This window comes from Choloepus didactylus, chromosome 21 (genome assembly GCF_015220235.1).
Source record: "Choloepus didactylus isolate mChoDid1 chromosome 21, mChoDid1.pri, whole genome shotgun sequence".
Classification (NCBI taxonomy): domain Eukaryota; kingdom Metazoa; phylum Chordata; class Mammalia; order Pilosa; family Megalonychidae; genus Choloepus; species Choloepus didactylus.
The window spans coordinates 51,135,591-51,279,769 of record NC_051327.1 but is presented as its reverse complement, the minus strand read 5'-3'; the positions used below and the strand labels follow the sequence as shown (position 1 = coordinate 51,279,769).

Below are 144,179 nucleotides of genomic sequence, written 5' to 3'. Positions count from 1 at the left end.
TGGAGTAGGTTTGTCCTGTTTCGAATATGTTATGTGTCTTGGACATATGTATTTTTGTCTTTCATAAGAGTTGGGAATTTTTTGGCCATTATTTCCTCAAATAGTCTTTCTGCCTCCTTTCCCTTCTTTTCTCCTTTGGGGACATCAAAGATGTGTATGCTGGTTTGCTTCATATTGTCACTCAAGTCACTCTGACACTGCTCAATTTTTAACATATTTTTTCTATCTGTTCTTCTGACTGGTTTTGATTGCCCTGTCTTCTAGTTCACTAACTGCTTCTTCCACCTGTTCAAATCTGCTGTTGTATGCTTCTGAAGTCAGTCGGTCATTCCTCCATTCCACATTAATTATTGAGAGCTTGCTTTGTGCCAGGCCTTTATTTTGTGCTGTTTGCTGAGGATTCAATGATTTGCAAGAGACTCATAATGTCTGAACTACTGGAACTGAAAATCTGCTTGAAAAAGGCAGATAATAAACAAATAATTATCCATGTAATAAAATTTTGTAATTAAAATAATTGCTATTTTGCATTGAGTGCAGACAATAAGCATGGGGTGCAATTAGAGCATGTAATTTAGGCAATGATGTTTATGTTTGTTATTTAAAAAAGGAGTGTACTATAGTGTTCATGCTGGTGACACAGCAAGAATGGACTATGGACTGTTGAGAAACTGAAAGAATGTCCTCAAGGGTGGCAATATAGGCCAGGACCAGGAGCGAACTGTAGAATGGGGAAAACTAGATTCGGGGATTAAGCCAGGATACAGTAGTTTATCATTATCCCCAGTACATTTTGTAGGTTCCTCGTGACAAAGCACAGTGATTCAGAGCATGAACTCTGGAACCAGACTCTCTGTCAAACTGATTCAGGACTTGCCACTTACTATTTGCATAAATTTACGTAAGTTAAAGTCTGTGCCTCTGTTTCCTGATCTGCACAATGGGGGTAATAGTAATGCCCACTTCATATGTTGTTGTGAATATTAAATTATGTTTAATAATAGTAAAACAGAACAGTGTCTGGCTTATCATAGTTGTGATTGGTGTTTGTTAAATAAGTGAGTAGATAAATACTGAGACTTGGAGGTCATCACCTGGTGAAATTTATGAATTTAATATGTTACACTCTACTTTGTTTCTTCAACTCTCAGTTCATATTGACCAATTAAATATGTGAACTACCTCCTGCTGCAAATCTATAGCACATTGAATTAGAAATAATTTTTTCTCATATTGACTGCTCTTATGAAAACATGAAGTGTTCAACAAAATAATGAGAGGGAAATACAGCTTTTTTCCAGTTGCTTTTTAGGGTAGGTTAATTTAATATTTATTGGCAATATTCTTTGTAAACTTCCTTATTATAAAAAGTAAATTGATTATGAAGTACATTGAACACACAGAAATTACCGAGATAATTAGAGCATGTCTTTTCTGACTCCCTTCTGGCTAGATTTTATAATTTCAGCTCTTCTCTGTCTCAGTTTATGATGTCCTCCCTATGTACATCAACATTAAATATTGCAAGGGAAGTGTGAGTTTGGAAGGGTACAAAATCTAAGACAGTATTCCCCAACTGAAGTGCACATCAGCATATCCTGTGGAAGATTAAAAACAAAACTGCAGATGTTCTGGGCCTACTGTAGATTCACTGCACAAAATCCTCTGGGACAGTTCTTGGGATATAAAGACCAAATGTTTTAGCCCTTGTGCTGGCTTGGATATATTAGATCCCCCAGAGAAACCATGTTCTTTAATGTAATCTTGTGGGGACGGACTTACTAATCTTTTGATTAGGGTGGAAACTTTTGACTGAGTGTTTCCATGGAGATGTGACTCACCCAGCAGTAGGCAAAAGTTCTGAGAGAGAAAAATTGGCAACCAAGAGTACTTTATACAGCAAAGCTCTCCTTCAAATTTGAGGGCGAGCTTAAGTTTTTCACAGACAAATGCTGAGAGAATTTGCTAATAAGACACCTGCCCTATTTGAGATAATAAAGGGAGCCCTATTGACAGAGAAACAAAAGAGGAGTGAGAGATATGGAGAAAGGTTCAGTACTAAAGAGATTCAGTATGGGTATATTAAAGGACATTAAGAGAGAGAGGAAAAAGTATATCTGACAAACATAAACCAAAGGATAGGATGGCTGATTCAAGAAATGCCTTCACAGTAATAACATTGAATGTAAATGGATTGAAGTCCCCAATTAAAAGATAAAGATTGTCAGAATGGATCAAAAAATATGAACCATCAATATGTTGCATGCAAGAGACTCATCTTAGACACAGGGACACAAAGAAATTGAAAATGAAAGGATGGAAAAATATTTCATGCAAGCTACAGCCAAAAGAAAGCAGGAGTAGTAATATTAATCTCAGATAAAATAGACTTTAAATGCAAGGATGTTGTGAGAGACAAAGAAGCCACTATATACTAATAAATGGGGCAATTCAACAAGAAGAAATAACCGTCATAAATGATGCACTCAATTAATGTGCCACAAAATACATGAGAGAAACACTGGCAAAACTAAAGAAAGCAATTGATGTTTTGACAATAATTTTGGGAGATTTCAACACATCACACTCTCCTATAGATAAATCAACCAGACAGAAGATCAATAAGGAAATTGAAAACCTAAACAATCTGATAAATGAATTGAATTTAACAGACATATATAGAACATTACATCTCAAATCACCAAATACACATTCTTCTCTAGTTTTCATGGAACTTTCTCCAGAATAGATCATATGCTGGGACATAAAACAAGATTCAATAAGTTTAAAAAAATTGAAATTGTTGAAAGCACATTCTCTGAACACAATGGAATACAATTAGAAGTCGATAACCATCAGAGACTTAGAAAATTCACAAACACCTGGAGGTTAGAAAACATTCTCCTAAACAATCAGTTGGTTATAGAAGAAGCAGCAAGAGAAATTGCTGAATATATAGAGATGAATGAAAATGAGAACACAACATATCAAAACCTATGGTATGCAGCAAAAGCAGTACTGAGGGGGAAATTTATAGCACTGAATGCATACATCAAAAAGGAAGAAAGAGCTGAGATCAAAGAACTAATGGAGCAATTGAAGAAGCTAGAAAATGAACAGCAAACCAATCCTAAACCAAGTAGAAGAAAAGATATAGCAAGGATTAAAGCAGAAATAAATGACATAGAGAACAAACAAAAAACAGTAGAGAGAATAAATAGAACCAAAAGTTGGTTCTTTGAGAGGATCAACAAGATTGACAAGCCCCTAGCTTGTCTTTTTGATCACTGACATAATCAAAAAGAGAAGGCCCATATAAACAAAATAAGGAATGAGAAAGGTGACATTACTGCAGATCCTGAAGAAATTAAAAAAATTATAAGAAGATACTATGAACAACTGTATGCCAACAAACTGAATATTGTAGAGGAAATGGACAATTTCTTAGAAACATATGAACAACCTAGACTGACAAGGGAAGAAATAGAAGACCTCAGCCAAACAATCACAAGCAAAGAAATCCAATCAGTCATTAAAAAACTTCCCAGAAATAAATGCTCAAGGCCAGATGGCTTCACTGGGGAATTCTACAAAACTTTTCAGAAAGAACTGACACCAATCTTACTTAAACTCTTTCAAAACATCAAAGAAAATGAAATACTATGTAACACATTTTATGAAGTTATAATCAATCTAATATCAAGACCAGGCAAAGATGCCACAAAAAAAGGAAAACTACAGGCCAATCTCCCTAATGAATATAGATGCAAAAATTCTCAACAAAATACTTGCAAATCAAATCCAAAGACACATTAAAAAAATAATGCAGCATGATTAAGTGTGGTTCATCCCTGGAATGCAAGGATGATTCAACATAGGAAAAACAATCAATGTATTACAACACATTAACAAATCAAAAGAGAAAAATAAAATAATCATTTCAATAGATGCTGAAAATGCATTCAACAAAATCCAACATCTGTTTTTGATAAAAACACTTCAAAAGGTAGGAATTGAAGGAAACTTCCTCATTATGATGAAGAGCACATATGAAAAACCCACAGCCAGCATAGTACTCAATGGTGAGAGACTGAAAGCCTTCCCTCTAAGATCAGGAACAAGACAAGGATGCCTGCTGTCACCACTGTTATTCAACATTGTGCTAGAAGTGCTAGCCAGGGCAGTCTGGCAAGAAAAAGAAATAAAAGGCATCCAAATTGGAAAGGAAGATGTAAAACTGTCATTGTTTGCAGGTGATATGATCTTATATCTGGAAAACCCTGAGAAATCAATGATACAGCTACTAGAGCTAATAAACAAATTTAGCCAAGTAGCGAGATACAAGATTAATGCACATAAATCAGTAATGTTTCTATAGACTAGAAATGAACAAAGTGAAGAGACACTCAAGGAAAAGATACCATTTTCAATAGCAACTAAAAAAATCAAATACCTAGGAATAAATTTAACCAAGGTGTGAAAGACCTATACAAAGAAAACTACATAACTCTACTAAATGAAATAGAAAGGGACCTTAAATTTGGAAAAAGCTTCCATGTTCATGGATAAGAAGGCTAAATGTCATTAAGATGTCAATTCTACCCAAACTCATCTACAGATTCAATGCAATTCCAATCAAAATACCAACAACCTACTTTGCAGACATGGAAAAGCTAGTTTTCAAATTTATTTGGAAAGGGAAGATGCCTCAAATTACTAAAAACACTCTAAAAAAGAAAAATGATGGGGGAGGACTTACACCTCTGGTTTTGAAGCTTATTTTAAAGCCATAGTAGTCAAAACAGCATGGTCCTGGCACAAAGATAGACATATTGATCAATGGAATCAAATTGAAAATTTGGAGATAGACCCCCAGAGGTATGGCTGACTGATCTTTGATAAGGCCCCCAAAGCCACTGAACTGGGACATAACAGTCTTTTCAACAAATGGGACTGACAGAGTTAAATATTCATATCCATAAGAATGAAAGAGGACACCTACCCCTCACCCTACACAAAAATCAACTCAAAGTGGATCAAAGTCCTCAATATAAAAAACAGTACCAGAAAACTCCTAGAAGATAATGTAAGGAAACATCATCAAGACCTTGTATTAGGTGGCCACTTCCTAGAGCTTACATCCAAAGCACAAGCAACAAAAGAAAAAATAGATAAATGCGAACTCCTCAAGTTTAGAAGTTTCTGTGCCTCAAAGGAATTTGTTAGAAAGGTGAAGAGGCAGCCAACTCCATGGGAAAAATTTTTGGAAACCATGTATCTGACAAAAGACTGATATCTTGCATATATAAAGAAATCCTACAACTCAATGGCAATAGTACAGACAGCCCAATTATAAAATGGGCAAAAGACATGAAAAGAAGGTTCTCTGTAGGGGAAATACAAATGGCTAAAAAACACATGAAAAAATGTTCAGCTTCACTAGGTATTAGAGAGATGCAAATTATGACCTCAATGAGATACCATCTGTGCTGGTTTGAATGTATTATGTCTCCCAAAATGCCATTATCTTTGATGTAATCTTGTGTGGGCAGATGTATCAGTGTTGATTAGATTGTAATACTTTGAGTGTTTTCATTGAGGTGTGACCCACCCAACTGTGGGTGATGACTCTAATTGGGTAATTCTCATGGAGGTGTTGTCCCATCCATTCAGGGTGGGTCTGAATTAAAATACTGGAGCACTATATAAGCTCAGACAGAAGGAGCAGGCTTGATACAGCCAAGAGGGGCACTTTGAAGAATGCACAGAAGCTGAGAGATTAGCTGAAGATGCGAGACAGTTTGAAGATGGCCATTGAAAGCAGACTTTTGCTCCAGAGAAGCCAAGAGAGGACAAATGCCCCAAGAGCAACTGAGAGTGACATTTTTGAGGAACTGCAGCCTGGAGAGGAACATTCTGGGAGAAAGCCATTTTGAACCCAGAACTTTGGAGCAGATGCCAGCCACGTGCCTTCCCAGCTAACAGAGGTTTTCCGGACACCATTGGCCATCCTCCAGTGAAGGCACCCTAATTGCTGATGTGTTACCTTGGACACTTTATGGCCTTAAGACTGTAACTGTAACCAAATAAACCCCCTTTTTCTAAAAGCCAATCCATCTCTGGTGTTTTGCATCCTGGCAGCATTAGCAAACTGGAAAATGATCTCACACCAATTAGAATGGCTGCTGTTAAACAAACAGGAAACTACAAATGCTGGAGAGGATATGGAGAAATTGGAACTCTTATTCATTGTTGGTGGGACTATATAATGGTTCAGTAACTCTGGATGTCAGCCTGGCAGTTCCTCAGAAAACTAGATATAGAGTTACCCTTCGATCCAGCAATTGTACTTCTTGGTGTATACCCGGAAGATATGAAAGCAGTGACATGAAGAGATATCTGCATGTCAATGTTCATAGCAACATTACTCACAATTGCCAAGAGATGGAAACAACCCAAATGTCCTTCAGCAGATGAGTGGATAAATAAAATGTGGTATATGCACATGATGGAATACTACACGGCAGTAAGAAGGAATGATGTTGTGAAACATTTGACAGCATGGATGAAACTAGAAGACATAATGCTGAATGAAATAAGCCAGGCACAAAAAGAGAAATATCATATGCTGCCACTAATGTGAACTTTGAAAAATATAAAATAAATTGTTTATAATGTAGAATGTAGGGGACCTAGTGATAGAGAGCAGTTAATGAAGGGGGAATGATAACCCAATAAGAGCAACTAAGATATCATGGGTAAATTTGACATTCTGGGAATGCCCAGGAATGACTATGGTTTGGTAATTTTGGTGGGTATTGTAGGAAAAAGTTCACAGAAATGTTGCTATATTAGGTTATTTTCTTGGGGTAGAGTAGGAACATGTTGGAAGTAAAGTAGTTATTTTAGGTTAGTTGTCTTTTTCTTTCTCCCTTGTTATGGTTTGTTTGAAATGCTTTTTTTATTGTATGTTGTTTTAAATTTTTTGATATAGTTAATAGCTAATTTTAAAAAAAGTTAATTAAAAACAAAAACAAAAACAATGAAAAAATATGCAGAGCCCCCCTAAGGAGCTGGTGGACAATGCAGGGGTGTTGGGCTGCCCCACCTTGATGGTTGCTGATTTGCTCACAGACCAAGGGGACTGGTGGTTTGATGGGCTGAGCCCTCTACCACAGGACTTGCCCTTGGGAAGACTGTTGCTGCAAAGGAGAGGCTAGTTCTGTCTATAATTGTGCCTAAGAGTTTCCTCCTGAATGTCTCTTTGTTGCTCAGATGTGGCCCTCACTCTCTCTAGCTAAGCCAACTTGGCAGGTGAAATCACTGCCCTCCCCACTACGTGGGATCTGAAATCCAGGGATGTAAATCTCCCTGGCAACATGGAATATGACTCTTGGGGAGGAATCTAGACCTGGCATTGTGGGATGGAGAACATCTTCTTGACCAAAAGGGGGATGTGAAAGGAAATGAAATAAGCTTCAGTGGCAGAAATTCCAAAAGGAATCAAGAGGTCACTCTGGTGGGCACTCTTATGCACAATATAAACAGTAATTTTTAGGTTTCAATAAATTGGAATAGCTAGCAGTAAATACCTGAAACTACAAACTACAACCCAGTACCCTTGAATCTTGAATATGATTGTATAAAAATGTAGCTTATGAGGGGTGACAATGTGATTGGGAAAGCCATATGTACCACACTCCCCTTTGTCCCAGTGTATGAATGGATGAGTAGAAAAAAGGGGGCAAAAAGAAAAGGCACCCAGTGTTCTTTTTTACTTTAGTTGTCCTTTTTCACTTTAATTTTTATTCTTATAATTTTTGTATGTGTGGTAACGAAAATGTTCAAAAATTAATTTTGGTGATGAATGCACAACTATATAATGGTACTATGAACAATTGAATATGTGCTTTGTATGACTGCATGGTATGTTAATATACCTCAATAAAATTGAATTAAAAATTGGTATTGTGATGAATCTTTACATCAATTTGGGTAGAATTGACATCTTAACTATATTTAGTCTTCCAATCCAAAAACATGGTATGTCCTTCAATTTATTTAGGTATTCCTTGATTCACTTTAGCAATATTTTGTAGTTGTCTGTGTATAGGTCATTTATGTCCTTGGTTAAATTTATTCCTAATTATTTGATTCTTCTGATTGCTATTGTAAAGGGAATTTTTTTCTTGGTTTCCTCCTCATATTGCTCCTTACTAGTGTATAGAACACTACTGGTTTCTGTATGTTGATCTTGTATCCTGACATTTAGCTGTACCCATTTATTAGTTGTGGTAGCTTTACCATAGATTTTTCATGATTTTCTGCATATAGGATCATGCCATCTGCAACAGTGAAAGTTTTACTTCTTCATTTCCAATTTAGATGACATTTATTTCTTTATCTTGCCTAATTGCTATAGCTAGAACTTCCAGTACAGTGTTGAATAACAATGGTGACAATGGGCATCCATCTTGTTTCTGATCTTAGAGGGAATTCTTTCAGTCTTTTCCTATTGAATATGATGTTAGCTGTGGGTTTTTCAGATATTCCATTTACTCTGTTGAGGAAGTTTTTTTCTATTCCTATCTTTTTAAATGTTTTCATCAAGAAATGATGTTGAATTCTGTCATACCTTTTTCTGCATCAATTGAGATCATCGTATGGTTTTCCCCTTTGCTTTATTGATGTGGTGTATTATGTTAATTTATTTTCCTGTATTGAACCACCCTTGCATACCTAGAATAAAGCCCACTTGGTCATGGTGTATAATTCTTTTAATGTGCTCCCAGATTCAATTCACAAGTATTTTGTCAAAGATTTTTGCATCTTTATTCATTAAAGAGATTGGTCTGTAATTTTCTTTTCTTGTAGCATCTTTGTCTGATTTTGGTATTAGGGTGATGTTGGTTTCATAGAATGAGTTAGGTAGCTTACTGTCCTCTTCAATTTTTTGAAGAATTTGAGCAGGATTGGTACGAATTCTTTTTTCTTGAATGCTTGGTAGAATTAACATCTGAAACCATCTGGTCCTGGACCTTTCTTTTGGGGGAGTTTTTTGATGGCTGACCCAATCTCTTTACTTCTGATTGGTATGTTGCATTGTTCTATTTCTTCTCTAGTCAATGTTCATTTTACATGCTTTTCTAGGAAGTTGTCCATTTCATTTAACTTGTCTAGTTTGTTAGCATATATTTGCTTATAGTATCTTCTTACTATCTCCTTTATCTACTTGGGGCCAGTAGTTATTCCCCCTCCCATTTCTGATTTTATTTATTTGCATCCTCTCTTTTTTCCTTTGTCAAACTAGGTAAAGATCCATTGATTTTATAGATTTTCTCAAAGAACCTACTTCTGGATTTGTTGATTCTCTGTATTGTTTTCATATTCTTGATTTCATTTATTTCTACTCTAATCTTTGTGATTTCTTTCCTTCTGTTTGTTTTGGAGTAGTCTGATGTTCTTTCTCTCATTCCTCCAGGTGAGAAGTTAAGCCCTTGATTTTTGCTCTTTCTTCTTTGTTTAAACAGGCATATAAGGCAATAAATTTCACTCTCAGCAATCCCTTTGCTGCATCCCATAACTTTTGATATACTGTATTCCTTCAATTCCTACCCTTTGAAGTGTTTTTATCAAAAAAGGATGCTGAATTTTGTCAAATGCTTTTTCAGCATATTGTTGAGGATCATTTGATTTTTCTTTATGATTTGTTAATGTGTTGTATTACATTAGTTGATTTTGAGTGGTTGAAACACCAAGAGGTTGAAACCCCACTTGGTCATGGTATATAATTCATTTAATGTGTCTTTCTATTTGACTTGCAAGTACTTTGTTGAGAATCTTTCATCTATAATAATTAGGGAGACTGGCCTGTAGTTTTCCTTTCTTATAGTATCTTTATATGGTTTTGGTATTAGAGTGATGTTAGCTTCATAAAATGAGTTAGGTAGCTTTAAAAGGAGTCCAGGGAGGGGGCAAGATGGTGGCAAAGAGAGAAGTAGAATCTAGTTAGTTCCCTAGAGCAATTAATAAACATCCACGAACAACTAGTAAATAATCTGGAACAACTGCTGGGAGACAACTGTGACTGTCCACACATCATACACCAACCTGGATTGGGTGGAATGGCTAAGATTGCAGCATAAAATTTATCAGTAAAAACTGTGGAACCATGCTGGGAGTCTCCTCCCCCCATGGTAGACTGAGCTACAAGTCCTTGTTGTAGGGAAAACCAGCATTCCCAGAGCCAGCAAATATAGCTCAGCCCAGCACCAACTGGGATTTAATTAACAAATGTGGACTGCTGAATACAAACATAGGCAAAACTCCTAACAAGCAGACACTGCCTTTTAGAGATGACTGACATTAAAGGGCCAGAATGTCCAGGGACTCTCTCTGACTGACAGACAAAACTGGGAGATCATGGACTGGCTTTGAAAAGGGGCTTTCTTTCCCTTTCTCTCTTTCTGAACCTGAATGGTTCAGTGGAGAGACCCTCAGCTATTTTCAGTTCACAGTGTTCTGACCCAGAAAGAGGTGGAGTTAACAGAAGCAGCCATTCAAATACAGAAGATAACTCCCTAGTGGGGTATATCTTACCTAACAGGAAGGAGGCCAGCCTTCCCTTCAGAAACTCAGAGCCCAGATGCCAGGCAGAAAACAGCCAAAACAGAAACTAAAGGAGCCACACCTCCTTAGATCAGTCAGGAGCAACAGACTAACAGGTGCCACCTGCTGGATAGGTTAGGAAAAGCACAGTGGCTAGAGGCTTCACAAGAAGTCAGTCATTATTCTAAGATACATCCTCAGGGAGACTCAAAACTGAATATAACCCCATACTGAGACCTGAACCTGTTCTGGTCTGGGAAAATCTGATTGGGGTAACCAAGGAAACCAGAAGCCTTGACAGAAGAAAATTACAAATTACAATAGGAAAAACAAAGATATGACCCAGTCAGAGGAACAAATTTGCACCTCAATTAAGATACAGTTGAGATATTGTTTCACTCTAATGAAATAATCAATTAAAGATTTTCAAAGAAATATGCTAAATCAAATAAAAAACAAAATCAATGAGTTCAGAGAAGATATGTCAAAATGATGAAGGATATAAAGAAAACACTGGGTGAATGTATGGTAGAAATCAAGAGTTTGAGAAAACTACTGGCAGAATCTATGGAAATGAAAGGCACAACACAAGAGATGAAAAACAATGGAAACATACAACAGCAGATCTCAAGAGGCAGAAGAAAGCACTAAGGAACTGGAGAACAAGACACACAAAATAACAGATAGGGAAAAGAATGGAAAAACATGAGCAACATCTCAGGGAATTTAATGACAACATGAAATGTATGACTGTGCATGTCATGGGTGTCCCAGAAGGAGAAGAGAAGGGAAAAGGGGCAGAAGCAATAATAGAGGAAAAAAATCAATGAAAATTTCCCATCTCTTATGAAAGACATAAAATTACAGATCCAAGAAGTGTAGCATACCCCAAACAGAATAAATCTGAATAGATCTATGACAAGACACTTAATAATCAGATTACCAAACATCAAAGACAAAGAGAGAATCCTGAAAGCAGCAAGAGAAAAGTGATCCATCACATACAAAGGAAGCTTAATAATACTTTGTGCAGATTTCTCGGTAGAAACCATGGAGGCAAGAAGGAAGTGGTGTGATATATTTAAAGTACTGAAAGAGAAAAACCACCAATCAAGAATCCTGTGTCTGGCAAAACTATCCTTCAAATGTGAGGGAGAGTTTAAAATATTCTCTGACAAATAAACAATGAGAGAGTTTGTGAACAACCTACTTGCTCTACAGGAAATACTAAAGGCAGCACTACACACAGAAAGGAAAAAACAGGAGTGAGAGGTTTGGAACACAATTCTGGTGATGGTAGCACAACAATATAAGTACACTGAACAAAGATGACTGTGAGTATGGTTGAAAGAGGAAGGTTAGGAGCATGTGGGACACCAGAAGGAAAGAGGAAAGATAAAGACTGGGACTTTATAACTCAGTGAAACCTAGAGTGCTCAACTATTGTGATAAAATGTACAAATAAGTTTTTGCATGAGGTAGGACAAATGAATGTCAGCCTTGCAAGGTGTTAAAAATAGGGTGGTTTGGGGGAAAAACACAATCAATGCAAACTAGAAACTATAGTCAACAGAAACATCATATTATGCTTCATTTAATTTAACAAAGGCAATATACCAAAGCTAAATGCCTATAAGAAGGGGACATAAGGGTGGGTATGGGACTCTTGGCATTGGTGATGTTTTCTGACTCTTCTGTTGTCTTTAATTTAATTCTATCTTTCCTTTTGTTGCTTTTTAGCTGCCCCTTTTCCTTTTATTTCTTTTTCTTTTTTTTTTTTTTTTGTCTCTCTACCTTCTTTGACTCTTCCTCCTCTTTCAAGGAAGAAATGGAGATGTCCTTATAGAGTTAGTGGTGATGGTGGTGAATGCATAAATACGTGATTATACAGGGAACCATCAATTGTTTATTTAGGGCAGAATGTATGGGGGTGTGAAAAAGACCATCTTTAAAAAATGGTTTGATGTAGAAATCTTGGGAGCACTATATTGAGTGAAATAAGTCAGACACATAAGGAAAAGTATTGTATGGTCTCACTGATATGAATTAATTATAATATGTAAACACATAGACATGAAATATAGGTTACCAGGATATTGAATTAGGTTAAAGAATGGGGAAAGGTTGCTTATTATGAGAAGAATGTTTAACTAGGTTGAACTTAAGTGTCTGGAAATGGACAGAGGTGATGGTAGCATGTTATTGTGAGAATAACCAACAGTGCTGAGTGTGAATGTGGTGGAAAGGGGAAGCCTAGAGTCATGTATGTCACCAGGAGGAAGGGTGGGGTTTAAAATATGGGAATGCATAAAACAGTGAATCTTGTGGTGGACAGTGTCTGTGATTAACTGTACAAATATTTAAAAAATCTTTCATGAACTAGAACAAATGTATGACACTATAACTAGAAGTTAATAATAGAGGGGTATATAGGAAAATATACCTATTGCAAACTATGTACTACAGTTAGTACTATTTTAACATTCTTTCATCAACAGTAACAAAGGTATTATACCAATACTATAAGTCAATAATGGAGGGGGGTGGTTAGGGGTATGAGAGGATTTGAGTTTTCTTTTTTTGTTCTTTATTTCTTTTCTGGAATAGTGAAAGTGTTCAAAAAAATTGAAAAAAATTGTGGTGATGGATGCACAGCTGTATGATGGTATTGTGGGCTATTGATTGTGTACTTTGTATCTTTGCATGATTGTATGGAGTGCCAGTTTGAATGTATTGTGTCCCCAAATGCCATTATCTTTGATGTAGTCTTGTGGGGCAGACGTTTTGGTGCTGATTAGATTTGCTTGGAATGCGCCCTACCCAGCTGTGGGTGATGACTCTGATGAGATATTCCCATGGAGGCATGGCCCCACCCATTCAGGGTGGGCCTTGATCAGTGGAGCCATATAAATGAGCTGACTCAAAGAGAAGGAACTGAGTGCAGCTGTGAGTGATGTTTTGAAGAGGAGCAAGCTTGCTAGAGAAGAACATCCTGGGAGAAAGCCATTTTGAAACCAGAACTTTGGAGCAGACGCCAGCCACTTCCTTCCCAGCTAACAGAGGTTTTCCGGATGCCATTGGCCATCCTCCAGTGAAGGTACCCGATTACTGATGTGTTACCTTGGACACTTTATGGCCTTAAGACTGTAACTGTGTAGCTAAATAAACCCCCTTTTTATAAAAGCCAATCCATCTCTGGTGTTTTGCATTCCGCAGCATTAGCAAACTAGAACAGATTTTGGTACCAGAGAAGTGGGGTGCTTTTGCTGCTGAGTCTGCAAAACCAAACATGTTGGAACAGCTTTTCAAATGGATAAGGGGAAGATTCTGGAAGAATTGTGAGGAGCTTGATAGAAAAGGCCAAAACTGCTTTAAAGAGACTGTTTATGGAAATATGAACTCTAAAGATACTTCTGATGAGGACTTGAGCAGAAATGATGAATGTGTTATTGCAAAGTGGAAGAAAGGAGATCCTTGTTTTAAAGTGGCAGAGAATTTGGCAAAATTGTGTCCTGGTGTCAGATGGAGGGAAGAATTTGAAAGTGACAACCTGGAATACTTAGCTGAGGAGATCTCCAGACTACTTGTGGAGGATGTGCCCTGGCTTCTTCTTGCAGCTTATAGTAAAACGCAAGCAGAGATAAACTTAGAACTGAACTCTTGGGTTCAAAGAAATCAGAAGCTGATGGCTTGGAAAATTATGAGCTTCCAGGGGATGGAATCCCAGAAGCTACAGCCCAACATGAGGATGTAACCAAACATGGAACCCAGCCACCATTTCAGTACAAGCCAAGATTGGAGATGGAATTATTCAGAAAGGATTTGTGGAAACTCCTGTTGTCTGATGGCTTTGACCCCTGCATGCTTCATGCGAAGCCAACGGAATTTTTGTGAGAACTTTACATAAAGAGCCATTGCCAGTCTGGACTGGAGAAGACAGACAAGGAACAAACTGAAGGAAAAATTTTTCTAAGACAGAGCCATGGAGGTTGAGGTCTGGAGTCAAGAGGTCTTCAGCTGGGAGAGTGGAGTGGCCCACATGCATGGAAAGGGTGAGTTTGCCCTGGAGGTCGAGGGTGGGCCTTCCACCTCAATGCTCAGGAAATGTCTTGCCACCCCAAGCCCCAAAGAGGGTAGAGCACATTCCCAGGGAATTGGGGAGAGCCTGGCTGCCACCACACTGTTCTGAAGGGGTTGAGCATGTGCCCCGGAGATGGAAGGGAATCAGGGAGCTGCCCCGATGTTTGAGGAGGGTGGGGCCGAGAAGGTGGTCTCCCCAATGTGTGGATATGTTGGAGCACTCACCCAAGTGTTTGGAGAGGAAAGGGCTGCCACAAAGGCCCTTAGGAAGGGTTATACTCCTGCTCTCTCAAGCCCCAAGGATACAACATTGTTCTGTAAATGACTATCAGACTTTGAAATCTAATGGAGTTTGTCCTTCGGGTTTTAGGAACTGTGTTGTTCCTGTTAACCCTGTTTTCCTTACTCTTTCTCCTTATGGCAATGGGAATGTTTATCCTGTGAATGTCCCTCCTTTGTATATTGGAAGCATATAACTTGTTCTAAGTCCACAGATCCAAAGCTAAAGGAGAATTATGCCTTAGTACCCACCATGCCTGTAATTGATTTTGATAGGATCTTGTACTTAACTTTTGTTACTGAAATGATTTAAGTTTTTGTGATATTGTGATGGAATGAATGTATTTTGTATTTCAGATTTCAGGGTAATGATTTTATTTGCAGAGTTGGGCATATGGATAGAAAGATCTGAAAGCAGTGACATGAACAGACATGGAAACAATCCAAGTACTCTTCAACAGATGATTGGATAAACAAAATGTGGGTATAGACTTATGATGAAATAATATGTAGCAGTAAAAAGGATAGATTTTCTGAAACCTATGACAACATGGATGAACCTTGAAGACACAATGCTGTGTGAAATAACTCAGATACAAAAAGAGAGATATTGTATGCTATCACTAACATGTACTCCCCAAACAATGTAAAATTATTCTTAAAATGTATAGTATAGGCGACCTACAGATAAACAGAAGATAGTCGAGGGAATGATTACCTACTATGTACAGAATGTTATTTAGAGTGAATTTAAAGGTATGGGAATGGACAGAGGTGACAAAAGTTCATTAATGGGATTATAATTATCAGTGCCACATTGAAGGTAAACAAGATTGAATGGGGTTGTTTAAAATCACGTATACAACAGATTAGCACTGCAAATATAAATAAGTGCTTGTATGATCTACTTCTAATGTATGACACTGGAACAGAGTTAACAACAGAGTGGTATTTGGGAAAAACTACCCATTGCATATTATAGACTATATTTAATAGGAATACCTTACCAGTATCACACTAATACTGGTGATAAATAATTATGGGCTGATAAGACCTTTGGAGTGTTTCGTGTTATGATAAATTCTTAAAATTGAGAGTGATAATGTTTGTACAACCAAGTGATGATAACATGAGACATTGTTTATCTTGGAGAGAATAGATTCTATGTGAAATTAGGAAACTCCCACTTAGTAAGTCAAGCCTTTGATCTTGAGGCTTGCTCATGTGAAACTTATGACTGTAAATGGGAGGCTAATCCTATCTATAATTTTGCTTAAGAAGCACTTTCAGAACACCTCTTTTGCTGAGTTGCACAGATGTGGCCTTTCTCTCCATATGCCCAACTCTGCAAATAAAATCATTACCCTCTTCCCTGCATAGGACATGAGGGGAGTGAGTCTCCCTGATTATTTGGGACACGACTCCCAGGAAAGAGTCTGGCCCTGCTTTTGAGGGATTGAGAATGCCTTCTTGACAAAAATATGTAAAAGAAAGGTAACAGAATAAGGTTACAGTGGCTAAGAGATTTCAAATAGAGTTGAGAGACTATCTGGAGGTTACTGTTATGAAAGCTCCAATAGGTATCCCAAATGGCCATGGTATGCCAAACCTTATTCAACAGAAATCCCAAATAACTAGGTCCCTATCTGAGACTCTACAAAAGTTTCACTCACTAATTTATTTTTCAGAAACTTAGATCTTCCAGAGTGTTCATATGCCAGATAAGTCTCTAAACCCAGAGACAACAGCCTCTTCAAGAACATCAACCAGATGCAGCCCCTTACTCCATAATGTCAACACCCTTTTCAACATGGGCAACTTAGTGTGATCACTTCTTAGACCTCCCTGAAGATCAAGAAAGTGATTAAAGGAGAGGAAAGGGTAACAACAGACAAGATAGGATTTAACAAATGACTACAAATACTGAATCTTTATATAAATATTTTTTGGATCCTAGGGTATTAGAAGAGCTAGAAGGAAATAACTGAAATGGTGGAACTGTAACCCATGAAATTCTTTGAAATTTGCTCTATAGCTATTCATTAAATTGTACTTTAAAAGTTATCATCTTTCTGTATGTCTGTTATATTTCACAATAAGGAAATAACTATAAAAGTGTGGAAATACAATCCATAACAACTTTGAAATTTGCTATATAACTACTTCATAAATCATACTTTGAAAGATATCAACTCTCTGCATATACATTATATATCACAATAAGGAAATAACTGAAACTGTGGAACTGTAAACCATAACATTCTTTGAAATTTGATCTCTAACTACATGTTAAACTGTACTTTGAAAGTTGTCACTTATCTGTATATATGTGATATTTCACAATAAAAATGTTTAAAAATGAGTTATTGTTCCTTTTTCATTTTTTTGGAAGAGTTTGAGCAGGAATTGTGTCAATTCCTTTCTGGAACAATTGGTAAAATTTCCTTGTGAAGCCTTCTGGCCCTGGGCTTATCTTTTTAGGAATTTTGATTACTGATTGGATCCCTTTACTTGTGAATGGTTTGCTGAGGTCTTCCATGTCTTCTCAGGTCAGTCTAAGTTGTTCATGTGTTTTCAGGAAGGTGTCCATTTTCTCTATGTGGCCTAGTGTGTGGGCCTAGAGTTGTCCGTAGTATCCTCTTATGATTTTTTAAAATTACTTTGGTATCCATAGTGTCCTAGTTTGCTAATGCTGCAGAATGCAAAACACCAGAGATGGATAGGCTTTTATAAAACAGGGGTTTATTTTGCTACACAGTTAGAGTCCTAAGGCCACAAAGCGTCCAAGGTAACACCTCAGCAATCGGGTACCTTCACCAGAGGATGGCCAATGGCGTCCGGAAAACCTCTGCTAGCTAGGAAGGCAGCCGGTGCCTGCTCCAAAGCTCTGGCCTCAAAATGGCTTTCTCCCAGGACGTTCCTCTCTAGCAAGCTTGCTCCTCTTCAAAACATCACTCCCAGCTGCACTCACTGAGTTCCCTCTCTCTGAGTCAGCTCATTTATATGGCTCCACTGATCAAGGCCCATCCTGAATGGGCGGGGCCACGCCTCCATGGGAACATCTCATCAAAATCATCACCCACAGCTGGGTGGGGCACATTCCAAGCAAATCTAACCAGCACCCAAAATGTCTGTCCCACAAGACCACAAAGATAATGGCATTTGGGGGACAAAATACATTCAAACCGGCACATTCTACCCCCTGGACCCCAAAATGACATTATCTTTCCAAATACAAAATACATTCATTCCACAATACCACAGAAACTTAAATCATTTCAGTAACAAAAGTTAAGTACAAAATCCCATCAAAATCAATTACAGGTGTGGTGGGTCCTAAGGCATAATTTTTCTTTAGCTGTGGATCTGTGAACTTAGAACAAGTTATGTGCTCCCAATATACAAAGGAGAGACATTCATAGGATAAACATTTCCATTGCCATAAGGAGAAACAGTAAGGAAAACAGGGTTAACAGGACCAAAACAGTTCTTAAAACCTGCAGGACAAACTCCATTAGATTTCAAAGTCTGAGAGTCATTTACAGAACAACGTTGCATCCTTGGGGCTTGAGAGAGCGGGAGTCTAACCCTTCCTAAGGGCCTTTTCAGCAGTGCTTTCCTTTCCAAATGCTTAGGTGAGTGCTCCAACATATCAACACATTGGGGAGACCACCTTCTCGGCCCCACCCTCCTCAAACTTTGGGGCAGCTCCCGGATTCCTTTCCATCTCTGGGGCACACGCTCAACCCCTTCAGAACAGTGGGGTGGCAGCCAGGCTCTCCCCAATTCCCTGGAAATGTGCTCCGCCCTCTTTGGGACCTGAGGTGGCAAAACTCTTCCAGAGCATCGAGGCAGAAAGCCCGCCCTCAACCTCCAGGGAAAACTCACCCTTTCCATGCATGTGGGCTGTTCCGCTCTCCCAGCCCGAGACCTCCTGACTCCAGACCTCAACCTCCATAGCTCTGTCTTTGAAGAGATTTTTCCTTTAATTTTTTCCTTGTTTGTCTCCTCCAGTCCAGACCAGCAATGGCTCTGTCTGTAAAGATCTCGTAAAAATTCTGTTGGCTTTGCATGAAGCACACAGAGGTCAAAGCCATCAGATAATAGGACTTTCCACAGATCCTTTCTGGATAATTCTGTCTCCAATCTTGGCTTGTACTGAAATGGCAGCTGGGTTCCATGTTTGATTACATCCTCATGTTGGGCTATAGCCTCAGGGATTCCACCCTCTGGAAGCTTGCAATTTTCCAAGCGATCAGCTTCTGGTCTCTTTGAACCCAAAAGTTCAGTTCTAAGTTTATCTCTTTCCACTCGCATTTTACTATAAGCTGCAAGGAGAAGCCAGGGTACGTCCTCCACATGTAGTCTGGAGATCTCCTCAGCTAAGTATTCCAGGTTGTCACTTTCAAATTCTTCCTTCCATCCAACACCAGGGCTCAATTTTGCCAAATTCTCTGCCACTTTAAAACAAGGATCGCCTTTCTTCCAGTTCACAACAGCACATTGATCATCTCTGTTCAAGGCCTTGTCAGAAGTATCTTTAGAGTCCATATTTCCACAAACAGTCTCTTTAAAGCAGTTTTGGCCTTTTCTATCAAGCTCCTCACAACTCTTCCAGAAACTTCCCCTTATCCACTTAAAAAGTCGTTCCAACATGTTTGGTACTTGCAAAGCCAGCAGCAAAATCACCCCACTTCTCTGGTACCAAAATCTGTCCTAGTTTGCTAATGCTGCAGAATGCAAAACACCAGAGTTGGATAGGCTTTTATAAAACGGGGGTTTATTTTGCTACACAGTTACAGTCTTAAGGCCACAAAGCGTCCAAGGTAACACCTCAGCAATTGGGTACCTTCACCGGAGGATGGCCAATGGCCTCCGGAAAACCTCTGTTAGCTAGGAAGGCAGCTGGCGTCTGCTCCAAAGCTCCGGCCTCAAAACGGCTTTCTCCCAGGATGTTCCTCTCTAGGAAGCTTGCTCCTCTTCAAAACATCTCTCCCAGCTGCACTCAGTTCCCTCTCTCTGAGTCAGCTCATTTATATAGCTCCACTGATCAAGGCCCACCCTGAATGGGCGGGGCCACGCCTCCATGGGAACATCTCATCAAAATCATTACCCACAGCTGGGTGGGGCACATTCCAAGCAAATCTAACCAGCACCCAAAACATCTGTCCCACAAGACCACAAAGATAATGGCATTTGGGGGACAAAATACATTCAAACTGGCACACATAGTAATGACAATGATCTAATTTCTGATTTTGTTTACTTGGGTCTTCTTTCTTTTTTACTTCATTAGCCTAGCTAACTGTTGTCAATATTGTTGATCTTCTCAAAGAACCAAATTTTGCTTTTTATTTACTGTCTCTATTGGGTTTTTTTTCCTCCAGGTCATTTATTTCTGCTTAATCTTTGTAATCTCTTCTACTTGCTTTCAGCATCAATTTACTGTTCATTCTCTACCTTCTTCTGTTGTTAAGTCTTTGGTTTTAGCTCTTTCTTCCTTTTTAATGTATGCATTTAGAGCTACAAATTTCCCTCTCCGCACCACCTTCACTGCATCCCATAGGTTTTGTATATTGTTTTGTTATTTTCATTTCATCTCTAGATTTTTACTGATTTCTTTTGCTATTTATTCTTTGACCAAGTGATTGTTTAGAAGTGTGTTAATTAACCTCCATATATTTGTAAAAGTTCTGGTTCTTTGGCGGTTATCATTTTCAGCTGCATTCCATTGTGATCAAAGAATGTGCTTTGCATAATTTCAATCTTTTTAGTTTGTTTAGACTTGTTTTGTGCCCCATCATATCATTTATTCTGTAGAACATTCCATGAGTGCTACAGAAGAATGTATATCCTGGTAACATGGGATGCAATGATCCAGTTATGTCTAAGTCTAATTCATTTATTACATTGTTTAGGTTATCAATTTCATTATTGGTCCTCTGTTGAGTTGTTCTATTTATAGTTAAGAGTGGTGTATTTAAGTCTGCCACTATTATTTTAGAAACATCTATTACTCCCTTCAGTTTTGCCAATGTTTTTCTCATATACTTTGTAGTTCTTTGATTGGATGCATAAACATTTGTGATTGTTATTTCCTCTTGGTGGATTGTCCCTTTTATGAACATACAGTGTCCTTCTTTGTTTCTTATGACATCTTAGCATTTAAAGTCTGTTTTGTCCAATATTAGTTTAGCTATCCCTGCTTTCTTTTGGCTGCAGCTTGCATGAAATATTTTTTTCCATCAATTCACTTTCCAATCTCTTTTTGTCACTGGGTCTAAGATGAGTCCCTTGTAAACAACATATTGGAGGATCATACATTTTAATCCATTCTTCCAGTCTGTATCTTTTAATTGGGAAGTTTAATCCATTCACATTCAAAGTTATTACTGCAAAGGCTGTTCTTAAAACAATCACCATTGTGGAAAGCCGCCTCCCGAATCGGGCCTAGCGTATGCGCTGCAGCCTGCTCTAGAGTTACCCCCGCCCATCGAGTGAGCCAAGATGGCGCCTGCATCCTGTTTCCGCATAGTGACGCATGTATCCGCCACCCGCTCCTACCAATCGAAATCCTGTATACGCGATACTAGCCTAGAAGCTTATTGGTTGTTAATTGTGTATAAAAGGTCTTACCCGGACGGGGTAGGGTGAGACAGCCCACAAGGAGCCGTGCCTGACGGCCACATCGAGGCTGCTCTCCCACGAGGCGCCGTGCCCCGTGTGGGAACCAGTAACACAGAATGTTCATCTAGCTGTAGTAAAGGGCTTGCTTTGACAACTGCCGTGTGGTTCGAGTCGTGATTCATGACCAGGTTAGTTCGCGCAGTCTGCATCTCTCTCTCTCCTTCCCTGTTTCCCCTCGCCGGCCGGGAACCGGGGACCGAGCGGGGCAGCGCCGGACAAGTGGTGGCCCGTACGGGGAAGCTCCTCCTCCTGCCTCGCTCTCGACGGTCCCTCTGTGAGGAGAGCAGCGCTGCGCGTCGAGCTTACGGCGGACTTCCCGCGCCTGATCAACGCGAGAAGGTGAGTGCGTCTTATTACATGATAGTTAGGGCCCGTGGGTTTTCAGGTGACCCCGGGGGACTCGGAAGAGCTCTCCGAGTGACTGAAGTATAGTGCCGACTGCAATCATGGGGCAGTCCGGAAGTTCACCTCTCTTAGCTCCCTTAAAGAACCTTTTGAAACAACGGGGTATCTCGGTCAGGAAAAGCTCCCTTCAGCGTTTTCTTGATGATGTTGATACTTTTGCCCCTTGGTTTGCCTGCACCGGCAGCCTTAGCCTACCCTCTTGGATGAAGCTCGGTCGCGACATAGACCGAGCGCGCCAGACGGGCGTGTGTATGGACCCGATTCTAGTACCCATATGGGAGACCGTCCGTGCGGTCCTTGAACTAGAATCGGCTACCGGCCTAAGCCCGTCCTCTGTCTTGCAAGAAGCACGGTGCGCGCTCCAAGAAACCCAGTCAGTTTCGTCAGCGGACGGCTCCTGTAAGGGCAAACCGCCGGAGTCCAGTGACTCTGACTCAGAGTCAGATAGCGATACTGACGAGAAGGCGGAAGCATCCCCGCTAATTGAGTGGGAGGAGCCTCCCGCCACACCCGTGCGGCCTTCCGCCCCGCCAATGTCTACCGCTGCACCCCCAGGGACACCCCAGCTCCCAACTGACGCCTTGGGCGGTCCCACCAAAGGACCTTGCCGAGAGCTCCCTCTAGTGGCCATGCCCAGTAAATGTAATTATCCTTTGCTGCCAGACCCGGAAACCCCGATGGGTCGGTCAGGGGAGGGGCAACCTTTGCCGTACCCCCCGCCCGAGTATACAGGCCCTCAGGACCCTTTGCCATTAGGTAGTGGTGGGAGACATTTCTGGAGATGGAACCCTTTCACAACATTTAGACCTTTTGGCATGCTGGGTGGCTACCAGCCACTTGAGCCGCAGCCAGTCTCAGAAATGTACCCGGTTATTATCAATCCCCAAGGTGGCAATCGGCACGAATCATATGATTACAAACTATTGAGGGAATTGAGGCAGGCCGTCCATCAGTATGGCCCCAATGCCCCTTATACCTTGAACATGATCGAGAACCTCTCTGCTCTAAATCATACACCCGCAGATATTTTTCAGCTAGCCCGTGCTTGCTTGCCGTCAGGCCGATTCATAGATTGGAAAGCATGGTTTGAGGAGTTAGCTGAAGAGCAGGCCGCAAGGAATGCGGCGGGGAGACGTGGCGGGTGGAATGCTGACATGCTGTTGGGGAGAGGCGCCCATGCCCAGAACCAAACGGGTTTCCCACAAGAGGTCTATGCCCAGATCTTCCGCTGTTTTGTGGGTGCCTGGAAAAAGCTAACAGGTGAGGGAGAGGCTCAGGCCTCACTCAGCAATATACACCAAGGCCCCACAGAACCATTTGCGGATTTTGTAGCCAGGATGCAAACCGCAGCTGAGAGAATCTTCTCAGATCCAGGAGTAGCAGAGACTGTGGTTAAGCAAATGATTTTTGAGCAGTGCAACAAGGAGTGCAAAGTTATCCTGGCACAAAACAGAGCAAAAAATTTGACAGAGTGGGTCAGGCTCTGTAGAGATGCTGGCAGCCCTTTAACTAATGCAGGTCTAGCTGCCATGCTAGCCAGCTCCCTACAGGTGGCTACAAAAAGCCCGAGAACCTTAGGGGCAAAGTCTAACGGGTGCTATGGCTGTGGCCAATCAGGGCACTTTAAGAGAGATTGTCCCAATAGACGTCAACCCCCTGCCACTCAACGGTTTGGCGAACCAGGTGCAGCAACCAGGCCGTGTGGCCGTTGCCACAAAGGCCCCCACCGCGCAGAAGACTGTAAATCAGTTTTCGATGCGCAGGGTAGACGCCTCTCTGGCCGCCCCGAGCAGATTCCAAAAAACGGGAAGAGGGGGTCCGCCCTTTCGACGGACCCCCTTGCATGCCATTCGACAACACAGGATCCGATCAAATTCGTGCATCCCCCGGCTCAGCAGGACTGGACCTCTGTGCCACCTCCAGACTCGTACTAACCCCCTCCATGGGTGTCCAGTTAGTAGGGACCTCCTTCAAGGGGCCCTTACCGGCTGGTACTGTAGGGCTCATATTGGGAAGAGCATCCACGGCCCTGAAAGGATTAACAGTTATACCAGGACTTGTAGATTCAGATTTCACAGGCCGTGCCCAAGTTATGGTTCAATCTCAGCGGGGCACCTTAGTCATTGCAGAAGGTGATAAGCTGGCGCAGCTCCTGCTCTTACCCAGCTTACATGCAGTCTTTCCAAGCAGAATCAGACAGAGAGGGGAAAAAGGGTTCGGATCCAGTGGAGCGATTTTTGAGGGACTCCATATGTCCCTGGAGTCTCGACCTATGCTAACCATTAAGGTGCAAGGCAGATCTTTCTTGGGCCTGCTCGATACAGGGGCCGATCGGTCTATCATAAGACAACAAGAATGGCCCCCCACCTGGCCAACGAGCAGGGCGGAAGAGCCCATTAGAGGAATAGGCCAAATTTCAGCGCCCATGCTCAGTGCAGCTGCCCTTCATTGGGCCGATGAAGAAGGACACCAAGGCAGTTTCCAGCCTTATGTATTAGCCCTGCCTGTGTCTTTGTGGGGAAGAGACATTCTGACCCAAATGGACGTTACTTTAATTAGCGGCTACTCCCCAACCTCTAAGCGACTGCTAAAAGAAATGGGGTATACCCCCGGCAAGGGTTTAGGAGCTTCACTGCACGGACGTGCGGAGCCTATACAAGCTGCCCCCAAGTCTGACAGACGAGGCTTGGGTTTTTCATAGGGGCCACTGAGGAGAGATTCCCACCCACACCTATAAAACTAAAATGGAAAACCGAGGCTCCGGTGTGGGTGCCTCAGTGGCCCTTGCCACAGGAAAAACTTGCAGCGTTGCACGCCCTAGTATCAGAACAACTAGAAAAGGGCCATATCGCCCCTTCCACGTCACCGTGGAACACCCCTATATTCGTAATAAAAAAGAAATCTGGTAAATGGAGACTGCTACATGATCTAAGAGCTATTAACGATTGCATGGAGCCTTTAGGGCCCGTTCAGATGGGACTGCCCCTCCTCTCGGCATTACCGGAGCACTGGTCGATTTTCATCATAGATCTGAAAGATTGCTTCTTTTCTATTCCGCTCCACCCTGAAGACACCCCTAAGTTTGCCTTTACTGTGCCCTCTAGTAATCAAGAGGAGCCATGTCAACGCTTTGAATGGACAGTCCTGCCCCAAGGCATGGCTAATAGTCCTACCATGTGCCAGCTGTATGTCGCTGCAAAGCTAGCTAGCACTCGGCAGCAGTTCCCTCAAGTGAAAATCATCCATTATATGGATGACATTCTCTTAGCCCATAGAGACACAGATCTTCTTAAAACAGTTTTGTCACATTTAGTCCTTAGTCTTAGAGAAGCTAACCTAGAGATTGCCCCTGAAAAAATCCAAATGACTGACATTACCACTTTCCTGGGGGCGAAAGTCGCACCCACTCATGTTTCCCCCCAAAAGGTGTCTCTCAGGCTAGACAATATACACACTCTCAATGATCTACAAAAACTCATGGGGGATATCAATTGGATCCGTCCATACCTAAAAATACCCAATGTCAAACTAACACCTTTGTTCGACCTGTTGAAGGGGGATTCTAATATAAACTCACCTCGAAGCTTCACTCCAGAGGCAAGGCGAGCACTATGCCAGGTGGAACAGGCGCTCAGTGGCGCTGCATTGAAGAGAATAGACCCTGATGAGCCTTTTGAAGCCTGCGTGCTGCCGACAGAATTACAGCCCACTGCGGTACTGTGGCAGCGGGGGCCGCTGCTCTGGGTCCACCCTGGAGTTTCCCCCAAAAAAGTCCTAGAGCACTATCCTACAGCGGTTGCAGACTTGGCCCTAGAATGCATTAAAAGGGCTGTGCAGCATTTCGGTCAGCAGCCCAAAAATCTCAGGGTGCCTTATTCTTCCCAGCAGCTTGAGATACTCACCGGATGCATAGATCAATGGGCCATTCTCCGGTGTACATTTCTTGGTCCCATTAACAATCAGTTCCCTAAGGCTCCTCTCTTGCAGTTTGTCACCCGGCACCCAGTGATTTTTCCCAAAGTAACCTCTCCTAGGCCACTAGCAGGCGCCCCCACCGTATACACGGATGGCTCCAGCTCTGGAACAGGGGCGTATTGTGTGGAGGGGGACACTCCTAAAACAGTGCTCTTCCAACCACAAAAGCCTCAATGGGTAGAACTGCAGGTTATCATTGCAGTCCTGGAAAGCCTTTCCGAGCCCTTAAATGTCGTCTCGGATTCTGCTTATGTTGTGAACTCTGTACAAATTTTAGAAACGGTGGGCATTGTTAAACATTCCTCTACAGTAAGGACGTTCTTTGCCAAACTACAGGAGGTTATATGGACCAGGCAACACCCTTTTTACATAACCCATATTAGAGCCCACACAGGTTTGCCTGGCCCTATGGCCCAGGGGAACCATAGCGCAGATGTAGCCACTCGACAGCTGCACATCTTTCCGACGCTGGTACCGTATCAACAAGCCCGAGAATTCCATGCCAAGTTTCACATCAACGCAGGTACCCTAGCTAAGCGGTTCAGCATACCACGTGCAGCTGCTCGAGATATTGTCCGAGCCTGCAACAATTGTGCAGAGCAGAGAGCAGTCCCCTCGGTTGGGGTCAACCCTAGGGGTCTCACCCCAGGGGATACTTGGCAGATGGATGTCACTCATCATTCAGAGTATGGTAAGATCAAGTACTTACATGTGTCGGTGGACACATGCTCCCAAGTTTTATTTGCCTCTGCTGAACCAGGAGAAAGAGTCTCCCACGTCATTGCACACTGCCTTGCTGCATGGGCAGCTTGGGGTAAGCCAAAGACGTTAAAGACGGATAACGGGCCTGCCTACACTAGTAAATCCTTCCAAAAATTTTGTGACAACATGGATGTCCAATTAAAACATGGCATCCCCTATAACCCTCAGGGGCAAGGAATCATTGAAAGAGCGCACAGATCTCTCAAAGACTTGCTTAAAAAACAGAAAGAGGGTATAGGCCACGGCCTGTCCCCAAAAGCTCGACTGTCTGTAGCCTTGCTCACATATAATTTTTTAAACGAAAATTCACAAGGAATGACACCTGCCCTGCAACACACCACCCCGAGTCCTCCGCATAGAGGTCTAGTCCGTTGGAAGGATGTCCTGTCGGGGCAGTGGAAAGGCCCTGACCCGGTGCTCAGCTGGGCCAGAGGCTCTGTTTGTGTTTTTCCCCAGGAACCAGGACGTCAACCAGTGTGGGTTCCGGAAAGACTGGTGAGAACCGTGACATCACCTGAAGAAGCCAAGGAACAGCTGTCAGAAACGCCAACGAATATACAACCTGAACCATTAGACCAAGCCTCCGACCCTGCTGATGATGGCGACGACCGACAAGACGATAATAGTAGGACTGACCACCCCGCGGTTGCCCAAAAAGAGGATCGGTAACTCTGTTCTTTGCTCTCCTATAGCAATCCTTCTAATCTGCCTTTTTAACTATATTTCCTCCACAAGCTTCAACGAGTCCTTTCCCCTCACCAATGACACACTGATCCTCTCTTTTGCTAACCTCTCTGTCAAGGTTGTCAACACCACAGTTGCGGCGAATGCTACTTGTGAAACTGGTAATGGCGAGTTAAGTAAGGGAGTCTTGCTTGAATTTCTTAACGTTACAGGGAAGAGCCGCCAGTCTTGTGAAGGGATCTTGAGTAAAAAGGAGACTCAAAGGTGCCTTTTCCTTCCAGGGCTTGCTCCTACAGTCTGCAACCGTTCCAAAGACCCGGATGCCTCGCCGCCCCGCTATCCTAGTGTATCGCCCAAGTTATGTCTGGCTCCCCGTCAAGGCAACCGACTGGGTTGGCCCTGTTTCTCAAGTTGTTTCACTTAACAATATCCCCTTCTCTAAGTCTAGGCGTCCAAGAGGCATAAAAGAATGGCTACCGAATGCTGCCAGTGTAGCTTCCTCTTTGTTTGTCCCAACGATCGGGCAGGCTGTGCTACAAGCATGGACAGATCGGCAGCTCGCCATAACGATGGAAACGGTAAATGGCTTGGTCAACCTTACCCGAGACGTGCTACGCCGCCACAATCAGATGCTGAACTTAAATTTCCAGGCCATTCAGAAACTCCAAGCGGAGATAGATGAACTTGGACTGGAAATAGATGGACTCTGGAGAGTGCTTCAGCAAACATGTGACACCCGGTGGCTTACGGTTAAACTCTGTGTCACTCCTGTCAGGGCCAACGTGACCGGAAGCATTTCCAGAGTCTCTGATTGGCTGAAAAGGTCATATTTTCCTGAATTTGTTAATCTCTCCCAACAGGTGGAATCTAGTTTAGACACAATTGGGGGGATCAAGTTAAAACCCGTTAAAGTCGATCTCTCCGGGTTAGGCGAGGTTCTACAGAAACTATTGCACAGTGTTTCTTCCTGGTTCTCTTGGCCCAATTTAACTAATTGGATCCTCATTGCAGTGGGATTATTGGTGGGATTAGTCGTTGTTAAATGTTTGCTAGAACGCCTGTTTCAAGCGCAGCAGCAATTGCGTGTTACCACTATGATGGCTATGACTCCCACCTCTGTTACCCCCGATAGTGACCGATTTATTAACCATACCCCTTCCTGGTCGCCTCAGGTGGGGCGCTTTGGAGCAAAATTTGTAGCGAATCGCATGGCTGTTTCTCGGGTGTAAAAGGTGACACCAGTAGTCATAATTTTGTCTCAGGTGGGTCTCTAGGGCAGAGTCCTAGTTGTGGCCAGACTGGACCCTAGCCATTGCACAGAGACACCTAGTGACACCCCCGACTCTGGTTACTGCTGTTCCTGCCCCCGTCGTTGTTCCCCAGTTGCCAGGCAAAGCACTGCAGGGAGAGTCACGTTGCTTCCAGCTTACGGACTCTCCGGTCTCCATATGACGTGAGCATTCTGGTTGGTGCTAGAGGCTCCGCCGCTGGATGGCTGAGGCCTAGTCCAGACTCCCCAAAGCACCAAAGAGGTTGTGAACCATTTGGGTTCACGGGAGCACGCTCATCACTGGAGACACTGGGTCAAAAATAAATAAGAAAGGGGGAGATGTGGAAAGCCGCCTCCCGAATCGGGCCTAGCGTATGCGCTGCAGCCTGCTCTAGAGTTACCCCCCGCCCATCGAGTGAGCCAAGATGGCGCCTGCATCCTGTTTCCGCATAGTGACGCATGTATCCGCCACCCGCTCCTACCAATCGAAATCCTGTATACGCGATACTAGCCTAGAAGCTTATTGGTTGTTAATTGTGTATAAAAGGTCTTACCCGGACGGGGTAGGGTGAGACAGCCCACAAGGAGCCGTGCCTGACGGCCACATCGAGGCTGCTCTCCCACGAGGCGCCGTGCCCCGTGTGGGAACCAGTAACACAGAATGTTCATCTAGCTGTAGTAAAGGGCTTGCTTTGACAACTGCCGTGTGGTTCGAGTCGTGATTCATGACCAGGTTAGTTCGCGCAGTCTGCATCTCTCTCTCTCCTTCCCTGTTTCCCCTCGCCGGCCGGGAACCGGGGACCGAGCGGGGCAGCGCCGGACACACCATATCCTTTGGTTTTCATTCATCAGATCTATTTCCCTCCCCTCTTTTTCTCCTCTAAGTTAGCTTACTAATACTTTTTTTAAAATTTTATTTTGAGATAAATTCAAAGTTATAGGAACAGTTGCAAAAACAATACTAACCCCATACAAAGAATTCCATCATACCCTGACCCCCCTCCCCCGATAGTTCAATCCACCAACCTTAACATGTTGTCACATCGCTATTTCTTTCCCTCCCTCCCTCCCTCTCTATCACCCATCATCTATTGCTCTGTCTTCTGAACATATGACAGCTAGCTGCACACATCCTTGAACATACACTATAATTCACGTATACACTTCCCATGAACAAGAACATTCTTTTATGCAATCCCATTAAGTGCAGCTAAGAAGTACAACAGGTTCAACAATGATACAAAGCTTACATTCTATATTTCCTTTACCTTATGTCTCAACTGTGACCCTTTGAGCCACCTGTCCTCTATCCTCTAATTCCATCCAAGTTCATCCTTGGCATTCAATCATCTATTTAGACTGTCTTTTTTTTTTTTTTTTAGTTGTGGGAACATATATACAGCCTAAATCTTCCCATTCCACCGCCTCCCTAGCCTTCCATTAGTGGGATTAATCACCTTTAGAATGTTGTAATGCTCTTTCCCACCATCCATTACTAGAAATTTCCCTTCACCTCAAACAGCAACTCCACCTTCATTTCTTAACTCCCCATTGCCCCTTCCCCCATTTCTCTTAACCCGAACTCTACAATTCATCTCTATGGTTACATTCTCTGATAGTTTCTTTGTGTTTGCTGTGGGGGTTAAAATTAACCTCTTAAATCCATATCAATCTTGTTTTTCTTTGATACCACCTCCACTTCAATAGGACACATAAACTATGTCCCTATACTCTGCCATTCCCCTACCTTTATATAGTTGTCTAAAATTACATATTTTACACTGAGTTCAAAACCACTGATTTGTCATTAGGGTTTGTGTAATTTATATCATGTAGGAAGTAAATAGTGGAGTTACAGTTCAAAAATTATTGACTTCTATTTGTATTCCACTGTGGCTGGAGAACGTGCCCTGAGTATATTCAATTTTTTTTTTTTTTTAATTTCTTGAGGCTTGTTTTATGTCCCAGCTTATGGTCCCTTCTGGAGAAAGATGTGTGATCGCTAGAGAAAAATGAGTGTCTTGGTGCTTTGGGATGTAAGGTACTATATATTTCTGTTAAAATTCTCTATATCTCTTTCTTCTTTCTGTTGTTTCTCTGTTGGTAGGGTTCCCTTTAGAATCTGAAGTAGGGCAGGTCTTTTATTGGCAAAGTCTCTCAGGATTTGTTTGTCTGTGAAAAATTTAAGCTCTCCCTCGAATTTGAAGGAGAGTTTTGCTGGATAAAGTATTCTTGGTTGGAAATTTTTCTCTCTCAGTATTTTAAATATGTCATACCACTGCCTTCTCATCTCCATGGTGGCCACTGAGTAGTCACAACTTAGTCTTATGTTGTTTCCTTTGTATGTGGTGAATTGCTTTTCTCTTGCTGCTTTCAGAACTTGCTCCTTCTCTTCGGTATTTGACAGTCTGATCAGAATATGTCTCAGAGTGGGTTTATTTGGATTTATTCTATTTGCAGTTCACTGGATATTTATGCTTTGTGTATTTATATTGTGTAGAAAGTTGGGGAAGTTTTCCCCAACAATTTCTTTGAATACTCTTTCTAGACCTTTACCCTTCTCTTCCCCTTCTGGGATGCTAATGAGTCTTAAGTTTGGACGTTTTATTTTATCTATCATTTCCCTGAGATCCATTTTGATTTTTTTGATTTTTTTCTCCATTCTTTCTTTTGTCCTTTCATTTTCTGTTCTGTGGACTTCTAGGACACGGAGATGTTGTTCAGCTTCCTCTAGTCTTGTATTGTGATTATCCAGAGTCTTTTTAATTTGGCCAACAGTTTCTTTTATTTCCATAAGATCTTCTATTTTTTTATTTAGCCTTGCAATGTCTTCTTTATGCTCTTCTAGGGTCTTCTTTATGTAGCTTATATCCTGGGCCATGGTCTTCTTGATGTCCTTTAAATCCCTTGCCATGCTTTCGTTCCTCAATTGAATTTCTTTAATTAATTCTGCGAAGAACTTTGTTTCTTCAGATAACTTGATTTGTGTGTTTGGAGTTGGATTCTCCATATCATCTGGTTTTATCATATGCATTGAGATTTTCTGTTGTTTTTGACCTCTTGGCATTTGCTCTGCTTGACAGGGTTCTTTTAATTTGTAGAAAAAAAAAACCTATCTAATTTTTCAGAAACACTGTTTGGTGACATACACTTTCTCTAACTAACCAGCAGATGGCGTCTGTGAGTTGCCTATACCTCTCAAGTCAGTTCTCCGCCTTGTCCCCACCATGAGTGGGGAAATGATTCTTGTGGGGTCCAGCCAGAGAACTCAGACTGGGTGTGTTGCTGGAGCTGTCCGCCCTGAATGCGGAGCGCTTGTACAGGTGGTCAGGGAGGAAGGAGAGCCTCAATATTCAAATCCCCCTGGTTCCTGGAGATTCAAGGCCGCCGCAAGAGACCAAGCCTTCTTTTCATTTCAGCCCCAGCCACTGCCCCTCTCTCTCGATGTCCCACAAAACACTGTCATAGTGTCTCTGGGATCTCCGAGCAGGTCCCACTGCCCAGCTGCGCTCCTCCAGGACCCCTGCTGAGAGAATGCTGCACTACGTCATCAGCACATGCTGTCCCTCAAGGGAAGCCCCGGGCCGCTGGGCTGAGCCAGCTCGCTTTCAGCCTTATGCAAAAATGGCCAAATGGGGCATCTCCACACTCTCCTCCTCGCACAGTTCCTCCTTCCCAGCTCCGGGACAACTGGTGGGGCTCTGGGCTGTGGGCACGGCACCAGGCAGGAGTTTATCCAGCCCTCCCGGGAACAAGCTGCTAGCTGCGGGGATTCTTTCAGCTTCTGGCTCTCCGCTCCATTCCCCCATCCCCAAGGATATCTGCAGCGGGCTATCTTCCAGGCCAGTCACCGAGAGGCCGGCCCAGCCCCCTCTTGCTGTGTTTTACTGAGTGTTTCCCACGATCTCACCTGCAGCCGCTCGCACCTGCAGCCGCTCCTGGGTTTTCCCCTTTTTACTTTTTTTTTTTTTCCCAGACACCAAACCCTGGCTTCCCTGGATCACTGCGCAGCTGCGGGACTTCCAGCCAGCTTACTCACTCGTTTCAGAATGCAGACTCTCAGTTTCACCAAGTATACAGCCCCTGGGAACTAGCAGATCTCATCCAGCTGGCACATCGCTGTGACCGGTATTCTGGGTCACTCTCTGGTCCTTATCTAGTGTTTTCCACGGAGGTGTTCCTTAGCCCTGTCTCACCTAGCCACCATCTTGGTTTGTCTCACTAATACTTTTTAATTCTGTGCCCTTCTCCAGATGTCTCTCTCCTTTCTTTTTTCTTTCAGCTGGTAGAACTCTTTTAGTATTTCTTGCAGGGCAGGTCTCTTGTTAACAAAATCTCTAAGCATTTGTTTATCTGTGAAAATTGTAAGCTCTCCCTTACTTTTTTATTTTGCACTTTTTTAAAATGCAATTTTATTAAGATATATTCACATAACATACAGTCCTACTAGGTGTACAATCAGTTGTTCATAGTATCATCATACAGTTGTGCATTCATCACCACAATCAATCTTTGAACATTTTCTTTATGCCAAAAAATAAAATAAAATGAACATCCAAAACATTCCATTCCCCTCCTAAAGTTCATTTACTTTTTTAACACTCATTCATTGTTTTATTTAACTTTATCAAAAAATTTAAAAAATAAGCAATAAAACACATTTCAAATGAAACTGAAACAAAAGAATAAGAAAAAAACAACCTAAAATAACTACATCACTTCCAACTTGTTCCTACCATACCCAAAGAAAATTAACAAACCGTAACTGAGCAAAAGAATAATAAAAAAAAAATAAGCTAAAATAACTATGTTTCTGTGAACTTGTTCCTACCATACCCCCCAGAAATTAACAAACCATAGTCATTGCTGAGCATTCCCATAACATTAAATTAACCTTCCATTACTTATCTGTTCTTATTAGATTATCACTCCCCCTTCACTATTTGCTATCACTAGATCACCTATATTCTACAATATAAACCATTTATTTTGCATTTTTCACAGAGTTCACATTAGTGGTAACACACAATATCTCTCTTCTTGTGCCTGACTTATTTTGTTCAACATTATGTCTTCAAGGTTCATTCATGTTGTCATATGTTTCATGACCTTGTGCCTTCTTACTGCCACATAGTATTCCATCATGTGTCCATACCATATTTTGTTTATTCACCCATCCACTGAAGGATATTTGGATTGTTTCTGTCTCTTGGCAATTGTGAATATGCTTCTGTGAACATCGGTATGCAAATACCTCTTTGTGTCACTGCTTACAGATCTTCTGGGTATGTACTGGGAAGTGAAATTGCTGAATTGAAGGGTAGCTCTATATCTACTTTTCTAAGGAGATACCAGTCTGTCTTCAAGAGTAACTGTACCAATATAGAATTCCACCAACAATGGATGAGTTCCAATTTCTCCACATCCTCTCCAGCATTTTTAGTTTCCTGTTTGTTTAATGGCAGCCAATCTAATTGCTGTGAGATCATATCTCATTGTGGTCTTAATTTTCATCTCCCTAACAGCTAGTGAAGCTGAACATTTTTTCATGTGTTCTTTGGCCACTTGTATTTCCTCTTCAGTGAAATGTCTTTTCACATCTTTTCCCCATTTTACAATTGAGCTATTTATACCATTGTCATTGAGTTGTAGGATTTCTTTATATATGTAAGATATCAGTCTTTCATCAGATACATGGCTTCCAAGTGTTTTTTCCCATTGAGTTGGCTGCCTCTTCACATTTTTGACAAATTCCTTTGAGGTACAGAAGATTTTAAGTTTGAGGAGTTTCCAATTACCTATGTTTTCTTTCATTGCTCATGCTTTGGGTGTAAGGGTCTAAGAAGTGACCTGCAAATACAAGGTCTTGAAGAGGTTTCCCTACATTGTCTCCTAGGAGTTTTATGGTACTGTGAATTATATTGAGGACTTTAATCCATTTTGAGTTAACTTTTGTGTATGGTGTGAGGTAGATATCCTCTTTCATTCTTTGGATATAGATATCCAGTTGTCCCAGTTGCTTTGTTGCATAGACTGTTATGTCCCAGATCAGTGGTTTGAAGGGACTTATCAAAGATCAGTTGACCATAGATCTGGGGGTCTATCTGTGAATTCTCAATTCAATGCCATTGATCAACATGTCTCTCTTTTTGCCAGTACCATGTTGTTTTGACTACTATGGCTCTATAATAAGCTTCAAAGTCAGAGTGTAAGTCCTCCCACTTTGTTTTCTTTTTTAGAGTGTTTTTAGCAATTCTAGGCACCTTCCCTTCCAAATAAGTTTGATAACTAGCTTTTCCAAGTCTGCAAAGTAGGTTGTTGGAATTTTGATAGGAATTGCATTGACTTTGTAAACAAGTTTGGGTAGAATTGACATCTTAATAACACTTAGCCTTCCTATCCACGAACTTGGAATATTTTTCCATCTTTTGGGTCCCCTTCTATTTCTTTTAATAAAGTTATGTAGTTTTCTATGTATAGGTCTTTTACATCCCTGGTTAAGTTTATTCCTAGGTACCTGATTTTTTTTAGTTGCTATGGATAATGGAATCTTTTTACTGAGTGTCTCTTCAGTTACATCATTTCTAGTTGTGCTGGCTTGAATGTATTATGTCCCCCCAAATGCCATTATCTTTGATGTAACCTTGTGTGGGTAGATGTATCAATGTTGATTAGGTTGTAACTTTTTGTGTTTCCGTGGAGATGCACCCCACCCAACTATGGGTGATGACTCTGATTGGATAATTTCTGTGGCGGTGTTATCCCACCCATTCAGGGTGGGTCTAAATAAAATCACTGGAGCCATACAAATGAGCTGACAAACAGAAGGAACTCAGTGCAGCTGAGAGTGACATTTTGAAGAGGAGCTACAGCCAGGAAGGACACTTTGAGGAATACATGGATGCTGAGAGAATGGCTGCAGATGAGAGATGGTTTAAAGATGTCTGTTGAAAGTACTCTTGCTCTGGAGAAGCTAAGAGAGGACAAATGCCCCAAGAGCAACTAAGAGTGACATTTTTGAGGAACTGCAGCCTAGAGAAGAACATCCTGGGAGAAAGTCATTTTGAAACCTGAACTTTGGAGCAGACACCAGCCACATGCCTTCCCAGCTAACAGAGGTTTTCCAGACACCATTGGCCATCCTCCAGTTAAGGTACCCAATTGCTGAAGTATTACCTTGGATGTTTTATTGCTTTAGGACTGTAACTGTGTAACCAAATAAACCCCCTTTATAAAAGCCAATCTGTCTCTGCATTTCAGCAGCATTAGCAAACTGGAACAGATTTTGGTACCAGAGAAGTGGGGTGCTGGTGCTGCTGAGTTTGCAAATACCAAACATGTTGGAATGGCTTTTTAAATGGATAAGGGGAAGATTCCGGAAGAATTGTGAGGCATTTGATAGAAAAGGCCTAAACTGCCTTGAGAAGACTGTGGAAATATGGACTCTAAAGATACTTCTGATGAGGCCTTGAGCAGAAATGATGAATGTGTTGTTGCAAACTGGAAAGAAGATGATCCTTGTTTTAAAGTGGCAGAGAATTTGGCAAAATTAAGTCCTGTTGTTGGATGGAAGGTGGAATTTGAAAGCAATGACCTGGAATATTTAGCTGATGAGATCTCCAAGCAAAGTATAGAAGTAGCCTGGCTTTTACTTGCAGCTTATAGTAAAATGTGAGAGGACAGAAATGAACTCTTGGTTTCAAAGAAACCAGAAACTGATGGCCTGAAAAACTCTGGGCTTCCAAGAGGTGAAACCCCAGAAGCTACAGTCCAACATGAGGATGTAAACAATCATGGAACCCAGACACCATTTCAGTACAAGCCAAGAGAAGGAGTTAAGCAGAAAGGATTTGTGGAAAGTCCTATTGTCTGATGGCTTTGACCCCTGTGTGCTTCATGTGAAGCCAACTGAATTTTTGTGAGCTCTTTACAGACAGGGACACTGCTGGTCAGGACTGGAGGAGACAGACAAGGAACAAAATGAAGGAAAAATTTCTTCAAAGACAGAGCCATGGAGGTTGAAGTCTGGAGTCAAGAGATCTCAGGCTGGGAGAGTGGAGTGACCCACATGCATGAAAAGGGTGAGTTTGCCCTGGAGTTTGAGGGTGGGCCTTCCACCTCAATGTTCAGGAAAGGTGTTCCCACCTCAGGCCTCAAAGAGGGTGGAGCACAGTCCCAGGGGACTGGGGGGAGCCTGGCCACCACCCCACTGTTTTGAAGGGGTTGAGCATGTGCCCTGGAGATGGACGAGAATCCAGGTGCTGCCCCAATGTTTGAGGAGGGTGGGATCAAGAAGGTGGTCTCCCCAATATGTGGATATGTTGGAATACTCACCCCAGCATTTGGAGAGGAAAGGGCTGTCTCAAAGGCCCTCAGGAAGGGTTAGACTCCCACTCTCTCAAGCCCCAAGGATGCAGTGTCATTCTGTTAATGACTCTCAGACTTTGAAATCTAATAGGGTTTGTCCTGTGGGTTTTAGGAACTGTTTTGGTCCTGTTAACCCTGTTTTCCCTACTGTTTCTCCTTATGGCAATGGGAATGTTTATCCTATGAATGTCCCTCCTTTGTATATTGGAGGCATATAACTTGTTCTAAGTTCACATATCCACATCTAAAGGAGAATTATGCCTTAGGACCAACCATGCCTATAATTGATTTTGATGGGATCTTGTACTTAACTATTGTTACTGAAATGATTTAAGTTTCTGTGATATTGTTGTGGGATGAAAGTATTTTGTATATGGAAAGATAATGTCATTTTGGGGTCCAGTGGGTGGGATGTGCTGGTTTGAATATATTATGTCCCCCAAAATGCCATTATCTTTGATGTAATCTTGTGTAGGCAGACATATCAGTGTTGATTAGATTGCAATTCTTTGAGTGTTTTTGTGGAGATGTGCTCCACCCAGCTGTGGGTGATGACTCTGATTGGATAATTTCCATGGAGGTGTTATCCCATCCATTCATGGTGGGTCTAAATTAAATCACTGGAGCCATGTAAATGAGATGACAAACAGAAGGAACTCAGTGCAGCTAAGAGTGACATTTTGAAGATGAGCTACACAGACTGGAGGGACACTTTGAGGATTTCACGGGTACTGAGAGAGTGGCTGCAGATGAGAGACAGTTTGAAGATGGCTGTTGAAAGTAGACTCTTGCTCCAGAGAAGCTAAGAGAGGACAAATGCCCCAAGAGCAACTAACAGTGACATTTTTGAGGAACTGCAGCCTAGAGAAGAACATCCTGGGAGAAAGTCATTTTGAAACCAGGACTTTGGAGCAGACACCAGCCATGTGCCTTCCCAGCTAACAGAGTTTTCCGGACACCTTTGACCATCCCCCAATTAAGGTACCCAATTGCTAATGTGTTACCTTGGACACTTTACTGCCTTAGGAGTGTAACTGTGTAACCAAATAAACCCCCTTTATAAAAGCCAATCCATCTCTGCATTCCAGCAGCATTAGCAAACTGGAGCAATAGTATACAGAAACATTACTGACTTATGTGCACTAATCTTGTATCCTGCTACTTTGCTAAATTTGTTTATTAGCTCAAGTAGCAGTGTCATCGATTTCTCAGGGTTTTCCAGAAATAAGATCATATCATCTGCAAATAATGACTGTTTTAATTTTCCTTTCCAATTTGGATGCTTTTTATTTCATTGTCTTGCTGGATTGCTCTGGCTAGCACTTCTAGCACAATGTTGAATAACAGTGGTGGCAGTGGGCATCTTGTTTCTTTCCTGATCTTAGGGGGAAGGCTTTCAGTCTCTCACCATTGAGTACTATGCTGTCTGTGGGTTTTTCATGTATTCCCTTTATCATAATTAGGATGTTTCCTTCAATTACTACCTTTTGAAGTGTTTTGATAAAAAAAAAAAGAATGCTGAATTTTGCTGAATGCTTTTTCAGCATCTATTGAGATGATCATTTGATTTTCCCTTTTAATTTGTTAATGTATTGTATTACATTGATTGATTTTCTTATGTTGATCCATCCTTATATGCCTGGAATGAACCCCACTTGGTCATGGTGTATAATTTTTTAAATTTGTCTTTTGATTCAATTTGCAAGTATTTGTTGAGAATTTTTGTACCTATGTTCATTAGGGAGATTGGCCTACAGTTTTTCTTTCTTGTAGCATCTTTACCTGGTTTTGGTATTAGAGTGAGGTTAGCTTCATAAAATGATTTAGGTAGTGTTCCATTTTCTTCAAGGTTTTGAAAGAGTTTAAGTAAGATCGGTGTCAGTTCTTTTTGGAAAGTTTAGTAGAATTCCCCTGTGAAGCCATCTGGCCCTGGTCATTTATTTGTGGGAAGATTTTGATGACTAATTGAGTCTCTTTGCTTGTGATAGCTTTTCAAGGTCTTCTATTTCTTTTCTTGTCAGTCTGGGTTGTTCATGTGTTTCCAGGAAATTGTCCATTTCCTGTACATTTTCTTGTTTGCTGTCATACAGTTGTTCATAGTATTCTCTTACAAGTTTTTAATTTCTTTGGCATCCACAGTAATGTCAGCCTCTCTCATTTATTATTTTGTTTATTTGGGTCTTCTCCCTTTTTTATTTTCTCAGTCTAGCTAGGGGCTTGTTGTACCAGTTTGTATATGTTATGTCCCCAAGAAAAATCCATGTTCTTTGATGCAATCTTATGGGGGCAGATGTATTAGTTGATTCAGTAGGAATCTTTTGATTGTTTCCATGGATATGTGACAAGTAACACCTCTGATAAGGGTGTGACCTGTTGATGGGATTGTTTCCATGTAGGTGTGGCCCTGTTAATTCAGCTTGGGTGTTTATTTAATTACTGTAGCCCTATAAAAGCTCAGGAACAAAAGGAACACAGAGCAGCTGCAGCTGAGGGATTATTTTGAAGATGGCCATTGGAAGCTGACACTGACATTATGGAGAACACACTTTTGAAAAGCAACCTGGGAGCAAGCAGACACCAGCCACATGACTTCACAGCTAACAGAGGTTTTCCAGATGCCAATGGCCTTTCTCCGATGAAGGTATGCTATTGTAGATACCTTACCTTGGACACTTTTATGGCCTTAAGACTGTAACTGTGTAACTAAATAAACACCATTTCTAAAAACCAATCCATTTCTGGTATTTTGCATTCTGGTAGCATTAGCAAACTGGAACACTTGCAAACCTTGTTGATCTTCTCAAAGAGCCAATTTTGGTTTTATTTATTCTGTCTATTGTTTTTGTTGTTGTTGTTCTCCCTGCCCTTTATTTCTGCTTTAATCCTTGTTATTTCTTTTCTTCTGCTTAGTTTAGGGCTAGTTTGCTGTTCACTTTCTAGCTTCTTCAGTTATTCCATTAGTTCTTTGATTTTAGCTCTTTCTTCCTTTTTAATGTATGCATTTAGAGATATAAATTTCCCCCTCTATACCACCTTCACTGCATCCCATAAGTTTTGATGTGTTGTGCTCTCATTTTCATTTGTCTCCATATATTTAGCCATTTCTCTTGCTATTTCTTCTTTAACCCACTGATTGTTTAGGAGTATGTTGTTTAACCTCCAGATATTTGTGAATATTCTAAATCTCTGATGGTTGTTGACTTCTATTTGTATTCCATTGTGATCAGAGAATATGCTTTGAATAATTTCAATCTTTTAAAATTTATTTAGGCTTCTTTTATGTCCCAGCATATGATGTATTCTGGAGAAAGTTCTGTGAGCACTAGAGAAGAATGTGTACTGGTGATTTGGGATGTAATGTTCTATATACATCTGTTAATCCAAATTTATTTATCAGATTATTTAGATTTTCAATTTGCTTATTGGTCCTCTGTCTGCTTGATTTATCTATAGGAGAGAGTGATGTATTGAAGTCTCCCAAAATTATTGTGGAAAAATCTATTGCTTCTTTCAGTTTTGCAAAATTTGTCTCATGTACTTTGGGGCACCTTGATTGGGTGTATGGACATTTATGATTGTTATTTCTTCTTGTTGAATTGTCCCTTTTATTGGTATATAGTGACCTTCTTTGTCTCTAATAACATCGTTGCATTTAAAGCATATTTTATCTGAGATTAATATTGCTAGTCCTGCTTTCTTTTGGCTATAGCTTGCATAGAATATTTTTTTCTAACCTTTCACTTTCAATTTCTTTGTGTCTCTGGGTCTAAGATGAGTCTGTTGTAAGCAACATATTGATGGTTCATATTTTTTAATCCATTCTGCCAATCTATATCTTTTCATTGGGGAGTTGGGAGTTTAATCCATTCACATTCAATGTTATTACCGTGAAGGCATTTCTTGAATCAGCCATCATATCCTTTGGTTTTTATTTGTCAGATGTATTTTTTCCTCTCTCTCTTTATTTCCTTTAATGTACCCTTACTAAAAGTCTTTAGTTCAGAACCTTTCCCCATACCTCTCTCTCTCTCTCTTTTTCTCTGCTCTTAGGGCTCCTTTTAGTATCTCCTGTTGGGTAGCTCTCTTGTTAACAATTTCTCTCAGCATTTGTTTGTCTGTGAAGGTTTTAAGCACGACCTCAAATTTGAAGGAGAACATAGCTGGATAAGAATTCTTGGTTGGCAATTTTTCTCTTTCAGAATTTTAAATATGTCATATCACTGCCCTCTCACCTCTATAGTGGCTGCTGAGTAGTCACTATGTAGTCTTATGTTCTATCCCTTGTATGTGGTGAATTCCTTCTCTCTTTCTGCTTTCAGAACTTGCTCCTTCTCTTCAGCATTTGACAATCTGATTAGGATGTCTCAGAGTGTGTTTATTTGGATTTATTCTGTTTGGAGTTCATTGGACATCTATGATTTGCATATATATGTCATTTAGAAGAGTTGGGAAGTTTTCTCCAATAATATCTTTGAATATTCTTCCTAGACATTTACCCTTCTCTTCCCCTTCTGGAACACCAATGATTCTTTTATTTATGTGCTTAATGTTGTCCATTGTATCCCTGAGAACCATTTCAAATTTTCCAATTTTTTCTCCATTCATTGTTTTGTACTTTAACTCTCCAGACATTTTCTTTAAGTTCGCCTACTCATTCTTTGAGTTCATCTACTCTGCTCCTATGTGTTTCCAAGATCTTTTTAATTTGATCAACAGTTTCTTTTATTTCCATATGCTCATCTGTTTTTTAATTTATTTTTGCAAATTCTTCTTTATGCTCTTTTAGGGACTTCTTCATTTTCTTTATATTCTGAACCATGATCTTGCTGTTTGTGATTACTTTGATTAATTCTTCCAAGTACTGTGTCTACTCTGGTTTTTTTGATTTGTGTGTTTGGGTTATCCATATCTTCTGGTTTCTTCATATGTCTTTATAATTTTCTGTTGTTTTTGGCCTCTTGGCATTTGCTTATCTTGATAGGGTTCTTTTATGATTTGCAGACTTATTTGAACAATTATCTCTAATTTATCAGAGCTACAGCTTGATGGAGTGCACTTTCTCTGACTTACCAGCAGATGGCACCCCCAAGCCACCTATTATTCTCAAGCCAGTTCTTCCCAACTTCATCTCTGTGGTGAGTGGGGGTCCAAACTTTGTGGAGGTCCAGTTAGTGCACAAAATTTCCATGTGCAGTTGGGGCCATCAGCCCTGAGGGTGGGCGGTGTGACCTGTGCAAGTTAGGCAGGGAAGATGGCTTTTAGACCCAGAACTCCCAGTCATTCCCAGTGTCTTAAAGCTGTTGCATGAGTACAACCCTTCAGCTCAGATTCCCCACAGTTTCTCTCTGCCATGGGACCACAAGTACCTGGAATTGGTGTAGGGCCCTTGGGACTTCTACACAGATCCCTGCCTCTAAGCTGGACACTCTGCAGGCCTCTGTGGTGGAAAACTGTGCAACATCACAGATGAACAGAATCCCCAAGGAAAAATCTCAGCCATGGTGCTGTGAAGGGGCATTTCCCAGCCTCCTGGCTATATAGCTGTATGGGGTGTGGTAAATTCCCACTTCTGCAGACCTCTGCCTGTTGCAGCATGCCATTTCTAACTCTGGGACAATTAGCTGCAGGTGTGCAAAATGCCTTCATCCATGCCAGATACTGAGGTAGGTACCCAGGGTGTGGAAGGCACTCCCCTCCATGCTCAACTGCATGGTTCTTGCTCCTGGATCTGCAGCTGTTTTGGTAGCTTTTATGCTAACCTGCCTCCAAACACCAACCCCAGTTTTCTCCCCACAGTGGCATGGCTCCCATTTCCCCAGCAGCTTCACTCACTCAATTCCAAATGCAGACTCTCAGTTTCACTAATTGCACAGTCACTGTGGATGTAGCAGAACTTCTCCAGCCCGTACAACCCGGAACTGGTATTCTGGAGCACTTTCTGTCTTTTATCTAGTGTTTTTCACAGAGAAGTATTTTCCTCTGTCTCTCCTAATCTGCCATCTTGGCTCTCTCCTCCCTTACTTTTGAAGAAGAGCTTTGCTGGATAAAGAATTCTTGACTGGTAATTTTTCTCTTTCAGGATCTTAAATATATCATACCACTGCCTTCCTGTCCCCATGGTGCCCATTGAATAGTCAATGCTTAGTTTTATGTGGCTTCATTTGTATGTGGTGAATTTCTTCTCTTGCTACCTTCAGGACTTCTTCTTCTCTTCAGAATTTGACAGTCTGATTATTATATGTCTCAGAGTCAGTCTATTTGGATTTATTCTATTTGGAGTTTGTTGTGCTTCTTTGATTTGCATATTTGTCTTTTATAAGGGTTGGAAAGTTTTCCACAACTATTTCCTTGAATACTTTTCCTAGCCTTTATTCTTCTTTTCTTCTGAAACACCAATGATTCTTATATTTGTGCCCTTCGTATTGTCCATTATTTCCCTGAGATCCATTTCAATTTTTCCTATTTTTTTCAAACAATGTCTGTTTGCATTCAAATGCTTTGTCCTCTAGTTCATGTATTCTTTCTTGTGCCTCTTCAAATGTGCTCTTTTGGTTTCTAGTACATTTTTAATTTAGTCTACTGTATCTTTTATTTCCATAATATCTGTTATTTTTCCATTTACTTTTTCAAATTCTTCTTTATGCTCTTCTAGAGTCTTCTTGATGTCCTTTGTATCTCTAGCCAACCCACTGAAGTTGTTTTGGCATTGGTATGTACTTCTTTGATTAATTGTTCCTAGTTCTGTGTCTTCTCTGGCTTTTGAATTTAGTCATTTGGCTTGCCAATATCTTCTTGAATCTTGATATGGTTTGTGATTTTCTGTTGACTTGGGGCATTTGCTTATCTTGATGTTTCTTTGGGAAATACAGGATTATTTGGACATTTATATAGAATTTGGCAAAATCACAGCTTGCTGGAGTGCACTTTCCCTGTCTTCCCAGCAGATGGAGTTCTTGAGCCACCTTTTCCCCTCAATCCTGCTTTTCTCTGACTGCAGCTGCCTGCTGAGCAGTGTCCAAACCAGGTAGCAATCCAATCAGCACAGCAGTTCTCCATGTGCACTGGGGACTGCCAGCCCTGAGGGTGGGCGGTGGGCCCTGTGCAGTTCACCAGAGAGTCTGCTTAAAGGCACAGTGGGACTGGTGATTCCCAGGTCTCTGAATGGATCATTCCTGGGCTGTGGGGCTGAGTCTCAGCATTCCCAGCCTTCAGCCAGCTCAAAAGTGACCTGCTTTGAGGCAGCCCTCAAGGTCCTTGCCTGCTATGTGCCCTTGGGTCTTTGGGCTGGGGGTGGGGCTCCTGGTGTTTCCATATGGCATCCTTGCTTATTCCCACCTCTTGCCCATGCACACCATGGGCTTCCATGGAGGAAGTGTAAATGCTCCAGTTTTCTGTGTGCAGTCAACACAGGTCCACTTGTTTCCAAGTTCCCTCTCTGGATCTGACTGCTGCAGGACTGAGAAGGGTTATCTCCCCAGCTAATTGCTGAGATGGATGTGCAGATGTAGAGAGCTGTGAAAGAAGGGAGCCAACTCTGTCTCTCTGTTCCTTAAAGAAGTTCTTTACTGGCTTTTTAGCATAAGCATTCTTTGGGCTATGTAATTGTTTTCTGTTTCCCCAGGCAACCATGTTTGTTCTAAAATCACAAGACTAGAATGTTTACAATCTTCGGGTGCAAGCGTGAGGACAATAGTAATCTCAGGGAATGATTTCTTCTGAAGCAGGGGCACTGAAGGAACCCGGCATCATTCTCTAACTTAATTGCCTGCCATCAGGTGCACAATGCCTGGGTGTCTGCCTTCAGGCACACAATGCTTTGGCCTTTTCCCAACCTGGTGCCTGCCTTCAGGCACATAATGCTTAGGAGGTGGCCTCCCTGACTAACTTGCCAAGCCAGGGAAACTTCCATGCCTACACATCTCCCCCCTTTTGATTATGATTACAATTTTGTGTAATAACATAAAGCTCATTCATAGGGATATCATGGGGGTTCTGGGAATGGGCATGACATCTTCTTAGGCTAGTCCACCCTCACCAGAGTCCTAAAAGCAAAGCACAAGATATAGTCTAATTAAGAGCCATTTAGCTATAGAGGGTAGAGAAAATATGTGACCCCAGGAGCTTGGGTCTAGCCATTGCAAATGATTTTGTAGAGTATTGATAGCATTTGTTCGCTCTTCATTGATTCAGGTGGCTTGGAGCATTTCTAAAATCCATGTTTTTAAATTATTCACATCACTAGTTAAATTATCATGAAATGCTCCCCACAATTGTTTTTTAATATCATTCCAAGTGTGACTTGTATTATTCCATTGCAAAGGGGTTACACAGATGGATGTCATCTGCCAATAGCATCTTAAGGTAAGATGACAGGCAAGGGCATCTTGCTGTTTGCCTACAAATTCAACTGCAGCCTCTAGGACTTGAAGTCAGGTTACGATTTTCTGATCAATGCTTTGTTGAGTAATAAATTGTTGACTAACATTTTCAATAGCAGAATTTACAAAGTGAGCTGTTTGTACAGTTTGGGTGATAGCTACTATAGACACAGTAGCGGAGGCTAAAATTACAACAGTGGATATAAGAACTGCAATTAGAGTAAATATGAAATGGGGGACATTTTTTGCAAAGCCTGTTCAAGAACAGCAAGAGAGTAGGAAGATTGCCATTCTTGAGTTAAATTCACTGGTAGAAATATTTCAGCTTGTTTTTTTAAGACTAATATACTTATATTCCTCTTAGTTATGTTAGTGTTTGAAATACAAGAAGTAAAATATGAGTTGTTTGAGAAGGTAATGTAATGATCAGAATAGGTAATATTAAAGGAATCACTGATTAGGAATATGTAAGGATGCCTAGTGCAGACTAGGATATCAAGAGTACAGTTATGAGTGAAAGTAATATTTGTATGCTTGGAAGAGTTATAATTACCATGCCAGATGGATACTTTGTGGAAGGCATGTCCTAACCACCACATGGTATGCTGTGGCAGCCAGGAGTTGAGTTGAGGGGTGGGAAGACTTAATGATCCATTGGTCCAAATGATAGGTTCAGAGGAGTTTGCCACAAGGACAGAGTGATTTCCAACTCAATGAACTAATTCTGTGTGGTTGCTGGACATGAGATGTCCAAAGGGGCTCCAATCAATAATAGAGTGGTTATGAATGAAAAGGACATGGGGATTTTTACCACTGCATGCTTCCCAATCAAGGGATGCACCTGTGGGTTTATATTTATTGAGTTTAGATTGCAAGGGGGGTCTGGAGCCAGCATGGAAATATTATTCCAGTTAGTTTCATTTCTGTAAGCGAGGTTCCCTGTGGATATGAAAGTGAGTTTCTGGGAGGCATTATGTAGCCAGACAGGGTTATGGGGTTTGATGCAATATTCACTGGTTAAAAATACACAAAGGGGAAGATGAGAGGAGGCAAAAGATAAACTATTGTTACCTAAGATCTATTGACTGTCATTAAGTAGAGGACCGCTAGGTGGCACATGAACTCCACCTAACCAAGTGGTAACGTTGTGGGAGAGAGGAAAAGGGGAGTCTGCCCAAGTTACTGGGCAAAACAGAGGGGGGGTTTAAAATGTGTGCCCAATACAGGTGGGCAGAGACACATGGGGATAGAAAGGAGAACAAGGAAAGGAAGATTAAGGTTACCACACTCTGGCGATGGATAGTAGAAACCATTGCCAGAAACAGTGTTTCTGGTGTTACAGGGGTGCTGGTTTTTTGCCGCACTGCTTCAGCCTTTTGAGTAGTTTTTTCAGGACTCTTCACATCATCAATGGGGTTTGCTGAGGTGGAAACACAAGCATATCCCCATTCCCAGGGGGGTTAAAACAAAACCTTCAGACAAAGCTTTCAATAGCCCTTTAGTAAATGGATTTGTGGCACCATTCTCGTGAATACTTTTTTCGAGTTCTTTGTAAGTCTGATAAGTTAATGGCTCACTCTTTGATTTTGCTGGCTAAGCATAACAGGATAAACAAGATCACCAGCCAATGCCACTTCATGCAAACAGAATTGTAACACTGATGTGGAAGAGGAGGTGGCAGTGGTGGTAAAGGAGGAGGAGGAGAGGGCCAGGTCATAGTTGTAGTTGTTTGTCCACCACCCTTATCAGCTGTTGGTAGGGGAGCTGAGGACTCAGGAGGCAGAAGACACTCATCAGAGACAGCTGTGGTCTCCCTTTTAGGTACCTTAGTTTCAGAAAGCTCAGTTCCGGCAATATGAAGAGGAGTCAGGGTGGTGCGAACAAGAGCCCATGTAGTAAATGTCTTAGAGGAAATTTTCTGTCCTTGCTCAAAATCATGTTTTAAGTTCCTTCCAATTTGTTCCTAGACATTTAGATCTAATGTGCCGTCATCAGGAAACCAAGGGTTATGCTGAACAACATCACGTAACAAAGAATGCAAAGTGTCCTCGGAGACAGAAGCTCCGCTAGCCTGCAGCAGCCATTGTAGGGTTAACACATATCAGTGCTGGGGAACAGTAAGAGACTGACCCATATCATTGAGTGGCTGAAAGTACTGAAATACCATGAAATACAATCACTTATACCTACTGCACAGCTTCCAAACATTGTGGTCAGGATTGGAATGCCCCACTGTGGGTGCCAATTGTGAAAGAAGGGAGCCAACTCTGTCTCTCTGTTCCTGCCAGAAGTTCTTTATTGGCTTTTAGCACAGGATTATATAGCATAAGCATTCTTTGGACTATGTAATTGTTTTTCCCATTTCCCCCAGGCAACTGCATTTGTTCTAAAATCACAAAACTAGCATGTTTACAATCTTCAGGTGCAAGCTTGAGGACAATAGTAATCTCAAGGAATGATTTCTTCTGAATCAGGGACACCAAAGGAGCCTGGCATCATTCTCTAACTTAATTGCCTGCCCTCAGGGCCACAATGCCTTGGTGCCTGACTTCAGGCACACAATGCTTTGGCCTTCTCCCAACCTGGTGCCTGCCTTCAGGCACATAATGCTTAGGAGGCAGCCTCTCTGACTAACTTGCCAAGCCAGGGAAACTTCTGTGCCTCCACAGAGAGCTCCTGCCTCCCCTACTCAGCCAGCTCACAGCTGCCAGCCCCAGTGGTATTCCCAGTTGAATAAACACACCCCACCATTTCAGATGTAATTTCTCTGCTCTTTCAACCACTACCCCACTGTATATTGTAGAGGTCCTTCTCTGGCAACTCATATCCTGGAACCACTGTCCCAGTCATTTTCTGCCTTTTCTCTAGTTATTCCCTGTGGAAGAAGTGTCCTCTGTCTCTCCTATTCCATCATCTTCCCAGATGTTCTACTCAATGCTTTTTTATACATTCTTGCAAAACCAGTATTTTAATCAGAGAGTTTAACCCTTTACATTCAAACTTATTACTTACTTATAGAGCAGTGCTTACTTTAGTCATTTTGCCATTTTTTGTATGTCTTATAAGTTTTTTGTGCCTCATTTCTTTCATTGCTTTTTTGTTATGTGTATAGTTGATCTTTTAGTTGAAACAGTTTATTCCCCTTTTTGTGGACAGTGGACAACAGTTCATAGTACATTTATAAAAATATTCTTTCTTGGATTGTGGCAGATGTACCATACTAAGGTAGGGTGTTGAAAATGGGGTGGATGTGTGGGAATTCTGTAATTCGTATGTGATTTTTCTGTGGACGTAATACTTCTCTAATAAAAAAGAAAAAACTTCCCTTTGGTCCTTTTAAAAATTTTTCTAATTTCTCCTTTTGTATATGCATGGTTTTCATGCTTTTCTTTAGCTCTTTGTCCATATTTTCCTTTAGCTCCTTGAACTTATAGGAGAATTGATAAATATCTCTGATTTGTATTTCTTGTGTCTGGTCTTCCTCAGGATAGCTTCTGTGTCTTTATTTGGTTCCTTTGAATAGGCCATCTTTTTCTATTTCTTTGTATGTCTTGTGATCTTTAGGTCATGATTGAAGTCTGGATATTTGAATATATTGGTGTGTTAACTCTGGATGTCAAAATGTCTTCCTTATCCAGGATTTACTGATTTTTTGTTTTGTTTTGATTTGATTTGTTTTATTATTAAAGGTAGTAGTGTAGATTGTTTTTGTTCTGAGGCTCTTCTTCAACCCTTTGCCTGCTCTATACTGAACCAATAGATCAGTCCTCATAAATAATGTCTGCTCAGGTCTTTCTGGAGAAGCATTTAATGCAACATGCAGAGTAATTTTCACAAAATTATAGAGTAGGTTCAGATTGTTCTGGGTGTCCTAATTTTCTCCAAAAAAAAAAAAAAAAAGAAATTTTCTCTCCAGCTTCTCCTATGTAGGTCCCAGGTGTTGCAACATTTGTGGTGAACATGGTTCTTTTTCCCAGATGGATGTGGTTACTTTCTTTCCATGCCACTTCTCCATACAGCTTCTCCACCCAGGATAATTCCAGATTAAGTGACTCAAATGATCACCTTGATTCAAAGCAGGTTGGATCTGACCTACAAATATATACTCTGCACATCTTGTGTACTAATGACCAGATACCAGGGATCCACACTGGCGATGTGATCAACTATACTGGGAATCCAGGTCTTCAATCCCACGTACTGCAGGTCTGAACCAGAAGCAAAAGGGGGACCAGGGCAAATCAAAGTTTCCCTCAGCTTTCCTACCACTTTTAGGTTCCCATTTTCATGATTCAGCAATTTTTTATTCCTGTTTACTCATGACTCTTTTCCAGAGTTCTATGTGTGAAGAATGCTGGTGTTTTCTAATTTACATTGGTTTACTACACTTTGAAAACAACATAGGTTCACAAACTATTAAATTGATTTCATGACATTAATGTCACAACTCACTATTTAAGAAACAGTATTTTAAATAACAGAGCAAGTTTGGTGTTTAGAAACAGTGAAAGTCTGCCATTTTCCTTGATCAGTGTGGGCCTATAGAATATCTTGTCTATTGGTTAGAATTTTGTGTTTCTGTTGGAGTGGCTGAGTAGCTGAACATAAACCTGTAGGCTATATGCTTCCTTTTGGTTGTGTTTGGATGTGTAGTCTTTGATGATACATGTGTGGAAGGACATTTTTAAATACAATTAAGCACTTATTGCAGTCCAGGAAGCAGTAAGCCTTGCAGTAGAAAGAAAAGCAAAAATGCATTATCTGCTTCTGGGAACTCAAAATCTAGCCATCAGACATAACACATATATATACCTTAAATTTCAGCATAATTGTGAAGTACCAATGTATCAGTTTGAATGCTATGAGTTATAAATTATGGAAGCCTTACTCCAGTTGACTTAAATGATAAAGATATTTATTATTTAACCAAAAAGACATCAAGGGATAGAGCCTCCTTCAGGCCTACAATGGCTTGGTATGGCTTCAGGGATCAAGTTTCTTTCCATGACTTCTCAGTTAAATCCCACTACACTGATTTCCTGATGCTCCCAAATAAGTCTTAAGCTGATGCTTTGAGAAAAAAAAACTGTGCTTGTCCTACTTCCAAAGCACCTCTTAACTCCTCCCCATCTCCATCCTAGGTGCCATTCCCCTAATTCAGGCTTCCCACTACTTCTTGCCCAGATGGCTACATTTGCCACCTACATTTTTGTCCTGCATGCATTCTTTTTTTAAAATATTTTTATTGAGATTGTTCAGATACCGTACAGCTATCCAAAGATCCAAAGTGTACAATCAATTGCCCATGGTACCATCATACAGCTGTGCATCCATCAACACAATTTTTTTCAATTTTTAGAACATTTTCACTACTCCAGAAAAGAAACAAAGACAAAAAAAAGGAAACTTACATCCTCCCATACCCCTAACCATGCCCCCCACCTCCATTATTGATTCATAGTCTTGGTATAGTTCATCTGTTACTGTTGATGAAAGAATGTTAAAATATACTAACTGTAGTATATAGTTTGCAATAGGTATATATTTTTCCCTATATGCCTCTCTATTATTAACCTCTAGTTATAATGACATACATTTGTTTTAGTTTGTGAGAGAGATTTTGAATATTTGTATAGTTAATCAGGGACATTGTCCACCACAAGATTTACTGTTTTATACATTCCCATCTTTTAACCTCCAACTTTCCTTCTGGTGACATGTGTGACTCTGAGCTTACCCTTCCACCACCTTCATGCACCTTTTAGCACTGTTAGTTATTCTCATTACATGTTACCATCACCCCTGTCCATTTCCAGATATTTAAGTTCACCCTATTTGAACATTCTGCTCATAATAAGCAACTACTCCCCATTCTTTAGCCTCATTCTATATCCTGGTAACTTATATTTCATGTCTATGAGTTTACATATTACAATTAGTTCATATCAGTGAGACCCTGCAATATTTGCCTTTATGTGTCTGTCTTATTTCACTCAATATAGTGCCCTCAAGGTTTCTTCATCAACCTAATTTATTTTAAGATGGTTTTATTCAAACACTATACATTCCATCCTAAGTAAACAATCGTTGGTTCCCCATATAGTCACTTATTTATGTATTGAGCACCATCATCACTCTCTGTATAAGGACATTTCTTCCACAAAGATGGAGGAAGAGTCAAAGAAGGCAGAGAGGCAAAAGAAAAAGGCAAGAGAAAGAGAGAAAAATAAATAAACAAACAAACAAAAAAACTTGATAGCTAGAAGGTGACAAAAGGAAAGATAGCATTAACCTAAAGTAGAATAAAGAGTCAGACAATATCACCAATGCCTAGAGTCCCATACCCTTCCCATATTCCCCATGCCCCCATATGCATTTTGCTTTGGTATATTGCTTTTGTTACATTAAAAGAAGCATAATACAATGTTTCTGTTAATTCTAGCCTCTAGTTTGCATTGATTATATTTTCCCCCCAATCCCACCCTATTTTTAACACCTTGCAATGTTGACATTCATATGTTCTACCTAATGAAAAAACATATTTGTACCTTTTATTATAATCATTGAACATCCTAAGTTCCCCTGAGTTATACAGTCCCAGTGTTTATCATTCATCTTTTGTTCTGGTGTCCCACATGATCCCAGCCTTCCTCTTTCAACCATATTCACAGTCATCTTTGTTCAGTGTACTTACATTGCTGTGCTATCTCCCAAAATTGTTTTCCAAACCTCTCACTCATGTCTTTTCCTTTCTGTCTGCAGTGCTTCCTTTAGTGTTTCCTGTAGCGCAGGTTTCTTGTTCACAAACTCAGTCATCATCTGTTATCTGAAGGATAGTTTTGCTGGATATAGGATTCTTGGTTGGTAGTTTTTCTCTTTCAGTATCTTAAATATATCACCCCACTTCCTTCTTGCCTCCATGGTTTCTATTGAGAAATCCACACATAGTCTTATTACTTTCCTTTGTATGTGATAGATCATTTCTCTCTTTCTGCTTTTAGGATTCTCTCTATCTTTGATGTTTGATAATCTGATTATTAAGTGTCTTAGTGTAGGCCTATTTATGTCTTTCATAAGAGATTAGAAATTTTCATTGATTATTTCCTCTATTATTGCTTCTGCTCCTTTTCCCTTCTCTTCTCCTTCTGGGACACCAAAGACATGTAAATTCTTGCTTTTCATTTTGTCTTTGAGTTCCCGGAGACATTGCTCATATTTTTCCATTCTTTTCTCTATCTGTTCTTTTGTGTGTAGGCTTTCAGATGCCTTGTTCTCCAGTTCCTGAGTGTTTTCTTCTGCTTCTTGAGATCTGCTGTTGTAGTTTCCAGTGTCTTTCATCTCTTGTGTTGTGCCTTTCATTTCCATAGATTCCACCAGTTGGTTTTTTAAACTTTCAATTTCTACCTTATGTACGTCCTGTGTTTTCATTATATGGTTCATCTCTTTTGCCATATCTTCCCTAAATTTTTTGAATTCACTTATTATTAGTTGTTTCAATTCCTGCATCACAGTTGAAGTGCAAATTTGTTCCCCTGACTGGGCCATAACCTCATTTTTCTTGGTGTAGGTTGTAGTTTTCTGTTGTCTAGGCATGGTTTCCCATGCATCCCCAATCAGGCCTCCCAAGATCAGAATGGGCTAAGGTCCTAGAAGGAAGAAATATTCAGTATCTGGTTTTCCTGAGGATGTGTCTTAGAAAACTGGTATACCCTCTGATGCCTCCAGTCACTGTGCTTTTCTGCCCAGTAGGTGGCACCTGTTAGCCTATAATTCTTGACTGGTGTAAGTTCTGAATGAAAGGCAGGTAGTAGAGCTGGGCCCCACCCCTTTCCTCTCAGAGAAGCTAGATGCCCTAGGGGGAGGTCATTAGCATTTCAGTGGTCTCTCTCTGCCTGTGCTATACCATTGTCTGGGTCACAGAACTGGGAACTGAAAATGCCTGAGGCTTTCTCCACTGAGTTGAAAAAGGAACAGAGCTAGTCCAAGGTGACCCTCTGGCTCTCCAAGGTCAGTCGTCAACCAAAGCCTCTGTCTACTTGTTGGGGGATTCGTACCTCGTAGTGAGCAGTTCACACTCACTAATTAAAATCCCAGTTGGAGCTCAGCTGAGCTATATTTGCTTGCTGGGAGAAAGCTTCTCTCTGGCACCAAGAGGCTTTGTAGCTCAGGCTGTGGGGGAGGGGTCTCTCGATTTGGATCCGCAGTTTTTACTTACAGATTTTATGCTGTGATCTCAGGCATTCCTTCCAATTCAGGTTGGTGTATGATGAGTGGATGGTCACATTTGTCCCCTTGCAGTTATTCCAGATTATTTACTAGCTGTTCCTGGTTTTTTTTAAGTTGTTCCAGGGGGACTACTTAGCTTCCATTCCTGTCTAGGCCACCTCTTAGATCCTCCCCTGCATGCATTCTTGTTTCCCTGAAATCCATTCTCTGTGTTGAGAACAGAATAATTTGGAAAATAACTTTCTGACCATGTCCTTCCCCTGATTTAAAATCCTTAATTACCCCCATAGTTCTTAAAGGTATAGTGGGTGGCACATGGAAGGAGATCAGCAAATGTATGAGTTAATAAATAATTATAAAGAATATTTTGTGGTTTTTCCCAGGATGAAGATCTTCTCCCAAGTAATTTTGTAGATGACTTTCCCATGACAGTGATGAGAAAGCTCCATGACACCAGCTAAGTGTGGCTGTGGTTGGAAGAAAAAGAGCTTGGTAGAATTCAGAACCAGTTCTCAGTAGAACCTCAGTAGTCTTGGGTTTAATGCTACAGACCTCATGTTAGAGCACTGCTTCCCTTTGAGGCTAAGTCCTGACTTTCTCCCTTGCCCTAGGACTGCTTTACTTGCAGTCTTTGCAATGAAATATACCTTCCCTCATGACCTTTCTATCCATTAATGTAATTTCTCTAAACATTTATAAAATGTAATATACTAGTTTAATAATCTGAATTTTGGGTATTTAGTTTACTGTTTTATCCCCAGGGCATAGAAAGATGTGTAGCATGAAAGAGATGTGCAGTAAATATTTTTTCATGACTGAATGAATGGAATAATATAGTTAATGAGTAAATTTACTTGAGATATCATGGGGGCCATTCTGAGTCCAATATTCAAGCCAACACATGTAGATGACAAGTTTGCTAATCTTTGCTGAGAGTCTTTCTTTGCCTAGCACCATGCTAAGTACTTTACTTGAATTGTTTCCTTCAATCCTCACCACAGATTTATGAATTAAGTGCTCTTAATACCTGTCTTTACATATGAGGAATCTGAGGTTCAGGGAATTTTAGTTAATTTGTCTAAGGTCTCTCATAGGTAGGAAGGGTGAAGCTAAGATAGAAACCTTGACCCCTAGGCCAAAGTCAAGGTTACTCAATAGTTTTTAACTTATACTCCTTCTTCTTTTCCTGAATTAATCATTTAAAAATATCTTCAATTTTACATTTAAAAATTTTTAATAAAAATATAGTTTTTAGCTTGTTGCCAGATGAGGTATTTCTCTACATTTTAGGAGAATCTGCTAGACCATTTTACACTCTCATTAACAGGTATAAGAGTTTCAGTTGCTCCACAACCTAACCTACATCAGGTATTTTCAGTTTAAAAAATTTCAGCCATTCTGATGGGTGTGTAGCAGAATTTCATTTTGGTTTTGGTTTACATTTTCTTGATTATTAATGGTTTGAGCACCTTTTCATGTTCACATGCATAAGATATAAGGTCATTCTTATATCTTCCTTTATGATGTGTTTATTAAATGTTTTGCTTACTATCTCATTGATTTTTAGTCATCTATGTCAGATACATATTTTGAAAATACTTTCTCCTAGTTTTCTTGTTTATTTCCTTGTATCTTTTCCTGAGCAGAAGTTTGAAATTTTGATGAAATAAAAATTTATCAATATTTATTTTCTTATTGCTTTTTGTGTCCTGTCTAGAAAACTTTTGCTGACCCCTATAACACAGATATTCTCCTATGTTTTCTTCTAGAAGCTTCCTAGTTTAGCTTTTGTGCCTGGACCTGCATGCATCTCCAATTCCTTATTGTATACAGTGGAAGTTTGGGGTTAGGATTCATTTCTTTCCATTGAATATCTAGTTGTTCCAGTATCTTTTGTTGACCAATTCATGGCTTTTATGACTTTGCCAAAAATCAGATGATGATATAAATGTGTATTTATTTCTGGGCTCTGTTCTTTTAATTTATTTGTCAGTCCTATGCTACATTAATTTATTTACTATACTTTTTTACAAGTCAGAATCAGGTTAATGTACAAGTTCTCTTACTTGTTCTTTACCCAGAAATGGGATATCCTAAGAGTTTTTTCCATCTAGATTTTAGAAATAACTTACCAATCTCTTCATTTAAGGATGGTGGGATTGTATTGAATCTGTACATCATTCGGGAGAGCCTTGACATCTTAACACTAGTAGGTCTTCAAATATGTAAATATGTTATCTTTTGACTTTTTTTGATCTTCTTTAATTTCTCTCAGCAATGTTTTGTAGTTTGGGGTAGAGGTTTGAACGTTTTCTTAAAGCACTTATTCCTAAGTATTTCTTAATGTTATTGTAAATACAAATGTTTTAAATTTTGTTTTCTGATTATTTACTGCTAGTATATATAAACACAATTGATTTTTTAAATAGCCTTAATCCTGTGACCTTTGTAAATTCATTTGGTAGTTTAGGATTTCCTATGCAAACAATGATATCAAATGCAAATAGAAACACTGCTTCTTGCTTTCCCATCTTTCTGCCTTTTATTTTTCTTGATTTATCACCCTTGGCTAGGACCTCTAGGGGAATGTGAAATAGAATTGGTGAGAGTTGACATCTATGCCTTATTCCTGATATTATGGGAAGTGTATAATATTTCATAATTGATCAGATCAAAGAAGTTCTCTTCTGTTCCTAGTTTCCTAACAATTTTAAGACTCATGAATAAGTGTTGGACTATGTCGGTTAATGGTTCTGTGTCTACCAAAAATTTTATATGCTTTCTCCATTATTCTGTTAATGTGAGGAACAGTTTCTTGCATCAGAAGCCCATGAGCAACCAACAGACATCATGAGAGGTCCAGAGCCTGCAGGAGGCATCAGAGGAGGTTTCTACAGCTTCCACATTTAAAGTGTCTCTGAGGGCACAAAGACCCTGTTTAAAAAAAAAATGACAGGTTCTAGGGCCTTTTTTGAGGTGGCTCCAATTTGCAAGTAACAACATAAATGGGCTTAAGTTAAATTTGTAAACAAGGAATATTTGCCTCCTGAACCCAAAATAGGACAAGTTGGACTTGTATGTCCTTATGGCTCTTTCAAAGGAATGTCCTTGGTAGAGGACATAGTTCAATTTCATACCTGTATTCCTGAAGAAAGATGGATACAGTTAAGATTTTATCTGCAAAGGCTATGAATGATGGCATATCTGTTTGGTACCCCATGATTTGCAAGACGATATGAGCTGGTAAGTGTCCCACAAAAAAAATAGGCTGTTTCCTAATCCCCATTACCCCATAATATGATCTTATTTGGTAAAAGAGGCATTATAGTTGGAATTAGGCTGGTTAAAGTGAGGTCTGACTAGAGTAGGGTGGGCCTTTGCTACAAAAAATGACTGGAGTCCTTAAAAGAAAGTGAGAAGAGATGCAGAGAGGCACTGGGAGAAGGTCATGGAAACATAGAGGCAGAGATTGTTATGCTAGAAACCAAGGAACATCAAGGATTGATGGCCCCCACCAGAATCCAGGAAACACATGGAATAGATTTTCCCTATGGATTTAAGTTGGGTATACCCCTGGTACCCAATTTCAGAGATTATTATATACCTACTGTAGTTAAGACTATATAGCATTAGTAGAGGCATAGACTCACAGGATCAGCGGAACAGAAAAGAGAACCAAGAAATAAGCCACACAAATATTTCCAATTGACTATTTTTCCAACAGTTTTTGGACAGAGGTACAAAATCAATTCAATGGAGGAAAGATAGCTTTTTCAACAGGCTACAGATATCTGTAGCTTATGAGGAAATCATGGGCCACAGACTTGGACAAGAGGATGAACAAAGAAGGCAGATTATGGTTTGACTGGGGTAATACTGGTGATAGAAGGAAAGGGATGGTTTGGACCTGCTTCTGGATTAAAGCTGCAAGTGCCAGATAATTTATTTCATCATTCGGAATTCAGAAACCTGTATCTGAAATATTTATTTTGCTCTAGACTCCATTTTCTTCCTATTAGATTCATTCTCAGACTGTACAGGATAGCAAGGTGGCTTTCAGTAGTTCCAAAAATACATCCTCCCATGTTCAAGGTTGCAAAAAAAAGAGATCTCCTCTATATTTAGCAGCAGACATTTAACTCCTGGGATATACTCTGATTGTATCAAACTGGTAACAATCTCCTTCCTCCATGAAGTATGGCCAGGGTGATTTTTCATCCTGATTGAAAGGAGAGACTTTTAGTTATTCATAAGAAACACTAGCTATCATTATTGGTGAAAATTATTCTGGATAGCCAAAGCAACAAAGGTCCACTTGAACCTAACAGGGAGAAATTTGATGGTGATTGATCAGCTTTCTGCTCCCAATATAAGTGTTCACAGGATTTTAAACTCCAGTTTCTCCCTTATTGGATTAGTCAGAGGGTGCATTCTGTTTGGCTGTAAACTCTTGTTTTTTGGGGGGATATTGCTCAGAGCCATTGTCTCCTACTTAGAAGCCTCACACAGCCTGAGTTGGCTGAGACCTACTACTGTGTCATTAAGTTCCAGCCCCTCAAGGAGGAGTTTAAATGGAATATTCTGGTCTGGTGGAGTCAGTTGCGGTAAGACTTTAGGATCGCTGTCAGTGAAAGCCTATCAAAGTCCTCAAAATCTCCAGCTTTTCTGAATCAAACGCTCATCAAACAACAGAGGTGTGTCAAGGCATTTGCCGCCACCTTCTTCCAGTCACCCCCTGGTTCCTATTGTTTATTTGGTTTTTGCCTGTTTTGTGGGTGTGATTCAGGGTTCCTAAAGTTTGAGTATATCTGTTCCCTGCACCCAACCCGTGACATATAATGGAATGGCATATATGGTCACCATTCTATTTTTTATTTAGAAAAGATTTTATAGTAATTACAGTGGAAAATCTCTGTAATGAATAGCTTGGATATGTATAATAACAAACTCACATGAACCCACCCTAACTTGAGAAATTATTGTGGTGTCATTTTACTCCTTCCTTACTCTATTTCCCTTTTTCCCCAGGTCCTACCTTCCCCACAGCCCAGAAGCTGCCAGTATCCTGAACCCTCATTTTTCCTCATTCCTTTGCTTTATCTTTATTATTTTATCACACATGTATGTGTCCCTTAACAGCATATATTAATTTTGCTTGATTTGAATTTTATAAAAATATTATCCTTTCTTCTTTCATTAAAAATATGTTTCTATTATTCAACTGATGCTTGAAACTGGTATCTCTATTTCATTCATTTTCACGGGAACATAGTTTTCCATCTTATTGATTTTTAACAGGTTATTTGTTCATCTTCCTACTGATAGACATGTAAGTTGTTTGTAGTTTTTTTTTTCTATTTTGAATACTGCTGCTGTGAAAATTAATTTGCATGTATCCTGAGGCACAGTGCAAGTATTTCTCTTGGTTATAACTAAGAATAGAATGGCTAAGTCACAGAGTATGTGTATGAAACTTCTTTAGAAAATGCCAAAAGTTTCTCCAAAGAGATTGTACCAATTTATGCCTCAGCTGTATTTATATGTTCTCATAGTTTCATGACCTTATTAATAAGGGTTCTTGTCAGACTTTTAAATTTTTGCCTATATAGTGATAAAAAATGGTATCTCATATTTTAAATTTCCTTCTTCATAAGTACTAGAAACATGATATATCCAACTATAAGATTCTTGGCCATTCGTGTTTTTTTATCTTATGAAATGTCTGTCATTTTTTGTCTATTGGATTGTCGTACATTTTCTTGTTGATTTGTAGGAATTATTTGTTTATGATGGATACTGTTTTGTTGTCACTTATATTGTGACAACATTGTGACTTATCCTTTCACTTTTCTCATTTTAGCCTCACATAAAAAGGACTTAATATTGATGAAGCTAAATTTATCTTTATCCCCTTTATGGTTAGCATTGTTTGTGTCTTTTTAAAGAAATACACCAAACTCCAGAGTCTCACAGGTTTTCTATATTTTTCTTCTAAAGATGCTAAATTTTTTCACTTCCACCTTTAGTTCTTTATTTGTTCTGGAGTTATTTTATATACAAGATATAAACATGCAACTTATTTTTATATGAATTACTGAATGTCCCAGCAAGTTTACTCAATAATCCATCTCTGATATGATCTCAGTCATATGTCAAGTCTCCATGTAAATGTAGATATGAATCTGGACTCTATTTAGATCCAGTGATGTCTTTCTCAATTCCTGTGACTGCTTTAATTACACTACCTTAATTACTTTAGCATTATAATAAATTATGATATCTGTTTTGGAAAGTTCTCAACCAAATTCTTTCTTGAGAAGTTTCTTTGAAATTCTTGGGCATTTGATTTTCATACATTTTTAAATCAGCGTACCAAATTCAAAAAAATCCTCTTAATCTTCCCTGGAATTTTGATTGGAATGGCTTTGAATTTAGAGATCAGTTGGGGTTATCTCTAAAGACTTAATACTTGTAATGCACATAGAAAAACATACAGCCCATGCTAAATGCCCAAAAAGTATCAGTCATTATAGCTGCCATTATAATATTGAGGGGCTGCATCCATGAACTTTGTATATTGCTTTTAGTCTCTCTATCTTCTTCTTTCACTTTTTTTGTTTCTCAAAAATATTTCATTATTTTTTCTCCACAGAAATTTTTCACATCTTTTGTTTGATTTATTCCTTGTTGCATGCGTTCATTGCTATTAAAATTGGTCTTTTTAAAATACTACATTTTCTAACTATTTATTGCTGGTATATAGAAATGCCATTGATACTAGGATATTGACCTTATATCCAGCAACAAAAGTGCAGTTATTTAAATAATTTGTTGGTTGGTTATTTTGGGTTTTCTACACAGCGAATCATATTATACATAAATAATGACCATATTTTTATCCTATTTCAGTATTTATAACTTTTAATTTTTTCTTCGATTACTTCACTGCTTGGATCCTCCAACATAATTTTGAACCAGTGGGGCTAGTGGGCATTTTCGTCTTATTGCTGATTTTAAATGGAATGGTCATGAATTAAAGGGAATTAGGTTTTGGTAGATACTCCTTATCGGAGTTAACACTATCCCAATGAATCAAATTTTGTTAAGAGGCTTTTGTTTCCTTTAAAGTTTGAATGGGTACTGAATGTTATCAAATTTTTTTCTGCATCCATTAAGATGATAATATAGTTTTCTCCTTATTTTTGCTAATTAATAAATATTCTTATATATTCTTATGTTAAAACATCCTTTCATTCTTGGATTATACTACTCTTGAATTTATGAATAAGGATCCTCATATAGTCAGCAATAAAAGATATAATGGATGTTAGTTGCTTAATATGGTAGGTGCTTGAATAAAATAGAGTTGTCACGATTTTCAATTTTAACATTTATTAGCTTTTTAAATTCAGAAACATTTAAGAAACAAAACCAAAATGGCTCATATAACACTTTTATTTTACTTTTAAAAATAAGTACTAGTTGCACATAGTTGGAAAACTCAAAGCATACAGAAATAAATAAAATCTAAAATAAAAGTCTTCCTTTTGTCTTCTCTTCTATAAAAACATACTTGCCCTGATCCTTAGTTTGCACTTTCCAAGTTATGGTGCACATTAAACAAAGTACAACATGCTGACCAGGGATGAATTGCCTCTTGAAAAAGTGAGCCACCTGTTGCTAGTTTGCAGAAGCTGGAGGACCATCTAAAGACAGGCATCAAATAACAAGATGGGGAAGGAAATAGGGTGGAGTGAGGCCTCTCCTGCTCTACGATTCTAGAATGGAGAGTGGTGCCTTCACACCTCCCTGGTACATTCTCCCCATCTTTCAAAGCCTTCTCACAACCTCCCTAAACCCTACAAGTTATTAAAGTACATGCCTCACCTCCTTCAACAATAAGCACAGGGTCTAAAAAAACACAAAAACACCTTGTAGTTAAGGGAAGAGGAAAAGAAAGAGTGAGGAAAAAGAAAGGAGGAAACCTCACTTTCCCAAGAATATAATTGAACATGCAGGCATGTGGCCATTGTAAAATAAAGGTGCAGAGTCCAGTTTACCTTTCTACCTTGGGTGTAACGCGGCTTAGTAGGTACCAGCACACACTGTGGAGTCAGATCAAGTGAGTTTGCCACTTTAATGGCATAAATCCTTATAAATGGATCTGGGTTTGAGTAGCTTCTCCTGGTTCTGCCACTTCCTAGATGCAGAGTCTTGGGCAATTAACCTTTTTACCACTGGCTACTCATCTGTGAAACTGGGTTAATGATTCCTACCTTATTGGGTTGCTGTGAAAATCAAAGCCCAAGCTTAGTAAGTGTCTTAGTAAAGCCCTTAGTACAGTGTCTGGCCCTGAGTCAGCACTCAATAAATATTTGTTAAATTGTTCATGAGCCTGAGCCCAGACTGAGCATAACAAGTGACATTTGTTTGCTCCGGTTGGTTTCTCTGCCGTTCGTCCCAATGCTGCGGATCCTACTAGTTCTTCCACCCTGAGTTAATTATAGTCGTAATATTTTGTCACCGGCAAAAAGCAACCAAAGCTCCTAAGACTACAATTCCCGAGAAGCACTGCGGTCCTCTACCTTCAAATTGTTTTAAGTCTCTCTGGGAGAACTTCCGGATTACATGGACGAAGCTAATGGTATTCTCCAATGAGCACCTCCCTGAATGAGGGTCAGGGAAATTGACCAATGAGCGTCCTCGCAGAGGTTCCAATAAACAGGAAGGTTGCTGGTGCAGCGGTCGTGGGTGGCGTCACTGCGTTGCGCCAGCTGAGGCCAGTGGTGGGCAGCCCAGCTGTCTTTCCTTCACCTGTGGCTCGCTGGTTCCTCCGTCGCCTGTCGACCCGGCTTCCATGTCCCTGGTGGGCACAGCATCCCGGAATCGCAACGCCCATGGCCGCTAGTCTGAGAGGGACCGCGATCTCCTCCTCTCCCTGTACCTCGAGCTGCGACACTGATGACGAGGGCGTGCGCGGCACCTGTGAAGATGCTTCTCTGTGCAAGAGGTGCCTGCTGCGCGCGGAGTTAGGGGCGGGTATCTCGGGGCTAGGACTTTGATGGGGGTGTGCCCACGCTCAGACGCGATAAGGGATAATACAACCGTCAACTCATGCTGTCCTCGCTTCACCCCTGTGAAGTGCACAGAGCAGGGGTTCATTCATTAAGTTGTAATTACCAAACGGTTGTTGTGTGTCAGGAACAGTGCATACCCTGGGAATTTTATGATTGGGGATGTAGCGCTAAAGCAAGCAGACGTGGTCTTGTTCTTCTTGGAGCTAAAGTCTTGCTGGAAGACCGACATGAAGCAAATAACTACAGTTATGATGCGTTGTGAGAAAGAGATGTGCAGGCTCTCCCTCTTCGATAGGTTGCATTCCTTTTGGGGTTGTCGTGATCCCCATTGTGTACCTGAAACTCAGACTAATGAGAGGGGAAATGACTTGACCAGGGCCACAAAATTATTTGCAGAGCCAGCAACACGCTAAGGCTTCTGTTTCCAGAGCTCTTGCCCGCCTGCTTCAGGAGTCTCCATGGGGTATGTGTTGGTGAAAAAGAAAACATGAAGTTTGCATGTAGCCCTTCATTCATTTATTCAACAAAATTATTGAGAGCTTACTTTGTGCCAGGCCATTACTTTATGCTGGTTACTGGGGATTTTGTGACTGGGAATCCATGATGAACAAGACAGACATGGTTTTCTGAGCTACAGTAACTCACTATCTAGTTGGAAAAAACTGGCAAGAAACAAATAATTACCCATGGAATACCTAATTATATTGTTGAGAGTTGAAAAGAAGCACAGGGTGTCAATAGAACTTACAATTTATGCAATACTGTTTGCTGAGAATAAAAGGCTAAAAAGAGAGGGGTGTAAGACGGCATTCAGATTAAGGGATACAGCAAGGAGGAGAGTGGACTTTTGGAAGAACTGAAAGAGTGTCCTAGGGGCTGAAAAATAGGCTGGGACCAAATAGGGACTGTAGAATGGGGAAAACTAGAGTTTTATATTAAGTCAGAATATAGTAGTTTACAGTCACCCCTTGGCACTATTTTGGGTTCCTGGAGACAGAACAGGGAGTTAGAACATAGACTCTGTTACCATACTCTCTGTCAAACTGATTCAGGTGCTGACGTTTACTAGCTGTTTAAACTTGGGCAAGTACTAACCCTTTCTGTGGCTCACATTTCTGATCTATAGAATCGGGATAATACCAGTACCTACCTCAGAGGGTGGTTCAAAAGATTAAATTATATTTAATATTACTGAAGCATGTAGAGCACTGTCTGCCATATAGTAGGTGTGATGTTGGTCGCTTAAATAAGTAAATGGATAAACAAACACGAAGACTAAGGCTTGGAGGTAGTCCTTGTTAAAATTTGTGAATTTAAGTGGATTACACCCAACTTTACTTCTCTCCAGATTTCAGTTGATATTAACCAAATAAATGCATGAATTATATACTTCTGCATATCTGTAACACTGTCAAACATGAAATAATTTTTCTAATATAGAAATATTTCTAATATTGACTGCTGTTTGCCTACATTGAAAAAGTAAATTTGTTATACAATTGCTCATCACACAGAAAAGTACATAGAAATATGATACATAGAACATGCCTTTCCTTGACTCTCTGCGTGATAGTTTTTATTTTTTCAGCTCTTTTCTGCCTCACTTTTTCATTCTCTCTGTGTCTACCAGCAGCTAAATATTGCAGGGAAATTTGGGTTTGGAATGGTGAGGAATCTAAGGTAGGGGAGGTTTCTAAGAAAAGCTACTGTTGCTCAGGGCTTACTCCAGACCCACTGAATCAGAATTTTCTGGGGCACGTCCAGGCCTGTACAGACTAGGCATATTGGCCATCTGGGTGCATTTCAGCGAAACATTTTTCAGTGGGTTCCCTCCTCTGAAGTAAATATACAAAGATCATGTGACAATCCATAAATTAATGTTCTTAAACATTTTTCAAGACTCACTGCTTTCAACTTCTGAAATATTGTGATTTGCGTCTTTGCTGTGACATATTAAATCCTTAAATTTTTTCAGTAAATCTTGTTATTAATTAAGGAATTCTTGCATATATCTTGGACAAATTACTCTCCTTTCTCTGCCTTAGTCTCTTCATCTCTAAAATGGGAATACTAACGGTAACTTTTTTGGTATAAGGATTAAATCAGGTACTCGATGCAAAACACCTAGTACAGGGTCTGACACAAAGTGAAGCCCTCAATAAATTAATATTATTATTTATTTCCATCCTGGGTATTATTTGGTTGAAGTTGCTGAATATGTAGTAGGTATGGGTCTGGCTGGTTCCTGCTACCCTGAGTTAAGGTGATAAAATCCCTACAATAGCTATGATAAAGCCCATTAACTTCCCAGGGCATATATAATTTTGTTACTTCTGTTTTAGTATGTTCCCTTCTTAGGTGATAACAGTATTACCTGTTACAGAGGATTGTCATGAGAATTAAATGAATTAAATCTGTAGTGATTGCTTCCAACAGTGCCTGGCACATAGTGAGTGCTCAAAAATGGTAGTTATTGTCATCAGCACCACCCCCTTTGCCATCAAATCATCAACCTCATTAACATCAGAGACCCATTCTGTCACTGGTGGAGTTTTATAGTTAGAACTCTTCTAACTGGATATATTAAGTTTAAGTTTAATAATTCCCATTTGATTCAAAAGGTAGTCATTGAGTGTGTACCGTGATAGCTATCTCCCTGCCCACCCTACTCATCTCTTCTACTTATACCTGTCATGCTACCCTGTACCCCTAAACCAGTTCTCCACTCTTGCTTACCGATTCCCTCTCCCCAAACCCTCATTGTGTCCTCTGAAATTACCATTCTGTAATCAACAGACTCTTGTATTTCTTCAACTTGTTGTTAGCCATTCCTTCCCTTTCTTTGCCTTAACTCTGGCCCTTCCTTAGAGATGTCATTTTCTTGAAGTTCTCTCAAGTGGTGCCTCTATTTTCTCATACCCTTTATATCTCAGGATTAGGGGGTTGGAAATTTTTGTCCTTTATCATATTTGTTTCTCCAACATGTTTCTTTGAGATCCATCCTACCAGCTTGGCTGCCCTGTCCTTCTCATCGCTCCCTTCTTCCTGCTGTCAGTTACTCATCCTAATTTATTGAAGATTTTGGCACTTGATCCTCAGTCTTCTTCTATATCTCAATTATTGACTTTATCTGAGGTGATTTCAGAGTCTACGTGGAGAACCCAGCCTATACATGGGATACTCCTTTATTTCACCACCTCATCTGCAGTGATTAGTTCCTCTCACCTGTAATTAAACCAAGTTGGATGTATTACTCATTGCAATGAAGGAGAATGCACATCTTGGAAAACCACGGGCTCAGTGAGAGGCTTTTTAGAAAGAACTTAAAGTGTTTGGACTTTGGGTGATTTGGAGGAGGATCCAAGGAAGCAGGAAATTCCTCTGGACCTGGGTACTGACAGCAGGCAGGAACAATTCTTTGGGTATCTCGATCAATTTTTTCTGAAAGGAGGGTAGACTAGAGTATGACTGAAGCTGTATTTCATAAAGAAGCAGTGATCATTCATATTATCTTGGAGCAAAGGATGATTGATGTTTTGAGGGTGGCACAGTGACCTTGCTTTTGTCTATTATTAGACAAAATTATGAAATGCTCTTATTTTGTCTCATGTCATCACTGTTGCAGAATGCCCTTGGGTTGGTATTCAGTGAGGTTGTTGATGTCCAACAGGAGAACAGCATGTCCTTGCTGTGAATGCCGGGCCAGCTTCTAATGATGTCAAGGCCTGACCGATGGTACTTGGCTACCTCCTTCATCCAATTGTTTATGCTACGGCCAGAGTGATTTTTCAGAAACAGAAACCTTATTTCATCACTTTGTTACTTAAAACCTTCTTGTTCCCTGTCAGGTATAAGTAAATTATATGCTACATTGCATGGCATACCACACTTTTTCATGATCTAGTTCACACCTAACATGGATATTTAACTGCCAACTTGAAACTGCCACTTGAATATCTTAAAATTATCTCAAATTTATTATTTTCAAACCTGTACTCAAGATTACCTTCCCATGTTCCCCTCCTTTTGCCCTCCTCTACCCCAAGTCAGTGAATGGTGCCATTCTTCATTGAGTTCACAATTGAAAAAGGAAGGAGTCATCTTGAAAATGCCTTTCACTTTACCCTCTTACGGGATCAATTACCCAGACCTGTGAATTTTGTCTTCTGAATATCTTTGGAATCTACCCCTTTTTGCTACTCTTGCCTCTGCCATCCTAGTCCAAGCTAAGATCATCTGTGGCCTGAGCTATGGTACTACTCTGCTAACTGGACTTCCCCGTCCAGTCTTACCTCCCATATTTTCCACTAAAGCCAGGGTCTTGTAAAGATGCATTTGCTCCTGTCACTCCCTATTTTAATGACTTCCTGTTAGTCTTAGAAAGACTAAAATTCTGTTTGTGGACTACACAACCCATCCTGTTTTGTCCTACTTCTGCAGACTCACTTCACATCACCCTCATCTTCCATGGGCCCTAGCTGCATGATCTTTCAGTTCTTTGTATGTTCTCTTTTCCTTCATTCCTTCCTTGGGGCCTTTGAGCATGCTGTTCCTTCTGCCCCAAAAGCTTTTTCCATCTTTCTTGCTTAATTAGTCCCATTTCATCCAGAATTTTCAAGCTATTCTTAACCTACAAAGAGAGGGGTGGGAGGTGTGGAGAAGTTAACATATGATAAAATGCTCAGTCTTAAGTATTCAAATTGATTAGTTTTGGCAATTATATATACCTGTTTAGCACTAGCCAAAACAAGGTATAAATACATCTGAAACTCCAGAAATTTCCCTCATATCATCCCTCATCTCAGCAACCAGTTTGTGGTTTATCAATTTATACTTTCCACCAGCAACATATCAGAACTCCAGTTTCTCCACATCCTTGTTAACATTTGGTATTGTCAGTTTGGTGTGAAATAGCATTGCCCATGTTTTATGGTTTTCAATTGCATTTCCCTGCTTCCTAATGATGTGGACCTCTTTGTATGCTTATTGGCCATTCCTCTGTCTTCTTTTGTGAACTATTTGTTCGAGTCTTTTGCCCATTTTAAAATTGCATTTTGTTATTGATTTGTAGGAGTTGATTGTATATGCTGGATTGGAGTCCTGTGTCAGATAGATGCATTGTAAAAGTACATATATATGAAAATGAAATTTTGAAATGTCGTTTAATGTAGCCTCAAAAAAAATAACATGTATCTAGGAATAAATCTACTGAAAGAGCTTTACACAGAAAACTAAAATATTGATGAGAGAAATTAAAGAAGACTTAAGTTATAGAAGATATCCTTGTTTATAGATTAGAAGACTTGAAGTTTTTAAGATTTCTGTTCTCCCCCAGTTGATCCATAGAGTCAGTGCAATCCTAATCAAAATACTAGCAGGCTTTTTTTTTTTTTTTTTTTAATTATCAAGTTGATCCTAAAATGTATATGCAAACACAGAGGAGCTAGAATAGCCAAAACAGTCCTCATAAAAACAGAGTTGGAGAACTTACTTTATTTATTTTTTAATACTATTTAATTTTAAGACTTAAAGTAAGCTCCCAGGGAGTAAAACAAATCCAAACTCTTTTTAGGTACATAGTGTCTAAATCATTGCCCTTCGGACTTTGCTTCCTGACTTCCATTTATAAACCAAGAGTAAAACCAATAGAAAATAAAAATGAAACTAAACAATGTACAAGAACAACAATAATGTTAAGATAGAGGTCTTAAAAGACCACAAACAATATGCAGTTCAAACCCCAAACTTAAAAATTAATGCTAAGAATACAGTTGATTTTGCAGTATAGATACAGCAATACACACACAATCTCACCATTTAAACAACTAGTGGGTTAACAGTGGAATATCTAAATCCAGGTCAGTAAGGAAGTTTGAAAAGTAGTAGAATTGAGTTCCCGACAAAGTTCCATAATTAACTACTTTGACATCTTTCTGGAAAGTAGTACCTCCCTCCTAGAGTTGTTAGGAGGGTTATATGTTCATATTTGTCAAGTGTTTAGAATTATTCCTGGCACATAGCAAGTGCTCAGTGAATGTTGATTAAAGAAATAATTGAGATTTAGCCTCCAACCTCAAGCTGTAGAGTCAGGACGCAGAGCAGGGATCCCTTCCCATTCTCTGAAGCTTCAGATGAGGAAATTGCTGTTGGAGGGGATTCCACACCTTTTAGATGAAGGACCCATTGTTGCAGTTGACTCTTGCAAATAGGGCTCACTCAGTAAGTGTTTCTTGAATGGAAAGAAACTGTTCTGCTTGGACCAGATGAGTGTTTCTCATGGGAATAATGTATAATGATTTTAGGCAGCCCATGGATAGGCTTTTTAAGTTTTAATAGTTAGGCATTTATTACAGTGTTGTGTAAGAAGAAAACATTAGCACATCACACCTGTGTATATGTTTTTAAAGGTGGGTTGATTTAAAATATTAAATTGAGCAGGTGGTAAGTAAATGTCATGGAAATTCTGAAAACTGGTAAATTGAATGAAGACTGGGAAAATCTTGAAGGTCTTTCCAAATCTGAGATTTTTTATTCTTTGAGTCTAGGTTTTAAGTATGAAATTAGGATGTACAAATAGAAGGGATCTAAATGGATTTTGTGAGAATACGACTATAATGGGAATGAACAGGCAGAACTAGATGCACAGAATTGTGGTCCATAGATAACCACGGTTAACATTTTGGTGTACACTCTGGGCAGTCTTGTGTTTTTCTGGGTATATAAGTACATAGATATATTTTATAGCATTATTGGGAACACCCTGTACAAATAATTTTGTAGGTTGCTTTGTCACTTGATACTGTAACTCCACAGTTCAGTGTTCTTATAGAAAATCTTTGTATTCATTCTTGATTATTTCCCTAGGAATTTTAGAACTGGGTCCTTGTATGTGCATGGTTTTTGGTCTTTTTTGCCTGTTGCCAGAGTGACTATAAACATGATTGTACCAGTCCACAGTTCCTGTGACAGCGTTCGAGTGCCTTCTCCTTGTTCTTCTCTGGTGCCAAGTTCTATTACAGAATGGTTTTGTTGCTAATTTATCGAAGAAATATCAGTCTCTGCTTTTACTTTAATGTGTATTTTTGCATTATTGATGAGGCTGAGCTTTGTGTGTGTTCATTGATCAGTGTGTTTCTTCTTTTGTGAATTGTCCTTTTTTGTCCTTGGTACATATTTTTCTTCTGGAATATTATGTTTCTTCTTTTTAATTTATAAGAGTCCTTTATGTTGTAAGGATATTAGTTCTTTGTGACATTACAGATATTTTTCCTACTTTAATATTTGCCTTTTTGTTTATGATATCCAAATTAATTGTTTATTATTGTTGTTGTGACACACCTGTTCTTGCATTTTAACTTCTTTAAACTAAGGTGTGATTTAGTTTCAGTTTGTCCTTCAGAGGCTGTCAGTTGTATATGGTTGTCATTACCTGTGCATGTGTGGATGTGGTTGTTATTTCTGATGGCATGGCTGGACAGGTAGAACCTCACCTTCTGGACGCTTTAATCCATGTGCCATTTAAGGGCCATTTGAAGAAGAAACACAAATACTGATTGCTGCTTGAAAAACTCCCATTGAGATCTTCTGATGAGATCAAGAAGGAGCCTGTATCAAAATTTACAAAATGAGGATCAGTGGCTTGGAAGAAAATCTCAGAGAGGATGGTGGAGATCTCTTAAGTAAAACCCTTCGCCAACACTCGATGGCACAAGGTCGATATTGTGCAAAAACTCAGACTTCCTGAAAGTGAAGACATCCAATTTATTTCACTTATATTTTCCTTTTTATGTGTATACAAGAGAAATGTATGAAAACAACTTCTAAATAATTCCAAAATAACTTTTTCAATAACCACAAAATTAAAATCCTAAATGATAAGAAAAAGCATGCAGTTAATTTAATTGGCTACATTTTCTTTCTTGGTGGTACATCTTACAATTGATGATGCCTTGGATTTGATGAAATTAAATACCAGAAACCTCAGATTAATAATTAGTATTATTGATATTTGGTAATAATTAGTATAATTAATATTTTGGCATAATATAGACTTACACATATATATTTATGGACATATACACTACATATATGTTTGGTCTTACCTTTTTCTCTTTAACAGTATATCTTGAACATATTTCCATGTATAATCCTTCTAGTTCATATTTTAAGTGACATTTCGCTGTATGGATACACCAAAATTAATTCAATTAATCTCTGATTGATGGCCTTTACGTTCTGAAACATAACACTCACCTGCCCTTCAGAACTCCCATCAGTAGTGCCTAATATCACTCTTTTCCCTACTCTCTTTCCAATACTGTTGTAAATCTTTTTTATCTTCTCCACTCTCATAGGCAGAAAACAGTGAGATCCTTTTAGCCCTGAGACATGGAAATCATGTATAGTCATCTCATTTTGAGGAATGGAAAGAGATAAAAGTTAAAAACATTAGGAAGTAGGAATCTTCAGAAATTGGTGATTGGATTTATTTGTGTCATGTGCTCCAGCATCTTAAGACCTTTTTGTACTGAGTACATACAGTATGCTGTTGAGGTCAATCCAGACTCCTGCAAGACCCCGTGTGTCCTGACCTGCTTGTGTCTCCAGTCTCCTCTGCTCTTCTGTTTTCTTACTGTTCTCTACCCACTACCCTCTTTCAGTTAATGGAACATTCCAAGTCTGTTCCCATCCAGAGCTTTATATCTGCTGATCCTCCTGTCTGGAATGCATCTTGCACAATGACTTTTTCCCTTTCTCCAGGACCAACTCAACAGTCCCCTCTTCAGAGGCCTTCACTTTTCACCTTCCCTAAAGTATGTCCTATCATCCTTTTTACTATTCATGTCTTTCATTTGTCATCATCTTTTCATTTCCTTTGTTCTTCACCTTTCTCTGTTGCATTCACCACTGCTTCCCCAGTGCCCAGCACACATAGGCACGAAGTAAATAATGGATGACTGAATCAGTAGTATCAAACTTACTGATAATGCACAGTTGAGAGGAATAAAACCTGTTCTTTATTATCCAAGAGGGTGGTAGTAAGTCTGAAAAGTCCTTAGAGGGAGGCAAATTGATCAGCTTTTCAACAATGAGTTACTTAGCAGTTGAAAGAATGCTTTCCTTGCTGATGTAGACAAGCAATGGCTTGATAATGTTGAAAGGAGTCTTACACTAACTAGATCATTTCTAAGGTGCCTTCCAACTTGCAGTCTGCAGGGTGACTGCTCTGTCAGTGCAGGTAAACAAGTGGTCTACCATTCCTGCTTCAACTGCGGTTATGATTTTTACCACTAGATGGCAATAGATGATTTCTTTGAAATCAGTGTCTATCAGACTTTCTGCCGGCCACCTGCTGAAAAAATAGATTTTTCAATTGCCCATCACCATATGCAATTGAAACAGAAGTTTCAGGAAACAATCTTTAACCCTTACTATGTGATGTACACTGGTATTTTCTATTTCAGTCTAGTCTCCTATATGTTTTAAAGAAATTTATTATCTCATAAGTCAGAGATTCAGAGGTAGAGCAGGCTCCAAACCTCCAGCCACTTTGCATAGCTCAGGGATCCAGATTCTTTCCGTGTTTCCACTCATGATTGCCAGAAAGCTTCCAGTTCCAATCCAGGCTTCAATTGCCGGAAATGGAACGCTAAAACATTTTAACTTCCTGTTATATAGACTGGGGTAGAAACAGGCCACCATAGCATTTTCTGAGTTGTAACATAGTAGTTGTTGATTTGGTCCTGGCTTCCCCCACTGTAACCTCCCTAGGGAAAGTGAAATAACTGGCACATAATACAGAATAGGGAGGAATACTTAGGTAGTAATTAATGTTTGTCAAATATTTCTGGGTTTCCTTTCTTCTGGATATAGAACTTTTGATTGGGTAGAGTTCTGTGACTAGCTCTGGTCAATGAGTTCACTAAGTGAATGGTCATGATCTGCTCTATTTAGTATGAAATTAGATTAGCTGAGGTTTAGGGCCTAGGGAAGGAATTAGGGAAATGAGTAGAGTGATGATAAATAACCATCATCAGAAACATGGTGGACAGTGCAATGTGAATATGAAGATAAATGGGTGATTCCATTTAAATTTGTAATGGGGCACTAAATGTCATTTGTTGGCCTTTTCAGCTAGGCGGTGTTCCTCTGGACTCTTGACCTGCTCCCTGGAACTTGACAATGCTACCTTTGTCTGAACCTACTAATTCTATTCATCTACCTCCCTTTTCATCCCTTACAGGTTTGCTGTAAGCCTTGGCTACTGGCATGATCCTTACATCCAATATTTTGTGAGACTGTCTAAGGAAAGGAAGGCCCCAGAAATTAACAGAGGCAAGTGACACTCCTCCTGTCCCTCTCCTCATTATTTCCTCATCAGCTCAGGGGCCTGAGGTTTTGGTATTCGTTCTTAAAAAGTGTGCTCCAGGGTGCACTCTTTCCAAATAATATATGAAAGAACTTATTTCCCAGCATTCTTACCAATATAGTGTATTATTAAACTTTTAATCTTTGTTAATCTGATAGATGAAGATGGCATCTTACTGTCATTTTAGTTTATAATTCTCTGTGAGGTTGAACATCATTTTCATATTTTTAAAAACCATACATCTTTTACTATGAACTAGTTCATATCAGGAATTTATTATTGTTACCTTATTATAGTGTTAGTAACATTATTATTAGGCTCTGCAGTAATTTCCATCAAGGGAGTCAAAGTATTCTAGATACAGGGAATATTATTCTCAACCAGATTGAGAAATTGACCATGGCCGTATTTCCTGTGTGTGCCAAGAATCCTGTCCCTAAAGATAGGTCCTATAGATAAGTTCTGTAAGAAATGCAAAGAAAATTTAAAGCAGTGGCTCCATAGAGTAAGGATGTGGTGTTGACTTTGAGCTGAGGGTGAACCTGGAATCAGTGATATTGGGTGAAGTCTGACTGTCACAATTCCAAACTAGAGGCAGCATGTCCTGACAAATGCTGCAGAGGACAGGAACCAGCCAGGGGGACTGGTTTGGTGCCTCTGGCTGCATGTCAGCCTACCTTTCTTCCTTCTTCCTGTCCCTGGGTTTGAATCTCTAGGTTGGTGACCTGCGACCCAACAGGAGAGTTCTTCCCAACAGTTTGTGCTGAGGGATCTTTTTATTTTCCGGTATCCCTTCCAATATGCATATTTCTGTAATAAACAATTAAAAAAGGACTGACTAGAAAAATAAACTGAAAAAGACATTCTAACGCAAGTGCAAATTATTTATTAGATTAAACAGACATAAATTACTCTGTCAAATTACAATAAGTATTCTTTATGCTATTCTCAATTTAATGCTTAGAGTGAACAGTTTCTGTTCAGGGTGAGGGAAATGTTTTGGTAACAAATAGTGATGATGGTAGCACTATATTGTGAATGTAATTAACAGCACTGAATTATGTATTTGAATTTGGTTAAAAGGGGAAATTTGTATATGTTACTGAAATAAAAATCTTTTAAAAAACTTCTTAGAACTGTACAACACAAATAGGGAACCCTAAAGTAAACAATGCACTATAATTAATAGTACAATTATAATAATATTCTTTCATCAGTTGTAACAAATGTGCCACACTAATGCATGGGGTTATATGGGGACTCTATTTTTGCATGTTTTTTCCTATAAACTTACAACTTCTCTAATAAAAAAAAAAAAAAAGGTTTACCCTACATGTAACAGCTACATACAGAAACTTATAAAATTGTACTTTGTTTTACAGTGATAATTGCATAACATTAAAATTCTCCAATTGAAAAATAAAAATGTTTTTAAAATAGTCACACACTGGTAACAATTGTTCTGGCTCAGTCTTTGAACAGAACGTCTTTATAATGCATAGACTTTATCTTCCTTTCTTACTTCTTTGTTTCCTACCTCCTTTTCCCCAACTCTCCACCCCAAAGCTTATCAGGTAATTTTATTAGGCATTCATTTGTTTGTGCCCCTTCCAATCTGAGATGCCGTTTTACATAGAAACTCTAACATACTCAAGGCAGAGATGAAAGGAGTACACTAAGAAATATGGTTTTCTTTGCTTTAGCATCACCTGCTCAATTCCTGACTTCAAATATAATTTTCCATATGATCTCAACATTTTCAGTTTTACCAGAGTGCTGAGTACTTTTCTCTATAGCCATAAAAAGCACATTTCCAAGAAAAGCATTTGGATCAGATGTTTTGTTATTTATAAATTGTTTTTCATATGTAAAATTAGAGGACATTTTATTTTTCTTAGATTATTTTTTTAAGTAATGTAGCTAATTCCTCTACTAAATAGATTGCCTTGCTTTGGTTCAAATGGCTTTATAAAAAGGAAGAGAACTTGAAAGTTGCTATTTTACCCATGAAAGTCTACAGATGAGTCTCTGACTCTGAAGAAGGAAAATTGTTTTTTGTTTTGTCCTTCGCATGTCTTGGGCTTTGCAGGAGTTAATTCTGTCCTTGCTTAGTGATAACTAGTTTCTCTTGTCCTCTTTTAGGATATTTTGCCCGAGTTCATGGTGTCAGTCAGCTTATAAAGGCATTTCTACGGAAGACAGAATGTCAATGTCAAATTGTGAACCTTGGGGCTGGGATGGATACCACCTTCTGGAAATTAAAGGTAAATGTAATTCCCCCTCCTTTCCCTAGTTGTTTAAAAATTTAATGTTTTCAAGATGTTCACTTGGTTAAATACATATTAAAGATATGCTGTGAACAAACAGCCTTTCACCCCATTCCCATCTGCCTAGTCTGCTCCCCCGATGACACCATCAGTACCACATTTTCTTTCCCCATTCCCCTATTGATGGGAATTTGCATTGTTTCAAATCATTTGTTATTACAAATAGGGTTATAATAAATATCCTGTGTATGTTTCCCTCTGCATGTGTAAAAGTTGATTAGGGGCAATAATTCCACCAGTGGAATTGCTGAGACAAAGCATGTGTATTTGTCATTTTTATGTCATCTGATGGCATTGTTGGTAAAATCTGGGGATTTACAAGGCTGGATGATAATACAATGCAAAATCCTTTTGTAACAATTTTCTGATTTAATCCCATAACTTCCCCTTTAGGAATCAAGAGCAGATATGATTATATTCACTCACAGAGTCAAACACTTAGACATAGTGGCAGAACTGGGACTAACACTCTGGTCTTTGACTCCTGGGCTTGGTTTTTACTGCTAAACCTTTTCCTTACAAGGAGTCATTGACTGCCTTTGCTTTTTTGTAGGTTTGTGCAGCTTTGCTTGGTTCTTTAATCAGGTTGGTCACATGACAGTAAAGAGTATGTGTATTTCCCCAGATTTCTTCCAGACATGGACCAAGATAAATTAGAGTGTATGGGAATAAACTAACCTGCCTATCTATTTTGCCCCTAATCACTTCTCCTGATAAGAAGGTCTGTAGTCACCATTGCCTGCTTCCTTCTTCTTACTCAAGAAATCAGTGTCTTCAACATGGTCTTGATATTGTTGGATTCTGTATTCTTCATTCAGGATAAGATAACTAATATTTAAGAAGTGCTTTTATATACATGACCTGATGAATAACCACAATAGCTCTGTGAAGGGGTTTTACTCAAATGGGTTAAATGCAGCTGTGAGAGGTTTTGTCTTCCTTGAGATTGTATAGCTGGTGACATTTGTACATGGAACAGACATTTGTACTCCAAATTCTTTCCTCTTTCTTCTGTGCACAGCCCCTGTACTTGTTCAGAGGAGTCTTTTAGGCAACCTCCCCTTTTTTGTTGATCTAATGTGCCTTTCCATTGGAGTGTTCATGGCATGGTGTAAGAAACTGGAACAGAATGCAGTGTAATAGAATGTAGTATGTCAGTGTTAACAGAGGCCCTCAGGATATCCCTCCATTTGACTTGAGACTCCTTTGACTTTGTCACTTTTTTTTTCCTGTCTTGTAGGTGGGGTTAATAATTAATGGACTGTAATTTTTTATTTCTGAGCAAGGTACGTGGAGGCCTAGGTGCCCCTTCTAAGTAAAAGGTTGTCTCTCAGTAGCAAGGAAAGAGAATTGCACAATGTCTGAATGTCTTGTGGAACATTTTTTGTTTTGTTCGATGATTATATTGGTCTGAAGTGTTTTGTTTTGTTTTGTTTTGTTTTGTTTTGATTGAAAGTCCCTCTTTTTTTTTTTTCTAATATTGGTTTTCCTTTCTCTTTTAGAGCAGCAGTTGGCAAGTCATGGCCCACAGGCCAAATCTGGCCCATTGCCTGTTTTTGTTAATAAAGTTTTATTGGAACACAGCCATGCCCATTCATTGATGTTTTGTCTGTGGCTGCTTTTATGCCACAGTAGCAGAGTTGAGTAGTTGCCACAAAGACCATCTGACCTGCCTAAAATATTTACTACCTGGCTCTTTGAAGAAGAAGTTTCCTCTTCCCTGTTTTGGAAATATATGTGTTTCTGTAAAAGAATAAGCAAAACCTTGTCCATGGGACATGTCTATCACCCACTTCCACCTGGGATGGTCCCCCGGTTGCATCAGTAGAGGCTTTGCTGTGAATCACAAGCCCCATGCTGCCACTGCTGCGTGAGGTCCTTTGATACCAATTCAGGGGGTCAAGACTCTGGATGGTTGAAAACTCCAACATTCAGGCAACAACAGAAATGGGGCAAGAAGAAGCCCACATTTTCTTGAAGAGTAAAGGGTGAATGAAACCCTTTAAGAAGCCTCAGTATCTTGGTGTCTATTGGATTCTCTTTCCTCAGTGGATCCAACTATACCCTAAGCCATAGGGGAAGAAGTCAGTCATGTTGGATCCCCTTTAAGTCTGAGCAGTACCCTGTGGAGTGATACACAGTCTGGGTTGTCTTCCAGGCTTCCCAGTGACATGCGTGCTATTTGCCCTAGTTATTATTATACGGTGGTTGTGTCCAAAGGACTGTAGAAAATCACAGAGGAGGTGATAGTGCTGAGGAGCAATGGATTCCAGAAGAAGACGCAGCAGGACTGAGTGAGTGGATAGTTGGTGGGGAGGAGATGGAAGGAATAGTAGGATTACAAGTGGGTGATTGTATACATGGTATAGCCACCAACTGAACTAGGAAAGGCAGGAGGGAAAGGCAGACCTGTGTATATATGTGTGTGCATGTGTTCTGCATGGGTTTGCAATGTGTGGTGGGTTGTCACTTTTTTCACTGCAGCCCACAATAAGAAATAAATGTTACATCCCAAGCCAGAATACAAGATAGGTACCTTTGTCTGTAAATGGATGTATGCCAATAATAAAGGAAGACCCCATTTTGAGTGCCACACATGTATTAGTCATTGATCCTAACAACTCATGAGGTGTTAGCATTTTTTCCACTTTTCAGATGAGGAAACCTTCACACAAAGCATCTCCTGACTTTTACAAGGCCTCATAGCAAGTCAATGGCAGAGCCTGGATTTGAATCCTGACCCTCTGGCTCTAGAGTACCTGGTCTTTACCTCTACTCTGCTTTACTCTAACAGAAAAAAAAGAGAAGTATTTCACAAAATACTACTTAACTCTACTACATTTGATGCTTTCTGATAATTTCATTTTATTCTATTTCATCCCAAAACTGCTGGCCAAATCCAAGTACATTGATTTCCTGACCTTCTCTAACAGGTCTTAAGCTGTTTTTGGAAAAGTACCTTATATTACTTACCTCCAGAGCATCTCCTAACTCCTCCCCATCTCCATCCCAGTTGCCACTCCCCTAGTTTAGGCTCCCCATTACTCCTTACCAGGATGACTACAGTAGCCTCCTGTGTTTTTCCTGCATCCTTTCTTGCTTCCCTCACATCCATTCACTATGCTGTGTCCAAAGTAATATGGAAAATAAATTTCTGATTTATTCTTCCCCTGTTTTAAAATGCTTATTTTTCTCATAGCTCTTACATGCCTAGTGCTTGGCATATCAAATGTGACTGGTAAATGCTTGAGTTAATACATGATTATAAGGACTATTCTTTGTTTTTCTCCAGGATGAAAATCTTCTCCCAAGTAAATATTTTGAAGTTGACTTTCCAATGATAGTCACAAGGAAGCTACATATCATCAAGTAAGTTAGTGGCTTTGGTTGGAAGAAAAAGAGCCAAGTAAAATTCAGGATTCTTAGTAGATGGCAGGTTTGGTGCTACAGACCTCATGTTAGAGCACTGCTTCCTTTTGATCCCCACTCCTAACTTTCTTCCTTGCCCTGGGACTATCATTCTTGCTTGTCTTGCAGTCCTTGAAATTAAATATACCTTCCCTCATGACTCTTCTATCCATTAATGTAATTTCTCTGAACATTTATAAAATGGCATTTACTATTTTAATAGTCTGAATTTGGGGGTGTATTGTTTACTGTTTTATCCCCAGGTCATAGAAATGTACCTAGCACAGAATAGATGTGCAGGAAATATTTTTCTGCATGAGGAAGTGAAAGGAAGAGTACAGTTAATTACTTACTCTATGTGGGATATTCTGGGGGCCTGTCTGAGTCCAGTTTTCAAGTCCAAACTTGTAAATGAAAAGCTTGCTAATCTTCGCTGAGAGTTTTTCTTTACCTAACACTGTGTTCAGTGCTTCCCTTAGATTGTCTCATTCAATGCTCACAGCAAACTTTGGAATTAAGTGCTGTTATTACTTCCTTTATACAGTTGAGGAAATTGGGGCTCAAATTAATTATTAATTTGCCTAAGGTCACATAGCAAGAAAGTGGTGGAGTGAAGATTGAAACCCTGACTCCAAGTCTGAGGTCAGGGTTACTCGATAGTTATAACCCACACTCCCTCCCCCTTTTAAAATTGATCATTAAAATAAAATACCTAATTCTTCCATTAAAAAAAATTTAATATATGTAAAGTATTTCAGCTTGTATTTTAGAATTGTCTAATCTTCACAAACTGGAGGTAGTTTTCAAGGTGTTTTTTTTTCCCTAGTTTATCCTATGAAAATATTTTTCTCCCTTTGCTAATATAAAATCATATTTTATATTAAATATGGTTTTTAGATGATAAATGGCAATTCTGTTGCCATGGGAACTGCAAAGTACTACTAACCTTGTTAGAACCCTGAATGAAATAAGAGTAAATGGGCTCTAAGTTAAGCCTGAAGGTGGGTTCCTCGGTGAAACGTGGATTGGCATTAGTGTATGGTTGGTTGTACATTGAAATTGCCTCTCTGATTTCTAATTTTTTGCATATTATTCTGGATTGGGATATGTATCAGATAAATGTTTCTGAACTTTAGGTCATTGTAAGAGTCAAGTATTTTGTTATCCATGAGAAATAGCAGGTATCTTAAAATTTTTGATTGAGCAGAGGCAAAAACTATAGAGACCCTGAAAAACACTGAACATTCGGAAAATTCTTGCTAACCTATCTTTAGCTATTTCTAAGTCTAACTACTTCACGATCAGTTTTTTATTTGACATTAGATGTTGAATACAATGCCTAGCTGACCTAACCTGAGACCTTCTGAACACACTGCCTAAGGCTAACTGTAATTAAACCAAAGGCCTTTCAGAGTGGCTTTGAACTATAATAATATTTGTTATTTTTTGTAGAGGGTGTCTGTCTTTGCAGTTAATGAGCTACTTGACTCATCTTTGTCCTCTTTCCCATCTTCCCATAGAGTCAAGCCTCCCCTATCAAAACCCATCATAGAACTGCATTCAGAGGGAACATTTCAAATGGGCAAGTATCTTTAACCTAAGTAGTACAATGTGGACAATATAAGTATTTTTGCTTCTTCCCTTTTCTTTTTAAAGATGTGTATGTGTGTGTGGTGTACACAGTGTATATTCAGCTGACACATTTATAATTGTGTCCCAGCCACCATGAAGAAACGTAAACTAACTTTTAGTATGACTCTTAGATACCTATGGGTTCCCAATCTTAATGCTTTTTCAAAAAAAAAATCATGAAAAAAATATCAATTTCTCCTTGTCCTAGGAAAAAATCAGAAGATCTGGCTGGCAACATAGACCTAACTTCTACATGGCAATAATTGAATGAATAGGGGCAGCCTCATTTAGGGAGGTTATCCATTTTCCAATTGGCTCTTTTTCTATGTATCTATGGTTTTCTCTGTGACCTACGGCACTTGTTTGTTTTTTTTAATGAAATTTTATTGAGATATATTGACACATCATACAGTCCATCCCAAAATATACAGTCAGTGGTTCACAATATCATCACATATTTGTGTATTCATCACCATGATTATTTTAGAACAGTTGCATTACTCCAAATAAATGAAAAGAAAAGAAGGCCCCAAATGTCCCATAACCCTTACCTCTCCTTCTTATTGACCACTAGTATTGCACTCTACCCAATTTTAAGACTTACAGTAGAGGTAGGTTAACTACAATGGTGTATTATTGTCAGAGATAGATATATAGATCAGTGGAACAGAACAAAATATCCAGAAGTAGACGCATACAAACACAGGCAATTGACTTTTTTTTTTCTTTTGCTATATAGTTATATAATCATTATAAAAGATCAGGACTACTGGATTACAGTTCAGCAACTTCAGGTATTTCCTTCTGGCTATTCTAAACACTAGACACTACAAAGAAATAGCTATATAATGAGTCAGTAGTCACAGTCATTTGTTAAATTCTACTTTCTCAGTTACACTTCCTCCCTCACATTTGATCTTTCTCTCAATCTTCAGGGATATCTGGGCAATGACCATTTTAACGTCTTTATTCTGGAAAGGGGTATTGTTGGGGTAGAGGAATGAAATTGGATGATGTTCTTGGAAAGACTGGTACCTCTTGGTTTCATGTTTTATATGGCACAGGATCAATCTGGAGGGCTTAAGTTTCTGAAAAAATAAACTTACTAAGAAAAGCTTTTATAGAGACTTAAATAGAGCCCAGGGCACTCCCTAGGGTTTTCAGAAATACTGTTGGTCGGGGCTTCCTGTGGTAGTTTGCAACGCCTGAGTAAAGCTTATATAAGAGTAACCCCCAGAATGACCTCTTGACTCTATTTGAAATCTCTTAGCTACTAAAATTTATTTTGTTCCATTTCTTTTCCCCCTTTTGGTCAAGAGGGTATTCTCAATCCCACGATGTCAGGGCCAGGCTCATCCCTGGGAAACCTGTCCCACGTTGCCAGGGAGACTTGTATCCCTGGGAGTCATGTCCCACGTAGAGGGGAGTTTAGTGAGTTTATCTGCAGATTTGGCTTAAAGAGAGAGGCCACATCTGAGCAACAAAAGAGGCTCTTTGGGGGTGACACTTAAGCATAATTAAATTCAGGCCTGGCTAAGCCATTGAAGAGATAAGTTTCATAAAGGCAAGCCTCTAGATCGAGGGCTTGGCTTATTAAATTGTGGGTCCCTAGTGCCTGAGAGAATATTGGGAATTCTCCAAGTGTGGGAGTTTAATACTTCCACATTTTTCCCCAGTCCCTCAAGGGAACTTTGCAAGTACTTTTTTTTATTTTCTGCCCAAAGGTCTCAGGCATGTATCTGGGTGTTACATTAACCCGTATAGAAGAATAGGATCTCATTCCCTATTCTAGCTTCCATGTAATTACATTGTTGAAATAAACTGACCAAACAACTTAAATTAGTGTGCTACAGAAAATTTAAATTTTAGACCAAATAAACATCTCTTCCTCTAATCTCACAAAGAAGTTGAAGTTTTAAAATACAGACAATATAACATCATCCTTTCCTCTGTATTCTAATTTACTGTAGTCCTAACCAGATTCATTTCATTTGTATTTCTAATTGGAGTCTGATCTCTTATTCAGCTTCTTTAACAGTTGCCATATGGGGTAATGCTGACTTTCAGAGCTGCAGAACTCTGAGTCTCAGGTGTCACACAGATACCCAATATTCCAGGGAACTTCCAGGTTATACACAAAGAGCACAGTACCTCAGAATTTAGAAATAACAATTAAAACTCAGGAATAGATGTGACTACTGTAAGAGCTTACAATCTAGGAACCTTGACAGTGAGCCTTATTTGAACATTCTGTACTCCTTAATCATCAGTTACCCAATCTCTGCCCACTTTCTATTTCATGATAACCTATGTGCTTGAATTCAGTTTTCAGCATTTGTTCATTATAGTTAGTTCATATTAGTGAGACTATACATAATTTGTCCTTTTGTTTCTGGCTTATTTCATGCAACATAATGTCCTCAGTGTTCATTCACCTAGTTGCATGCCACACAACTTCAGTCCTTCCTGCAGCTGTTCAGTATTCCATCATATGTATACACCGTGGTTCACCCTTCCATTCATCAGTCAGTGTACCCTTAGGCCACCTTCATCCATTGCAAATCATGAATAATGCCACCATAAACACCAATGTGCAAATGCCTATTCATGTCCCTGCTTGCGGTTCTTCCAAGCCTTTGTCTAATAACAGGGTTTCAGGATCACGTGGCAGCCCTATATTTAGCCTTCTGTGGAACAACCACACTGCCTTACAGAGGGGCTGCACCATTTTACTTCCTTACCAACAGTGAATAGTGTATCTCTCTCTCCATATCTTCTCCAGCACTGGTATCCTTCTGTTTCTTTTTAAAAAGTTTTTTCCACACACCATATAATCCATCCTAAGTGTACAATCAGTGGTGCCTGGTATAGTCACATAGTTATGCCTTCAGCGCCACAATCTACATGAGAACATTTCCATTTGTTCTGCAGAGAATGAAGAAGAGGAGAAACGGAAAAGAAAGAGAACAAGAATCCCATACCCCTCCCTTAAATCCCCCTCTTATTGACATTTATCTTTTGTATATTGCCTTTGTTACAATTAATGAAAGAACACTACAATGTTACTCTTAACCATAGACCCTAGTGTACATTAATTGTATTTTTTCCATAAACCATCTTTTTTTTTGGACAGCACACATGCCTTTATTTATAATGGCGGGGGCAATTATGAATAAAGTTTTAAGTCTGTATATTTCACACTAATACCATTTCTTAAGGGCTTAAGACATGGAAAAGAATTTAACAAAAATAACAGAATCATCGTCTATGGGTTTTTCTTCATTAGAAAAGAAATTACCTATTCATAGAGGAGACACAGAAGTTGGAACAACTAATCAAAGATGTTCAAACAAATCTCCTAAATCAATTCAAAGAGATGAAGGAAATATGCAAAAAGAGATCAAAGATATTAAGAAGACAATGTGTGAGCAGAAAGAAGAATTTGAAAGTATAAAAGAAATATAACAAATTATGGGGATGAAAGGCACAATAATAGAACATAAAAATACACTAGATGCATACAACAGCAGATTTGAATAGACAGATGAAAGACTCAGTTTGAACTAGAAGACAGGACAAGTAAATATAGTCAGAAGAACAGACAGGGAAAAGAACAGAAAAAATTAAGCAGTATCTCAGGGATTTGAGTAACAGTACGAAGTACAGAAACATACATGTCATGAGTGTCCCAGGAGGAGAAGTGGAGAAAGGGGTGGAAGGAATGTTTGAGGAAATAATGACCTCAAGTTTCCCAAATCTTATGAAAGAGGTAAATATACATGTCCAAGAAGCACAACATACTACAAACAGAATAAATCCTATTAGACCCACTCAAAGACACTAATAATCAGAAGGTCAAATGCCAAACATAAAGAAATAATTCTGAAAGAAGCAAGAAAAGTGATTTGTCACAGGAGGGATCCTCAATAAGTCTAAGTGCTAATTTCTCATCAGAAATGGAAGTGAGAAGGCTGTGATATGATATCTTTAAGGTACTGAAAGACAAAACTACTAGCCAAAAATGTTTATTCAGCAAAATTTTCCATCAAAAGTGAGTGAGAGGATCATCCAGCATGGTGGATTAGGAGAGACAGAGCAAGATTCTCCTCCATGAAAAGTACTAGATAAAGGACAGAAAGTACTTCAGAACAGTAGTTCCGGGGTTCCACTGGCTGCACAGGGACTTCTACAGCTGTAGGAAGGGTTTATTTGGAAAAACTGAGAAATGGGTGAGTGTTCAGCCTGGAATGCTGCTGGGGAATGGGCAGCTGGAGCCGGCTGGTGGCATGGAGGGGAGTAGCTTTCCATGACCCGGGCACCCTCGTCAGTACCTGGCTTGGATGATAACCATTCACAGACCTGTGACTAAAAGCCCTCATGCCAGGGTCTGGCCATTGGAAAGGCAGACAATCATGGAATGGGGTAGCTTTCCATGCCCTGTACAGCCATATTTGCAGCTGGCTGGGAGCAACCCTTCATAACCTTGCGGCTGAGAGCTTCCTTGAGGGAATTTGGGATTCTGTGGGATTGTGATGGCATGCATTCTTCCTACATGGAAGTCCTTGTTGTGCACAGCCTAGAGGGAGGGGTACCCCATGGAAGTGCCAGGAGCCCTCCCCCAATCCCAGGGTGAGCAACCAGCAGAGAGGGACTGTGGGATGTTTGAGCTGTGACATAAGATGCACAGCTCTGCAGCCCCAGAGTACTCCACCTACAGCTGGAGCAGCCAGACCACTGTGTCCTGGAGCAGACTCCCTGCCAAAATACACAAGGCATGCCCCCCACCAACAGGGCTTGCAGTCCCCAGTGCACATGGAAAACTGGTGCACTGATTGGACCTCCACATGGTTTGGACCCCCACTCAGTGTGTAGATGAAGTTGGGGAGAACTGGCTTGAGAATAACAGGGGGCTCAAGAGCACCATCTGCTGGTAGGTCAGGGAAAGTGTGCTCCACCAAGCTGTAGCTCTGTCAAAATATAGATAAATGTTCAAATAAGCCAGCATATCCTAAAAGAACCCTATCAAGATGAGCAGATGCCAAGAGGCCAAAACAACAGAAAACTAAAGCATATGAAGAAATCAGAAGATATGGATAATCCAAATGTCCAAATTAAAAAGCCAGATGAACACAGATCTTGGAGCAATTAATCAAAGAAGTACACACAAACATCAGTATCATGATGCAGGATATGAAGGAAATGAAGAAGACCCTAGAAGAGCATAAAGAAGAACTTGCAAGAGTAAATTTATAAAATAGCAGATCTTATGGATATAGAAGATACTGTTGATCAAATTTAAATGTTCTTGAGGCACATACACCAGATTTGAAGAGGTAGAGGAATGAACAGGTGAACTTGAGGATAGATTGATGGAAAGTGAAAGCACAAAAGAACATGGTGAAAAAAATCGAAAAACTTGAAATGGGTCTCAGGGAAATGATGGACAACACGAACCATACAACTATAAGAATCATTGGTGTTCCAGAAGAGGAAGAGAAGAGTAAAGAGCTAGGAAGAGTACTTAAAGACATTGTTGGAAAATTTCCCAACCATTCTAAATAACATAAAAATGCAAATCGAAGATGCTCAGTGAATTCCAAATAGAATAAATCCAAATAAACCCACTCTGAGACATATTCTGATCAGATCATCAGATTCTGAAGAGAAGGAGAAAGTTCTGAAAGCAGCAAGAGAGAAGTGACTCACCACATACAAGGGAAATAGCATTGCACTAAATACTGACTACTCAGTGGGCACCATGAAGGTGAGAAGGCAGTGGTATGACATATTTAAAATTCTGAAAGAGAACAATTGCCAGCCAAGAATTCTTTATCCAGCAAAGCTCTCCTTTAAAATTGAGGGACAGCTTAAAATTTTCACAGACAAACAAATGCTGAGAGAATTTGTTAACAAGAGACCTGCCCTACAAGAAATACTAAAGGGAGCTACCAGCCAAGAAAAAAAGAAAGGAGAGAGAGGGCTGGAGAAGGGCACAGAACTGAAAAGTCTTAGAAATGGTACCTTAAAGGAAATAAGGAGGGTAAAAAATACACGTGACAAGTAAAAACCAAAGAATAAGATGGCTGAGTGAAGGCCTGCCATCACAGTAATAACCTTGAATGTGAATGGATTAAACTCCCCAATGAAAAGATACAGATTGGCAGAATGGATTTTAAAAAATGAGCCATCAATATGTTGTTTACAGGAGACTCAGATCCAGTGATGCGAAGAAATTGAAAGTGAAAGGATGGAAAAAAAATATTCCATGCAACCTACAGCCAAAAGAAAGCAGGAGTAGTAATACTAATCTCAGATAAAATAGACTTTAAATCCAAGGATGTTGTAAGAGACAAAGAAGGACACTACATACTAATAAAAGAGACAAATCACCAAGAAGAAGTAACAATCATAAATGTTTATTCACCCAATCAAGGTGCTCCAAAGAACAAGAGACAAATATTGGAAAAACTGAAGGAAACAATAGCTGTTTCCACATTTATTGTGGGAGACTTCAATACATCACTCTTTTGTATAGATAGATCAACCATACAGGACCAATAAGGAAATTGAGAAGGTAAACAATGTGATAAATTAGACATAACATATATATAGAGCATTGCATCCCAAATCACCAGGGCATACGTTCTTCTCTAGTGCTCATGGAAATTTAAATTTCTCCAGGATAGAACATATGCTGGGGCACAAAACAAGCCTCAATAAATTTAAAAAGTTTGAAATTATTCAAAGTACATTCTCTGACCACAATGGAATGCAACTAGAAGCCAATAACCATTAATGATCTAGAACATTCACAAATATCTGGAGGTTAAACAACAAACTCCTAAACAATCAGTGGGTCAAAGAAGAAATTGGAGGAGGAATTGCTAAATATCTAGAGATGAGTGAAAACGAGAAGACAACATATCAAAGCTTATGGGATGCAATGAGGGAAATTTATAGCTCTAAATGCATACATTAAAAAGGAAGAAAGAGCTAAAATTGAAGAACTGATGGAACAACTGAAGAAGCTAGAAAATTATCAGCAAACTAATCCTAAACCAAGTAGAAGAAAAGAAATAACAAGGATTAAAGCAGAAGTAAATGATATGGAGAACAGAAAAACAATAGAATTAACAAAACCAAAAGTTTGTTCTTTGAGAATATCAACAAGAGTGACAAACCCTTAGCTAGACTAACAAAGTCAAAAAGAGAGAAGACCCAAATAAACAAAATAATAAATGAGAGGGGGGATATTACTGTGGATCCCAAAGAAATTTTTAAAAATCATAAGAGGATACTATGAACATCCGTATGCCAACAAACTAGATAATGTAGAGGAAATGGATAATTTCCTGTAAACACAGGAACAACCTAGACTTCCAGAGAAGAAATAGAATATTTCGACAAACCAGTCACAAGCAAAGAGATCCAGTCATCAAAAAATTTCCTACAAATAAAAGCCCAGGACCAGATGGCCTCACGGGGGAATTCTACCAAACTTTCCAAAAAGAACTTACGCCAATCCTACATAAACTGTCAGAAAATTGAAGAAAATGTAACACTACCTAACTCATTTTATAAAGCCAATATCACTCTAATACCAAAACCAGATAAAGATGCTGCAAGAAAGGAAAACTACAGGCCAATCTCCCGGACAAATATAGATGCAGAAATTCTCAACAACATACTTGGAAATCTAATCCAAAGACACATTAAAAAAATCATACACCATGACCAAGTGGGGTTCATTCCAGGCATGCAAGGGTGGTTCAGTGTAAGAAAATCAATCAATGTAATACAGCACATTAACAAATCAAAAGGGAAAAATCAAATGATCATCTCATTAGCTGCTGAAAAAGCATTCAACAAAATTCAGCATCCTTTTTTCGATAAAAACACTTCAAAAGGTAGGAATTGAAGGAAACACCCTCAGAATGATGAAGGGCACCGCGAGATACCATCTCACACCAATTAGAATGGTTGCCATTAAACAAATAGGAAACTACAAATGCTGGAGGGGATGTGAAGAAAATAGAACTCTTGTTCATTGCTGGTGGGACTGTATAATGGCACAGCCACTCTGGAAGACAGTTTAGTGGTTCCTCAGAAAACTAGATATTGAGATACCCTACAATCCAGCAATTTCACTTCTCTGTATATACCGAGATGATCTGAAAGCAGGGACTTGAACAGATATTTGCACACCAATGTTCATAGCGTCATTGTTCACAGTTGCCAAGAGATGGAAACAACCCAAGTGTCCTTCATCAGATGAGTGGATAAACAAAATTTGGTATATACACATGATGCAATACTACACAGCAGTAAGAAGGAATGAGGTCGTGAAACATATGACAACATGGATGAACCTTGAAGACTGAGTGAAATAAGCCAGAGATATTGTATGTTACCACTGTTGTGAACTCGGTGAAAAATGTAAGGTGTCTTATAATGTAGATTATAGGGGAAGTAGAGATCATCAGAAGCTAGTAAACGAGGGACAATAATCTAATATGTACAGATATGATAATGAGGGTGATCTTAATGATATGGCAATTGTCAGGTGTGCCTATGGTTCATAAATGGTATTATACATTTCAGTGATGCATTGAAGGTGAACATGTTCGTAAATGGTTGTTAAAAAGGTATGTAACCCACAGAGTAGCACCACAAACCTAAATAAGTGTTAGCATGATTCACTTACAAGGTATGACACTGGTGCAGAAGGTAACAACAGAGTGTTATGGAAAAACTACCCATTATGTATTAATGACTGTATTTAATAGGGATATCTTACCAGCTCTACACTAATACTAGGGATGGATAATTAGCCGCTGATAAGAGCTCTGGGATATATTATGTTATGATAATTGTTTAAAGTTAGGAGTAATGATGGATATACAACTAAGAGAAGATAATATAAGAAACTGACCATTTATCTTGGGATAGTATATATATTAAGTGAAATTAGGAACTCACTACTTAATAAATCAAGCCCTCAACTTGAGGCTTGTTCTTGTGAAATCTAGGGTTCCAAATAGGAGTCTGAGCCTCCCTATAATTATGCCCAAGAAGCACCTCCAGGGAACCTCTTTTGTTGCTCAGATGTGGTCTTTTTCTCCAAGCCCAATTCTGCAAATAAATTCATTAACCCCCCCTCCACACACACACACACCCACAAGGGACATGACTCCCAGGGGAAGGAATCTCCCTGGTGATGTGGGATATGATTCCCAGGAATGAGCCTGGCCCTGGCAGCAAGGGATTGAAAATGCCTTCTTGACCAAAAGGGGGGAAAAAAAGAAAGGTAACAAGCTGAGGTCACAGTGTCTGAGACATCCCAAATAGAGTTGAAAGGCTATCCCAGAGGTTTCTCTTATGCAGTCTCCAGCTAGACATCCCAAATGGCCACAGTATGCCATGCCATTACCAAAAGTACTCCCCAAATACCTAGGTCCCTACCTGATCTATAAAAGATGCACTCACTAAGTTTTATCTTTCAGAAACTTAAATACATCCGAGTGTTCTATGCCAGACAAGTCCTAAAACCCAGAGGCAACAGCCTTTTTAAGATCAACTATCAGATGTGGCCCATTTCCCCATACTGTCGACACTCCCTTTCAATATGAACAAGTTAGGGTGCTCACTGCCTAGACACCCCTGAAGATGGAGAAAGAGATTAAGTGAGAGGAAAGGGTAGCAGCAAATAAGATCAGATTGAACAAAGGTTTAGGAATACTGAAACTTCATATAATTATATATATATATTTGGATGCTTAGGTTTTAGAATGGCTGGAAGGAGGTAAATGACATGGTGGATTTAAATGACAAAGGTGATAGCATCCTTTGGGATTTGCTTTATAGCTGCTTGTTGAATTGTGCCTTGAAGGTCTTCACCTTCCTCTATAAAACTTGTATTGCATAATAAGGAAAGAGCTGAAACTGTGGAACTGTAACCCATAAAATTTTTGAAATTAATTATATGACTGTTGAGCTGTACACCAAGATATGACACTTTTCTGTATCTATGTTATATTTTACAGTAATATAAATGGATGAAGTTGTGGAACTGTGACCCATGACATTCTTTGAAATTTGCTCTCTACTTGTGAAATTGTACTTTGAAAGTTATCACTGTTATGTATATACTTTAATTAAAGTTCACAATAAAAAAAATAATTAAAAATATGAGTGAGAGAGTTTAAAATTTTCACAGATGTCTTCACAGGTGAATTCTACTAATCATACCAAGATGAATTAATACCAATCCTGTTCAGACTCTTCCAAACAATTGAAGAGGAGGGAATACTACCTAATTCATTCTATGAGGCCAACATCACCCTAATACCAAAACCAGATAAAGACACTACAAGTAAATAACAAACAAATTTCTCTAATGAATGTAGATGCAAAAATCCTCAAGAGAGTACTTGCAAATTGAAACCAACAGCATATCAGAAGAATTGATACACATGATCAAGTGGGTTTTATCCTAGCTATGCAAGGGTGGTTCAACATAAGAAAATCAAGTAATGTAATATACCACATCAACAACACAAAGGGGGAAAAACTCATGATTAGCTCAATTGATGTACAAAGGGCATTTGACAAAATTCAGCATCCTTTCTTGATAAAGAATACTTAGAAAAATAGGAATAGAAGGAAACTTCCTCAACATGATAAACAGTATATATAGAAAAATAGGAATAGAAGGAAACTTCCTCAACATGATAAACAGTATATATGAAAAACCCACAGCTAACTTCATACTCAGTTGTGAAAACCTGAATGCTTTCCCTCTAAAATCTGGAAGAAGACAAAGATGCCTGCAGTCAGCAGTGCTATTTGACATTGTGCTAGAGTTGCGAGCTAGAGCAATTAGGCAAGAAAAATAAATAAAATGCATCCAAATTGGTAAGGAAGAAGTAAAGCTTTCATTGTTTGGAGATAGCATGATCCTATATATAGAAAGACCCAAAAAATCTATGACAAAGCTACTAGCACTAATAAATGAGTTCAGCAAAGTGGTGGGTTACAAGATAAACATGCAAAAATCAATTGTGTTTCTAAACACTAGTAATGAACAAGCTGAAGAAGAAATCAAGTTAATATTTCTTTCACAATAACATATAAAAGAATCAGATATCTAGGAGTAAAGTTAACTAAGGATGTAAAGAACTTGTACTGAGAAAACTACAAAACATGGTGAAAGAAATCAAAGAAGACCTAAATAAATGGAAAGACAGTTTGTGTTCATGGATTTGATGTCTAAATATAATGAACATATTTCAGTTGTACCCAAAGCAGTGTACAAATTCAATGCAGTCGCAATCATAATTCTAAACACTTACATTGTAGAATTGGAAAAGCCAGTTATCAAATTTTATTGGAAGGTAAGGGGCCCCAAATAGCCACAAGTATCTTGAAAAAGAATGAAATTGGAGGACTCATGCATCCTGACTGTAAAGCATATTACAAAGCTACAGTGATTGCAAAAGCATGGCACTGGCACAAGGATAGCATATTGACCAATGGAATAAAATTGAGAGTTCAGAAATAGACCGTCACACTGATGGCCAGTTGATTTATGACAAGGTTGCCAAGTCCACTCAATTGGAAAATAATCTGTTCAACAAATAGTTCTAGGAGAACTGGATATCCATATGCAAAAGAATGAAGGAGGGCCCCTATCTCACACCGTATACAAAAATTAACTCCAAATGGATGAAAGACCTGAATATAAGAGACAGGACCATAAAACTCCTGAAAGAAAATGTAGGGAAGCGTCTTCAGGATCTTATATTAGGCAATGGTTTATTAGACTTTACACCCACAAAAAGAAATAAAATGCATCCAAATTGGGAAGACACAAACAGCCAAAGTAAAAATAGATAAATGAGACCTCCTCAAAATTAAAAACTTTTGCCACAAAAATGAAGACAGCTTACTCAGTAGGAGAAAATATTTGGAAACTACATATCTGAGTTTACTATCCAGAATATATAAAGAAATCCTACAATTTCACAATAAAAAGATTTAAAAAACCCAGTTTAAAATGGACACAAGACTTGAGTAGACATTTCTCTAAATAGGATTTACAAACGGTTAAAAAGCACATGAAAGAAAGCTTGACATCACTAGCTATTAGGGAAATACAAATCAAAACCACAGTGAGATATCATTTCATACTACTAGAATGGCTGCTATTAAAAAACAGAAAATTACAAGTGTTGTTGAGGATGTGGAGAAATAGGAACACTCATTTATTACTGATGTGATATAAAATGGTACAGCCTCTGTGGAAAACAGTTCAGCAGTTCTTTAGGAAACTAAATAGAGAATTTGTGACCCTGCAATACTGCTACCAGTTATATACACAGAAGAATTGAAAGCAGGGACTTCAACAGATATTTGCACACTAATGTTCATAGCATTATTCACAATTGCCAAAAGATGGAAGCAACCCAAGTTTTCATCAGCTGATGAATGGATAAACAAAGTATGGTAGATAAATACAGTAGAATATTATTCAGCTGTGAAAAGGAATGAAGTCCTGATGCATTGCAACAACATAGATGAACCATGAGGACATTATGCTGAGTGAAATAAGCCAGAGAAAAGGACAAGATATTGTGTGATCTAATAATGAACTAATTGTAATAAGCAAACTCATAGAGTTAGAATATAGAATATAAGTTACCAGAGGATAGATTGGTGGTAGAGAATGTGGATCTAATACTTAATTTGTACAGCATTTCTATTTAGTTTTATTGTAAAAGTTTGGAAATATTTAGTGGTGATGGTAGTACATTATTGTTAGTGTGATTAACAGCACTGAATTATGTACATGAATGTGATTGAAAGGGGGTTGAAAGTTTTGGGTTATGTATGTTACTGGAAGGAAAGTTAGAAGATAAAACATGGGACTGTATAACATAGTCAACTAGAGTTAATAATACAAGCATAAGAATGTTATTTCATCAATTATTACAAATGTATGACACTAATACAAAGTGTTCATAATAGGGTGATGTATGGGAAAAATACACCTAATGTAAACTATTGACTATAGTACTATTTCAGTATTCTTTCATCATTTGTAACAAAGGTACCACACTAATGCAAAGTATCAACAATAGGGGTATATGAGATGCTAGATTTTTTACATGACTTTTAGACAAACCTATAACTTCTCTAATTTTAAAAAAACAATAATTTTTTTAAAAAACACATTATACTAAGTGAAAGAAACCAGACCCAAAATACTGCATATTATGTGGTTCCATTTATATAAAATGTAAATTAAATAAATTTATAGATACAGAAATAGATTAGTGGGTATGTAGGGATGGAGAAGGATAGAAGTATTGAGAAGTGACTGCCAAGGGCATGAGGTTTTTCTTTTTGGAGTAATAAAAATATTCTAAAATTAATTGTAGTGATGAATGCACAATTCTGGAATTATACTAAAAGTTGTTGATTGTATAGTTTGGATGGAGTGTATGGTATATGAATATATCTCAATAAAACTGCTTTTTAAAAAAAGAAAATGATGGCCCTGAAGCTGTTGTTAATTCAAAACCAATATTGGGTGATCCCATTTTTTCTTTGTATGAATGTATGTGTGTGTGTGAGAGAGAGAGAGAAAGGGATAAATGCAGAGAGAGTGAATGTTTGTGTTGTGTATTTTAGTTTAAACATATAGGAAAAAATGCTGGAATGTTATAAAGTAGAATGTTGGTATCTGTGGAAGTTGTGGCTTTGAGTTAATTTTCACCTCTTATTTTTTTACAGTGAGCATGTATGTTTATAATGGGGGGAACAGTAATGTTACTTTAATTTTGAAAGGGCCATATCAATTCAAATTATAATCTTTTCCCTTCTTGCATTTGCAGATGGACAAATATTAGATTCAAAGAGATATGCCATTATTGGAGCCGATCTCCGAGACTTATCTGAACTGGAGGAGAAACTAAAGAAATGTAACATGAACACACAGTGAGATTTTTTTTTAACCTCTTATGCATTTGTGACGCCATGCTAATGTGAGATAAGGCCAATTGGGAATGGAAATGTGGCAGCATACCTGTATCTCATTTTTTTTCTGTAATTTTTATCATTGCTACTTTTTTTTTTTTTTTTTTTTTGTTTTTGTTTTTGTTTTTTTTGTTTTATACTTTCTGTATTTTCTGCAATGAACATACACTTATAAAAACAGAAAAATAACACCAATCAAAAGCTTTACCAAAAACCAAAGGCTTTTGAAAGGTCACAGTTTACCTGAGACCTTTGTTATACGATTGCTCTCAGTATATTGAAAACAGTGTTACTGCAGCTACTATATGACAAAGTTGCATAAAATAACAAGAATATACTCTCATATTGTCCCATGTCAGTTTAAGGAAATTGTGCTATTTGTTAATTCATTTCATTTGATTACTTTTCATTATGCCAACAAGTCTCCAAAGGCCACCAGCTACAAAGTTATACAATTACTTTTCCATATTTTGTTCAGGAACACAAAAATGAAATAAAAAGAAATGTTGAAGTGAATTTGAAAATAGCCCTTTGGCATCTTTGTTGGGTGTCTCATCCCCCCCCCCCCAAAGGTGACAGTTAAGGATCAGGAAGTACAGTGGCAGAGGAGAAAGATGAAAACAGAACATGTAAAAAGCAGAAATACATTTTTGCTAAATTTCATTTTCAAAGTTCTGAATTTTTTTAAAAAGTTTTGTACAAAAAAAAGATGTGAATACTTTTCATTCCACGTTTATCAACTTTAGCCAAAGCCTTCTGAGCTGCAGTCACTTTGCTACTTTTCTTTCCGGTCTTCAAATCTTTAGTGTTAAATTTAGTGTAATCTTCTTTTGCTTCCACAGACTCATCTCATAACTTTATTTTCTTTGATGGAGGGTTTGGAAATGAAGGCAAAGGTTCTGGAAGCTTTAAGTATTTAGATAAGTTTTCACTTAATTCTTTAGAAATGTATTCAGATATCAGACCATGGGCATAACAAATATAATCCTCTTATCTCTGGACACCTGGTCACCAGCTAAAAAGTAGCTGACTGTACCTGGGCTCCAGCATTGATGTTACTGGCTTTTAACACGCTGTAGTCTGATTAACCTTTTTTTTCCAGCCACTTTAATGACTTCTCTTTGTTATATTTGTAATGTCTCTTGCCGTCTGTTTCTTTTTCCTCTGTCACATGGTGAAGTAACTTCTCGAGTTCAGGAAATTGCAGCAACAAGACGCAATTCTGAAATACATCATCCTCCGCCACTTGATCTAGTGGCTGAAACTTTTCCTCTTTATCAGCATTTCTGAGATAGTGGGGAACCAGAAATAAGGGATCCTTTGGCGTGGCAAAGTGGAAATGTCCTTCTGATTGAACGGATTGATTTGTAAACCAAGAGTGGTGTTTTCCTTGAAAACTTTTATTTCAGACAGCTGCTGCAGACACATATTGAACAAATACATGGCTCCTTCCCCAAAGAAGTTCAAAAGCAGGCTAATGTCTGCAAAATTGGTTAACTGCCATTTTATAAACATTAGCCTGCTTTTGAACTTCCCTGGAGCATCTTTCAAACATTCTGGGAGCAGGAAAAGGTACTGGTGGGCACCCCTGCCATCTGCTACACCTCGCGCTGCTCCTGGGGCCCTGGGCACCCACGTCCTGGCTTGGGAGCCACCAGTGGCGGGAAAAGGGCCTACTCCGGGTGCTGAGGGGGCGGCGCGCAGCTGCGCTCTCACCTGGGTTTTGAATTTTTTCTAAAAATCAGTTGTATTGATCTATATTCATGTACCATACAGTCATCCACAGTGTACAATCAGTTGTTCACAGTACCATCATATTGTTATGATTTCATAACAATTTCTAAACATTTTCATTACTCCAAAAAAAGATAAAAATAAGAAAAAAATTAAAGTAAAAAAGAGCACCTAAAAATTCCATCCCCCCATCCCACCCTATTTTTCATTTAATTTTTGTCCCCATTTTTCTACTCATCTGTCCATACAGTGGATAATGGTAGTGGGAGCCACAAGGTTTTCACAATCACACAGTCATACCATGTAAGCTATATAGTTATACAATAATCTTCAATAATCAAGGATATTGGTTTGCAGTTGGACCGTTTCAGGTATTTCCTTCTAGCTATTTCAATACACTAAAAACTAAAAAGGGATATCTATATAGCACTTAAGAATTACCTCCAGAGTGGAATAACCTCCAGAGTGACCTCTCGACTCTATTTGCAATCTCTCAGCCCCTGAAACTTTACTTTGTTTCATTTCACTTCCCCCTTTTGGTCAAGAAGATTCTCTCAATCCCATGATGTTGGGTTCAGATTCATCCCCAGGAGTCATGTCCCACGTTGCTAGGGAGATTTATACCCCTGGGAGTCACGTCCCACGTAGGGGGAAAGGCAGTGAGTTCACCTGCCAAGTGGGCTTAGAGAGAGAGGCCACATCTGAGAAGCAAAGAAGTTCTCTGGGGGAGACTCTTAGGCACAATTATAGGTAGGCTTAGCCTCTTCTTTGCAGTAACAAGCTTCACAAGGGCGTGCCCCAAGATCAAGGGCTCATCCTACCAAATTGTTAGTCCTCAACTTTTTTTTTTTTTTTTTTTTTTAATCATCATTTTATTGAGATATATTCACATACCACGCAGTCATACAAAACAAATTGTACTTTCGATTGTTTACAGTACCATTACATAGTTGTACATTCATCACCTAAATCAATCCCTGACACCTTCATTAGCACACACACAAAAATAACAAGAATAATAATTAGAGTGAAAAAGAGCAATTGAAGTAAAAAAGAACACTAGGTACCTTTGTCTGTTTGTTTGCTTCCCCTACTTTTCTACACATCGATCCATAAACTAGACAAAGTGGAGTTTGGTCCTTATGGCATTCCCAATCCCACTGTCACCCCCTCATAAGCTACATTTTTATACAACTGTCTTCGAGATTCATGGGTTCTGGGTTGTAGTTTAATAGTTTCAGGTATCCACCACCAGCTACCCCAATTCTTTAGAACTTAAAAAAGGTTGTCTAAAGTGTGCGTAAGAGTGCCCACCAGAGTGATCTCTCGGCTCGTTTTGGAATCTCTCTGCCACTGAAGCTTATTTCATTTCCTTTCACATCCCCCTTTTGGTCAAGAAGATGTTCTCCATCCCACGATGCCGGGTCTACATTCCTCCCCGGGAGTCATATTCCACGTTGCCAGGGAGATTCACTTCCCTGGGTGTCTGATCCCACGTAGGGGGGAGGGCAGTGATTTCACCTTTCAAGTTGGCTTAGCCAGAGAGAGAGGGCCACATCTGAGCAACAAAGAGGCATTCAGGAGGAGACTCTTAGGCACAAATACAGGGAGGCCTAGCCTCTCCTTTGCAGCAACCGTCTTCCCAAGGGTAAAACTTATGGTAGAGGGCTCAACCCATCAAACCACCAGTCCCCCATGTCCGTGGTCATGCCAGCAACCATGGAGGTGGGGTAGGCGAATACCCCTGCATTCTCCACAGGCTCCTCAAGGGGGCACTACATCGTTTTTTTTTTTTTTTTTTTTCCTTGTTTGTCTTTTTTCTTTTTTTTTTTTTTTAACTTTCCCTTCTTTTTTCAAATCAACTGTATGAAAAAAAAAGTTAAAAAGAAAACAAACATACAATAAAAGAACATTTCAAAGAGACCATAGCAAGGGAGTAAGAAAAAGACAACTAACCTAAGATAACTGCTTAACTTCCAACATGTTCCTACTTTACCCCAAGAAAGTTACATACTATAGCAACATTTCAGTGAACTTGTTCCTACTACATCCATCAGAAATTAACAGACCATAGTCATTTCTGGGCATCCCCAGAACGTTAAATAGCTTATCTGTTCTTCTTGGATTATTGTTCCCCCTTCCTTAATTGCTCTCTACTGCTAGTTCCCCTACATTCTACATTATAAACCATTTGTTTTACATTTTTCAAAGTTCACATTAGTGGTAGCATATAATATTTCTCTTTTTGTGCCTGGCTTATTTCGCTCAGCATTATGTCTTCAAGGTTCATCCATGTTGTCATATGTTTCACCAGATCGTTCCTTCTTACTGCCGCGTAGTATTCCATCGTGTGTATATACCACATTTTATTTATCCACTCATCTGTTGATGGACATTTGGGTTGTTTCCATCTCTTGGCAATTGTGAATAATGCTGCTATGAACATTGGCGTGCAGATATCTGTTCGTGTCACTGCTTTCCGATCTTCCGGGTATATCCCGAGAAGTGCAATCGCTGGATCGAATGGTAGCTCTATATCTAGTTTTCTAAGGAACTGCCAGACTAACTTCCAGAGTGGCTGAACCATTACGCAGTCCCACCAACAATGAATAAGAGTTCCAATTTCTCCACATCCCCTCCAGCATTTGTAGTTTCCTGTTTGTTTAATGGCAGCCATTCTAACCGGTGTTAGATGGTATCTCATTGTGGTCTTAATTTGCATCTCTCTAATAGCTAGTGAAGCTGAACATTTTTTCATGTGTTTCTTGGCCATTTGTATTTCCTCTTCAGAGAACTGTCTTTTCATATCTTTTGCCCATTTTATAATTGGGCTGTCTGTACTATTGTCATTGAGTTGTAGGATTTCTTTGTATATGCAAGATATCAGTCTTTTGTCAGATACATGGTTTCCAAAAATTTTTTCCCATTGAGTTGGCTGCCTCTTTACCTTTTTGAGAAATTCCTTTGAGGTGCAGAAACTTCTAAGCTTGAGGAGTTCCCATTTATCTATTTTCTCTTTTGTTGCTTGTGCTTTGGGTGTAAAGTCTAGGAAGTGGCCTCCTAATACAAGGTCTTGAAGATGTTTTCCTACATTATCTTCTAGGAGTTTAATGGTACTTTCTTTTATATTGAGATCTTTGGTCCATTTTGAGTTAATTTTTGTGTAGGGGGTGAGGTAGGGGTCCTCTTTCATTCTTTTGGATATGGATATCCAACTCTCCCAGCCCCATTTGTTGAAAAGACCATTATGGCTCAGTTCGGTGACTTTGGGGGCCTTATCAAAGATCAGTCGGCCATAGATCTGAGGGTCTATCTCTGAATTCTCAATTCGATTCCATTGATCTATATGTCTATCTTTGTGCCAGTACCATGCTGTTTTGGCAACTGTGGCTTTATAATAAGCTTCAAAGTCAGGGAGTGTAAGTCCTCCCACTTCGTTTTTCTTTTTTAAAGTGTCTTTAGCAATTCGAGGCATCTTCCCTTTCCAAATAAATTTGATAACTAGCTTTTCCAAGTCTGCAAAGTAGGTTGTTGGAATTTTGATTGGGATTGCATTGAATCTGTAGATGAGTTTGGGTAGAATTGACATCTTAATGACATTTAGCCTTCCTATCCATGAACATGGAATATTTTTCCATCTTTTAAGGTCCCCTTCTATTTCTTTTAGTAGAGTTATGTAGTTTTTCTTTGTATAGGTCTTTTACATCTTTGGTTAAGTTTATTCCTAGGTACTTGATTTTTTAGTTGCTATTGAAAATGGTATCTTTTTCTTGAGTGTCTCTTCAGTTTGTTCATTTCTAGCATATAGAAACATTACTGACTTATGTGCATTAATCTTGTATCCCGCTACTTTGCTAAATTTGTTTATTAGCTCTAGTAGGTGTATCGTTGATTTCTCAGGGTTTTCTAGATATAAGATCATATCATCTGCAAACAATGACAGTTTTACTTCTTCTTTTCCAATTTGGATGCCTTTTATTTCTTTGTCTTGCCGGATTGCCCTGGCTAGCACTTCCAGCACAATGTTGAATAACAGTGGTGACAGCGGGCATCCTTGTCTTGTTCCTGATCTTAGAGGGAAGGCTTTCAGTCTCTCACCATTGAGTACTATGCTGGCTGTGGGTTTTTCATATATGCTCTTTATCATGTTGAGGAAGTTTCCTTCAATTCCTACCTTTTGAAGTGTTTTTGTCAAAAACGGATGTTGGATTTTGTCAAATGCTTTTTCAGCATCTATTGAGATGATCAATTGATTTTTCCCTTTCGAGTTTTTAATGTGTTGTAATACATTGATTGTTTTTCTTATGTTGAACCATCCTTGCATGCCTGGAATGAACCCCACTTGGTCATGGTGTATGATTTTTTTAATGTGTCTTTGGATTCGATTTGCAAGTATTTTGTTGAGGATTTTTGCATCTATATTCATTAGGGAGATTGGCCGGTAGTTTTCCTTTTTTGTAGCATCTTTGCCTGGTTTTGGTATTAGATTGATGTTAGCTTCATAAAATGAATTAGGTAGTGTTCCATTTTTTTCAATGTTTTGAAAGAGTTTGAGTAAGATTGGTGTCAGTTCTTTCTGGAAAGTTTTGTAGAATTCCCCTGTGAAGCCATCTGGCCCTGGGCATTTATTTGTGGGAAGATTTTTGATGACTGATTGGATCTCTTTGCTTGTGATGGGTTGGTTGAGGTCTTCTATTTCTTCTCTGGTCAGTCTAGGTTGTTCATATGTTTCCAGGAAATTGTCCATTTCTTCTACATTATCCAGTTTGTTGCCATACAGTTGTTCATAATATCCTCTTATAATTTTTTTAATTTCTTCAGGATCTGCAGTTATGTCACCTTTTTCATTCATTATTTTGTTTATATGAGTCTTCTCTCTTTTTGATTTTGTCAGTCTAGCTAGGGGCTTGTCAATCTTGTTGATCTTCTCAAAGAACCAACTTTTGGTGATATTTATCCTTTCTATTGTTTTTTTGTTCTCTATTTCATTTATTTCTGCTTTAATCCTTGTTATTTCTTTTCTTGTACTTGGTTTAGGATTGGTTTGCTGTTCATTTTCTAGCTTCTTCAGTTGATCCATTAGTTCTTTGATTTTGGCTCTTTCTTCCTTTTTAATATATGCGTTTAGTGCTATAAATTTCCCCCTTAGCACTGCTTTTGCTGCATCCCATAGGTTTTGGTATGTTGTGTTCTCATTTTCATTCGTCTCTATATATTTAGCAATTTCTCTTGCTATTTCTTCTTTAACCCACTGATTGTTTAGGAGTGTGTTGTTTAACCTCCAGGTATTTGTGAATTTTCTAAGTCTCTGATGGTTATTGACTTCTAATTGTATTCCATTGTGGTCAGAGAATGTGCTTTGAATAATTTCAATCTTTTTAAATTTATTGAGGCTTGTTTTATGTCCCAGCATATGATCTATTCTGGAGAAAGTTCCGTGAGCACTAGAAAAGTATGTGTATCCTGTTGATTTGGGATGTAATGTCCTGTAGATGTCTGTTAAATCTAATTCATTTATCAGATTGTTTAGGTTTTCAATTTCCTTATTGGTCTTCTGTCTGGTTGATCTATCTATAGGAGAGAGTGATGTGTTGAAGTCTCCCACAATTATTGTGGAAACATCAATTGCTTCCTTTAGTTTTGCCAATGTTTCTCTCATGTATTTTGTGGCACCTTGATTGGGTGCATAGACATTTACGATTGTTATTTCTTCTTGCTGAATTGCCCCTTTTATTAGTATGTAGTGGCCTTCTTTGTCTCTCAAAACATCCCTGCATTTGAAGTCTATTTTATCTGAGATTAATATTGCTACACCTGCTTTCTTTTGGCTGTAGCTTGCATGAAATATTTTTTTCCATCCTTTCACTTTCAGTTTCTTTGTGTCCCTGTGTCTAAGATGAGTCTCTTGTATGCAACATATTGATGGTTCATTTTTTTTGATCCATTCTGCGAATCTATATCTTTTAATTGGGGAGTTTAATCCATTTACATTCAACGTTAAAACCGTGAAGGCGTTTCTTGAATCGGCCATCTTATCCTTTGGATTATGTTTGCCATATTTTTCCCTCTCTCTATTAATATCCTTTATTGTACCCATACCGAATCTCTTTAGTACTGAACCTTTCTCCAAGTCTCTCTGTCCTGTCTTTGTTTCTCTGTCTGTAGGGCTCCCTTTAGTATGTCCAGTAGGGCAGGTCTCTTGTTAGCAAATTCTCTCAGCATTTCTTTGTCTGTGAAAAATTTAAGCTCTCCCTCAAATTTGAAGGAGAGCTTTGCTGGATAAAGTATTCTTGGCTGGAAATTCCTCTCACTCAGAATTTTAAATATATCGTGCCACTGCCTTCTCGCCTCCATGGTGGCTGCTGAGTAGTCACTACTTAGTCTTATGCTGTTTCCTTTGTATGTGGTGAATTGCTTTTCTCTTGCTGCTTTCAGAACTTGCTCCTTCTCTTCTATGTTTGACACTGTGATCAGTATATGTCTCGGAGTGGGTTTTTTTGGATTTATTCTATTTGGAGTTCGCTGAGCATTTATGATTTGTGTATTTATGTTGTTTAGAAGATTTGGGAAGTTTTCCCCAACAATTTCTTTGAATACTCTTCCTAGACCTTTACCCTTTTCTTCCCCTTCTGGGACACCAATGAGTCTTATATTCGGACGTTTCATATTATCTATCATATCCCTGAGGTCCATTTCGAGTTTTTCAATTTTTTTCCCCATTCTTTCTTTTATGTTTTCATTTTCCATTCTGTCATCTTCCAGGTCACTGATTCGTTGTTCAACTTCCTCTAGTCCTGTACTATGAGTGTCCAGAATCTTTTTAATTTGGTCAACAGTTTCTTTAATTTCCATAAGATCATCCATTTTTTTATTTAGTCTTGCAATGTCTTCTTTATGCTCTTCTAGGGTCTTCTTGATTTCCTTCATATCCCGTACTAGGGTCTCATTGTTCATCTTTAGTTCTTTGAGTAGCTGCTCTAGGTGTGTCTCTTCTGGTCTTTTGATTTGGGTGCTTGGGCTTGGGTTATCCATATCGTCTGGTTTTTTCATATGCTTTATAATTTTCTGTTGTTTTTGGCCTCGTGGCATTTGCTGACCTTGATAGGGTTCTTTTAGGGTTTGTAGACCAGTTGAAGTCCTTATCTCTAATTTATCAGATCTACAGCTTCGTGGAGTACACTTTCTCTAACTAACCAGCAGGTGGCGTCCACGAGCCACCTGTTCTCCACAAGCCAGATCTCCCCTGCTTAGCCTTTTTGGTGAGTGGGGGGAGTGAGTCTTGTGGGGCCCAATTGGTGTCCCAAGCTTGCGTGTGTAGTTGGTGTTGCCTGCCCTGTATGTGGGGCGTGTTTCTGGGCAGTCGGGGAGGGGGGGTGGCCCTAACAATCAAATCTCCCTGATGATCCTAGAGTTTTAAAGCTACTGCAATAGTCTAATCCTTCAGTTCAGTCCTGCCACAGTTTGTCTCTGCCACTGACCCACAAGTCTTTGGTATTGGCGTATGGCTCCTGAGACTTGCAAGTGGGCCCCTCTTCCAGGCTGTGCACCCCGGGTCCTCTGTTGAGGGATGACTGTGCTATGTCGCAGGTGAGTGCCGTCCCCCCAGGGCAGTTCTGGGCTGCTGGGCTGTGTTGGGAGGCTCCCAGTCTGCTCAAATGATGGCTGAATGGGGCTCTGTTAATTCACACTGCTCCCCCTTCCCAGCTCTGGGACATTCAGCTGAGGTTGCAGGGAAGGCTAATGTCCACGCCCATTTTTGTGGTGTGTGCCTGTTATTTGAAGCACTTCCGTCACACTGGGTTGTCTGGGGCAGCTCTGGGCTATGGGGCTGGCGATGGGCAGGAGTGTTTCCTGTCCACCAGGATGGTGGCTGTGAGCGGACACCCCCCTTTTCTTGGGAAGTTGTGTTGTTTAGTGAATTTTCTCAGCCACTGGATTATTGCCTTTTGTCTCAGAGCTCTCTTAGTTCTGCTCTTGACTTGACGTGCCCAAATTTCAATTCTTTGAAGCTTTCTGTATTGAGCTTCTTAGAGTAATTGTTTTAGAAAAAGCAAAAAGGATTTAAAAAAAAAAAAAAAAAAAAAAAAAAAAAAAAAAAAAAAAACGGCCCTCCTCAGAGATCTAATGGGTTATTGAAATGCTAATAGACAAAGCAACCAGGGCCATTAAGGAAAAGTGCCCAGGGCAGAGAGATCAGCCTTGCTTCGGGATTTGCATATGCGCCTCAAGGCCTGATCTCCGCCCTTCCCCTTTCTGTGTTCACCAGAACTCCAAAAATCCTCTGCTTTTATTTTGGAGTTTTTCGTGTTGTTTTTTTTCTATGCCTGTCTCCTCTCTGCTGGGCTGGCTGCTCTCAGAGTCTCTGGTGTCTGGCCTCAGTCTATCTATGGTTGGAGTTTGAATCAGTAGAATGAGTTTCCGGTAAGAGCAGCCACTGCAATTCTCCCTTCTCCTTCCTGGAGCTGACAGCCCCTCCTCCCCCGGGACTGAGCCTGGCAGGGAGGGGTGCGGGTCCCCTGGCCGCAAAAACTTACAGATTTCGCTGATCTCAGCAGTTCCACGTTTTCATGAGTGTTGTATGAAGTATGCCCAAAGACAGATTGCTCTGTGGTGTCCAGTCCACGCAGTTCCTGGCTTTTTACCTACTTTCCTGGAGGAGTAACTAAAACATACAGCTCACCAGTCTGCCATCTTGCCCCGCCTCCTTATCATTGCTACTTAAAGGAGTTTTCCGAAATTTTGTAGGAGCAGTGTTTCTCAAGTCTGGTTTCACATGAAAATCACCTGTATTACTGTTTTTAAAATACTGATGCCTAATTTCATAAACAAAGTTTGAGAGAAGATAACTATAGTATAAAAATACATAATTGCAACATGTAAAGAAGGATTAGCATTCATTATAAAGAATAACCACTGTTTGAAAAAAAAGCCCCATGAAAAACTGGGCAAAAGATAGATAACCAGGCAGTTCAAAGAAGAAATATGAATATCATATGAAAAGGGCATTTAGCCTCAGTAATAATCAGATGATGAAATTCCATTTCACTCCCACCAAGTTGACAAAAATGTAAAAGTCTAACAATATTGAGTGTTGGCAAGAATACGAAAAAAAAGGGAATGTTCATACACAAATAGTGGATGTGAACTTGACATAACCATTGTGAGGAATAATCTGAGGGTATCTAGTCAAATTGTAAACGTATGTATGTGGTATAGCAGAGTCCCACTTCTGGGAGAGCATTCTCTCTCCCATCCCCCCAAGGTATTGCATGTATATACAAGGAGGATGTTCATTGCAGCCACTGTTTTTAGTAGTAGGAAATTGAAAACAACCTAAGTTTCCATCAGGAGGCGAATGGATGAATAAAATGTAAAATGAATGTCCTGGATCAACATGGCAAGAGCTCAAGAAATGTAATGTTGAGTTAAAAAAAAAAAAAAAATCAAGTTGTGGAATAGTATACACAAATGTGTAAATTCAACCCCCCAAAATACTACAATTTCATGATTACAGACATACATTTCAAAAATATTTTTAAATGAATCAGGACCACACTAAATTCTTGAGAGTGGGTATCTTAGAGGAGCAGAGGAGGGGAGTGAGATGCATGGTTTTAGGATGGTGATGCTCAAAATCATACTGGAGTTAAGGAGCTAGTGGGAGGTAAAGGCATGTGGAACATAGAGGAAGATTATACTTTCAAATATTTGGGATGAGTGACACAAGGTAAAGGTTTAAAGATTAGAGGGGAAGGTAGGGTCAAGGAAGTGTTATTTTAAAGAATAAATCGAAGGCCAAGAATCAATGACTAAAGAGTAAAGAAATTACTACATAGGGAAATCATTGCTAGAAAAAGAACAAGGTCCTCAAGGAGAGAGAAGGGAGCATATAGAGCATGGACTGAGGTTAACTAGACTTGGAGGGAAGAGAAGGACCCATTTTTCTGAGGAGAGGAAGAGGGGTAGGGATAAGACACAAATTCAGAAGAGCTTTGGTAGAGATGGAGGGGAGGGAAGTGTAGGAAGTTAAGAACTGTTGATCATTCTAACACAGTTTAAGTTAGTGTGGTGATTGCTATTATCTTTACATTTTGAAGTTCTTGTCTACCTGTTTAGACTAGAACCATCCACCATGCTGTCATTATTAGGATTTACATACCTCCTGAACCCACATGTTAGGGATGGCTCTAATTGACCCAGCGCAGTCACTCCAACTTTATTTTCTGTCTTTTATTTCGCTGGGTACTCAGAGAGCAAGGTGAATGAACTGCAAAGAATAGTTATACCTCGTTTTCCCTTTGGGCATACCCTAATATGGTTCACAGATTATGGTGTTCTTTTTTTAGCAGAGAAGTCTGTTGTTCAAGGGCACCAGAGATTTTCTTGGGGCATATAGTATTCAGTTTGTGTTAGGGAGTGAGATTGGTAGTAGATTGGGTAAAGAGGATACCTACTGAAAAGCACAGAGCCCTCTCAGGATGTGGAGAGCATGAGAACTGAACTCATCCTGGGTTCAAATCTAACCTCAGCTGCTGACTCGTTATTTAATGGGGCAGGTTGTTTTTTTTTTTTAAACCTCTTTGAACCAGTTTCTTCATTTATAAACTGGGAATAAAAACTACCTACCTCACAAGATGGTTTTGAAGATTAAGTGAAGTAAAGCATGACTGAAAACAGTTGAGCAGAAACTGGCACATAATAACATGCTCTAAATGTAAGTCACATCTGAATCCAACTACAGTTGCAGTAACCAGCTGTTTCAGCAAATGAGAGGAAAGATCAGGGAAATAAACAGTTATAAGCTGGGCTAGTTCTTGAGAGGGAAGTTTGCTGCATTTTTGGAAATCTACAAAATGGATGAAAAATAATTGACTTAATTCGAATTATGAGTTTAATTCTTTCTGGTTTCATTTGTTTTGTATATTTTCTGTATTTTCCTTTATGGTCTGTCTTTTCTTTGTTTTTTTTTTCATATGTATTTTTAATATTACTAATGGCTCCCTTTTTAAAAATATATTTTTATTTTTTTAACTTTTCGTTCATAATTACAAAAAAGCTGCAAGAATGGTACAAAGAATTCGCATATAGGTTTCTTCACCTCCCTTCCCCAGATCTTAATATCCTACATAATAATCCTGCATTAAAAAAAAATTCTGTATTAGAAAAAAACTGTATTTCTCTATCAATCTATTACTTTGATGAGGTTTTTCACTTTTCTATTTACTGTTTCTAACCATTTCTGTTGATATAATGTAGAATTTTAGACTTAGATTATTGTTAATTTTTAAAATCTTTTGAATGCTTTTCTTCATGATTTTCAGATCATTTTGCAACGTATATGACTTAATTCTCTTTATCTGGATTCAGTGCCCTCTGTTTCTTTGTACCATGATTCAGTTGGGACCATGTTGAGTTTAAGATATCTGGGGACCAATGCTCCAGGGAGCTTTTTTTTTTTTTTTTTAATTAAATTCAGTTTTATTGAAATACATTCACACACCATACAATCATCCATGATATACAATCCACTGTCCACAGTATGATAACATAGTTATGCGTTCATCACCACAATCTATCTCTGAACATTTTCCTTACATCAGAAAGAACCAGAACAAGAATAAAAAATAAAAGTGAAAAAAGAACACCCAAATCATCCCCCCATCCCACCCCATTTGTCCTTTAGTTTTTATCCCCATTCCTCCACTCATCCATACACTAGATAAAGGGGGTGTGATCCACAAGGTCTTCACAATCACACTGTCACCCCTTGTAATCTACATTCTTATATAATTGTCTTCAGGAGTCCAGACTGCTGGGTTGGAGTTTGGTAGTTTCAGGTATTTACTTCTAGCTATTCCAATACATTAAAGCCTAAGAGGTGTTATCTATATAGTGCATAAGAATGTCCACCAGAGTGACCTCTCGACTCCATTTGGAATCTCTCAGCCACTGAAACTATTTCGTCTCATTTTGCATCCCCCTTTTGGTCAAGAAGATACTCTCAGTCCCATGATGCTGGGTCCACATTCATCCCTGGGAGTCTTACTCTGCGTTGCCAGGGAGATTTACACCCCTGGGAGTTGGGTCCCATGTCGGGGGGAGGGGGCAGCGAGTTCACCTGTTGAGATGGCTCAGTTAGAGTGAGAGAGGGCCACATCTGAGCAACAAAGAGGTACTCAGGGGGAGACTCTTAGGCACCATTACATACAACTTTAGACTCTCCTTTGTGGTAATGAGCTTCATAAGGGCAAGTCCCTTGCTCGAGGGCTCAGCACATCAAACCACCAGTCCCAGTGTTTGTGACAACATCAACACCAGTCCAGGTGAGGATGTCCAACACATCCGCACCTTCCCCCAGATTCTTGGGGCTGGGGAGGGGGAGGCTGTAAATATGTTTTTTATTATCTGCCCAAATTACTCTAGGATGTGTCACTATTTCACTCCAGCCTATACTAACCTACCGTATCTCACTTCCTATTCAAAGTTCCATGCAACTGTGGTGTTTGAACAAATCGACTGTAGAGTTGTACCGTTTAGAAAATTTAGATCCTGTACCAAATAGGTATCTGTTCCCTTGGTCTCATATGAAAGTTGAAGTTTTAAAACGCAATCAGTTTCAACCTTTTTCCTTTGGCCTGGCCTGCCTGCCCTGGTCTTAACCAGACCTGCTTCATTCATATCACTAATTGAAGTCTGCGCTCTTTTTCAGCTTTTTTTTTTTTTTTTGACAGTGGCTGTATGCACTAATAATGACATTCTTATCTGCCGAGCTCGAGCTCTGAGTTTCAGGTGTCTCAGAGATATGCGTTGTTCCAGAGACCAATCAGGTTATATGCTTAGGGGATCAGCATCTCAAAGTTTAGAGATAGGCCTTACAATTCAGGGATAGAGTTAACTGCTGTAAGAGCTTACAATCTAGGGACTATTACAATTATTGTGTCCACGTTAGGCTATGTTCTAAGATTCAATTCTGAGTTTACACATTGTAGTTCGTCCATATTGGTGAGGCATCATCCCTCTCACCATGTTTTCTCCAACACTTTTACTCCTATATATATATTTTCCTACAATTTTATAGAGTTATATTCACATACCATACATTTATCCACAGTGTACAATCAGTTGTTCATGGTATCATCATAAAGTTGTACATTTATCACCACAGTCAGCACTTGAACGTACTGATTGCTACAAGAAAAATTGTTTGTTTTTTTTTTAGCAATAAGAAAAAATGATAAAAAAAAAAAAAAATAACATGTCATACAATACAATATACTACTAAGGACAGCAAATAACACCACTACCAAGAATCCCATATTACTCCCCTATATCCCCCTCTCATATACATTTAGCATTGGCATATTGCCTTTGTTACATTTAATGGAGGTATATTACAATGTTACTGTTGACCATAGACTCCAGTTTGCTTTGATTATGTTTTTTCCTGAATACCATCCCTTTTTCAAATTTCTACATGGTTGACATTCATTTGCTTTCCCGCATGCAAAAACATTTTTATATTTGTATATTTAGTAACAGTCATTGGCCACTCCAGTTTTTGCCACATTATACAGTCCCAGTCTTTATCATCTATCTTTACCTCTGGTGTCATACATTCTCCTATCCCACCTCTTTCAGCTTTACTCACAGACATCTTTGTTCAGTGTACTTACAATACCGTGCTACCATCACACAGTATTATGCTATCTATTTCTGGATCTATGCAATCAATCCTAAACATTCTGTAGTCCTTCAGCATCAAATGACTGATCTCTGCCCTCTTTCTATCTCCTGGTCGCTTGTGTTGTCAGCTTTTAACTCCCAAAGTTTGTTCATTAATATCTGTTCATATTAGTGAGACCATACAGAATCTGTCCTTTTGTTTCTGGCTAACTTCACTAAACATAATGTCCTCAAGGTTCAACCACATTATTACATGATCCATGTCTTTGTTCTGTCTTACAGCTGCATGATATTCCATCATGTGTATATACCACAGTTTGTTTATCCACTCGTCCTTTGATGGACATTTGGGCTGTTTCCATCTCTTGGCAATTGTGAATAATGCTGCAATAAACATTGGTTCACAAATGTCTGTTTGTGTCTTAAGTTTCAGTTCCTCTGAGTATATACCTAGCAATGGAATAGCTGGATCATATGGCAAATCTATATTTAGCTTCCTGAGGAACCTCCATACTGTCTTCCAGAGTGGTTGCACCATTCTGCATTCCCACCAACAATGAATAAGTGTGCCTCTTTCTCCACATCCTCTCCAGCACTTGTCATTTTCTGTTTTTTGGATAATGGCCATTCTGGTAGGTGGGAGATGCTATCTCATTGTGGTTTTGATTTGCATTTCCTTAATAGCCAGTGAAGTAGAGCATTTTTTCATATGCTTTTGAGCCATTTGTATTTCCTCTTCAGAAAAATGTCTGTTCATGTCTTTTGCCCATTTTTTAATTGGATTGTTTGTCTTTCTGTTATTGAGATGCAGGATTCCTTTATATATTCGGGATATTAAACCCTTATCTGATATGTGGTTTCCAAATATCATCTCCCATTGTGTAGGTTGCCTTTTTACTTTTCTGACAAAGTCCTTTGATGTATAAAAGTGTTTAATTTTGAGGAGATCCCATTTGTCTATTTGTTCTTTGGTTGCTTGTGCCTTGGGTGTGAGTTCTAAGAAACCACCTCCTTTCACAAGATCTTTAAGATATTGCCCTACATTTTCTTCTAAGAGTCTTATGGTCTTGGTGCTAATGTTTAGGTCTTTGATCAACTTTGAGTTAATTTGGGTATAAGGTGTGAGACGGACATCTTCTTTCATTTTTTTGGAAATGGATATCCAGTTCTCCAAACACCATTTATTGAACAGGCTTCTCTTTCCCAGTTGCTTCGGCTTCACTGCCTTATCAAAGATCAGTTGTCCATAGATGTAAGGGTCTACTTCTGAACACTCAATTCGATTCCATTGATCAGTATATCTGTCTTATGCCAGTACCATGCTGTTTTGAGCACTGTAGCTTTGTAATATGCTTCAAAGTCAGGTAGTGTGAGACCTCCCACTTCATTCCTTTTTCTCAAGACATTTTTGGCTATTCGGGGCATCTTACCCTTCCAAATAAATTTAGTTATTGGTTTTTCTATTTCTGTAAAGTAAGTTTTTGGGATTTGAATTGGTATTGCATTGAATCTGTAAATCAATTTAGGTAAAATTGCCATCTTAACTATATTTAGTCTTCCAATCCATGACCATGGTATGTTCTTCCATTTTTTCAGGTCTTGTTCAATTTCTTTTAGCAGTTTCTTATAGTTTTCTATGTAAAGGTCTTTTGTGTCCTTGGTTAAGTTTATTCCTAAATACTTGATTCTTTTGGTTGCTATTGTAAATGGGATTTTTTTTCTTGATTTCCTCCTCTTGTTGCACATTACTTGTGTATAGGAACACTACAGATTTTTGCGTGTTGATCTTGTAGCCTGCTACTTTGCTGTATTCATTGACTAGTTCTAGTAGCTTTGCTGTAGATTTTTCTGGATTACCTACATATGGAATCATGTCATCAGCAAATAGTGAAAGTTTTACTTCTTCCTCTCCAATTTGGATGCCTTTTATTTCTTTTTCTTGCCTAATTGCTCTAGCTAGAACTTCCAGCACAATGTTGAATAGCAATGGTGATAGTGGGCATCCCTGTCTTGTTCCTGATCTTAGAGGAAAAGCTTTCAGTCTCTCCCCATTGAGTGTGATGTTAGCTGTGGGTTTTTCATATATTGCCTTTATCATATTGAAAAAGTTCCCTTCTATTCCTATCCTTTGAAGTGTTTTCATCAGGAAAGGATGTTGAATTTTGGCAAATGCCTTTTCTGCATCAATCAAGATGATCATGTGGTTCTTCTGCTTTGATTTATTGATGTGGTGTATTACATTAATTGATTTTCTTGTGTTGAACCAGCCTTGCATACCTGGAATAAATCCCACCTGGTCGTGGTGTATAATTCTTTTAATGTGCTGCTGGATTTGATTTGTGAGTATTTTGTTGAGGATTTTTGCATCTATATTCATTAAAGAAATTGGTCTATAATTTTCTTTTTTTGTAGTATCTTTGCCTGGTTTTGGTATTAGGGTGATGATGGCTTCATAGAAAGAGTTAGGTAGCTTTCCCTCTTCTTCAATTTTTTTGAAGAGATTGAGCAGGATTGGTACTAATTCGTTCTTGAATGCTTGGTAGAATTCACATGTGAAACCATCTGGTCCTGGGCTTTTCCTTTTTGGGAGCTTTTTGATGACTGACTCAATCTCTTTACTTGTGATTGGTTTGTTGAGGTCATCTATTTCTTCTTGAGTTAATGTTGGTTGTTTATGCTTCTCTAGGAAGTTGTCCATTTCATCTAAGTTGTGTAGTTTATTAGCATATAGTTGCTCATAGTATCTTCTCATTATCTCCTTAATTTCTGCAGGGTCGGTAGTTATATTTCCTTTCCCATTTCTGATTGCATTTATTTGCATCTGCTCTCTCTTTTTTTTTTTGTTAGCCTAGCCAGTGGTCCATCTACTTTATTGATTTTCTCAAAGAACCAACTTCTGGTTTTGTTGATTCTCTCTATTGTTTTCCTGTTCTCAATTGCATTTATTTCTGCTCTAATCTTTGTTATTTCTTCCCTTCTGCTTGCTTTGGGGTTAGTTTGCTGTTCTTTCTCTAATTCCTCCAGGTGAGCAGTTAACTCTTCAATTTTTGCTCTCTCTTCTCTTTTAATATAGGCATTTAGGGCAATAAATTTCCCTCTCAGCACCGCCTTTGCTGCATCCCATAAGTTTTGATAAGTTGTGTTTTCATTGTCATTTGCCTCGAGGTATTTACTAATTTCTCTTGTAATTTCTTCCTTTACCCACTGGTTTTCTAAGAGGGTGTTGTTTAGCCTCCATATGTTTGTGAATTTTATGACCTTCTGCCTTTTATTTATTTCCAACTTCATTCCATTGTGGTCTGAGAAAGTGTTTTGTATAATATCAATATTTTTAAATTTGTTGAGACTTGCTTTGTGACCCAACATGTGGTCTATCCTAGAGAATGTTCCATGAGCACTTGAGAAAAAAATGTATTCTGCTGTTGTTGGATGTAGTGTTCTATAAATGTCTGTCAAGTCTAGTTCATTTATCATACAATTCAACATCTCTGTTTCTTTAGTGATCCTCTGTCTACATGTTCTATCCATTGATGAGAGTGGTGTATTGAAGTCTCCAACTATTATTGTAGCGGTATCTATTTCTCCTTTCAGTGATCGCAGTGTTTGCCTCATGAATTTTGGGGCATTCTGGTTTGGTGCATAAATATTTATGACTGTTACGTTTTCTTGATGAATTGACCCTTTTATTAATACATAGTGTCCTTCTTTGTCTCTTTTAATTGTTTCACTTTTGAAGTCTAACTTGTCTGATATTAATATAGCTACTCCTGCTTTTTTCTGGTTGTTGTTTGCATGAAATATCTTTTTCCAACCTTTCACTTTCAGTCTATGTTTTTCCTTGTGTCTAAAGTGAGTTTCTTGTAGACAGCATATAGATGGGTCCTGTTTTTTAATCCATTCTGCCAGTCTGTGTCTTTTTATTGGGGAGTTTAATCCATTTACATTTAGTGTAATTACTGTAAGGGCAGTACTTTCTACTACCATTTTGTTTTTTGGAATTTATATGTCATATCTTATTTTTTCCTCCCCTTTTACCTTTCCTGATAATCTTCATTTCTGCACTCTTCTCCAACTCACTCTCTCCTGTCTTTTCCTATCAGCCTGTAGCACTCCCTTTAGTATTTCTTGTAGTGCCAGTCTCTTATTCACAAGTTCTCTCAGTGTCTGTTTGTCTGAAAATGTTTTAATCTCTCCCTCATTTTTGAAGGAAGTTTTGCTGGATATAGAATTCTTGGTTGGCAGTTTTTCTCTTTCAGTATCTTAAATATATCATGCCACTGTCTTTTTGCATCCATGGTTTCTGCAGAGAAATCTGTACATAGTCTTATTGACCTTCCCTTGTATGTGATGGATTGCTTTTCTCTTGCTGCTTTCAGAATCCTCTGTCTTTGACATTGGACAGTCTGACCAGTAAGTGTCTTGGAGTAGGTCTATTGGGATCTATTCTATTTGGGGTACGTTGTACTTCTTGAATCTCTAATTTTCTGTCTTTTATAAGAATTGGGAAATTTTCAGTGAATATGTCTTCTATTACTCTTTCTGCCTCTTTTCCCCTCTCTTTTCCTTCTGGGATACCCATAACACGTATATTTGCGCGTTTCATGTTGTCACTCAGCTCCCTAAGACCCTGCTCATATTTTTCCATTTTTTTCACCATCTGTTCTTTTGTGTGTATGAATTCGAATGACCTGTCTTCCAGTTCACTGATCCTTTCTTCTTCCTGTTCAAATCTACTGTTGTGTCCCTCCATTGTGTTTTTCATCTCCTCCATTGTGGCCTTCATTCCCATGAGTTCTGCCATTTGTTTTTTTAAGTTTATGTATTCTTCTTTATGGTCAGACAGTGTCTTCTTTATATCCTTCAGCTCTTTTCCTATATCTTCCTTCATTTCATCAAATTTATTTAGCATTAGTTGCCTCCACTCCTGTGTCTCAGCTGAGCTATTAGTTTGTTCCTTTGGCTGGTCCATGTTTTCATGTTTCCTGGTATGGCTTGTTATCTTAAGTAGTCTAGGCATCAGATTTTCTTGATTAGTTTATTTTAGAGCTTGTTTTCTGTCTTTTACCTAGTGGTTTTCTTGTTGGTTGGCTTTGTTCTCTGGCCTCTGTTATTCAGTTCAACTTATTCTAGACCTCTAACTTAGGTTCTATTTAGTTGATCAGAATTTTTCCCCTCTTGTTTTTTCTGTTTCTTGCTCTGCCTCTATGTAACCTTTTTGTGAGTGGGTCTCCTCAGATATGGTCGACCCTAGTCAGATTTTCCCAGTCTAGTGAGTCCCAGGTCTCATTGGGAGGGTATGGAGTTTTCCTGAGAATGAGACCCTCCTATGAGGCCTTTAGAATTGGTGCTTTTCCTCTCCTGTCCAGCAGGTGGCGCTGGCCAGCCTGCAGCTCCCCCACTAGTGTAAGGAGGTATGGAGCCTTTAGTTCTCCTGGTGACTCTGATCCTGTCAGGGGCGTGGCTGACTGAAGCCAGAATCTGAATTCCAGCCCCTGGGGTTTGAATTCCCAGAAGGAGGACTGCCAGTTGAGCTGGACCTCCCTCCACTCTCCCAGTCCTCAGAACTCCAGTTGTCTCTCAGGGGCACTATTCCCTTCTCCTCTCTCCTCTTTGGGGCCTCTCCAGGTAGATTCCTTGGTCAGCCTGAGTTGCCAATTAAAGACGGGGGTAGAGGCCTTCAGTAGTGAATACGGAATTCAAAGACACTGTGGGTACTCTGTCTCCCCCAAGCCCAGCCTAGTCCCTCAACCTGGGCTTTCCGATAGAAAATAACCACATGTATTACTTTTAAATTTAAAAAAAAACATAAGTAGAAAGAAATCAAGAAAAAGAATAAAGGAAAAAAAAAAAAAAAGAGTCTCTTTTAAAAGTCTTTCCCCAGCCTGGAAGTTTTGTCAGTGTCAGAATAGAGCATTTAAAGATATGCTTTGGGCTATTGTCTGATAATTACTCTCCAAAGGCTTCGGTTCCACCCCTGCCGGGGGCTATTGAAATGCAAAAAGATAAGGGATCAGTGAGAAGCCAGAAGGGACAAAATGTAGGGGAAAAAAAATGGCTTTTTTGGAGTCTGGGAATGGGTGCCCGCTTTTACGTGCCCCCACTTCTCGGAGTCCAGCCCTTCTTTAGCACCCCAGCTCCCAAAGTTAGTTAATTAATTTGTTAATTAATTCTGCAGTTGAGGCTGGGTTGAGCCTCCCTTCTTGCCCTCAGCAGATTGCTGTTTTTTGGTCCCCCCCCCCCCTTTCAGGGAGCCAGCAGCAAGACAGTCTGTGATGTCTAGGTGGGGAGGGGCACCAGACCCCTGGTCCGGGGAACTTACAATGTTCACTGCGATCTCAGCTTTTCCTTCAATTCCAAGCTTGTGTCCAATGTGTGACTGGTTACTGGAGACCCCGAAAACACTGTTTCATATAGTTCTTGGGTAATTGCCAGTTGCTCTAGGGGAGAGACGAAATTCTGCTCCTCACCACTCCACCATCTTGCCCCGCCTCTCCAGGGAGCTTTTGGTTATATATTTTTAAGTGACTTTTGAATTATATAACATTTCAGTTTAAATAATAATAATGAAATCCAGATGAGCAAGACAGGTGGATAGTTTATTACCGTCAGGGCAAGCAAACATTTAGTTGTAGGCAGCTTGTTCTTTTCATAGTGAGCGTGCTATGCGTATTGTTGGGAACTTTCAAAAGAAACAAATACATCTATATTCTATATCTGTATTCATATATGTATACAGTGCACATTATATATACACTTATTTACATATTTATTTATCCACTTGCTGAACAAATAGTTGATAATCTATTCAATATAGAGTCATGAGCAAAAACACCTTACATTACAGTGAGAAAAAGAGACATTAAATAGCTAATTACAATGGACTCTTTAGTTACTCTTGGAATCCCTGCTTTGAAGTGTAAGGGAACATGTCATTTGAGTCTGAGACCATGGATAACTTTCATGTCAATAAATACAATTCTGAAACATACTTATAAGCTGCCTAGAAGTTCATTGTGTGGGCATCCTATGTTCCTTTTATATATATATATTCTATTGAGATTGTTCAGATACCATACAACTATCCAAAGATCAAAGTGTACAATCAGTTGCCCATGGTATCATCATACAGGTGTGCATCCATCAACACAATTAATTTTTTTTCAATTATTAGAACATTTTCATTACTCCAGAAAAGAAATAAAGACAAAAAAAAGGAAACTCAGATCCTCCCATATCCCTAACCATGCCCCCCTCCATTATTGATTCATAGTTTTAGTATAGTACATTTGTTACTGTTGATGAAAGAATGTTAAAATACTACTAACTGTAGTATATAGTTTGCAATAGGTGTATATTTTTTCCCTATATGCTTCTCTATTATTAACTTCTAGTTATAGTGTCATACAATTGTTCTAGTTCATGAGAGAGATTTCCAATGTTTATATAGTTAATCACCAACATTGTCCACCACAAGATTCACTGTTTTATATATTCCCATCTTTTAACCTCCAACTTTTCTTCTGGTGACATGTGTGACTCCGAGCTTACCCCTTCCACCACCTTCAAACACCTTTCAGCACTGTTAGTTATTCTCACAACATGTTACCATAACCCCTTTCCATTTCCAAACATTTAAGTTCACCCTAGTTGAACATTCTGCTCATAATAAGCAACCACTCCCCATTCTTTAGCCTCATTCTATATCCTGGTAACTTATATTTCATGCGTATGAGTTTACATGTTATAATTAGTTCATATCAGTGAGACCCTGCAATATTTGCCTTTATGTGTCTGTCTTTTTTCACTCAATATAGTGCCCTCAAGGTTTCTTCATCAGCACATTTCTTTTAAGATGGTTTTATTCACATACCATACATTCTGTCCTAAGTAAACAATTGTTGGTTCCCTGTATAGTCACATATTTATGTATTCAGGACCATCGCCACTATCTTTATAAGGACATCTCCATTTCTTCCACAAAGATGGAGGGAGGGTCAAAGAGGCAGAGAGGCAAAAGAAAAAGAAAAGAAAAAGAGAAAACAAACAAACAAAAAAACAAAACTTGATAGCTAGAAAGCAACCAAAAGGAAAGATATTATTAACCTAAAGTAGAATAAAGAGTCAGACAATATCACCAATGCCAGGAGTCCCATATCCTTCCCCTATTCCCCACCCCTCCCATATGCATTTAGCTTTGGTATATTGCCTTTGTTATATTAAAGGAAGCATAATACAATGTTTCTATTAATTATAGTCTCTAGTTTGCATTGACTGTTTCCAAACCTCTCACTCCTATCTTTTCCTTTCTGTCTGCAGTGCTTCCTTTAGTGTTTCCTGTAGAGCAAGTATCTTGTTCACAAACTGTCATTGTCTGTTTGTCAGAGAATATTTTAAGCTCTCCCTCATATTTGAAGGATAGTTGTGCTGGATATAGGATTCTTGGTTGGTGGTTTTTCTCTTTCAGTATCTTAAATATATCACCCCACTTCCTTCTTGCCTCCATGGTTTCTATTGAGAAATCTGCACATATTCTTATCAAGCTTCCTTTGTATGTGATGGATCACTTTTCTCTTGCTGCTTTCAGGATTCTCTCTTTGTCTTTGACCTAGATAATCTGATTATTAAGTGTCTTGGCATAGGCGTATTCAGATCTATTCTGTTTGAGGTACGCTGCACTTCTTGGATCTGTAATTTTATGTCTTCCGTAAGAGATGGGAAATTTTCATTGATTATTTCCTCTATTATTGCTTCTGCCCCTTTTCCCTTCCCTTCTCCTTCTGTGACACCAATGACATGTACATTCTTGCTGTTTGTTTTGTCCTTAAGTTCCCAGAGACGTTGCTTGTATTTTTCCATACTTTTCTATATCAGTTCTTTTGTGTATAGGCTTTCAGGTGCCTTGTTCTCCAGTTCCTGAGTGTTTTCTTCTGCCTCTTGAGATCTGCTGTTGTATGTTTCCATTGTGTCTTATATCTCTTGTGGTGTGCCTTTCATTTCCATAGATTCTGCCAGTTGGTTTTTTGAACTTTCAATTTCTACCTTATGTATGCCCAATTTTTTCATTATACAGTTCAGCTCTTTTGCCATATCTTCCCTAAACTTTTCGAATTGACTTATTAGTTGTTTCAATTCCTGTATCTCAATTGAATTGTAAGTTCGTTCCTTTGACTGGGCCATAACTCCATTTTTCTTAGTATAGGTTGCAGTTTTTTGTTGTCTAGGCATGGTTTCCTTGGTTACCCCAATCAGGTTTTCTCAGACCAGAATGGGCTCAGGTCCCAGAAAGAAGAAAGATTCAGTATCCGGTTTCCCTGAGAGTGTGTCTTAGAAGATTGGTGCACCCTGTGATGCCTCAGGTCAGGTGGCACCTGACAGCAGGTGCTTTTCTGCCCAGGAGGTGGTGCCTGACAGCCTGTTATTCCAGACTGGTGTAAGGAAGTGTGACCCATGGCTGTTTTCTCGCAGGCTCTGGGGTCTGGTTCTGAATGAAAGGCAGGTAATAGATCTGGGCCCCACCCCTTTCCTCTTAGAGAATATAGACCCCCTAGGGAGAGGTCATTAGCATTTCAGTGGTCTCTCTCTGCCTGTGCTACCTCCACCCTTGTCTGGGTCAGAGCACTGGGAGGTGAAAATGGCTGAGGCTTTCTCCACTGAGCCAAAACAGGGACAGAAAGTCCCCTTCAGGTCTAGTCCATGGTGACCCTCCAGTTCTCCAAGGTCAGTCGTCACCCAAAGCCTCTGTCTGCTTGTTGGGGGTTCGTAGCTCGTAGTGAGCAGTTCACACTTGCTAATTAAAACCCCAGTTGGAGCTCAGCTGAGCTGTATAGGAGAGAGCTTCTCTCTAGCACCACAAGGCTTTGCAGCTTGGGCTGTGGGGAGAGGGGTCTCCTGGCTTGGATCCGCAGTTTTTACTTAGATTTTATGCTGTGATCTCGGGCATTCCTCCCAATTCAGGTTGGTGTATGATGAGTGGATGGTCACGTTTGTCTTCCTGCAGTTATTTGGATTATTTACTGGTTGTTCCTGGTTTTTTATTAGTTGTTCCAGGGGAACTAACTAGCTTCCACTCCTCTCTATGTCACCATCTTAGATCTTTCATCCTATGTTCTTTTAACCAATTTCTTGTTGGGCATTTTGATTTCATGCAATTTATGTATTCTGAGATCTTCCTCCAATAAAAACAAACACACTGAATTGGATACTTCAAAAGGCAAATTTTATGAGATATATATATATATATATATATAAAAGAAAAAACACAGGAAAAAAGGAAAAACAGACAAAAAATAATCCACTTGCTTTGTGGGAGAAAGAACAGCCAGCCATGAAGATCATCAGTCTTTAAGGATGAAGAGTAAGAGGATCCAGCAAAGGAGTCTGGAAAGGGGCAGTAAATGAATGAGGAATAAACCTTTAGAATAGAATTCTAGAGGCAGAGAGAAGAGAGTTTTTCTCTCAGGCTTCACAGTCCTGTCACCATTGACCCTGTCCCAGACTAGTCAAGGTAGAGAAAGGTGAAGAAAATTTCTCCTCCTTCCTATATCCCCACCTCCTGAATTTTGGGGTAAGGTGAAGAATAGTCCAAGAAGCCAAAAAGGAACAGTGCCCAGTTGGCTTGCATAGTTTGGGGGATCCCAGTGTTCCCTTTCAAATTTTAAGGCTTTTGGATAGTTTCCACAGTTGTTTGTGGCTTTTCCTATTTTACAATTTGTTGATTACTTTGAATCTGGTAAATTAAATTGCATATTGACTAACAATGGAATTTCTTGATGTCTGTTCCTGTTTTCAATTCTTGGAGGTGAGAGCTTATATAAGAAGACTTAAATTCTATTGAGTGAATATCAGTATTTCTACATTGTATCAGTCAGCATTTGATGTGTAGAAAATCATTCCAGACTCAGTGTCTTAAGGCAACTCCTAATTTAGTTGCTCAGGATTCTTTGGCAAATTTGCAATTTGGGCTGGGCTTAGCTAGGTGGTTCTGCTGGGAGCCAGGTTTAGCTGATGTCGTCTGACACTTACTCATGTCTATGGACAGTGAGCAGGTCAGCTGTTGGCTGACTGACTGTTGGCTGGGATACCTCATTCTCATCCACAGGGTATCTCATTCTGTAGCAGGCTTGCTTGGGCTCATTCACATAGTGTTCTTAGGGTTGCAAGTACAGCAGTAGAGCAAGTGCCAATGTGAAAGTGCTTGCATCATGTTTGCTATTGCTTATATCATGTTTGCTACTGCCCAAACCAAGTCATATGACTTATCCAGATTCCAGGAGTAGGGAAACCGACACTCCGCTCTTAGTTGGCAAGATATGCCGTGTCACATTGCCACAGTGTGGATACAGGGCAGGGGAGAATTTATAGCCACTTTTACAATTATCACACTCATCAAAGGTTTTCGTAAGCCAGACAAATCATTGCTCATTGCTCACCTTTTGCAGTGTAAAACTTTGGGTCATGATATTACATATGTATTACTGCATTAATTGATGATGCGCTTGCATGGTTCTTCTTGTTTTCCTGGAGTATGAAATACCCTGCCAATACTGGTCAATGTGTGTACAATTAGAAGGTCTCAATTTGAAGAAAATTTGAGTCTCTTTTTCTTCTCTAAAGATTGCCAACACTCCTGATAACTGAATGTGTGCTGATTTACATGACTCCAGAGCAGTCTGCAAGCCTTCTAAAGTGGGCAGCCAACAATTTTGAGACCGCCATGTTCATAAACTATGAACAGGTAAAAGGAAGCAAAAAAGTTTGAGATCTGTACAAGACTCCAAAGATTGCTTTCCCTCTCTTAGCACCCTCAACACATACTTCCATTCATTCTTATTCTTATGCCTTCAGCCATTCACATATCTTCTTTATAATTGCTTCCAATATTCCTAATACTCCTGATTTCTTGACTTCCTGTAAACTTTTAGCCATGTTTTTGGAACTTAACATGTTTATAAAAGTGTTTTCAAGTTCTATTTCATCATTGTATTTACCATAGAGCCATAGAAATTGATGGGAGGGGTTTTGGCTATCATCTAGTGTAGAGGTGGAAAACCCTAATGTCTTCAGGAGTAAGCATGTGATGCAAGTGGAAGAAGTTGGCCAGGCATGTAGGGTGGATTTGTGGACACTATGATAAACTGAAGCACCTAGGTCCCATTTCAGAGGTGTGGCCACTACTCGGTTACAGCCAGTTGTTACCATGTGGAACTATGAGCCTGGAGTTGCCAGAACTCCCAACTTTTCAAGAGAAGTTAGAAATGCAGGATTTTAATGCAGTTTTCTCATTTCTAAAAAGCACTAGATTTGCTTTATTGGCTACCCATTTACCTCTTCTGATCTAGTACAAAATAGTTATGTTTTATAGGTTTGGAATTTTCCAGCTTGGTTTCAGTACTTATTATCGGCTATATGACCTCAGGCAGAATGGCTAAATGGTTGGTAGCCCAGCCTCTAAAGGTAAACTGCCTAAATGTGTGACCTGGACAAGTTATATAATTTGTTTCTGCTTGTTTACTCATCTGAAATTTTTTTTTTTAAACTGAAAAGAAAAGTAATACCACGTGCGTAAGAAAAAAGATTGTAAAACAGTACAGAGGGTAGACAAGAAACAAATAGTAAGTCTCTTTTCCTACCTCAGACCTCTTTCCGTAAAGCTTGCATATATATCTTCCTTTTCTGTTTTCATGGCTGCATAGTATTTCATTGTAGGAATATGCCAGAATTTATTTAACTCAAAACCACAGTGGATATTTAAGTTATTATGAGTATAATATGGGATAAATTGCTATCAGAGGAATTCTTGAATCACAGATTAAGAATTTAAATGGATTTATACAGCCCAATTGCCCTTTGAGGGTTATGTACCAATTTAGGCTCCTATGAGCATTGTGTGGTATGCCTGTTCTTCATTCCTTTACCTGAACAGGGTATTATCAAATGTCAACCTTGATTGATTAAAAATAGGATGTTGTTTTATTTTGCATATTTAAGAAAAAAAGAAACCCTAAGGGCAACACCCTCCTTCCTCTTTCCCCTCCCAGGTGAACATGGAAGATCGGTTTGGGCAGATAATGATTGAAAACCTACGGAGACGGCAGTGTGACCTGGCGGGAGTGGAAACATGCAAGTCTTTAGAATCACAGGTCAGAGGGCAGAGATGGGGATGTATTCTTATACCATTAGCCAACCAAGAAAGGGCATTTTCCCTTAGCAAATGCGATATGGGAGAAACCCTCCTGAGTGCCAGCCTGCGTTGGCCACTAGGCTCCATATGGGTCATTAGTTCATAATGCTAGGAAAATCCCAGCCCTGCTCTGCCTTCTTTGTATCAAAAATACAGATTTACATTACCTACTCTTTTTATTGTGGAGAACTTCAAACAAGCATAAAATAGAGAACAGTAAGATGACCACTAACGTCAAATCAGCCAGCTTCAATAATTAACATTTTGTCAATATTGTTTCACTTGTGTTCATTCATCCTCCCAAAACTTTTTTTATGTTTTTATTGGAATATTTTAAGGCAAATCGCAGATAGTACATTATTTCACCCACAAATTTTTCAGTGTGAATCTACTAAGATAAGGACCCCCCCCAGATAATGATGCCATTATTATACCTTACAACTCAACAAACAGTAACCCTTTTTTTTTATTTTATTGTTTTATTGTAGAATATAACATATATGTATAAAAGTGATAACTTTCCAAGTGCAATTTAACAGTTAGCAAATTTCAAAGACTATTATAGGTTACAGTTCTACAGTTCTAGTTATTTCCTTATTATGAAACATAGATACAAAAAGGTACTATCTTTCAAAACATGATTTAACTAGTATAGGAAATTTCCGAAGTTATTATGAGTTATTGTGAAATCTAACATTAAAAAAATTTTTAGTTGGTATGTTCAAGTCAGGATCCAAAATACAGTCTCTATTTTGTAATTGATTGCTATGGCCCTTAAAATTTCTTTAAATCTGTAATAGTCCCCACCTCCATTTTTTTAAATGCCATTTTTTTCCTGAAGAAATGTTCCCACCCTACCCCATTTAAATGGGTTAGTTTTTATATCTTATGCCATATTACCTCTGGAACACTTAAAAACTGTTACAGAAAAATTTCTCTTTTCTTTTTAAAATATACTTTAGTGAGTTTGTCCCCATTAAAATGTCAATGCATGGTTAATACAGAAAATTGGAAAATAGAAAGAACAGTGACAGGGGCCAGAATGGCCATTTTTCTAAGAAGTTCTCATGTGCTTTAAGAGTATCACAGATTTGTACAACAGTGCCTTGTAGTTCTTCTCTCTCTTCACTGCACATTTTAGAAAGAACGGCTCCTGTCCAGTGGTTGGGAAACAGCATCAGCAGTCGACATGATGGATTTGTACAGCAGGTTACCACGAGCTGAAGTGAATAGGTATGGGATTGGCAAGCATTAGCTCTGTGGTCATAAATTGTGAATTAATGGTATGCTTGTCTGTGTTCTTTAATGTAAAAAAACCCAAAACCCTAACTAGGCTTATTTCAAAACAAACTACCCTGCTAATATAGTGTAAACATTGATAGCAGCTTGAGAGTAATTCATTAGCTATTAGCTGAGATAAAGTTTGTCCCAAAACAGATTATCTTAGTCAAAATAAGCAATTACACCTGGACATTTCTCACAGCAACCTCATACTGGAAATTCTGCATAATCTCTGTGTTTTGGGGAGGGAGGAAAATGCCATTGTCTAAAGTCTTCTAAGTGAGGAAAAGAATAAAATCTGCTGGCAGATTTTTTTAAATGGATATTTTTCCTTCATAAAAGAAAGATGATCATTTTTCTAAAAAAATCAAGCAATATAGAAGCTCATGAAATATAAAGTAGTTGTCCACTCTGTTGTCACACTCTCAAGAGCCATTGTTAATAAGTTGGAGGTGTATTCTTTTTTCTGTGCATATATAAAGATAAATATTTATTGATATAGACATTTGTTTTTTGCTTCAGTAGATTCATACTACATATAATGATCTGTGAACCACCACCACCACCACCACCCTTTTTAACAATACAATCTCTTGTTAATGGATTGTGTTTATCTTTCCATATAAAAACATTTAAGGTTACCATATCATGTTTAATGGTGCATAGTACATATATTGATATGTAGGGTATATTATATTAATAATAATTTTCAAATTAAAAATAATGTCTATAGCTAAACATTTAGCTGTGCTTCTGTTTTTATTTTGGTTTTTTTTGTTTGTTTTTTTATTTTCCTGTTATAAACAATACTGAAGGGAAAATTAATATAGCTACATCTCTGAACACTTTTAGTGTGAGCTTCCTGGTTTGTACTTTCCTCTTACCATGGGAGACCTAGAGAGACAGATTTTGGTCTCACAAGATAATGAGAAGAATTTTGGACTTTTGGTCCTTGCTGCCTCATAGAATTTATTATTAACTTTTAGAGGTACCACTGTTTTTTCCCAAGTTCAGACATCAATAATTAGCAATAAAAACCTTGAGAGTTTGAGAAAGTGCTGTCTCCATGTTATCAGGTCTATGCCTCTTGGATTCTTCTGGAAATGTGCTGTCTCACAAGTGCTGACTTTGCTACATGTCAAGATGGCTGTTTTGAATAGCCTTAATCTTGCCTCTGTAATGAAAATGCCCTAGAAACTCTTTTGGAAACCCTATAATTAGCATCTGCCAGAAGAGTAACTTGCTTCTTGGCATTCATTTGTCTCACCTTACCATGGGCCTTGTGTAGACAGAAGCATGTAATAATAATAGTAGGTAATAATATAGAAACGACTTTGTTTTGTCTATCCCAGACTGAGTGGCCCTCCTAGCTCTGTGAATGTTGTTTGCATCTGCATTTGCCAAGGGCTTTTTGATCAACACTGTGGAGTATAAAAAGAAGTCTAAGGCAGGCCTGTACTTTTAACAAATGCTTAATGAATGCCTACTGTGTGTCAAGTGTATTTCTAAGCATAAGGGATACAACAATGATCCAGACAGACCAAAAGGTCTGCCTGCTTTATGGAGCGCATCTTCTAGTGAATAGTTTCACAACCAGTAGTGTCTAATAAGAGTTCAACTTAGTAATAACCATCCTGGGGACTTCATATGGTGCTGGGCTTTAGTTTGTTATTAGAACTTGGTATTACGAAATCTGCCTTGGACATCTTCAGGTGAGATTAATTGGGAAGTAACCAAAATACTTTCTGGATAGTCATTCTCACTTCAGATGTTGTCCTTAGACCTGCATACCAAGACAGGAATGAATACTCAAATACAGAAACATGCACAAACATTTACATATGTATACACAACATACACTCACACAGAGCCTGGACAAATGGCAATACCAGAAGACTAGCAGTGTCTATTGTGAGTGGCGGGAATATGGAGCATTTTCTATTTTCTTATTTACGCCTTTTGGAAATGCCTGAATTTTCTCCCAAAATGTGCACATATTTTGACAGAAAATTTTAAAAGCTATTTCCATACGTTTGTGCATGTTTCTCTCTCTATCTATCTCTGTCTCTGTCTCTATCTGTCTCTCTCTAAGTATATACATATATATATTTAAAAGTTTACATTTAAAAGTTTACATTTAAAATGCATTTCTGAAAAAGTCATACATGCATATGATAAAAAATTCAATTAGAATAAAATAGTATTGAATTATTGAGTTAAATTTTTAAAAAAACTCTACCCCACCCAGCCTTACTACTAGACTACTACATTCTCTCTCAAGAGACAACCACCATTACCAATTTCTGGTGTATCTTCCAAAAATAATCTATGCATATATAAGCATATGCGTTCTCCACATTTTCTTAATGCAGATGATGGTGTACGATACACAAGACTTACTAGTGAGTTTCTTTTTAAATTACATGATATGTCTTGGACATTGTTGTGTGCCAGCCTTCTCCTGTTTTTAAATGGCTGCAGAGTATCTGATTGTATGAATGTGCTGTAATTTATTCAACCTGCATCTTCTGGTTTACATTTTTTTGCATTTCCTACATTGCAGATAAGATGCTACAGTGAATGTTCTTGAACATATATCTTTGTACAGATATAGGACAAATTCTTGAAATCAGAATTGCTAAGTCAAAGGATGTGCATTTGAAACATTAGAGATTATCAAATTGCCCTTCAAAGAGATTATGCTATTTTGTAATCCTATCAGTAATGCAGGAAAGCACCCTTCTCCCATATCCTTTCTAAATGTATATCAACCATGTTGACCTCTATTAATCTGATAGTTGAAAAAGTATTTTGTGTTCTAATTTACATTTATAACAAATGAAGTTGAAAGCCTCTTTAATTTTCTTTTCTGGTGATCTGGCCTTGTGCCCATCTTTTAAATAAATTTTATAAGTTTTTCTTATAGCAAGGAAATAAACCCTTCGTCATTTTATTGCAAATTTTTTTGTCTAGTTTTTTCTTCTTTTCAATAAAAATAAATTAAAATGGAACCATACTACAGATATTTGGTAGCCTGCTTGTTTTCACTTAATACATCATCAACATATTTCCATACCCAAAACTATGGGCCATTATTTTCATTTTTAATTGTATAAATGTGCAATTGAAAATTGTTCTGTTTTCTCTCCACAGAATAGAGTCACTTGAATTCCTGGATGAAATGGAGCTTCTTGAGCAGCTCATGCACCATTACTGCCTTTGCTGGGCAACCAAAGGAGGACGTGAACTAGGTGCATGATTTTGCTTTTGTTGATGTGACCTGGAAAGGGAAAACTCTTCTCCAAACAATGTAGATGCCCCTGTAACTTTAGGTGCAGAAGGAGCTGGAGGATCATATACATGTACTTACAAGCGTATCTTGGTAATTAGCTGTTACATCTTCTGTGATTTTATAGCACAGAACCAGGGGAACTATTAAAGTAAGCCATGTATACCAAGGAAAACCTTTACACATCTGCTGTGGAACCTCCTCAGTTAGAAGATAAAAGACCTTGAGAGTTTAAAATAATAATCTTAATAAATGTAGGCAGTGTTTGTCTTTTTAATCTATTATAAACAGATTTACTAGATGTTGAACACACAGATCATTACATCTCTCTAACATACCCATGCAGCTGTGAGATGAACTTTATCCTCTTATGGTTAAGGTGCAAGTCCCTGGCTCTGGCAGACTGGAGCACTGGGAGAGAGCTTGAATCCATGTCTCAGTGTTTGTTGTAACCTTGGTCTTGATCTGGTGCCTTCTTTACATCGGCCTCAGATGGATCTTGATTGTCCCAGTGTTTATCCCTTGGGCATCTCTCCAGCCCTAGACTATTTTAGATCTCAGTTTTGGCCTTTAATGTAGTGGCTTCCCTTCAAGTTTCTATAGATGGTATCCTATAGATGTTATCTGAATGACAAAAGACCTTAGGTAGGTGCTGATATAAAACAAAGAACTCAAATTTTCACTGTTTGAAAATTCCAGGTTGACAGGAGGCTGTTAAACAGCCCCCTTGGGATTATTCATCTGATTTATATATTTACCCAGCTGTGCAGTTCAGCCCACAAAATCCTTTTTAAATTTGTTTTCAATTTAAAATAATTTATTAGTCTGTTTTTATAGTCATCTCCCCTCCATTATAAAAACAAACAAATTGTAGAAAATTTGGAAAATTCTAAAAATCGTGGAAAGAAAAGAAAAATCACCTTTGTGCTCATCACTCAAAGATTGCCTCTTGTAATATTCCTTCCACTCTTTTTCTGGATATTGATTTGTTTTTAAGACTTAAAATAATACATTTATGTAACTTTGATTTCTGAATTTTTCAACCTAATATTATAATAAAAGCATTTCCCCTTGCTGTTAAAAACTCTAGATAAACGCAGTTTTAATGGCTTTATAAAATTCTATCATGTGATTATGTATGAATTCTCCTAACCTTTCGCATACTTTTGGAAATGTAGGTTGTCTCTAATATGTGCATGTTAACTCTAGTTTTTATAAAGTTAACAGTATATTGAACATTTTTATATCAGGAGCTTCTTTTATCCCTCATGTACCTGACTGTTTTGTGATATCCATGCTTGTATGTGCATGAGGAGGAACTATCTTTTCTGCCTTTGCTCAGAGTTCAGCACTTAAAGGCTAGATTTTTTTTGTGTTAACTGCAGAGAGCCGATAAACTGTTAAACTACTATCTTAATCCCTTTAAAACCAGTTGTAAACACAATCTTGTCCAAGGTCTTGTTCCCTTGTGAAATCTCATCTTACAAAACAGGAAACCAGAGCTGTCTTGTTCAAATGTGTGGTCAGTGCCCCAGAGCCATTCACTTTGAGCCTGCAGCTGGGTCATCTTCTCCCACTTGTTTTCTCTGCTCTATATTGTGAGAGTCTCAACAGCATTTGTGTATTTCCTCCCCTCAGGTTTGAAGGAGATCACTTATTAATCTGTTCAGGGATCATGCTGAGCCAGAAGCTGAAGCCACTAGCCTTCCTGGATGAGACACATTGAGCTTCCTGAGTAAAGAGTGGCCTCATCTCCCTGGTCTTATCCTACACTCTGAAAAACCTCAGTTACTGGGATTGCCATATCATATTCTTTTCCTGTTGACTTTTCATTATTTAATTAAATCTGTTGCCAATTGCCTGTGTGTTGGACCTCTGCTCATTTGTCTGCTGCTCATTCTGCATTCCAGTGGGTGGGCTGGGGTTCACCTGTATATTAGCTGAAACCAAGGATCCTGAAGCCTTCTTTGACTCAACTCATGACTTTGAATCCATTTTGTGATTGACTCCCCACTGTGCCCTTGTTTATGGCACTTGACTCTGCACCTAACACCTTCATCATTTGCCTCTACCAAATTCTGGAGCTCTTTCTTGGTTCCTTTTCTGCCCTTACCAGACTGGGATGCTTATGACCTCCTTGTTTATTATGGTAGGCTGAATAATGATCCCTTAAGATGTCCATGTCCTAATTCCTAGAATCTTGAATATGTTACCTCATGAGGCAAAAGGGACTTTTCAGATGTGATTTAAATTAGGGATCTTGGATGGGGAGATTATCCTGGGTTATCCAGGCGGGCCTGCTATAATCACAATGTTTCTTTTAAGAGGGATGCATCAGGAGTCAGAGTCAGAAGGTGGTGTGATGACAGAAGCAGAGATTGGAGAATTGTGCTTTAAAGGTGAGGGAGCAAATATCAAGGAATATAGATGGCCACTAGAAACTGAAAAAGACAAGAAAACAGATTCTCCTCTCAGAGCCTCCAGAAGGAACCAGCCCTGCCGAGCAAAACAAATTTCAGACCTCTGATCTACAGAAATGTAAGACAATAATTTGTGTTGTTTTAAGCCACTGAGTTTGTGGCAGCAATAGGAAGCTAACACAGTTATGATACAGGTTAGTAGGGCCTCGGGGTGATTACCCCACAATTCAGAAACATAAGGCTCTTCATGGTGAGCTTTTTGATTATGTGACAGGTGTGAATCTGAGCGGAAGCCCCCTGGCATTTTCCTCTCCTGTAGAGCTAGCAGCCCCATCTATCATCCCGAATCTCTAGATCATGTTTCTGGGAGTGTGAGCTGCCACTAGTGGGCATGCTTGTTGCTGTCAACAAGAATGCCCACTAGGTTTGGTGCACAGATATGGCATTGGAATAATATCAGATCACTCAGTGAGAAAGTTATTACTTTTTCAGTTACTTTTCAAGTCTTATTTCAAGAAGGTGTCAGGCTAGAACTGGTGTGTCTTTAACACTTTTGTAGGGAACAAGCCATTAGTGTGTGATGAGCCAGTTTAGTGAATCAAGTCATTATTTAAAAATACGTAGAAAAGAATAGAAAATGCCATAGTACATTCCTGGTAGTAAGGGGAATATTGTTTTGTTGAAACATTTCGTTTTTATGTGTGTATATACATACTGGGTTACTTCCTATGTAAGTGTAGAGGGGTTTCAGGGGTAGAGGGTATTGCCAAGGTTTAGCTTTCATGTCCTTTTCTCCTCTTCTCTTCTTTCATGTCCTCTTCTCCTCTTCTTTCATGTCCTCTTCTCCTTTACCTTTTACAGTGGAACGTACATTCCAAAGTATGCTTTTGGCTTTTTGAATTGAAGCTTGAAATGCATTTTCCCCATGAGGTATGGCTACTTGCTGCCTCTTGTTTTTCCACCTGCTCATTTTTTAAAACCCTTTGTAATAATTTCTATACACACTACTTAACTGAATCTACTCTTTTGAAGGCTATCAGTGATGTTGAAATTACCATACCCAGTGACCCTCACTCAGTCCCTGATTGTTTCAACTTCTAAGCAACATCTAAATGAACTGCCACTTCTCTCCTTGAAATTGTCTCCTGCTCCCTCTCTTGGCTTCCTAGACACTCCTCCTGCCTTTTCCTCCTCTTCATCCTCCGTGCTTCCTCTTCCTCCTGTAACCTTAAGACTTGGTCTTCAAGGATCACTATAGACATCTGGCTCCCAAAGCTCATCTCAAACCCTAATGTCTCCCCAACTGCTTTCCCACATGCTGTCTTACATCTCTTAAGTGATTCAACAGCTCCTCAAATTCAACATTTCTAAAACCAAAGACATCTTTCCCCCATCCTCCATAGCTCCTTTGTAAACTCTTCATTCTTTGCCAATTTGACCTCTGCTCCATTCAGAATCCTCAGTCGCTGTCTCCCAGCTTTTCCTTGTTCCCCTCTTCGACTAGGTGGTTACATTCTGCTGTTTTTTTGATTCCTATCACAATGATTTCCCATCCTTTCTGCCCTGATACCAGTCAAATTCAGCCTTCCATTGTCTCCCGTCTAGTATGTTTTGACCTTCCTCTTCAACCTCCTGCATTTGGGTATACCACTAGAAAACCATCCATTTCAGCCGTGAGACCATCATTCCCATGATCCAAGAGTGACAAGTCTCCCTCTTCCTTAACTTAATACCAAGCTTTTAGCAAGGCAAGGAAAATATTCCATGTCAGTTCTAATCCTGCATTTGCAATCTTGGTCTCTGGTCCACAACCAAAGTGTCACTGGGCCCTATCTAAGGCTAGTCTGTCTCCCTGGACTGTGTTTTTCCAAAGTTTCATCCAGTGTGATCCTGCCTGCTTTCAAAGCCCATGCCAAAGGCAGATTTTCCTTGTCCTTTCCTTCCTTTCATCATTCATTAATACTGTTATTCGATAAAAGGTAAGCCCATAGTATGTGAGAGAGACATGATATATCCCCTTAGGAGCTACCATTCTTTTGGAGAAGATAAATATGCCTTGTCATAAAGCATAGTAAAAGCTAAATGGGAAAGCAATGGAATCACTTAACAGCAGCAGTTTACACTTTTTAGGTTGGTCAAGGATCCTTTCCTGAAGAAGTTTCACATTTGATGAATTCCAAGGATGAGTAGAGGAATTAACCAGGCAGTGCAAGGAAAGAAGAGTGCCCTAAGCACAGGGATTAGCATGTGCAAGACAGCATGCCTATTAAACCTTCCATGATGACTAGCTGATTATATATTTGTTTTTGTAGTTGCTTTACTTGTATTCATTCAGTCTTTGTAACAACTCTATATGTCAATTTCTGTTTTTATCCCACTTTAAAGATGAGGAAATAAGGGCACATGTAAGTTTTGTAATTTGTCAAATGTCACACAGCCAGTAAATGATGGAACTGGATTTGAAACCAGGCAGTTTGGCTCTAGGGCCTGTGCTTTTGACTGCTACATTATTGTATCCCTTCTCCCCATGCTGCAAACACAATCACCATTGCATGAGTGTGTGGCTTCCCTGCTGTCTTGTTTCCTCACACTTACCATGTCGGCTTATAAATACCCTTTTGGGCTTCCCTTCATACGACTGAAGGAGAATGACCCTATTCTCCAAAATCTTACTGTTCTTAGTGAGGCAACTGAATGACTTTTTTGTTTTTGTTAAAATGGTGGGTATCTAGAATGCGTTCAACTGCAGTAATAGAACATTAATTGAATAATACCGTCAAAGACCTGGGTTCACTCATTTTGTTGCCTTCATCAGCATATTGACATTTAATTGTCTGTGTATTGCCTCGTGATCAAAGTGGCTGCCAGAGTGCAGGCATCACAACTGCATTCATAGCAGGAAAAAAAAGATGGGGAAAAGGGTCTTTTCTTCAGTAGTCTCTGCCTTTTTATCCCTAATGAAATCGTTCTCAAGTATGCTCACATTAGACTTCCCCTCCTTAATAAGAACTAGACAGATAAAATACAAGATGCCCCATTAAACTGAATTTCAGGTAAACAGTGAATAATTTTTGGATAAGCATGTCCCATATAATATTTGGAACATACTTACATTTTTAAAATTATTTTTTGTCTGAAATTCTAATTTAACTGGACATCCTGTTTTTATTTGCCAACTCTGGTAACCCTCAAACTGGTTCTACCTGCAAAGGAGGCTGAGAAATAGAATATCTGGCCTTCTAGATTTCATAATACAAGGTTGACAAAAGAGGAAAATTGTAAAAAATTTATCAGCCATCTGTAAGTTACCCAGTGTGGAGTGGTTTTGAATGCATTTACAGTACTGTGTAGAGAATATATTTGCATAATAATAGAAAATTTATGAAGTTCAAAGAGTCAAAAATGTATTTTCATCATAGAAATTTTACTTCTCTCTTTCCAGTAGGAGGGCAGCAATGTGGAGGATCATGAATAAAATGCCTGTTATAGAGAGGATATATATTTAGTTTTTGGTTTACTTCTTTATATCCCTCCTCATTCCACAAAAGGAATTCAGATGGCTAATAAAACTTCATCTACACAAAAGGCAAAAATAAATGGTTGGGGGAGTTAGAACATGAATTATTTTTAAAAGACCAGGAATAATATTAGCCCACAGATGTACATATTTTATTATACCATGCAGGTGCTAGAAGTGGGCCACAAATTTCACTCCCCCCACCCCCCACCAACTCCTCACAAATATTGAAACAGGATTCAGAGTTTCCATAAAAATCAGAGCCAGCCACATACTCAATAGAGGCACAACTCTTCCTATGCCAAGACCGAGAGAACCTTCTCCTGAGCATCGTCAATGAGACCCCTACAATTTACACACTTGCAGGCCTGGGTTTGTAGCTACTGCCTCAGGGTCCCTGGATTCAAGCCAGTGATTTAAGGCCAAGGTGAAATTTTATGACAACCCAAACAATGCAGTCCAATTATATAGCTCTGTTGTGCTGGATTTACTATAAGAGTAAAATTTTTAAAATTTGGAAAAAATAAAACTACAAAACCGATGTGCCTAAACGTTGTTTCTGAAAGCTAGACATTTGATAAAGGATTCGATGGCAGTGAGTTTGAGGTCTGAAATTCAGCAAAAATCAGGAGGTCAAATTGACTGAGTCATCCAGATCAAAATGCTTAAGAACCAGTGAGGTAGAGGGTAGTACTAAGGTCCTTGCGGGAAAGTGAAAGAGCCCATACCAAAGGCATAGCTTCAGAGTTAGTTGTTTCAAGCGTAAAATCAAATATTCCAAACCCTCCTTTCCAAATATTCCAATATTGAAAATATTCCAATACCCTCCTTCAAATGTAAAATCAAATATTTCCAAAACCTCCTTTCCAAATATTCCAATATTGCAAATATTCCAATACCCTCCCAAGCATTCCCATTACTCTCAGTATGAAATCCAAACTCCTTTCAGTGGCCAGTATGACCCTACAATGTCTGGCTCCTCCTTACCTTTCCCACCTCTTCTCATGCCACTCTCCCCATCATGCACGACACTCCTGGCCTTGCTGTCTTGTTTTCCTTTAATCTACCAAACTCTTTGCCTCTTCATGGCCCTTGCACCTGCTAGTCCCTTTTCTGACTCAGCCTTAACCCTTAAGGCTTAGTTTAGACATGACCTCCTCAAAAGGGCTTTCCCTGTCACCCTGTGTAAATTTCCCCTGAAGTTGTAACCCATCATTCTGTTTGTCTCTGCAGTCCTTGCTTCAATTTGTCATCGTTGCATTTGTTTCATTTATTGATTCCACAAGTATTTATCAAGACCCTGCCGTGTATCACACACTTTTTCTAAGTATAGAACAGTGTATGGAACCTGACATGTTTCCTATCATCATGGCATAGTCAATCTATTGGGAGAGACAGTGAAGCAAACAAACAAATAAATCAAAATAACAGTGTGTCCTAAGTGCTCTGATGACTTTTATCAAGATATTTGATTTATAGCTACTTTAATATTCCACTTCTCTACACAGTAACAAGGAAAACATGTTTGTGGTTTAGATGTGGAGGACTTAGATACTATCATCAATGAAAGCCATCCTGGTAGGTTGTGGACAAAGTGACACATGAGTTCTGGCTTAACATTTGTGCCTTGAAGATCAGCACAAGAGAAAAAAAAAAAAATCCTCCTCTTAGGTAGTAACAACTCTTGCAGTAATGCAGGTACAGTTTAAGTGAGGCACTTCTCAAGGCCAGACCACAAACACCTTTTGGAGCCCTGGAAAAAAAGATAGATTGGCAGAGAAACTGTATTGCCAGGTCTGCAAACAAGAACTTGCTTAACTCAATGGCAGGGGAGTAGGATTGCTCTACCTGAAAATAGAACTTGCTAACATTATTGACGAAGTGAGGAATAAAGTGGCCTGCGAGAGCTCTGGGAACTCAGTGTTAAGCCCATTGTTCTCTTGGCTTTACCCACCCATTGTTTCCCAATGTGGATGAGTTTGAGTCCTGGAGGTCTGAACCTGAGGATGGAACATGGCTTCCAGAGGGCAGAGAGAAAAGAAGTGGCATCTCTTTCTCTACTCCTTGAAACTGGAGTGTCCATGTGATTTGCTTTGGCCAAAATGACACAAGCATGACATGAGCAGAAACTTGAAAAACGCTTGTACATTGGAGCTCACCCCCTCTTACTTACCCCTTTTGGGAGCTGTGTGACCCCACCATGTGAATAAGCCCTGGTTAGCCTGCTGGATCATGAGAGGTTACCTGGGGCAGAATTGAGCTTAGCAGATAAGGCCTTTCCAGATTATCCAGGCCCCGTATAACTGAGCCCGGAAGATAATTAGCCAAGTCAGCCCAGACCAGAACTGTCCAACCAACACACACACTTGTGAGCTAAATGAACGGTTGTCTTAAATCACTGTTTGGGATAGTTGGTTACTCCTCAGTAGCTAACTGTTACGTAGGAGGAGGAAGGCGAATTATTGGTTAATGGTTCCTTAATACTTATTTTATTGCCAAGCCATGTGCAGGGATAGAGGTTTAATAATGAACATGGCAGATATGGTCTCTGTCTTCACAAAGTACCATTTATCAGTGACCCCATATAACTAGCTTGGCCATTTCAGTATATTGTGGCAAGTTCGGAAGGTGCTATGGGACATGATGTGAGAAGAAAGTGGTGTGGAAGCTGAAACCCAAGGCATTAATTAGATGAGTGGGGCCTCGGGGTGGGAGGAGAAGGAGAAAAAGAAGAAAGGAAGAGATTCTGACTCTAAGAGATAGTATGGAATATTTGAGGAGCTGAGAATAATGCCACATGGTTAGAAGAGCATGCTTCAAAGGCGCATACATTTCCTCTGGGAATTTATGAAGGTTTTCCAAGAGGTTCACAAGGATGCTTTTAAGGCATGCATTTTTAATAGAGGCAATATTGGCCCCCAGGGCAAAATCGGTCTTTGGAGATGGTTTTTGGCTCTCTAACAAGCCACATTACAGACTCTATCCTGAAGGCAGAGAAGCAATTTGCAAACAACTGAGAGAATTAAGTCCAAGAGGGCTTGGGTAAAGGACTGCTTCCATTAAATCACACAACAGAGCAGCAGGGAGTGACAGTCTATTTCAAAGACAGTAGAAGAGACATTCACTCAAACTCCTGTGAACTGTAAACTGGGGAATTCGTGAGGCTGCTAACAAGTACAAGCCCAGAAAAGAAGCAGACTCTGCATGTCCATGCAGGCTCAGGTAAGGCAGAGAGGGCCCTGTACTTCCCATTTGCCTCAGGCTGATCTTCTTGATAGGAGGGCTAAGCTATGAAGCAGACCAACAGACAAAGCAGAGCCAGTTTGCAAAGATAATGAAAGGCAATTTTCCATTGGTTGGTTTGTTTTGATTAGCTCCTGGCATTCAAGAAAATCTCTGTCATTTCACAATCTGGATATAAACTTAAGAAATAGTTCAGGGACTAAATCCCAGAGTTGACACTTTAAAATATTAAAATGTACAGTGTGCAACAAAAGATTACAAGACAAATAAGAAACAGGAAATGTTGGCCAATCCAAAAGAATAAGAGAAACATCCAGAAAATATCAATGAAGAGGAATGGACTTTGGACTTACTGGACAGACTTCAAAAAAATGATCTTCATTATGCCAAAGGAGATAAAAGAAAACATACAGAAAGAACTAAAGGGTATGAGGAAATGAATGAATAATAGAGAATTTGAAAGAAATTCTCAGCAGGGACCAAACAGAAATACTTCAGCTGAAGAACACAATAACTGAAATGAAAAATCCCTACAGAGCTTTGACAGCAGATTGGAAGTGGCAGAAGAAAGAATCAGTGAGAATCAGTGATCTCTAAGACAACACAATTGAAATGATTCAGGCTGAGGAACAGAAAGAAAAAAAGAATAAAAAAGACCAAACATAGCCAAACAGACCTGTGGAACACAATCAAGCATACCAATATACACATCATGGGAATTCCAGAAACTGATGAAAGAAAAAAGCATAAGGAATATTCAAAGAAATAATGGCAGAAAACTTCCTAAATTTAATGAAGGACATAAAAATACATATTTAAGAGTACTAATGAAACCAAAACTCGATAAACTAAAAGAGAACTGTACCCAGATACATAGTAATCAAACTGTTCAATACCAAGGACAAGGAGAAAGTTCTGAAAGATGCAAGAGAAGAGCAATGTGTTATATATGAGGCAGTCCCAATAAGATAAAGTCCATATTATTTTTCATAAAAACCATGGAGGCAAGAAGGCATGGGTAACATATTTAAAGTGCTGAAAGAAAGCAATTGCCAACCAAGAATCTTATATCTGGTGATATTCCCAGATAAACAAAAGTTGGGGGGGGGTCATTATCAGTAAACCTGCTGTACAAGCTATGCTAAAGGGAGTTCTTCAGACTGAAAGGAAAGGTTATAAGACAGTGGATCAAAACTGCATAAAGAAATAAACACCTCTGGAACAGGTGACCATATGGGTAATTATAAATACCAGTACTATTGTATTGTATTTATTGACATACAACTCCACTTCTTACTTCTTAAAGGTGCTAAAATGCAAATCCACAAAAAGTACTGATAAATCTATGGTTATGGACATACAATGTACAAAGATATAATTTATAATAAATACAAAAAAGGTGGGAAGATGGGGTATAGGAACAATATATGTGTATGCTATTGAAGTTAAGTTAGTATCAAAACAAATATAATTGTTATAAATTTAGGGTATTAATTTTTTATTAGAGACATTGTAGGTTTACATAAAAATCATGCAAAAAAATATAGAATTCCCATATACTATCCTACTATTAATACCTTGCATTAGTGTTCTACATCTGTCACATTTGATGAAAAAATATATCCCCTTTTACCTACATTCAAATACATATTTCAGTGCTGTTAATTACATTCACAGTGCTGTGCTAGCATCACCAGCATCCATTACTGAAACATTTCCATCATTCCAAGTATGAACTACACTTTGAGCCGTAACTTCAGATTCCTTTACCCTGTCCCCCTGTAATCTATATTAGATTATAACACTATGAGTTTGCTTATTATTGTTTCAAATCAATAAGATCATACAATATTTGTCCTTTTCTTCCTGACTTATTTCATTCATTTTGTCTCATGTATCAGATAATCATTCCTTTTTATGACTAAATAATATCCATTTGTATATGCATGCCACATTTTATTTACCCATTCCTTGGTTTATGGACACTTGAATTGCTTCCATATTTTGGCATTGTGAATAATGCCACTATGAACATTGGAGTGCAAATATCTGTTTGATTTCCTGCTTTCAATGCTTTTGGGTATATACAAAGTAGTTGGATTGTTGGGAGAAAAGGAAGAAGTAAAACTTTCCCTAAGTGCAGATGATATAATCCCATAATCAAAAATCCTGAAAAATCCAGAACAGCATTCCTAGAGATAATAAATGAATTAAACACCTAAAAATCAGTTGTGTTTTTATATACAAGCCATGAACAATCAGAAGAGGAAATCAAGAAAAAATTCTCTTCACAACGGCAACTAAAAGAATCAAGTATCTAGGAAAAAATGAAACCAAGTATGTAAAGGACAGAAAATGTTGCTAAAGAAATCAAAGAAGACAAAAATAAATGGAGGAATTCCATGTTCATGAATTGGAAGACTAAATATCATTAAGATGTCAATTCTACCCAAAGTGATTTATAGATTCAATGCAATCCCAATCCAAATACCACCATCTGGTCACATGGTAATTCTCTGTTTAATTTTATACCATGAACATCATTGTGCAAATACCTGTTCAAATCCCTGCTTTCAGATCTTTCGGGTACATACCTAGAAGTACGATTGCCAGCTCATATGGTAATCCCATACTTAACTTCCTGAGGAAACATCAAACTGTCTTCCACAACAGTTGCACCATTTTACATTTCCATCAGCAATGACTGTTACCATTTCTCCACATTCTCTTCAACACTTGTAATTTTCTGTTTTTTAAATAGTAGCCATTCTAATGGGTGTGAAATTGTATCTCATTGTGGTTTTGATTTGCATTTCCCTGATGGCTAGTTATGTTGAGCATTTTTTTCTTGTGCTTTTTGGTCATTTGTATATCTTCTTTGGAGAGATGTCTGTTCAAGTATTTTGCCTGTAGTTAAATTTGGTTGCTTGTCTTTTTATTGTTGAGTTGTAGGGTTTCTTTCCATGTTCAAGATATTAAACCCTTAATGGATATGTGGTTTCCACATATTTTATATCATTGTGTAGGCTGCTATTTTAACTTCATGATGAAGTCCTTTGATGCCCCAGAGTTTTAAATTTTGATGGGGGCCCAGTTATCTATTTTTTTCTTTTGTTGCTCATACATTGGTTGTAAAGTCTAAGCAACGATTGCCTAACACAAGTTCCTGAAGATACATTCCTATGTTTTCTTCTAGGAGTTTTATACTTCTGGTTCTTATATTTAGGTCTTTGATCCATGTTAAATTGATTTTTGTATATGGTGTGTGGAAGGGGTACACCTTTATTCTTTTGCATATGGTCCAGTTTTCCCAGAACCATTTTTTGAAAAGACTATTCTTTTCCATTTGAGGGGACTTGGCGCTCTTGTGTAAAATCAGTTGGCCATATATGTGAAGGTTGATCTCTGAACTTCTCATTCAATTCATTGGTCTAGATGTCTGTCCTAAAGTAAACAATGGACTGTAGTTAATAGTACAATTATTAAAATGTTCTTTCATCAATTGTATAAAATTTACCACACAAATGCAAGGTGTTAATAAGCTGGTGGTATATGGGAACTCTGTATTTTATGTGTGATTTTTTTGTAAATGTACAACTTAGATAAAAAAAATTAAAATATATTGACACTGTGATTTTTCACATAATACTAAAAAAGAGTTCAATGAGGTGAGTGGCATTGCTATAGAATAACTCACCCAATTCCCTTCTATTTATTTTTGTGAAAGTTGTCTACACACCTGCATCCATAAAAAATGAAAAATGGTAATAGAATTGATGCCAAACCCTGTTTCATTATGGAAATGTCATAATCATCTTGAGATATATGAGCTAATTTATTAAATAAATAGAACTTGCCCTATCCATATCTTTAAGAGATATATTTGCAATATAATATTATTTTTATGTTTAACAATTAATTATTGACTTTTGTAGAATAGTGGGGCTATTTTTTTAATTAAATTCAGTTTTATTGAAATACATTCACACACCATACAGTCATCCATGATATACAATCCACTGTCCACAGTATGATAACATAGTTATGCGTTCATCACCACAATCTATCTCTGAACATTTTCCTTACATCAGAAAGAACCAGAACAAGAATAAAAAATAAAAGTGAAAAAAAAACACCCAAATCATCCCCCCATCCCACCCCATTTGTCCTTTAGTTTTTATCCCCATTCCTCCACTCATCCATACACTAGATAAAGGGGGTGTGATCCACAAGGTCTTCACAATCACACTGTCATCCCTTGTAATCTACATTCTTATATAATTGTCTTCAGGAGTCCAGACTGCTGGGTTGGAGTTTGGTAGTTTCAGGTATTTACTTCTAGCTATTCCAATACATTAAAGCCTAAGAGGTGTTATCTATATAGTGCATAAGAATGTCCACCAGAGTGACCTCTCAACTCCATTTGGAATCTCTCAGCCACTGAAACTATTTTGTCTCATTTTGCATCCCCCTTTTGGTCAAAAAGATACTCTCAGTCCCACAATGCCGGGTCCACATTCATCCCTGGGAGTCATACTCTGCGTTGCCAGGGAGATTTACACCCCTGGGAGTTGGGTCCCACGTAGCGGGGAGGGCAGCAAGTTCACCTGTCAAGATGGCTCAGTTAGAGAGAGAGAGGGCCACATCTGAGCAACAAAGAGGTACTCAGGGGGAGACTCTTAGGCACCATTACATACAACTTTAGACTCTCCTTTGTGGTAATGAGCTTCATAAGGGCAAGTCCCATGCTCGAGGGCTCAGCACATCAAACCGCCAGTCCCAAAGTTTGTGACAACATACGCTAGGAGATCAGCATCTCAAAGTTTAGAGATAGGCCTTACAATTCAGGGATAGAGTTAACTGCTGTAAGAGCTTACAATCTAGGGACTATTACAATTACTGTGTCCACGTTAGGCTATGTTCTAAGATTCAATTCTGAGTTTACACATTGTAGTTAGTCCATATTGGTGAGGCATCATCCCTCTCACCATGTTTTCTCCAACACTTCTACTCCTATATATATATTTTCCTACAATTTTATAGAGTTATATTCACTTACCATACATTTATCCACAGTGTACAATCAGTTGTTCATGGTATCATCATAAAATTGTACATTTATCACCACAATCAGCATTTGAACATACTGATTACTACAAGAAAAATTGGTTTTTTTTTAGCAATAAGAAAAAATGATAAAAAGAAAAATAACATGTCATACAATACAATATACTACTAAGGACAGCAAATAACACCACTACCAGGAATCCCATATTACTCCCCTATATCTATAGTGGGGCTATTTTGATCAATTGTTTAGTACTAACAATTGTAATGATGGCTTCAATCCAGAAGAAAATCAGTATTTACTGTCAATTATCACAAAAAAAATAATAATATTAATTTCTCTCTGTATATAATTTTGTTTGGGAGAGGTATGATAGGGTTATCAATAAAAAACTTTCAAGCTTAAAAAATCTGATAGTGGGTATAAATAGAATTAAAATACAAATGCAAGAAGAAAAAGGAACAGTGTAAATTTCCAATAACTGAACATAGCTTTATTGTGTATCTTTAAAATAAATGTTAGGTAGATATGAAAATTGCCGTAGTATTTGATTTCCATTGTATACCTTTAAAAGAATGATCTGATAGTTTTAACCTAAATTCCAATGTTTCTAATATACCAAAAATTACATCTTTTGCAATCATAGCACACACACATGTAAATATATCCTTTAAAATTTTTACTAAAAAGTGCTCATCCTGTAGACATTGTACTTTACCTTACCTTTGTCACTTGATAAAACATTCTGAATATCTTTTCATATCAGTACATATGGATATGACTCATCTTTATCATCTGCATGTTATTTCTTGGTTTGGATGAAGCACAATATAACTGTCAATGACCATTTTGGAGATCTCTAGTTTTTTACTTTTATGTACAATGCTGCAACAGCTATCTTTGAACACCAGTAATGGGAGGTTTTTGTGCATTTACTTGAAGGGTAAGTTTTCAGAAATGAGATTGCTGGATAAAAGGAAATGTACATTTTACATTTCAAAAGAGGCTCTGCAAACTTTCTCTTGAGAAGGTGACATTTTTTACCACAGGTGTTCAAAAGCATTGCTTTTCCGGAATTCTATCACTGTAGGGAAGAAAACCATTGGAAATTAAACTTTGTTTTGATTTGCATTCCCATAACTATGAGTAAGATTAAGCACTAATAAATGATGTTAAGCAATTTTCACATGTATATTGGCCACTTATATTTCTTTATCAATGTCATACCTGATTAAAAATGAGTTTATCCCTTTCTTATTGATGCACAAATACTTTGTCAATTAAGAAATTAATTAGTCCTGTATCTCTCATCTCTCTCCCAGTTTACTTGTCTTTGTTGTAATATTTGTCTATAGAAGTTTTGAATTTTTAATGTAATATTATTTTGAGTCTTTTTAAAATAAGCTTTATATTTTAAGATAAATGCACTTACAAATAAAAGTGTGCCACATAAGAGTACAAGACAAAGAAACAGGAAATAAAGGACCATCAGTAGAAGAGGATTCCAGAAAACAGAAAAGAAGAACAGAATATGGACATGCTAAGCAAAGAATTTTTTTTTAATGATCTTAAAAATGCTTGAGGAGAAGAAGGAAAATAAAGATAAAGAATTAAATGATATCAGGAAAACAATGAATGGGCAACATGAGAATCTTAGAAAAGGGATACAGATTTTTCAAAAGGAACCAAACAGAACTACAGGAGTTGAAGACCACAACAATTGAAATGAAAGAATCCCAGGAGGGTTTCAACAGCAGACCAGAGCTGGCAGAGGAAAGAATCTGTGAATTCAAGGAAAACACAGTTGAAATAAGTTAGGCTGAGGAGGGAAAAGTGAAGAGACTTATTAGAAGTAGAAATAGAGAGGCAGGGAAGGATGGCAGAAAAGAGAGGTGTGGAATTTAGTTAGTGCTCTATAGCAACTAGTAAACAACCAGGAAAAATAAGTAAATAGTCTGAAACAACTGGTTAGGGACATCTGTGACTGGACACACATAGTGCACCAGCCTGAAATGGATGAAATGGCTGAGATCAGAGCATAAAACTGCAAGTAAAGCTCTCTAAACTGCAGAGCTGGCACCCATCCCTCACCAGCATGGCAGGCTGAGTTTTAACACTTCCCTGTGGCTAAAAAGAAGGATACCTGGAGTAAGGGAAAGTAACTCAACCAAGCTCCAATTGTGGTTTTAATTA

General features: G+C 38.9%; 1 protein-coding gene and 1 pseudogene across 1 annotated transcript; one reads left to right on the top strand and one right to left on the bottom strand.

Annotated features, from left to right (window-relative positions):
• Window positions 1–62,458: 62,458 nt before the first annotated feature.
• Window positions 62,459–129,597, top strand: LCMT1 (leucine carboxyl methyltransferase 1). The gene is made up of 11 exons (XM_037814745.1): window positions 62,459–62,731; window positions 73,042–73,133; window positions 75,310–75,431; window positions 78,787–78,863; window positions 80,423–80,484; window positions 94,430–94,532; window positions 121,602–121,722; window positions 123,026–123,127; window positions 124,310–124,401; window positions 127,603–127,700; window positions 129,377–129,597. Exons 1-11 carry the CDS (start codon window positions 62,619–62,621, stop codon window positions 129,397–129,399), a joined length of 1,005 nt encoding a protein of 334 aa, XP_037670673.1. The 5' UTR covers window positions 62,459–62,618; the 3' UTR covers window positions 129,400–129,597.
• LOC119518020 lies at window positions 95,142–121,444 on the bottom strand (annotated as a pseudogene).
• Window positions 129,598–144,179: the final 14,582 nt, after the last annotated feature.

Coding starts and splice junctions, on each gene's coding strand:
- LCMT1 (XM_037814745.1), top strand. CDS start 62,619: ATGGCCGCTAGTCTGAGAGGGACCGCGATCTCCTCCTCTCCCTGTACC. Junction 123,128..124,309: donor GCAAGTCTTTAGAATCACAG/GTCAGAGGGCAG, acceptor TGCACATTTTAG/AAAGAACGGCTCCTGTCCAG. Junction 124,402..127,602: donor CCACGAGCTGAAGTGAATAG/GTATGGGATTGG, acceptor TTCTCTCCACAG/AATAGAGTCACTTGAATTCC.